Genomic DNA, 107,077 nt, shown 5'->3' with positions numbered 1-107,077 from the left:
AAATTGTCAACAAGTTTATAACTGAATTGGCCAAATTAAAATGTTTAGGACTGAATTGGCACGGGTGCAATATGTTTAGGTTGGGTAATTTGCCCCACAATCACTAAAGTAAAAGAAGTGAACTCTCAAATAGAAATATGCTTATGCGATCAAGATTGTGAAAGCATGTATCATTCATATCACAAGACACGAGTTTGGCAATATAGTAAAGCCCCACAAGGAAAATCTAAGGGACTTCTACCAGCATATAGACGTGAAGGGACTCGGATACGTCTAACAGAATATAGAGAATATCATTGAGCACCCATTGACAGGGCTTATTAAATTTATTTAAAAAGCCTTTGAAGCTTCAATTATAAGCATTGGGGTTTTGGAGCACGTATGTTTTGACGGCCTTGAATGAACCCAGGAATCTCTTTGCGTGCCTGAACATCCTCTTCTTTGAGTTCGACATCATCCCTGGTGAAGTACGTGTCCATAACATTGTTCTTGCTTCTGCCTTCCGGTTTTGAAGAAGAAGAAGAAGAAGAAGAAGAAGAAACTGAACACACCCGTGATGTTTTCGAGGTTGATACTACAGAAATATGGACAACATGATTAAAGAGAGTGGAGTTCAGGAGGTTTGTTGAGGTTATGATGGAAGAGATGAGAATGAGATAGATGGATATATAAGTTGAAGTGGAAGAGCCCTCATTTTTCCAAAGTAATTAATGTGTTGCAAATCAAACCTACAAACTCACAAGGACATATTAGTCCCGACTCGATCTGAGCACATAAGCTACTCTCTAAAGCTAACTCTGTAATCTTCTATCTAATTCATTCTATAGAGTTAAATATAAAAGTCAAACGATAGCTTTCGAACTTTTTTTTTAGGGTGTCTTTAACTAATTTACACAACATAGCAAACTAGAAACTGTACCTATAAATGAAGACATCAGAGGGGTAGGTTCTCAGGAGATTGACCATCTTGCACGTCTCTCAAACTTTTCTAAAAGGGAAAAAGCCACAAAAAAACTTAATACTATGTCAACTATGACATATTCATTCTTAATTTTATTTTGTAACATCAAAAACCTCAAATTATACCCATTGTGACACATGTATCCTAACATTTTCTTATAATATGAAAAACCCAAACTTGTATGTATGTGACATATTTACCTTCTATCAATACTCCATTAGATGATTTCTTAGCTAAAACTAGGGGTGAGCGGTTCTAAATTTCATACAAATTTCACTTGAGACCTAGAACTTATCCGTCTGAATAAGTTCCTCATTTTTTCTTAATCTGGAACCTATCATGCAAACCCTAGAACCGGAAACCTACCATCACCTTTAATGACCATCACTTATTGTTACAATCCATTGATCATAGCTTATATTTAGGTGCACAAAAAATGGTAGACGTGTGAGACTCAAAATAGCATGCTGAAGAGCATGGAGATTCGAGTCCTCTTCAAGGCACAATATTGAGAATACTTATTGAATTGGAATAAGTTCGGCAGTGGATCATGAAATCTTGGCGATCTTCTCTATCTAATGAATGAAAAGTTCATTTTGAAATCATCTGCCTTGCACTTATCCTCCCAATATATGCTTTAACAAGAATTTTCTTATGTAGGAGGAGATCTGGTATTGAATATGAAACATTAACAAGGAAAAAGTCATGATCACAAAAATGAAAGTTTAAACTAGTGATTCCAAATTAATACTCATCATCAAACATCATGGAATATTGCAAGATCACGTGAAGACATTGTCCTAGAAACACAAAAATTAATTTTAGGTTCCTCCTATTTATAACTTAGGACCTACGCACTAAAATAGGTTCCCCAATTTTTAGAACCTAGAACCTACAATGCATATCTTAAAAGTTTAAACCGAATAAGTTCCTACTGGTTTGATTTTTCGGTTCCAAAATCTACCACAGAACCATGGTCACTTTTACCCAAAATAACGTCATTTTTAGTTCCAAGATCTTTATTCTTGTTATTAACCTTGTAACTGTTACGAAAATTAAATTTGACCATTACATTTAAAACTATTTCAGAGCATTGATTGGTCATTTCAGATCATTAATGTAACTATTAAGTTCTAAAACTATTTTAGAACTTTAATGTGACCATTAAATCTGAAATCATTTCAGATATTTAATTAAGCCATTAAGTCTGAAACCATTTCAATTTATTAATTTGGCTATTGATTCTAAACTCACTTCAAATTATTAATGATGCCATTGATTCTAAACTCACTTCATATTATTAATACATCTATTAATTCTGAACTCACTTCATATTATTAATTTGGTCATTGAATCTGAACACGCTTCAGATCTTTGATTCGGCCGTAAAGTCCGAAGCCCCATTTTCAGATTCTTTATCTTTTAGCCCAATTCAATCTAATTGGCTCAACTTGCAAACATTTTTGCAATATTTTCTCTCTTGTTCAAATGTCATTCTAATTGGTTATAGTATGTGACATTCCTAGATTCACCATTGAGCTAGAAGCAAAACTTGTACTAACACATTAGCACAACTAAGAGAACTAATTGTCCAGATCAATCTCCTGTTCCTGCAAACCATGAGTGACATCTAGTAGTATATCATGACTACCTAGATAGTGTGAAATGTTTCAAGAACATAATAAACTTATCAACTTTGGCGATTGTATAATTTGATTCTTTTGTCTCACCATGTCCCGATCGAAGAAAGGTTATGGAATTATTGGTCAAGCCACCAATTCGATCATATGCCCAAATCTAATTGACATGTATTCTACGAGACATTAACCATTCATTCTCAATTACAACCTTGGTAGAAGATTTCAATATAATGTCACGATTAGATCGCATAGGACATCAATCTTGTATATCTATATATAATAAGAAAACAAATTCCATATTGTGCACGCATGTGCCTTGTATGTGAACAAACTATGACTATCAAGTACAAAGACAGCTCGACAAAGTGGCAATATGAATACTTGTGAACCATAGCCATCCAACATACAAGTTAGCACCATAGGTCTAAGAATCTTACACCTGACCAAAGCATGAACGATCGAACATCGAGCCCTTTAAAAGCTTCATGTTGCCGATTGTTCTATATATGCCACATTCAGTGAATTTGTCCGATACAAGCACCTATGTTCTAGCTTAGATATCATAATGTCCAATGACTTGTGACTCATCATCTCCTCAAATATCTAATACTGAATAATGAAACTTGATAACACATCGATCTCGACGGGATTATCAATATCCTCTTAATGATCTATCAATCGGGAATTGTTTAAAAATCCAGCATAATTGTAAACCTGTCACAAATATTCTTAACACCTTAAGAATAGATTCAGTCGTAGCTGATCTTATATACTCATTCACATAAATAGAACGATGAATGAATACTTATATGCCATTAAATAATTCCTAACATGTAACTATTACATGGTTACCTTAGGTCATATAGTTAATAGTTTTATGGTCTAAAAATTGAGAACTGGGTATAACAAAGTAGGTTTCAAGTTCTAACTTTGAAGCTACCCATTCTAGAACCAATCACCACTACCAAGCGAGGCTAGTTCTTGCCTGTCTAGGCCAATGGCCAGCCACAACACAAGGAAGAAGAAAGGAAGACGAAAATTCAAAAAAAAAAATTGAAATATTATTAAAAGTTGTTCATGTCAGCATCAATCGTATTATAAAAGACGATCAACATCTATGTTAATAATTTCTAGCCAAAATAGGTCGAATGATCCAAATTGACAAAATTTGAAAAGATTTAGGACTTAATTGTCAAAATTGAAAAGTTCAAGATTAAATTAGCAAAAATATCATAAATTTAAGACTTTTTGGACAATTTTTCCTTCATTTGTATTAGATGACTATAATAAATTTCATCAATGAATTAAATTTATACAATCACAAAAGCAAAATAATGCAAGGTTTATGCTAGTATATGTACTCAAAGAGAATACGTGCCTCGTACAAATTTATTATAATCCATTCTTGTATTATTCAATAAGGATTGTGAAAGCGTATGACATTCCTATCATGAAGTATGAGCCACCTCACAAGCCAAATCTAAGGGACGTTTTCTTGAAAAAAAAATCAAGGGACGTTTCGGCATATAGAAGCGTCAGAATTCGGATACTTCCGACAAGATATAGAGAAAATTGCAAGTACTTATTTATTGGACTTCTTGATGTTATTGAAGAGAGCTTTCAAAGCTTCAAGCATAAGCATCGGGGTTTTGGAGGAGGTATGCTTCGGTAAGCTTGTACATTTCCAGAACACTCTTGTTGCTCGCCTTATCTTGTTCTTTGAACTCAGCATCACCCTTGGTGTTGTATGTGGTCATAATCATGTTCTTGCTCCCGCCTTCTGGCGTCGGCTCAAGTTTGACAACGTGAACAATAGATTCAAACTTCTCCTTCCGATCCATCATGGAGCACTTGTACGTGAATGTCTCCTCGTTCAGTTCATCCACACGATCCTTGATGCTGATAAGCCGACTACCTGTATCCAATAGGAGATCGTATTGTAGTGCACATCCATATGCCATAATACATGTTTAAGCTAAAAAAACCACATTTATATAGAAGAATTGCATAATTACCACTAATAATGTTGATCTGCTTAATGGTTCCAGCCCCTCCATTGCCTTGGATGATGTCAATACTCTTGATAGCTTGAGTCATGAGTTTGGGAATTAGGTTATGCGAGTCCAGAATTAGAGCCTTGAACAACCTTGCCGACGGAACCGTCGAAACGTATTCATTCGTGAAACTGAACACGCCCATAATGTTTTTTAGGTTGCTTGCTAGAGAAATATGAACGATACGATCAAAGAGAATGGAGTTTAGGATGCTTGTTGAGCTTGGGATGGAAGAGATGAGAATGAGATACATTTATAGGTTGGAGTGGAAGAGTCCTAATTTTTCCAAAGTAATTAATGTGTTACGAATCAAAATATAGGAAACTACAATGACATAGAGGTTGCTTGCACGAGTCCTAATTAATGTGTTACGAATCCAAACTAGTAAACTATTCTCTAAAGGGAACTCTAAAATCTCCTATCTACTCCATCTTATAGATGTAATTGTTAATGTTAAAAGATTAGCTTTCGAACTTTCTTGTTTAGGTAAAACATCAGTAAAACATAGCAAAAGTCTTGTGCCTCGAACACACACATACTTCGAAGTCCCTTTGCTGCTAAATTTCCGTCATGGAAAGACTAATAGTCTATTACTAATTTGTCCTATATATCACACTAGTCATGTATGCTACCTATTAATGGAGAGATTTCAGCAGTTGAGGCTCACGGAATTGACCATTTTGCCCGTGTCTGCTACTCTACTAAAATCCAACTAATCCTCAACTTCTCCTTTTTTTTTCTATGTTCTTCCTTATATCCCAATTACTAATATGATTTACTAAATCCATCAGATATATACACGCAAGGTGAGTCACAAGTCCTATATCTATGTCTATGTCAATTCGCATTCATTCAGATAATCAAGGGAAAAACTTAAATAGTTGGTCTCAAATTTTGATTTTACAAATTATCCATCTTTAAATGAAGACATCAAATAACAAATATGGTTAGAGATGTAAAGCACCTTCAATCTCTTTCTTATCTTGCATTTACCCCATTTGATGCCATTCGCTGAAATTGTAGCAAAAAAGGGGGCGAAGTAGCTCCTTCCACGTAATTGCCTTCAATTCATTCCAGGTTTATCTCTTTTTTGGTGCCTCCCACTATTCTCAATTTAACTTTATTTAACCTCCACTGTCTTATAGGTAGTAGGGGTGTGCAAAAGAATCGAGGATCACCTAGACCACTTGGAATCAAACCAGACCGGATTAGAATCGGCAAGGGAATCGATTCGATTCTCGGTTCCAATTTATTGGAATCAATGGGTATTGGTCAAATTCCCGGTCTAAATGTGAAATCACCCACTCACCAAGATCAGATTGGTAATATATAAATATATAATTAATTTTTAAGAAAAATTTCCCACCAAAAAAATTAAGAAAAATAAAAACCCTAAAATTCTTAATCAAGCTCAACACTAATTAACTAAATACTTGTCTTGTCTCACTCTCACTTCATATAAGTCATTTTTCTATTTGTCACTCACAGCCTCGACTCTCAAGCTCAACGCCCATTGACTCACAATGCCAACTCTCAACTTTCAATACAAATCCAATCTTTTTACTAATCTTACAATTAAGAATAGAGAAGTTCTTTATTTTTTCTTTACTTTGACTTGCCGAAAAACGTCGCATGAGTGCATGAAGCTTGATGGAACCAGTTTTATGGACCCACCAAGGATCGACCGGACTAACATTCCAGTTTTTGGATGGATCTATGAAACTAACAGATGGTTCCTGATTTTAATATTTTGGAACCGGGCCTCAGTAAGCAATTCTCGATTCCAAAATGAAAATCGCCCACTCGAACCATGTCATACCAATAAGTAGTTATGTCTACATTTACAATTTGATAAAATAAAATAAAATAAAAAATTGCTCCGTCCGTAAAAGGATCTTCAAAAGCAACAACTTCCACGCAAGGGTAGTTTAGAAGTGGGGGTAGGGGGGGCGGCGATCGAACGGGTACGAACAGGTGGAACATTAGAGCGCCGTAGAACGGCGGATTCCCTGCTCCGCCGTCAATTTTGAAGAAGACTCGACGTCACTCCTTTAGCAGTCGTGAGTACGTGCCAGATATTGCGTAGAGGCTGCGGGCAAGTCGTAACAGCAAATCTACTTACCGACGAGGACAACGTCAGTCAAAGCAGAGATTAAGCTCTGGATGCATAAAGTACCCTCGTGAGCCAAAGTAATCCCCTCACGTTCTAGACCTGTCGAAGACCCAGGCCCAAAACCAATTGGGCCTCCAGGACGTCAGGCCCGTGACAACGGGGCCCAGTCCATACCGGCACGAACAGATCATTGGGTCGAGAATCTGGCCGAGGGCCGCGCGATGGCAGGGCCCCCACTGCCACGAATTATGACTTAGGCTCAGCCGCTTTGGGCTGACCTCATAGATTAGCGCACCTCACTAGCCTAGGCCAGGGGCCTCTTCTTGATCACCCATCGACCCCGTCCATACAAGCAGGCAGAGTCTTATTCATGCCTAATTCATATGTGCAACGCAACGGTGTCCTAATAAGATACTTCACACCGGCGTGTTATGTGAAAGTCTAGCAGCATTTCTCGGTTTCACCATGGAATCACTTCAACCCATGCACCGCATAATAATCGATGTTTCGTCCTTTCAGACATGTACATTCTGTTCCCAAACGGTTAAAAAGCTCCTTTTATTGCCATGTACAGACACGAAGGAGGGACGGCGACCTGTATTTCGTTGCCGGATCACCTCATTTGCAACATCAGCATCTCCGGTTTTTCCACGTATTGCTTCCACTCGTTGCAAAATCTGGCCACCGTAGCTCCGTCCAGAACTCTGTGATCCGCACCCACGTTCACCTGATATAAGGAACAAAGACTTGCGTCGGACACGATAATCTACTCGTCAAATGATAAGATTTCATCCCCTCCCATTACTTATGTCACGTGGCTTATTGAATGCAGCTAACCAGATCGAGATGCTATTCTTCACAGGCAAAGCAACATGTTCTTTCTATTTCCTTCTGAAAATTGCCATACTTACAGTCATGATAGACACTGGATACACGTCTCCATTATCTGCAAACTGTGGAGTCTTCTGGATCCGCCCGACCGCAATGATGGCAACTTCAGGCAAGTTCAGAAGGGGAGAACCAAACTTCCCACCGATTGCTCCAATGTTACTTAACGTTATTGTTCCGCCAGATATATCTTCTGGATTGAGCTTGTTATTCAATGCAAATTGTTGCAACCGTGACAGCTCCTTTGTTATCTGATTGCATCATAAACGAGCGTTAGCTATAAAGCAATGGCTTCTCGTTGGTATGATTCATATTAGTAAGAAGAAAGAAAACGCTTCATGTAAATTATTTTAAGATTCATCTGTTACTGGGAGAGAAGTGCAGTTCAATTAAGCGGCGGTGTTTTGCCTATATGTTATAGTGCACAAGCAATTCTAGCAACTGAATGTGAGCTTGAATAACGGAAAATATAAACGCTGGCAAGAAGCATTTGTCGAGGACTTCTTTTATGGTTATGCATGAACAACACCAAATAGATTGGAATCTGGATTACAAAAAGAAAGGTCACACACTCCTCACTCACTCCTCATGTTGTCTCCTAAATCTTATCGTTATTATTCTCTCACAATAAAGAAGTGACAACCTACCAGATAAGTGGAAGTGAATAATTTAATAATTGAATGGAGAGAGGTTACATTCAATGTCACCTCTGGGAATATAGTAAAACTAACCTCCAAGATAGACAGAGACTGAACATTTTTAATATTTGGAACAACAAGACCATTTGGAGTAGCCATCGCAATCCCTATATTGTGCGAACCTGCAGAAAAGAACATTCAGTTTGTCTTGTAATCATAAGAAAACCAGAAACAAATCTCATAAATCATGCCTAATTTCTAGCATTCACGGGGTAAAGTCAAACTAGCAATCCCCATCCCGAAGATCAGCTAACCTTTAAGGATGACTTCAACTGATTCCTCATTGAAGCAACTGTTCATTATGGGATACTTGCTTAAGGCCATTGAAAGTGACTTTATCAACAGCGGTAGAAAAGTGTGCTTGACATCTGGATCTGTGTTATTGTCCTGGAAAGATGCTTTAAGCTCCACCAGAGCATCACAGTTTATCTCCTCCACATAATGAAAATGTGGTACTTTTGCAGCCATGGACATTGATTTGACCATTGCTCGCTGGAATCCCCTGAAAGAACACGTGAGAGATACTCAGTTTGAATAAATTTTAGAGAGCTACTAAAACGACCTCATGTCGCCGAAATTCTTCACTCAAGACTTCCGAACAAGAACAAGAGGGGAAGACAAAAACAGTAGTAGATGAATCTAACAAATGAATTGATAACTAGTATCTTAGGCAGCCCTACAGTCAATTCTGTTGAGTTCTTTATCCTCATTTACAATGCAATTGGTGTCAAATAGTCAAACAGAACTTCATGAAGAAAGCTGCAACTGGACAATGGATATAACCACATCATCCACCTGAAAAGTATGATTAACTGACATGACCAAGTTATGGAGGCTTATCCATGAGATCTTATCAAAATTCTATAAGCTTACGTGTACTCTTCGCGCATAACAATCTAACCAGATGAAAACTAACCCTTATTGATCCCAAAATTATTTGTGCAGGGCATGATAATACCCCTCAAAGAGACGGAAACGATGAAAACATCATCACTACCACAGTTTCCATTACTAATAAGCCATACTATGTGCTCTGCTCAAAGCTTGCATTTGCAGGCCCAGAAGGCAGAGAAATTGTCATGCTAAATCAAGGCTTACCTCAAGGGAATCGTTTCATCATTGTAATGCCATCCAGATTTAGCTGATACATTTTGGTGAGTCTGTGCCCCGCCCAAAAACTGATCCTCGTGATCAGTACCCAGAAAGGCAGAACTACCTTCCACACTTCTTTTGTCAGCAGCATATCTAAGAACATCTTCCTTTAGCACTCTGCCATCCGTTCCAGTACCATGCACATCAGTTATGTCTATGCCATATTCCTTGGCAAGACCTCGAACTGCTGGTGTTGACAGGACTCCACATTTTTGGCTTTTTATCGTCTCAGAAGTTGGAGAATTGACATTTTCCAAACCATCGCAAGCCTCCACTAGAAGATGTGGTTCCTCAACAACCATCTTTAGAAGAGTCTCTCCGACCTACAGTTAGCAAACTTTAAAGCATGAACAACAGGTAGAGTGTCTCTCCATAGATTGCAGATAAAAACCCACTCAGCAAATGGAGGCACAAATCTTTACAGCACAAGCATCCCTAGAATATTAATATCCACAATTCGCCTATCCCTCAAATTCCCAATGCCTATATACTCGTCAAGGATGCATAGCCTCAAAAACATCATACGAGTGCCACACTGATCATGTATGTGATGCACATTTCATTTGACATGTGATTATTTCCAGGTTCTATAACAATAATTTCGTTCCACGTCTCCATTATGATACCATTTCTCCTGTATACTCTTATAGCTTTTACTAGATAATAACTCTGGATAAATAATAATATACAAAACATAGGCATAGGATCCAGAAGAAATCAAGATACAGGCTAATTCTTACCTTCACTATATCGCCAGGAATGTGATTAAGATGGGCGACTTTTCCTTTGTACCGACTTGTTATTTCTATGGTTGCTTTGTCGCTCTGAACTTCACAGAGTGGTTCAAATTCTTCGATCAGATCCCCCTGCCAGTATAAAATATCAATGCCAAAAATCACAGCTCATTCTTCACATTTTATATCTCCATATGCACGTATGCCCGTGGGTGGACGATCATAAGACGCTCGTTAACACAGCATACTTCCATGATTCAGTTAGACATCAGTATTGCGAAAACCGCTTATCTATTACCAATCCACCTAGCAAGAACGACAACCTTTGACGGCCAACGATTCTGCAGGGCCGCTCGGTCTCTGCCTAGACAAGTTCCGCTTGACTTGACACTTGACAAGTGTACTCATCTCTAGATGCACACGAACATAACAGAGCAAAGATTCAAAGCTAGCTTCACGGGCTCACCTCTTGAACAAACCACTTGATAAGTTCGCACTCGGCGATGCCTTCCCCTGTCTGCGCCAACGGCACATCGACCACTCCAGCGACGGGAACGTCCCTCACCGCGTCGCTCGAAAAGCCACGCGCCTTCGTTCCACAAAGACCTTCGAACTACATCATTGAAGGAGAGGCAGAGAACGAAAACACAACAAACAACACAGTTTCAGCAATCGCGACACCTCAAACCAGATTAACCGGCGCTCCGCCGCCGCGCCTGAACGAGCTCAGAGAAAAACTAAGGAAGGAAAAACTCGAGCAATACTCACTCGGACTCGAAGATCGGTCGCGAGGAACGCCGCGGCCGCGAGCGGAGGAGGGCGGCTCGGCGTCGCGCGGCCGCCCCGGGCCGGAGGCCTTCCGAGCTCGCCCGGCGGCGGGGGGCGCGTAGCTTGACGGGGCGCCGGGGCCGGCCACCGCGGGCGGCAGCACCGCCGCAGGTCGCGCCAAGCTCTCCGGCCGATCATCGTCGCCGTCGCCGTCGCCGTCGCCGATCGGGGATATTCCGGCTAGGATTCCGGTTTTTCAGGGACGCCGATCGGAGGATGACGGATATTCGGGAATCCTTTTCCGCTGACTTCGCTAGGAGTCGCGGCGGATGAGAAGGTTAGTCCATTTATGGCGTTTTTTTTTTTTTTTTATATTTTAAATTGGCCTATTTTAATTTAATTTTTCATCGAGAGTAGCGCGAGAGAACGTGCGGGTGTAGCCGACAGTAGAGTGGAAGACCAGAACATTGGGAGGGAGTGACCTGGCTGTTTATATCCGCCACGTCATCAGCGTCGTGTGATTTACTGATTTGTCGGATCACGTTTCGCAATTAGGCTATAAACGTGCGAGTTATTGCCACCCTCGATGGTTTCCATTTATAGTTTAATAAAACGGAAAGTTACACCAAAAGAAAAAAAAAAAACTTCAATGTATTCCTATCCTAAGCTTTTTAATTTGGGCAATTTAATGTCGAATTGTTTTGACGATTTGTTAATTTAGACATTCCAATTAATTTTAATTGGTAATCACCGATTTAATATTGACCGGTAGTAATGTACACAACTTTTGATTTTTTTTTTTAATTTTTAAGATTTTTTTTTTCTTTTTCTTTTCTTTCTATTCTTTTTTTCTTCTTCCTATGCCAATCATCAAGCCTTGACAACTAGCTGCATTCGAGGGTTGATGAGGGTGGGCGACTGGAAAGAAAAAAGGACAGAAAAAAAAAAAGAGAAGAGAAAAAAAAAAAGAAAAGAAAAACTCAAAAAAGTTAAAATGAAATGTAAATTTGCATCACTTGCACCATATAGCTGACATTTTGACAAAAGGATTACATAGACAAATTATCAAAATAGTTAAGACTAAAAATTAAATTAAAATGTTTAGAAGAGAATTGACATCTGTATAATAAATATAGAATTTTTTTTAGGAATAATGACATACCAAGAGAGAAGATCGTCCTTACCAAAAAAAAAAAAAAAAAAAAAAAGAGAGAAGATCGTCTCCTAATACCCTTCTTTTGTGCATTTCTATTGGGAGTTACTTGGAAGGGCACATGTGGTAATGTAGACACAAAGTTGGATTAGATAGGATAAACCTTCAAAAATTCGGTATCGTTTCATTTTTTTTTTTTCCGATAATCAAGTGGTATTCAGGCCAACTTTTTTCAATAATCATGTGTTGCTGCCTAGTAAGACAGCCGACGAACCTAGTGATCTCGTTTCTCTAGTGACCCCTGCGATGGTGGCGGCAGCATGAGATTTTGGCATGGTTCTCTCTCTCACACACACACACAGAGGCAAACACCCCAACAGCGGTTGCCTTGGATGGGCCTGCAAGATGAGTAGCGACCCAACTAAGGGCCCATAGAGGCTCAAAAGGTGATGCCCATAATGGGCATGGGCCATACCCTCTCAAGAGTCTCAACGAAGCCCACTAACAGATCGGAGTTGAGTCAAGGGGCCCTGAAGCGTACGTAAGCACTGAGCAATATAAATCAACGAGAGACTCACGTAGTTTACCGGCCCAAGAAAAACAAGAGGAGCCTCCCATGAGGGAAAATATTCATTTCTATTGAAATGGAGAAGAGGAAACATCACATCCTATCCTTTTAATCTTGGATAACACAAGCTTATCCCATACTTATAATTCATTGAATCCGTGATAGAACAAGCATGGAAAATCGCAACATCCGTCTGCATCGAATATGACTCAATCCTTAAAATTTCTTTAAAAGGAAGATGTTTCGATTCAAATATTAGATGAGCGGTGACCAAATATCACGTATATGAACACGATCAAATTCATATGGAGCAAACACAGCTACAAAACGGACAATCATTCCATGGTTTGAAATGTACAATTCGGTTTAATTGGACACATTTCCCCATTCATGCAGTACAAACCCGATCGAACCGCACATCGACATCACCCCCATCCTACCTATAGCACACACATGCATACACCACGTTCCTCATTATAAACGTGCGAATAGTCGATTTGCCCATCCGTTCCATCTTCACTTCCTTCGTCTAAAACGCTTCGGATTTTCGCACGTTCTGGCGAAGAATATAACGTATCGGAAAAGGGGATCGAGAGTATTGCTAGGTTAGGTTAAAGGTGCGGTCATCTCACATGCCTGCGCATGTGCTTCGGTACATGGCCCTTTCCTTGACACTTGACATATCTGGGGAGCGTCTCTAGCTGGCTAGCTAGTAGTCGAGGATATGCCCTCTTAAGTCCTCAGCTAGGAGGGTTGCTTTCTAGGCGTCTAAAATTGGAAAGAAAGGATGGTGGATCGTAAACTCGAGATGTTCCGGAAACAACGTGATCCCCCACTAGTTCTCTCTCTCCTTCGGCAGTAATTGATGTTCAATCGCTTTTTGAAATGGCCTTAAGGAAGCACCTTGCGCTAGTAAGTGTTCTGAATTTTCGATGATACGTACATGGATAAAATCTGTGTTCAACATGTCTGCGGAATGATACATCGCCTGTGTAATAACTTGCTGTATTTCTTCTTCTTTTTTCTTTTCCATTCTTCGGCCAGTTTGTGTCCAACCTCAAAGATGTTAGCCGAGTGATTCGGTACTTTCGTTTTCATACAGTGGATCTACGTTTGAATCATGACATTAGCCTTTTGAAGTGATCTCGAGGACATGCCCACTATCCCGTGGTGGAGTACTCTTGCTTAATGCACATGGACAAGACGGGTTTGCGTGCTTTCCCAAAAATTCGTCTTGTTGATGGTTTTGAACATCTTGAAGAAAACAATTTTTTTTTTCTTTTCGTTAGCTAAATATGGTTATATAGTAAATGTCCAAGCTCGTCAGCAAAAGCCAAACGCAGTGAATTGGGATCATTTGTATCCTCAATTGATGTTGACGCGCAATGTATTGTGCCAAGAAAACCTTGTGACCAATCTAAACAGCAGCACACTTCAATAATGAGTGATTACAAGTCAGGTACCCCCATTATCCTGGGAAAAATGATATAAGGACCATCAAACAAAATAGCTTTTTAACAACTTACGACTCATCATATATAAGATCAATTGATTTTAAGGTTATGATTTTATCGAAAACTTCATGATAATGATATATTTTTCATTTATTTGGTGATTTAGAAAAAGAGAAGTTGTTTTCTCATCATCTAAACTTTTTATTTTCAATTCATGGATAACATTTGTCATAAACCAATTATTTTTTCGTAGAAAGGTTTCCCATTACTTAGCCAGAAAAATATGTGGCCATGGAATAGGAATTAAGTGGAACAGAATTGACTGAGTGGTAGAGTCGTGGAAACATCACTTTCTTCCCTATTTTGGACCTTAGCTCCATGGAACAATATGCTAGTGCTAAAACACAGAAGAATTGAAATCTTAAATCAAAACACTATGTATGGATAGTATGAACTACCTAAAAAGGAATTTTTGAATCAGTCAGTCTGCCATCTTTTTTCTTGCCAATATGGAGATGGCTCCATGTGCTCTGATTCATTATTTTGGTTTCGACTCAGGAGCACTACCAAAGTGTTTCAAAGAAGGGTTATCTTGACGTAAGCTTGGATTTTGCTAAAATTAACCTAAGTTAAATGTAGTCTCTATCGGCCCTGCTTAAAAAGCCAAATCAACTAAATACCAAAAAGTCATAAAATAAAATTCTAAAAATAGTTTTTCTTTAAATGAACAGATCCTTAGTTCTTTTTATACATCATTCTTATATATCAAGATTGTAAATGGTGGAATGGTCAGCAGCATCAACTCGTTGACTCTTGTTGCTATTGGGTGTGTGCTTTTTTTTTTTTTTTTCTGCTCTTTGTTGACTGATTAAGGATGAGCAAATCGGTAGATGTATTCAATATTAGCATGGCAAGTTGGTGAGACCAGATAATGTGGACGGTACCTTTGAGCATTGGTAGAGATGCTTCCCCCACTAAGGTTTTCCGATTGTTGGGAGGAGACCATCACACTTTGTATCCAAATAAAACAAAAGTAAGTTGACGAAGGAGTGTGCAGTGAGATGTTAGTGCTATATCTAGTAAGAAATGTCAAACTCATGGACCCACCAGAAACCCTAATTTGATGCGGTGATATTTCCATGGTCACCTTATGTTCTTGACCAGCTTATGGTTGAAGATTTACTTAGACTATATCCGTACGCTAGTGGTCTTTCTATTGATGCAACATTTGCCTTTCTAAAAAGAAGCGAGGCAGAGGCGCATCATGCTAGGGAGACTTATGTAGGTTAACAATTTGGTCGAATTATGTATAGGATTATCGATTATTTGTCGGTGACATTACTATTGATTCTTGTTATGTCTCTCTAATAACATTTCAGAGTGACAAACATGCTCACAAAATCTAAATGCACAAATTCATACATCCGAACAATTTTTGCTATCGTAATCAATGGGAAGCTCGAGATACTCCAGAGAAAGGGAGAATATAGTGAAAGGATTGAGCTTTAGACTCCAAGACGATCCGTGCTCTTTGTCATTGGTTGAAGAAAAGCGGAGACATGACGGTTGTTTGACGTCTTTTTCCTCCTCCTTTTTTCTATGTTTGTGGGTTCGTGGTGGTTTTAAGCCTTTTTTGCTCGCTATAGCTGAGACCGACCTTGGGACCATTGATAAAAGCTTATTAACAAATCTAAATCAAATGCTAAGAAGATGTTACCATTGACCAGCTTCTTTCATCATGATGAGGAAATAAAGACTAGTGTTGTCATCAAAAGAATGACCCATTCATATTATCATGAGAAATTTCCCCTAGTTTGCCTTGTATTTCAAGTCAAGTTTTCTATGAGGTTTACAGAGGAATAGTATCCGGAGTGGTGAATTTTCCACTGATTTCCCAATGCGAAAACACGTTTACCGAGTTTGACGGGTGTTCTTCACACGAGCCACGGTGTCTCAAGGCATTTGGGGAGAGATGCCTTACGTCGGTAATACAGTTCGTCCACGGTGGTCCCTTTATGTACTAAGTGCATGTGAATTTGCATAAGACACTTAGGTAAAGAGAATACTTGAGATCAAATGGGGAGAAGAACGGAAGAAGTGGGGCGTAATGATTGTTTGATGAGGATAGAGTGGCTTTTAGATTAGTTGGTGTAACTAGACGCACATGCATATGGCTCCATTCAAGCGTGACAGGCTAAGGATTTTCAAGTTAGCATTGATTACTTAGGTCATTATGGGGAGAGAGAGAAAGAGAGAGGACTTTCTATTATTGGTAACCTAGCTTTTCCACAATATAATAAGGGTTATGGAGGAATATACCATGAAATATTACCATTCGACTGTTCCAAGTGTTTTAAAACCCCGGTATCTTTGACTGAAGTCAAAAGTGCGATGAACTCCATAACCATGACATTACAGAATCAAGAGAACTAGAACAATCATGTAAGTGCAGGTGAAGCCTTGAGATTTCCTCTCGGGTTAACGCTACTAGACCAAGCTGACTAGCCTAGAAGCGCAGGCCATAATATCATCTTGGAAATCAATTAAAAAGGCAAGAAAGAAAGAAAGGACTTTCACGTGCTTGGTTTTTATGAAACGAACCGAAAGGGCTCTTTGCTTGTAATCTAATTAACCAAAAAATTGCTTGATTTGTGGGTTGATGTGAATGCAGAGCAATAGACCTTCCTCCCACTTCCCGCTTATTGTTTAGAGGCCCTACGCAAGAGTGGGGAAATATCTCACTGCAGCATAATGATTCACCCTTTCGTATGATGATTATGTGATCATATTCATGACTTGACCCCAAACAATTGAGAGTCGTTGAGTTTCACAACGTCTAATCTATTCACAAAAATTGATCGTATTGTCATGATCAAGAGAGACCCACAAATCAGGACGATCAATCTCCTCTAAATGTAGACTCGAGATTCGGGTCTCTTTATTCTAGATCAAGCCATCACTTAACTTGAAGTAATGAGACTCCCGCTAGGATCCCAACCCACAATCATCAATATGAATTGATCCCTGCTTTGATTGGTTCTATTCACCATGGATAAGGGTTGGCGTTTCCTGAAAGTCAATTGTGATTTTTGGGTACTTCTACCGAAACAGAGAGAGGAAGAAGTGCTTCCAAAATTGATCATCTGGTTAAAGTGCCTTTCGTACACTTATGGAAAAGACACATGGGGGTTATGTTAGAAGCTATGGAGGAGCACATGCCATACAGTTGTTCTCGGTCACTATAAACATAAGATAAAAGGAACCTTGAGAGATGCACCGAAACAAATGACATTTCCCTCACATGATCATACCAATTTTAGTAATGCAAGTGTGCGTTGTATCGATCTTTTTTCAATGGAGGCACGTTGATGATGCTGAAAAATGACAAGCCAAGAAGATTTTAGAAACGGCGGAACATGGATGACTCCGCTCTTATCACCTCAGTTTTAAAACAAACCATGCTCTCGCTTTTGGACAAAGTCATTTTAAATTTGCAATTAATCATTAGGCAAATCGAGAGATTTTGACTATGTTTTAGCTTGACAAGAGCTGAGAGGCATGCTAGGGGCCATCTAATTGCCCATTAAATTCTGGATTAGAGGTCATTTATTATGGTCTCATTATATCGTCAATCATGATTGATTGTTAAAAGGGTCTAATTATGCTATAGAGGACTCTAAGTAGAGACACACAAAGAGGGAGGGAAAAAGAGATACAGAGAAAGAGAGAGAGAGAGAGAGAGAGAGAGAAAACACAGATGACAAGTTGCTGTGCTCTGCCACTAGGCCACCACCTTGCATTGCCACCTTATAAAAACCGAGATAATTTCTCAATTGTTCCTAACAACGACAGAAACCTCCTGCTTATTACGCTCCTTACTACCTCACTCACTCCGACAACACAGAAACGCCAGACAAGAACAAAGAAACAGTGTGCCAAACAGAAACCCGAAGAGAACAATGGGTGAACCACAACGGTTTCAAAGTTATCCAACAGTGCCCGAGGTATCTGCAAATGACCCTCATGAAATCCTTGAAACTTCATCTTCTCAGAACTCTACTATGTTAACTCCATGTTAGTTCTTGAATCTTTCTTGTTCTTTTCCCTTGTCCTCTTTCGCAGGCAGTGGAGGAGCTGAAGAGAATGGCAGACATTGGCATCCCAATTCTGGCGGTGAGCATAGTGAATTATCTAAAGAACATGGTCTCGGTGGCCTCTATCGGTCGGCTTGGAAGCCTCGAGCTGGCGGGCGGTGCACTGGCCATCGGCTTCACCAACATAACCGGCTACTCTGTCCTCTCAGGGCTGGCGATGGGGATGGAGCCCTTGTGCAGCCAGGCTTTTGGTTCCAACAACTTATACCTAGTCCACTCGACCTTACGGAGGACAATCCTCATGCTCTTGCTTGCCTCTATCCCGATTGGGTTCTTGTGGGTAAACCTCGAGTCCATCATGCTCATCCTCAACCAAAGCCCCGATATTGCGCAGGTCGCCGGCCTCTTCTGTCGCTTCGCACTACCCGATCTTGTGGCCAACAGCCTTCTCCATCCGTCGCGTATCTATCTCCGAAGTAAAGGGACCACGTGGCCACTAATGTGGTGCTCCTTGCTAGCTATTCTCGTGCACATTCCTCTGACCATCTTCTTGGCCTTCACTTTGGATCTCGGCATCCCGGGCATCGCTATCTCAAACTTCGCAACCAATTTCAACATCCTCCTTTTTCTTCTTCTATTCATGCTCTACGCTAGGACTAGGGCCATCGCTCCCAATGAGGAGGAGATTGACATGAAAGTTTTATTAACATTATCCCATCCATGGCCAGTCTCTTTAGGTGCCCCTAATGCCTCACTAAAAGAGGAATGGAAGCAACTACTCAGCCTCGCCATTCCTAGCTGCCTAGCAGTTTGCTTGGAGTGGTGGTGGTATGAGTTCATGACCATTCTTGCTGGCTACCTTCCTCACCCCCGCGTCGCCCTTGCAACTGCCGCGATCGTGATCCAAACCACCTCACTTCTCTACTCACTACCGACTGCTTTGAGCGCCTCGGTCTCGAGCAGGGTCGGGAACGAGCTCGGAGCAGGACGGGCATATAGGGCACGGCTGGCGACCATAACTGCCCTGGGATTGGCATTGGTTGCTTCACTGTTTGGGTTACTATGGACAACCTTGGGCAGGAGAGCTTGGGGAAGAGTGTTCACAAGTGATAGTGACGTGCTAGAGCTGACCATGGTGGTGTTGCCATTAATAGGACTGTGTGAGCTTGCAAATTGCCCACAGACCACAAGTTGCGGGGTTCTTAGAGGGAGTGCAAGGCCTAGCGTTGGGGCAGCCATCAACTTCTGCGCCTTTTACCTAGTAGGTGCACCAGTGGCCTTGGTCTTGGCCTTTGTGTACGGGTTGGGGTTTTTGGGCCTTTGTTATGGGCTTTTGGCAGCTCAGATTGCATGTGTGGGCTCAATGTTGTTGGTGATATACAGAACTGATTGGGAGAGAGAGTCAATGAAGGCCTTGGACTTGGTGGGAGAGGCTTGTGATTTTGCACAACATGAAGCCCAATTTGTCAAAGTTTGAAGGTTGGTGTTGGTTTCTGAAAGAAGTGGATTCCAAAAGGTGAAGGAAAAGGAGACGATTAGGAAGAAGACTGTTAGAAGCTCTTATTTGATGCAGGGTAGAAGCCAAGGGAGAAATCAAAGGCAATATGACCCATGTTCTTTTTTTTCAAGTGATTATCGTTTACAATGTAATTGCTTGTCTTTCTTTTTGCTCCTTCTTTATAAGGGAGGGATTGGACCTGGGTTTTACTGTGGAGGGGGATCTCCTGGTAGCTTATACTACGTTGTTAGCAACTAATATCCCATTAATTACAGAAGAGATCACATATTGTCACATCATGCAAATGTGTCTTCACTATCTCCCCATGCTTTCGAGTTTTGCCTAGTATCTATCGTCTATACTATTAAAGGAAAACAATATTGTCTCATTTACATATTTCCAAAAAAAAATTATTTACAATACATCCCTAGCCATCAAAGTAATCACCACCTCTCCCAGTTATTTTTTATGCCTAACCACCTAACTGTTTATGAGTGCATAGCGGGTCTTAACCCTAGTATTCTATGAGGGTAGAATTAATCATACTTCACGAGCAAGTCATCTAGTCTTAGTATAATAGTGTAAAAGCATATTTGGCCTAATTTCATACATACACAAGTGTGAGCCCCCTAAAGTCCCGTTAATCTCTAAAAAGCAAACAACATGAAGCTTAATCAATTAGAGTTATTCACGTTCAACAATAAGCATGTAAATATCAGAAGCGTCTCATGTTATGACATGATGGTCATAATATTGCCGGATAGCAATGACAACAAGGACGACGCAATTTGTTGCTTGGTTGTTTTTACGTATAAACTAATAAGGAAAATTATTAGATACTCTTGACTTTAATTAGCTCGCTTCGCATGAATCATTAGTTGAGATTAGACTTATCTGGGATTCGCATGATCTAACGATCCGTGCAGAGCCAATGTAAACCGGGAGTTCCTTAAAAAAAACTCCTTAGAGCCCTTCGAGTCTATCTTTGACAAAGACTAATTATTATGGATAGCATCCAAAACAATAACCATATAGTGTAGGATCTCGACAATGAGCCTGATTTTGATATGATAATAAGCCATGACTCCATCAAGTCCTCTTCAACATGGGGGCCCACAAAAAAAAGCCCAGTAAAAACTCTAATTGGGGCCCGGAAACAGGCCCACCAAAAAATCTGGGCCCTCTCCAATTTTACCCTTTTCACCTGTTTAAAAGGAAAAAGTACTAAAAAAGTCTTATATCTATTATACTTACGTCAATTTAATTATAAACATTTTAATTGTACTAATTAAGTTATAAACATTTCGCTGACGTTAATGTCGGTCGTCCTATATGACATAGCCAACACTAACATATATGATTTTTTATTTTTATTTTTATTTTTTCTCTCATTTTCTTTCTTTTTTTCACTCCACTATGGGTTGACGACCATCATCGACCACAAGCAAGGATAAGTGACCCTCACCAGCGAAGGGTGAGAGCCTTCGCACCCTTGCCAATCACAAGCAAGGGCATTAGGCCCTCATCGACCTAGAGTCGTAGAAAAACAAAGAAAGAAAAGATAGCAAAAGACAAATTCAATAAATTATTAAAAAATTATTAGAGTCGGCATCGGTCGTACCATGTCGGACGGCACAAGCAGTGTTCATAACGATTTTCGATCAAAATTGGTCAGATAGATTACATTGGATAATTATCAAAAAGTCTAAGAATCAATTAGTACAATTTAAAATTTTAAGACTTAATTGACATAAGTGCCATAGATTTTATGACTTTTTTGGTCCCCATATAAGATAGCCTTCAAGACAACCATACAATTCAGGTCCACAGACAAAGGGATGTCACCATTGGATCATACGAAACCATTGTCATCAATCAATGGTTCTCGCTAGATGCAGCAATCTCCACCTCTGTTTTGTATTTTTGTCTCCATTTTATTTTCACATAATCAATTATTCAAGAAATATGTCATAAATGGTCATTGAATTATGTTCTAATTTATAATATCGTTTTGAACTTTTAATTTGTTTAAGTAGGTACTTGAATTTTAATTCAATGTGTAATGCATTTTTTGAATTTTTAATTTATATAATGTGATAGCTAAATTTTGGTCAAATATTCAATGTAATCCGTTAACGTTTAAATATTAGGAATTATATTGAATAATTATCAATAATTTATTAATCATATTAAATAAATTATAATTTTGACAACGACATTGCACATTAATCAAACATTTCAAAATCACATCATGTATTGTATCGAAATCGAGGGACCATTTGTACTGCTATGAAAAGAAGTGTGGTGCAAGGGATGGGCATAGTACGCGACGTGAAGGGCAAAAGGCGACGTATGCGGACCGTGGTTGAAGTGCTGCCGATCTGGAACGCAACGACCGGAAGTGGGTCGAGCGTCGCGTTAGAGTTACCTCTCGTTCTAGGGGCCGAAACATCGGGCGCACATCAACCTCCACCGACATGTCAAATCCCATATATCCCTTTTTTGGGACATCCTACATTCAATGTTTCCTCGTACGTGCATGCATCAAGGCTGTCCGTTTCAGCATCGACCCTTGACACGGGTGCGCATCGTGGACGTCCAGTTTGAACATTACTATCATTCCATGTGCGTTTTGTTTGTATCCAGGTTAGAGCAGTGTATTTGTACTAACATGACGTCTTTCAATAGATTCAGTCGACGAGGTCTTCATTTCCATTGTGTGCTTGTAAGAATTCGTATATAAAATACAAATTTTGCTTAGTTCTTAATGAGAAATTCGTACGCTCGACAAAAGTGTCCTGTTAATACTTGCTGACATTTTGATATAAATTTGATCGGCTTCAATAGCCGACGACCATGGGCAAACTTGATGATGAACAAATCTGGAGCCTCCACAAACTAGCGACTGTTAACCCTCAGATGGAGCCTCGTGACTAGCCATGATCTCATCTGGCCTCCTACAAGCGTCAGCCCACCCTAAGGTGATGCGACTACGACGTCACATGAGCTAGGCAATAGGTAACCGAGGCCGTGCAATCCTAGTGATGCAACATCGATGTCACACAACCATACGTCATGAGGGTAAAATTGAAATATGAAATTATTAGTGGTGGTAATTTGGGAAGAAAATAAGTTCAATTACCTAGGAACATCTCTAAAAAATACTGAAAGCTCAAAACACCAATTTTGTCAATGCAGGTATTTCCTCAAAATGGTTGAAAAAAGAATTACCAAACAACTAAACTTTTTTAAGAGCCTAAACTCCCTTCAAAAAGCTGAACTAAACGCATCATTATTTTATCTTATAATAGCAAGATCATATTGCGTATCATATTTATCATGCCTCAAATGATCATGGCTGTATTATGTGATCATGTGACATGATGTCAATATTACACGTTATGACAAGTATTGCTAAAGATAGGAAACATGGGCTTTTCTTCTCAGGCCTTACAGCCTAATAAATATTACTCTCCGTTCTTTACAAAAAAAAAAAATATATATATATATATTACTATATATATATTACTCTCCGATAAATCAAGGGAGCACCGCGTTACAACGCATTCCAAGGGATGCACTCGATGGGAATCGATGTGCAGGGACGATAAGCGCGAAGGTGAAAGCATCAATTAAGGTTTCTCGCACGTCGTTTTCCGACGTGAGATTCTATTCCTCCTTCGTGACTTAGCCGCAATCATCTTGACGGCGCCATCAGTCGAAAAGCGACAGGAGGTACAATGATCTTGTTACAGGTCAGAGGTTTATGGTTAGACGTTTAAAAGTGCTGGGACGTTGAGGATACGTACATCTGTTGCTTCGTTCACTATCGTCTTAAGAGCTTTTTATCGAAGCTTTATTTGGCATTAAGCAACGATGGGACGTTCAAAATTGACTTGACTAAAGATTCACCACGAACACGTAGCTTTCGAGCCTTTTGCGTGGCTTGATATTGTTGTTTATCTGGCATTGTTATCTTCTTCGGATTGCCGTAAAGTCTCCCTCGCGGGCATCTGGAATGAGCTTATCTCAAGTGTCAATTGCTGTCTTCTTCGGACTGCTATACTGTTGTTTATTGAGAGGGTAGCTAGCTATCATATCACCGGCCAATTCTTGAGAGATAAGTATTCTTCTATTGTTTACTCAGGAAAATATTTGACTTGTTGGCGCAATTTCACTTTGACCCTACTATTGATATCTAGAGTATGTGTCGGATTAGCCCTTGCAAGAAAATTACTAGATATAATAGATATAATAGATCTCTCTAAGTAAATATTCAAAGATCTTTAAGAGAGGGAGAGAGGATATCTAAAGATTATGTCTTTACTTAATCCACTTGCTTTGTACTTTTTTTTGTCCTTATCTTACTCCTACTCTAACTCTTAGGCTGCGTTTGGCAGTCGGGATAAAATTCGAGATATGATATAATTTATCCAATCCTACGTTTGGTACTCACTCGGGATAGGATAAAGTCGGATATAAGGGGGATATAGACATGATAAAATTATCCCATGGAGGAGGTGGGATAAAGGTGGATAGGATTTCTAATGTCCATAATAGGAAAGTTATTTTTCTTGAATAACAAATTTATTAAATTAACAAAATTGAAATTATATTTCAATATAAATAATATTTGAATTCTAATTTAAGAAAATAAAAAAAATTAATTAATCTTATTTTAATTTATATATTCAATTTTAATTCTATTTTATAATAAACAATCAATCTATAAATTAAATATTTATATTTATTATATATTTTAGGTATTTTTGTATTTTAAATATGTTAGTACAGTTTACTATTTGATCAATTTTTATTAAAGAATGATGAAAGGGAAAAAAGAAATAATAATGAAAATAATATAAAAAAGAGGAAAAATAAAATAAATAATAAATCAATTAAGGAATAGTGTTACGAGATATTTTCACCATCTTCACTTACGAACATATAGGTTCATTTATAATGATATGCCGTTTATATAAAAAAAAAAAAAAAAAAATGTACATGATGTGAACATATCCAACTTTAATACTGCGATTCACCAAACACTAGACGGGATATAAAAAAATCCAAGGATTTCATATCCTATCCTATCCAATCCTATCCCGATTAGAAATCCGGACGACCAAACGTAGCCTTAGTGTTCAAACTTTTGCCCCCTCCTTGCAGGGTTTGGGAATCGAAAACCCCACCTAAAGCTAAATTGTTCCCATCCCAACTCTCCTAAAAAAATGTGGGGATTCAAACTCCCCTCTTCCCTTAAGAAGGTGGTACCCCTTCCCTTGTGGAAATGGTGGCCACTGGGCAAACTCCAAGAATTTTTCTTCTGATGACATATCTTTTGCTGAAAGTTGTTCATTGGTTTATAATTAAACGAGTTTAGGGTTTTGCACCAACTCCAAATAGAAAATATCGCAGGTAATAAGGAAACTAACAACTTTGATTAGAACATGATTGTATATATGCAAATTGCGTCGAAATTTAATCGATGACAAGACTTGGGAAATATAGACTAAGCAAAGTAACCAAAGGCAAACAAGTTATGCCGGAATTTAATCGACGATACAACACCCAAGATAAAGATGCATGCCAAAATATAATCAATAACACAAATCTAGCTACAACTAGAAAAATAAAGTACTACTAGTTTTCAACAGAAGTCACCAATAGAGGTTACAAACGGTTACAAATAGTTACCGAAAAAATTACTTCCTAGTGGTTATGAGAAGTTACAACAATCCTAAAATAGCAACAAAATAGCAACTAGCGATTATCCTCTTGTGGATTGCTTGATGTCCATATTGATGATTTCGTCAACCAACTTCAAGGTCCTCATTGAAAACTTCACTTTTTGTGTCGTTGATGACTTCATTAGCAAGCTGTCAATTCTCTATAAGTTACTAATAATTCTATTCATAAATAACCAAAATCTGCTCTCATTGATTAAGTTTATCACATGTTAATAATAACTAAAAGTTGGTCATTTTTTAGTGCAAACAAATGCCTCTTTTAAAAGAATGGAATATTTATTAATCATTTTATTATTTTAGATTAAATAATTGAGAGCCATCACATGCCCTTTTGTCATCGGCAATCTTTTTTCCTTGTCCTATATCGGTCAAATTCATCATATAATTCATATTTTCCACGAAAGGCATGTTTTATGCAAAGTCTTCATGTGGCCCTCTATTTCTATCCTTTAGTAATAGCTCAAACTTAGACACTCTTGTTGCCAATTAAAATAAATTGGCAAAATTTTGGCTTTTAAATTTTTCTTTAAGATTGAATTTCAAACCATTGAAAGCCAAATTTGTAAATTTTTTCTCTAAGTGTGAGATAAGGCACCTTTTTTGGGCCCTCTTGAATCAAGTAATAAACTAATCAACTGACTCATTATTATACCAATAAATGCTAGCCAAATCAGCAATTGATACGTCATGTAATGTTTTATATAATTGAGAATGGAACTGTCTTTCCATCTCATCCCAAGTATGGATTGAATTAGGAGACAAATTCATATACCAAATAAAGGCAACTTTTTATAAAGACAAAGAAAGAAACTAAGTCTCAAGAACATTGGGAAATAGATCAACCAATGTTTTCGACAATCAACTACTCTTCTTCACCGTTGAAAACAACGAAGTTGGGAATTTCGAATTTTCTTGGGTAAGGTATAATGTTAACCCAATCAAAATGTGACTTCATATATACTAACTAGACCATTCATCCACGGCACCTAATGGTTGTAATACAAATTTAGCCACTTTGACACCTTTCCAAACCCCTAAGTTGAGGGTAGATAAGTTGATAGACTTGAACTTCCTATCCGTTAGGTTTAAGGTGTTGAAGAAACATCTCCAAGTGATTTTGATGATGTTCAAACTACTCTTAGTATAACATTTACTATGATATCTGCAGATGTTTGGACCAAAGGACCGCACAATATCCATGGTGTGATCCATTGGAAAGAAGTAAGCAAAATGTCTTAATATGGTTTTTCCATAAACAGTACTAGTGGACCTAAAAGATCAGCAATTGATGATGTTTATATCGAAGCTATAAAGATCGAGTCAATGGTGTTGTGACAACCATGTACATCTGATGATATTCATTGGGTCAACAAACTAGCCGTTGTGGCCTTGGATTCTCACAACAGCAAAACCTAGATGAAACATGTAGTCGAGTAGCTAAGTCGTCTAACACATCTATCAAAGAGTATAGCGGGAAAACAACAGCAATTGTTATTTCTAGATAGCCTACAAAGGTTCAAGGAAAAGGCAGTTCCATCAACGGACAGTAGCTTAACGGTAACTCTAATAGCTATATGCTTCTCTAATCCACTTCAACGGATAGATTGAAAATGGCTATAAAAGAGAAAACCTCGGAAGCCATGAAAAAGAGTGTGCAACTTCAAAAGATCAAGAAGCCTACTTCCTGCTATTTTTCTTAGCTATACACTCTATGTCGTTGTGTTTGTCCGAAATCAGTATTCGTACTATTTAATAATTGTGTTAAGGATTAAGTGTATAAAAGTAAAAGCAGTAGTTGAGTCCTAATAATGATATCTATCTTGGAAAAGATAAGTGCTAGTCATTTGTAACTTTCCAAACAAATTACTAGTGGAATCCAGCTCGTCTTGTGGCTATTAGTCTGAAGAGTGGACGTAAGCTTGTGAATAAAGCCGAACCACTATAATTCTCTATATGTTGTTGTTTTCATCTGTTTTACTCTTATTTGCACATAGTTGCTTCCACGGCTTTTCAAAACATCACATTAACCTAATCTTTACTTGCCATTAGCTAATTTCCGCAAAAGATCGTCAAATTTTCTAAAACAAAATATTCACCCCCTAGATTTTATTGTTAGCCAACAATACAAGGTAACTAGGATTTTCAAACCTTTGTAAAATCCTCACCGGTGGTGAGATCACTTGGCCTAAATATTTTCCATTCAATTGATTAAAGTTAGAGAAACATACCCAAAAACCGCAGTATTAGGCAAATTACTTCCACCAACAGGTATCATATCTCATTGATCTAGGTCAAACCAATGGTAGGATTTAACTGCATTTGAATTGAATGGCTTGATGTTCCTCGCCCGTGTATGCCCACATGGAAGGTGTTGACGATCATGGGCATGACCACCTTGATGAGGTATTTTGTCATGTGGTCAATCATTTCGTTCTAGTGTTCGTTAAGAAGCCTCCTCATAGTAGTTATAATCACTAGACTTAGCTCTAATTGCCTTCTTTGCTCATCGATGAGTTGCCTTGGCATGTTGACATCTTCACCTTGGACTTAATTCGCCACCAACTGTGCAACTAATGGCTCGGCACTTTCTACCCTCTCATTGGTAGGTTGTGGTTAGTGAATTGGTACCACTAGCGTTGTCAAGATCAAATTGATTCCACATCCATCGGCATTGTTGAGTGTTGATAAAATTGGGAAGTTACTAAAGATGAGGTGACTAACAACAATAAGCAACCCCATAGACTATGAGCAGAGATTAGAATGAACTTTGACACCTTGATAGAGACAAAGATGCTTAAGTTACGGGCCACAAGATGGGAACAAAGAAGACAATAGTTACAACGGAGACGATGATTGAGATTGACAACAAGAAGGAAGAAAAAACTTGGGTTTTGATTTGGGTCCATGTCTTTTGATGGCTTTGATACTGAGTGAATATTCTAGGATTTTCAAAAGAGAGTGAGAAACATGACTTTATACCTTATTAGATAAGATATTTATACCCAAACAATATGCATAGGAAAGGAATTAGTCTAATAAAAAAAATTAGGTATCTAAAATAAAAATTATTAAAAAAAAAATATCTCTAGTATCTAATTCTATACGATATTCTCTAATTAGGAAATTCTCTAATATCCATAGACATACTTAAATCCCCCCCCTAAGCTAGAGCATCTAGCTTGCACCTGATAAATGTTGCTTTTTCCAAAGTTAGTGACCAAACGTTGTGTGAATTGAACCTTGCACTAAACAAGAGATATGAATAAATTAGACTGGATTTGACAAGCACTAAAGAATCACATAATCAAAAAGTTGACATATTTTTCTCATTCAACCTTTATAAAATCTTGTGGAAACCCAACTTGAATTGTGGCCACAACTCTCAACTTTGGTTGCTCAATGAAGGTGTGCTCGACTTCAACACTCATGATTGCCTAGATACTTGACAAACAATTGAAAGAGAGTTCACAATGAATAACGTCCATAGTAGGTACTATGGAGTGTTATAAAATTGGGAAATTACTAAAGATGAGCTAACTGATGACAGTAAGGCACAACCCCCTAGACGACGAGTAGGGATTGGAATAAAGCTTGTTGCCTTGACTTAGACAAAGATGCCGATATCGCTAGCCACAAGAAGGAACAAAAAAGACGACGATTGTAACAAAGAATGATTGAGATTGACAACAAGAAGGAAGAAAAGGCTAGGGTTTTGATTTGGGTCATTCTATTTTGGTGGCTTTGATACCATGTAAATATTTTAGGATCTTCAAGAGAGAGAAAATGGATCGAGAAAGACTATACTTTTATTCAATTGACTTGAGTTTATAATTTATCAACAAACGGTATTTGTATCCAAGCGATATGCATAGGAAATCAAATAGTATAATTAGGAAATTAGCCATATTAGAAAATAAAGAAGCAGATAATTTCTCTAATATCTTATCATATCTCTAAAAATATACTCTAATAGGAAATTCTCATTTATCCACAAATATACTTCAACACTCTCCCTCATGCTAGAGCATCTAGCTTGCACTAATAGATGCGGCTTTCATCTAAAGTATGTGACCAAGTGCCTTGTAAGTTAGATTTTACACTAAATCAAGAATATGCATATATCGAATCGGTTTTGACAAGCGTTGAAGACACACATGATTAGAAAGTAGACATATCTTTCTCACACAACTTTGATAGAACCGTTTGGATAACCAACTTGAATTACAACTAAACAACATCACCCGCACAACACTCAACTTTGTTGTGCTGAACTCTAGTGCTCAAATTTTTTACAATAACTTCACTCAATGATAATGCTTGCAATTGAAAGAGGGTCCCATGAGGAATAACATCCGGTGTAAGCATTGTTGAGTATTGGCAAAATTGAGAAGTCACTAAAGATGAAGTAACACGACCCCTTTGACGATGAGGAGAGATTAAAATGAAGCTCGATGCCTTAACAAAGACGAAGATGCCGATGTCCCAACCACAAGAAAGGAACAAAGAAGATGATAGTTGCAAAAGAGATAATGATTGAGACTAACAACAAGAAGTAAGAAAAAGCTAGGGTTTTTATTTAGGTCCTTCTCTCTAGTGGCTTCAATCTATAAATATCTTGATCTTTGAGAGATAGGAAGGGAGAATAATAAAGACTACATCTTTACTTAATTGACTTGACTTTATACTTAATTATAGAAAGGTATTTATACCAGAATAATATTCATATCAAAAGAACTAATCTAGTAACGAAATTAGTTGTTATAGAAAAAAAGAAATATCAATTAATATCTCTAATGTCTAATTATATCTCTATCGATATTATCTCATAGGAAATTCTCTGATATCCATAAATATACTTCAATACTCCTTTTCAAGTTGGAGCATCTAGCTTGCATTTGATAGATGTAGCTTTCTTTGAAAGCCTGTGACCAAGTACCATGTAAGCCAAACCTTACACTAAATAAGGGATGTGGATACATCGAATCGGATTTGACAAGACTTGAAGAAAGACAGAATCACAAAGTTGACACATCTTTCTTATACAACCTTGATAGAACCGCGTGAAAACCTAACTTGAATTGCGGCAAACTAAATTGCATCACTCTACAACACTCAACTTTGATTGCATGATCATAGCTACTTGGCTACGATGATCAAAACTTCGCTCGTCGATGATGCTTGCTATTGAAAGAGTGTCCAACAACATATAATGTCCATGGTATGCATCGTTGAGTGTTGACAAAATTGGGATGTTATTGAAGATGAGGGGACTGACGACGGTAAGGCATGACCCCCTTGGTGTTGAGTAGAGATTGGAATGAAGTCACACCATGACAAAGATGATGATGCTAATGTCACCAACCACAAGAAGGGAACAAAGATTATGATGGTTGAAACAAAGATAATAATAAGACTGACGACAAGAAAGAAGAAAATCTAGGTTTTTGATTTGGGATATCAATAAAAGATTATATTTTTACTCAATTAACTAAACTTTATATTTTATTCAAAATGGGTAATACCCAACAATATGCATGAGAAAGGAAATAATCTAATAAGAAAATTAGCTATCTTAGAAAATAACGATACATCAAATATTATCTTCAAAATCTAATAATTTCTTAACAATATTACATAATATCTATGAATATACTTCGACGCTCTTTAAGTCTGTTTGTATGAGAGACCTATTGAAAAAGATAAAGGGAGATGATAGACAGATTCGAGGGAAATTACTAATAAAGAGAGATGACGTAACTCGTCCAAAATGATGATAACATGATCGTAAAGCCAAAGATAGCAGGGTAGGGGAGGTGAAGAAACCACGAGCTTCTTCACAAGATGACGTAACTCGATGGAGATGATGATGATAACGATGGTCGTAAAGCCAAAGAGATCAAGGTGATATGATAGAGGTGAAGAAGATACGAGTACGCAAGCGAGAGAGAGATCAGAGTTGAGTTTTTTCTTTAAGCATGCCATGCAGGAAAATAAGAAGGCAGATTTATCCCATCTTAACGAAAGATCCACGTAAAATCGAGCCATTTCGATATTATTCTATGATTTGCCATTTCCTTAGTGACGCTAGGTTATTGTTAATGATATATGGTATGGGTGTTTCTCTTATTGGCATTGCATAAGCATTATATTCTCACTCCACGTCATATTTGAAGAACCAAGTAATCTCTAACACGTTTGCTCTTCCCATCTACATCGCTTATGGGTCTTGGCAAAACCAGTCCTTCATGTCCCCCTTGCGGGCTTCACGATAAGAAATGATATAATCTCCAAAAGATGTTGTGCTCGCCATGCCTTGTCTCCTAGTGCAATGTCTTCGATTGGCACAAGATAGACCCTTTAAAAGAAAATTATCCACCAAAAAAAAGAAATTTGGCGAAATGCAAAGAACCCTAAAAAAGTTAACCACCAATTAAGGGGATAATATTAATCCCTCATTTTTTTTTGTATCAAAGAAAAAACAACGTGCATTTGATGTACCTAAGTTTTTTTTAACATAAGATGTACCAGAAGCAAAGTATAGGTTCAATTTCTCTCTGAAAAATTTGAGAAATACGAAAAGATTTGGTGACAATTTAGGACCGACATTTCTTGTCTTTTTCGTTCTCTTTTGTACCACGAGTATATGGTAGCTTTGTCGTTTGTTTTTTCCCTTGGCCTGTTTTGTGTATGGCCTGAGGGGCCAAAGCTCTGGGCATCTTTCTACATTTCGACGTACACTTGGTTTGCAATAACCCTTCCTTTTTCACCAAATGGTATCAAGCCAGCGCGATTAGAGGTTTCAATGCAAGCGGTGTCCGTACACCCTCGTCCTGAGATAGACCCGCAGGCTCGGTGCGAGCTAATGGATTAATTTATTACCACGCTCCATGGCCCCGCAAGTGCATCCAAACCAAACTTTCTTCGTTTCTCCTGTCCCTTTCAATTCGGACCAGTTCCAGATTCATGAAGTGTTTGGGGGGGCAAAAGAGAAAATTGACCCAAGAAAATCCCAAGAAAGATCAAGCCAATGCATTTTGACACTTTATTCCTGCAGCTGGGGCTAACCTAGATTGGATAATCTACTGTTATTATGACTTCATTGAAGAGAGGAGTTTCAAAATAAAGTGGTGGATGGGGTAGAATCACAGCATGGAACGAATCCATGATGCACTATGAATCCATCTGTATTGTTGAAATACAATATAGTTAAGGAGTGAACTTAATAGATTCCGTCGGAATGAAGCACGCCTTAAGTGTTAAACCTAAGACATGGAAGTAATCGATTTTAAAATCTTTGAATTGATGCAATAGTGTACTAAACCTTTGTCAAAAAGTGAAGTTGAGTTCTAAATATTTTCAATGATTCAATTAAGTATTGTCTTTAAAGAACAATACAATTAATGCTTGAAATTTATGTTGCCACGCGCAGTTTAAGGATGCCACATGGGCAACTTTAATGTGATAATTAGGCCATTTTAAGTACCATTCATCAAGATGACTCGATTATATATATATATATATATATATATATATATTAAAAAGAGGTTTTAGGATTTAAATTGCTTTCCGCAGACAAGGTTTAGTACTTTGTTGTAACTTTTCTCAAACTTTCTTAGTGGTCACTAAAATCGCACCTCAGGTTTTAAACCCTATGCATGGAAGTAATTGATTGCAAAACCTCTAGACTGATACAATAATGTCCTAAACCTTTGTAGAAAACCAAAGTTGAGTTATAAAAATTTTTATTGATTCAATTAAATCTTTAGTCTTTATAGAAAAATACAATTAATGCTTGAAATTTATGTTGACATGTGCAATTTAAAGATGCCACATGGGCAACTTTAATGTGATAGTTAGGCAATTTTAAGTATCGTTTATTAAGATGGCTCGATTATACTTTTTAAAAAGGTTAGAATTTAGGATTTGATTGCTTTCCGTATACAAGGTTTAGTATATGTGGTGTATTTCTCTCGAACTTTCTTACTAGTCACTAAAATCGATTGCAAAACCCCAAGTTTGGTACAATAATGTCCTAAATGAAGTTGAGTTCTAAATATTTTCATTGATTAAATTAAATCTTTAGTTTTTTATAGATAAACACAATTAATGCTTGAAATTTATGTTGACATGTGGGATTTAAGGATATGTGATAGTTAAGAAAATTCAAGTACTCACCGAGATGGCTCGATATACTTTAGAAAAAAATAAAAATATTTAAGATTTAGACTTGATTGTTTTCCGCAAACAAGGTTTGGTACTTGTAGTGTATTTTTCTGAAACTTTCTTAGTGGTCACTAAATTTAAATTAATTTTTGCTGAAATTGACTTTTAATCAACTCTATGTAATGAATGATGCGCTTTGACTAGAATTCGATTCATTTTTTGAGAAAAATACTAATGTGAAAAGTCACATTGTAATGACATAACACAATATTGCCACGTCACCATTTCTTACAAAATTTGGTTTGGTTTCAATTTTTTTTTTTTTTTTTTCGTTTGGTTTCAAAAAATATGCTATTTTGATGGGGAAAAAGGAAAGTTCAATATACTTAATGATTTGAGAGCACGATGTTTATAAAATTCCGCAACCGCGTACGAAAAATTTACCCCCACAATGACTTAACGACAAATGGACGAAGGATAAAGGAAAAAACAAAAGTCTTTTGGAAAAAAAAAATTTGAAAATTGAAATGGAAACTGAAAGCAGAGCTACGTGGCAGTTGAGCAGCACTAGAAGTTAATCCGCCCTTGTCACTGCTCTCCCATTGCTCTTCAGGACCCACCACTGCCTCTCGCTCTCTCTCGCTCTCTCTTTCTTCCTCTTATTCTCTATTTATGTCTCTCGTTTCACATCAAAGTGAAGCCCCCCTCCCTCTCTCTCTCTCTCTCTCTCCCCGTCTCTCTCCATCTTCTTCTTCATTAGAGCATCTGGAGGATGAGAGATGGTGGGTTTGAGTGTTGTTTTAGAGGGTCAAAACAGTGGGAGCAGTAGTGTCCATAGCAAGAAAAGCCCACAAGTCATCAACAAAGCCACCATGTCCATGGTGATTAACGGCGCAGCCCCTCCTTCTCCAACACCCACATCTTCAACATCATCATTCTCTCGTAGAAGTTCTCTGCCTTCTAGTGCTTTCCCAGCACTTGCTTTCTTGGACCAGTGTTTTCTCTGCAAGAAAAAGCTCTCGCAAGGAAAAGACATCTACATGTATAAGTAAGTTAGAAAAAAAAAAAAATCAGCCTTTTTTTCTGCTAACCTTTCACGCGAAGTTCTCTTCTTGATATTAATTTCACACGCCTTTAAGTGACTGTTCTATTGGTTGTTATGCAAGGTTGACCTGACTGAGTTTCCTGGGGTTGAGAGACTTTCTAGTTTCTGGTTGACCGTCAGATCTTGCAAAAATGGTTCATATCCACCGAACTACCAAAGTGATAGGACTTGCATTCATTCCTCACTTACATAATCAAATGAACATGAGATGGTTTAAGATCATTTTTAACTTCTACATCTTGCTGTGTGTGTACACACACCATGACTTTGATAAAAGACAGTTCTTTTTTAGGGGATTTTATTTCCTGTCCTGGCTATGATTTGCCTGAATCGTTTGAAATGTTGTTTTTGGCAACGAACCGGTTTTGACAATTTTATTTTTTTCTTTTCTGTGGGTTCTTGCCAGAGGAGACAGGGCATTTTGTAGTGCGGAGTGTAGGTGCAGGCAAATCTTCATGGACGAGGAAGAGACGCTGAGGAAAGACAACTGCTCAATGGCTGCCATAAAACCCACTTCCTCGACATCATCTTCCTCTCCATCATCCACTAGGCACAGCAAAGGAACCAGAAACAAACCAGGTGGTTTTGCTTATTGAGTCTCTGCGAGGGAGAGAGAGAAAGAGAGAGAGCACTTGTGTAAGATAAACAAGAAAGAACCCAAAAAGAGAAATTTCTTTTGCTTTTTCTTTTTTTTTTTTTTTTTGGGGGGGGGTTTCTTAAGTGCACTAGTTTTTACTTTTTTTTCTCTCCTTTTTTTTTACCCTTTCGCCTTTAATCTGTAGTGAAGTTCACATCCTCCAGTTCCTTGTCATTTTGCTTCCTGGTATGAAGCCAAAAGTGCCTTCTAACTTTTTCTGCCCCCACATACCTGTAGTTCTTTGTGCGAGCCCATGGTTTGTAATTGGTCTGACTTGGTGCAATTGAGTGAATGTGCTCTGCTCTGGTATTTCTATGACAGCAATTTGAAAAAAAGAAGAAAATAAAAAGAGTAAGATTAGGGTTTTGACGGAGTAGTTTATAATATTCAGAAAATGGCATGCACGAGACCTATTAACTTCACTTCACCCATGCAAACTTAAATGCTGCCAAGCCCTTAAATTTAAAAATTAATTGCCTTCATTAAACATGCATTAAAGTTGGGGAGGATTTTTTAAAAGTTGAACTTACATGAAAGTTTACGTTTCCTTGGGGGACGACCCAATGGTGGGGGTGTGTACTTCACACAAGATGTCAAATTTAAATTATTGCAGCTTCAATCTGATTTGAAGCATCTTTAGTGGGGTTGGCGAATTCTTGGCAAGATTACCCACTTAGGACTTAGGAGCGATGCTTTTATAATTGAAGACCGGAAAGAGATTCCCTTAAATACCAAATAAATTAGAAAGAGAAAAGGAAAAAAAAGTCATTTAAAATTATTCTCGGGGCTCGGTTGTTTGATAACAACAATTTTTTAGAAGGTGATTCCTTTTTTACGATATGTGTAGTTAATAGTTTGAAGGAATATGATCTTTTGAAGGAATACGATCTTTTTAATTTAATATGATTAACAAGTTTCTCAACGAAGATGACTTTAATAAAAGATATAAATGTATAAATTTAGTATCTATATATAAAAGTGAATAAACAAATTAAGCAAGAGATTTAAGAAAGTAGGGAATTAGCACTTGGGAATCAATGTAATGTGTTGTGTTCTCCAATGAGAATAGTATCGCCACGAGGGATCCACTGAGATTCGAGTATTAAATTGCTGAAAACCCCCTGAGCTGCTGTTTATCTGCATCTGTAAGGACTTCTTTTGTCTGTATTTTACAATTCAGGCAGGAAATGATTTGATCTTTTCTCCATTGTTTGTCGGTCACTCTTGAAGTGACAAAAGATCCTTACCTAATTTAAGTCTTGAGGAATTCCACAACTCGCATTTTGAAAATGGTCTTCTTGACAAGTATTTTAAAGACAATTTAAAAGGTATGCTTATAATAATAGAAAGAGTAAGCTTTGCATACTTTTGGAATGCATCTCTTAAGTGAAATTTAATAAATTTGATTAACTGCAGTGCTCTTTTTTATAAAGGTTGATACGAAAAGAATCGAAGGCTACTAGTGAAGATTTCACTGGCAATTAAAATCTATACTCATTTAGGAAGGGACACGTTAACATTTGGATATAGTAGAAGCAAACTATAGAAGCAAGTGTAGAAGCAACGGAACAATGAATCACAACGATCCAAACTCTCTATTGGTAGATTTCGTGACCATTGGATTGTTAAATCAGAAGACCTAGTGCATCTACATAATATATATTTCCAAACATATTGCAGCCAAAGTCTTGGAGTAACTCTCTTTGGGGATTGATGGTCAGATGTGCTCAAATTTGCCATAGGTACCAATTTTGTCTCAATGGCCAGATTGATAGAAGGTTCTACCCATGATTTAGGTGGGATTCCAATCAAAGTTTTTCCTAGTAGATAGGATCATAGGAGCACATAATTGCTAGTGGATCCAGACTTAAAGTTCGAATTTAGAGACCTATAAGAAGACCAAAACGAACTGTCTTGAAACAAGAGAATTTGAAGCATGTTGGGTGTTTTTGAGGTCTATCTCTTCTTTGTTGGATTGTACTCACTTGAGTGTTGATCCTAAGAGTTAACAAGGGCAGCAAATCCATTTATAAACACACGACGGAAGTGGTTGTAGTTAGATGGATGACATTTATCTAAGTGACTGACAAAGTGTGTGCAAGGATCTTTGTAAAAGCTTAAATGAGTGGTTTATCGTCTGGACAAAGTAAAATAAGTGGTTTATCGTCTGGATAGAGTAAGTCTATACATTATAACATTGTGTGCATAAAGTATGAGAACGACTATCGGAGGATTCAACAGCTACTTAGACTATAGTGGGGCAGCTGCAGAGGGAGTCGACTCCTCATGGTGGAAGAATCTGCACTTGTCACAAGGCAATATCTGCACTCTCGGCTAAACTATTGGATTTTAGCCTGATTGGGATGCAAGAGTTGGAAGAGAGAAGTAGGCACACTCAAGTCGAACCTTTGTAAATCTCATTTCCAATTTCTCTTATTCTAAATGATTTAATTACCGCATCATACTCACTAGTCCATTTGTGTTGTTGAAGCAAACTCTTGAAAAAAAAAACCAATTCAGCCCCTCCGGTTGCATATTTGGACCTAACACCTACTTTAATCTCTAATGACATGCAAAATCGCCATATTTTTATTCATTATGATATCTTCAGGACCTAATCTTTAAGACTTACTGATGCGTAAGAGGTGAGAAAACTTTAAGAATAAACTTAAACTTATAGAGGCGAGTTTGAACTTAGGGAAGTCAGCTATTCTTCCTCAGCCAAATACATGAAACCTAATATTTAACACTTCACCTTTCCATCAGCGCGGAGCTCACCATAAAAAACCAGTCGGATGAGTTTTTGCCATGTAAGAACCGCAGAATCACTTCTATCTCTGGCATGTGCTCTCGATGCATGAGAACGCTCCTAGAGCGTTTCATCACAAGCCCTACCTTTCCTTACTTTTCTCAGCATTTTTTTTGTTTAACTTTCGCTTGCTCAGGTTCGAGTTTTGCATAGGTTGCAAGAGGCCAGTGCTTTCATAAGAGAGCTAGATCGATACGGACAAGCACCGACTGACAGCAACTCCCTAGCGTTCCGTGCAAAGCCCGACATTTCGCACTGTCACTTGCTGGGAGCCAAGCATAAGAGTTCAGTTCGCATTTTCTTCCATCAAAACTGCAAAAACCAGTCAAATCAGGCAACCAAAGAAATATTATATATTCAACATCCTCTCCATCCCTCTATCTCCAATACCCACTATCGCCTTCTCTAACTAGGTAAGTCAAAAGTAATTATGGACTTACCTAACTCGAATAGTCTTTGTGAAATGTGAGTTTCCTAAGTGGAAAACATGACCCATCATTAAAGTTAGCAAATAGCAAAGAACTGCCTAAATAAACTCTTTATTAGCTAAAGCAAAGATAATAACACGTCCACCCAAAATCTAAACTACATTTTGCATACTCTACCTATAGAACACAGCATCATGAGTCTCGAGTAATTTGTGATTGGCACTTTGATTTTTAAGGAACTATAAGGTACGACAGGTGTAAACTGTAAGTGCACTCCCCGTGTAAAGTGTCAGAATTTGAAATTAGAAAGTTCGCTTTTGAGATTATTTATGAAATGGTAGAGCAACTCCTATGCCTCCCGCAACCTTGGTTTTCCTAAGACTTGAGATGCTTACGAACGGTTGTCCAACTACAAAGTTACTTGATCGTTTGTGAAAACTTTTGGATTTTGAAATTATGGAGTATGGCATCAAGGTTTTGTATTAGAGGATGCAAAGCAAACCGAAGAGAAAGTGGACGGTGTTTTCTTTTCTTCATTTTTGTGGAATTTCGCATAACAAATTTACTTTACATAGGTTGATAATTGTGCATTAGGGGTCAAATATGGAGGTTGGTCGAGCTGGACTGTTGCAAGCAATATAAAAGGGAAACCAGGGAAACAGAAGATGAATGCCAAATGGTGAGTGGCTGTCAGTGCAAAAGGAAGAAAATGAAGGAGTTAGAAAGTTGGAACGACATTTTCTGGTAGATATCACAAACTTCTTGTTAGAAAAGGTAGGCAATTAAAGTTACAGTTCAAAGGAACATTAAGAAAAAGAAAAGGAGGACCATGGAATCTAATGCTTTCCAAGTACGAGCCAATAAGGTTTTTTTCTCTCTTTTGTTGGCTTGAATTCCTTTTAGAGAGAGAGAGAGAAAGAGCACTAGGTGCTGAGATTTAAGGAGAAACTATGTTTTAGCAGGAATAAGAATAGGGTTGCCACTTAAACCGTCCTGATATGCTGCTACAGTCCATAAATTCTCCCTGGAAAGTGACTTCTTGTGTGCGTCCCTCTCTCTCATGCAGTGGAATGGAAGTTGGTGGTGGTGGTTTTCGAGGTGGGGATCTTATTTGAACTGAATATGTGCACCTCTCTGGCCACGGAAGAATTCATTCTCCTGGGATCAAAAGATGTCCTTTGATGAAGATTTCTCCATTTTGGCATAGGATTAATACTATGAAAAACTTCAAATTAATAAAATTGTGACAAATTTACCCTCCATTAATTTCCTTATAATTTATCATTAAATTGTTAAATTAGATGATATGTGGCAATTATTTAATATACCAGTTTGGAATTTTACCCTTTATTAATTTGTGATTTTTCATTATATTAATTTAATTTAATAAAAACTAACAAAACATAAATTAATCATACATGTACCAGTTTTGAGTTATTAATTTACAATAAATTTATTATACATATACTAATTTGAGATTTTTTGTGATTTTAATCCTTTTATTTAAGGTGTCGAATATTCATCATGTTTCACACTTCTGGGATGATATGTATTTGTTGGGCACTTCTCTCTACCAAGTTTTTCGACACGCAATATCCATGAGAGAAGAACAAAGTGTAGCCGACATATTTCATTTTTCAGGTGTCGATAGCGGTGTTTTTAGGGGATTCAGCCTCCTAGCCTCATGGCTTCCTCGACCAAGAAAGGCGTCTTCACCTTTTAGCTGGTTAAACCGTGGCTTCGACAGCACAAATGTACATCAAAGAATTTTCAGAAACATCAAACCTCAATAAGAAGTCCCTACACTTTCCTGAGATGCTTATTCCGCAATACCATGATTGCTTAATGCTGTTAAAAGTCTGGGTTTTCACTTCCTTCGGTACAATTTATAGTCTAAGTCAACCTAAAGCCACACATTTTATTTTCACGCGCTCAATTTCCATTCCCGTGTGGGTTTGGATTTGAAGTTATCTGCGATGTAGCAGCAAAAACTAGGAAGCCATTCAGGAACCCCCTAGTCAGGGGAAATGCTCAGACTGCGATCAAGGACCAAGTGCGATCACTGCCGTTAGAATTGCAGGACCCACTTGATCGACCGCTATGGGCGACCCAATCCAAGATGACCAAGTCCAGGCAAGTTATTTGCGCGCCCTCGTAAGTTGCTAGCTAGTCGAAGAACCTATTATCCTACTGAATGGTACCACCTGACTCGACAGTTAAAACTTACAAGGCAAATGAGATCCCTGGCAATAGACACGGGTAATCTTTAAATTTTCTTCAACAGCTATGGAGAGCAAGAGACATAAATTTGGTAAATTTGTGCAACAGCACGTGCAGAGGTGACAACACACTTTCACCTTGATGGCTCAACTAGATGATTCAAAGCCATGGATGCAGTTACTGGCCAAGCGCATTCAGCACTCAGCGCGGGGAGAGAGAGAGAGAGAGGACACTGTGATTACCTCCTTCATTAAAATGTTAAGACTTCGGAGGACATTAAGATGCCAGGCGAAGAGCAAAATAATAATATACAGCTTCTTGCACCAGAAGGTCCTTTCTTTTTTTCTGGTCCAATGCAGCGTAATACACACGGATGCAAATTATAGCACCATAATTGCGTCGGATCATCATCGTCTGGTCAACATCTACCTCAGAAGGATAAAATCATCCAGATTTGAACAGCAAAATCGCCTTCTGATCCAAATAAAAGTAAACAAAGTGGTTTGTTTCGTGGGTCACATAGGAACCTACATCAAAACATAAAACTGGTTGATTGAATTCAGTGAAGCATAAGAAATTGCATCTAGTAGAAGACAAGATAATTACCACAATCGTCTCGGGTAAAAGAAATCATCACTCATATGACCAAAAGTCACATATGGTGTAGATTGCCATAGATTAATAGATGTATTGATTGATAGATAACCAACTCATTTACGCAACTGAGTGTGGTCAGTTTAACATCACCCCTCACACACCAACATGATGATGGTCTTAATTAACTGATTCAAGGTAGAACTTTAGGCAAATCAACCTAAGACTTGTATAATGCCCAGACAAAAGTCTATATTGCCTATCAATATCCTACCTACCTACCTACCTACCTAATGGCAATGATTCCACCTAAGTAAAAGCGGAGTGAATAAATTTCACCTGTGTTTCTGGATGATCGGCTATGCATACGTGGCAATCGATTTGAGAATTCAAAAGCATAATCTATCACAACCATCATAATCCAGTTTACAATAAGTATATGCACTGTAAACAGAAATGGTCAACATGACAATTATTTGCTACATATAATGTTGTTCAAGTCATTCCATCAGAGATAACAGATGCACTTTTTCTCTCATGTTCAATAGTACAGAGTACATGCACCTCCAAATACCTTGGACCATGACCTGTCTCGTCACAAATCGAGCAAAAGTAATGGCTCACCATTTGTAGTCAAAAGGTGAGCACTTATAGACATTTATGATAAAAAGTTTATCAAAAAATAAAAAAATAAACATGTTGAAGAAGACAAGATTTGATATGTAGTTTGTACATGGAGGCTGCCAACCCATACATAGTCCATAAGATCAAGAAGTCTAAAAGAGAATATATGCCCATCACAAAGGTTCCTGACCCCCAAATTCCAAATGAGTAGCACCTTACTACTGGCAAGAATACTTGTCATCCCAGTATTTAACACTTCTTCTAAGTTAGTTCAATGACAATAGCTAGAAAATGATAACTTTGTTACTTGCCCTATTGTGTCACTTGCTAGTCAAGTTGGCTTGCAATTGGCGCTTTCATATGAAACATTCAAATTGATGCCAAAAATGTAAATCTCAAGAACTTTCTTGAGCAGCCAACTTAACATTGTTAGTATCCAGACAGAAGGAATATGACATTCGATGTACTTTTATCCTCTCAGACCAGAACGGCCACAAAGGGTCTAAAAGGCGAAAGGCATGAACTGCTGGTACTCTAAAAAAAACTTAGTACTCGTGCTGCAAAGAAAGACCATATGGGCCATGCAGCAACAGAACCAGCAAGATCCTTCCACTAGTTGAAAGTTCTAAAAGTAACAATATCAGTGAGCATTCCAATAACACCTATTTCAGATGTCAATCGTACAAGGATGACTATGATTAGTGATGGATACATAACCCAAAATGAAAAACAAAAATTACACGTATGGAGATATAGGAAATGTGAAGGATTCAAATTCTGTACTCCACATGTTCCAACAGACATTTAATATGGGTCAACAATTTCTTCAAATTAGACAATGCCAAGACTGGAGACCTTACCTTCATTCACTATAGCAGCATGGTTTTCAAAAATTCAAGCCAATGATATCAGCTTTTGATAGACATTTGAAACAATGCGTGAAAGCAAGGTACATAAATGCCAAAGTGTTTGGGTTTCCCACCACTAACAATTTATCAGCCTACCATAAAATTTTCAAGAAACAAAGGCAAATAATCAGCCCTCAAGTTCAAGAATGACTGCACCTTAGCCATGCTGCCAACAGCTCCTTGACAGACCAAGGTGCTTGTGATCCAATCGATACAATGCAAAGGACAAACAAGTCAACCATGGATTCGATTCAAACTAAGCCCCCGCCTCGTATATTTAAGACAAGGCGATTGAGAGTTTGATAAAGTCAAACAAGCTCCTAGACCAATTTTATCGAAGAATTAACCATGCAGAATTCAACTGGAGAGAATTACATAGTCATTTCCTAACCTCACTGAATCCCTTCTTCACAACACACTCTAAATACTTCTCACTCAGTGTCCTTTCCTTTTTCTAACAGAACTATGACATGTAATCCGTTCTAAGTAGATCACAGACTCTCAAGCTACCATTGATCTCCGAACCATCACCTACTGCTTAGTGGAATCCCGCTAGTACACAGAAAGGCAAGAATTTGTGCAGGCAATTTTACATTGAATCATCATTAGTCCGCTATCAGCAACAAAGTAAAAGCTTTTTCCCCATGATTGATGAAGTATTGACGCACACAGATCAAAACAATTAAGTCAGTTAATTTAACCAAATTAAGAAATGTATCATTTGTTTACTGATGCTCCCAGTCATGGATGTCTCTTTCTTCCACTGAGAGTGAACCTTATATAAATCTTTTGACATCTATTCAATTTTTATTTCAAACTACCAGATATCAAAAGAACATCATTCACTATTATGACCATCAACACCACCGTCGCTGATCATTAGAGAGCTTATATCAACAACCTGAGATCTGGGTTCTGTTTCGAAATACAAGGCGATTTATCCACCGGCAAAATAGAATGTCCCATCACTCCACTGTCACCAAAGAGGAATCGTTTCCACATATTCAAGACGTGGAGAAGGAGAAGAATAACCACACACCCACAAGAAACAAATTGCTTCCCAGTAAGTTAATCAGCAGCAGCGACCGCGAGAGGAAAGTCCGAGTCCCCCAAACTACGCGATGCGACGGTAGAGACCGCGCAAGAGACCAGATCTACCCCTACTCAGCGAATACCCCAGGACCATGCCTAACCCGCATCAAGAACTTGCTAGAATCACTCAAAAACATCGCAAAGAAAGAAACCCAGGAGCAGCACAGGGGATTTACCGAAGTTGCGACCGACGATGCAGTGCCAAGTGGGGCCGTGCTTCTTGTCGAACTCCTTCTTGATATGCTCCGCGACGTCCTTCTCCACACCGTGCTTCTCGAACGCCTATCAAAAGCACACCAATCAGCTTCAGAATCGCAGAACATAGGCACCCCGTGCCCAAATAACAGACACCCATTCAAGTGATCCGCCAAACGGACACGACGAATTAGAGAGAGAGGGGGGAATACGGCGATGGCGATGTCGACGGCCTCCTTCTGCATGTCGTCCTTCATGTCGGCGCTCTTGACGACGATCTTGCGGCCGGCGGCGGCGGAGGCCGAGGAGGGCTTCCGGTCGTCGAGGCCAGGGTTCGCCGCCGGGGGCTCCGGCGACCGCTTCTTCGGCTCGACGGCGCTCATCCTCCCGGAGCTGCTCCGCGGGAGGGGAGGGGACTTCTCGGGGTCGCGAATGAGCTCGACTGGTACTGCAAATGCCACAGAGAAAGAGAGAGAGAGAGATCCTTAATTTTCTGCGGCTTCTCTCCTTCGCTGGTTCAATTTCAATTTCCAATTTCACGGGTCGGAGACGGTCGCCGTAAAAAAACGATTTTGACTTGGGACGATTTTAAGCTTATGGAGGAGACAGCTTTTTCTACACTTTCAAATCCGTGTTGCGGGAGAGTCGTGTGTACTCCCCTCTCCGTGCTTTCGCTTTTCGCTTTTAGCCGTGTGGGTTCATCACGTCTCATGTTGACGATATGTATTATACGATTTTATTTTAAATTAATATCACGAAAAATCTTAAATCATAACATACATGACAAATTTATTTCAAATTAATTCTTTATCTTAAAATACCCCAAATTGAAATTTATCTCAAATCGGTATATTTTGATAAATTTACCCTTAGTTTCTGTTAAATTTTACTATCAAATTACCGAGTTGAATACCCTAAGTTGGATAACACGTAACAGTTAACTGATGCACCAGTTTGAGATTTTACTCTCCGTTTATCATAGTTGTATCAATTTTATGTATTCGTCGCAAATGTATCAATTTAGAGTTTTTGACGATCAAAATATTAATTTATGTTAAATTTATTGTATACTAATTTGGAATTTTTAGTGATATTAATCATATTGCTTTTTTTCGAAAGTGATGATCTAATGCACCCAAACAAAATATTCGAGAAGTATATAAATTAGTTAAACACATCAATTTTAATATAACTATCTTGAAAGATTTACGGCGTATTGAGAATGTAATCTACTCACGAGTATTTTATGAGCTCGATCACTCGATTTATAACACCTAGAAGAGTATAAATGCATCCACTTAGGAATTACGGATCACCAAATGTATGGCACCTAAGTTCCCAAATAAAGAGTTGTACTAAGTTCCCCAAATAAAGAGTTGTACGAAATGACAAAGATATCTTATCTAGAGTTTGCGGTAAGGCCGTTGCTCGCCACCACCAATAAGGCTTGCTCACCCCTCGAGTAATCATTGGTCAATGTCAATGTTGACTTTATGGATCCGTTTGATAATGTGGCAAATAGTTTCCGATTCTATTCTTTTATTTCGTATAACAAAAAAAGAACATAAATTTATTTAGTAACTTTTTTTGTCCTCAAGAATAAATTTGTTCACGAGAATATATTCGAAATAGAATCAAGAAAAAAAGTTACTTTGGCTGCGTTTGTTTTGATTTTTTTTTTTGTTTCTAAACAATTTTTTTGTTTTTTTTTTCAAGCTTGGAAACAAAAAGAAATGAAATGCGTTTGTTTGCGTTTTTGTTCCAAAATTATTTTTTTTTCCCGTAAACACGCGTCAAATGTAAACAAGAAATAAAAAAAAAAAAAAAAGTTGTTTCTTATTTCTAGAACAAAATTTATGAACACTTTCCATTTTCTTCTCTCTTTTTCTTCTTCTTTTCTTCTTCTTTTTCTTCTTTTTCTTTGGCCGACCACCTCACCAAAGCATCGCCGGCCCCCGAGGCCGAGGCCAAGCAAGCTCATCGAGTCACCTCGAGTCGCCTAGCGGTGGCCCGGCGACGCCGAGCCTCGCCGGCCGCTAGGCGAGCTCGGCCTCGTCGGATCGGGTGAGCCTCGTGGCGAGGCCTCGTTGTCGACCGGGTCGTCGGCCATGGCCGAGGCCGACGACCAAAAGAAGAAAAAAAAAAAAAGGAAAAATAAATAAGAAAGAAAATATTAAAAATATTAAAAAATAAAAGAAATAAAAAAATTTATATAAATTTATCAAACGTGTTTCGTTCATTTTTTATTCCCTAACAAGTTTACCAAACACGTTTTTTTTTGTTCAAAATTATTCCCTAGAACAGAAACACTTTTTCTATTTCGTTTCCTAGAACAATTTTTAAAATAAATATTACCAAACGCGCCCTTTGTTTGTTTTTTTTTTTTTTTTTTTTTTTATACCCATGGAACCCCGTACAGCTGGCAGGCGGCGGTAAACCCCGGAGAAACGCTAGCGGAGGACCCACCACACCGACGTCGCGCTTAAGATCTCATGCGTCCCGCGGATTTGAACCCCTCCATCCCTGGTTAGATGTCATGGGGCTCTTATCCAGTTAGGCCACCGCAGGTGGTGGTACCAAACGCGCCATTTGTTATTCCTAGGAACAACTCAAAAATCAAGTCAAATCATGTTATTTTTTTTCTTTTCTTTTCTTCTTTTGCTTTTCTTTTCTCTACTTCTTCCTTTAATAGGTTGCAAAATATAATAAAAAATTATTAAAAAAATTAAAGAAATTTTGAAAAATGTAATAAAATTATAGCATAAAATTTTATTAAAATATAATAAAATTAGATAATAAATATATATTAAAAATATAATAATTTTATATAATATATATAAATAAAATAATTTAAAATATAATGAAATTATTAAAATTTTAAAAATATAATAAAATTAAACAATAAAATTATATTTAAAAATATAATAAAATTACATAATAAAATAATATTAAAAAATATGATAAAATTATATAAATAATAAGAATATATATAATAAAAATTTAAAAATAAATTAAAATTATATAATAAATAAATTAAAATCATATATATAATAAAATTATTTAAAAATTTAAAAAAAAATTAAGTCGTAAAAAATTTAAGAATCGTACCAAACGTATTTTTATTCAAAAATAGAAATTTTAGGTAGTTATTAAATGCTTTCAAATGCTCATAAACTTGTCTAGGGGACATAATAAAATTTTTATTATTGAGCAAAAATTGTTCTTAAGAACAGAATAGTCGCCAAACACACTCTATAAGCAATAATCACCGCATCTCTTTTGCTAATGATGAAAATGATTTTCATTCATACTTTCAATCTTGTGAATGATACATGTGATTACTTTTAGAGAAATACTTTCAACTTGTTAATTTTTTCACGAAATAAATGCATGATAGATATATTGCCAGGCGAGGTTAAAAAGTGGCATGATTTTTGCAAATGGAGGGGAAAAATGGGTTTATCCAAATTCTTGGAAATTAACCAAGAAGAAATTCTCTTGCTACCGGCTCTTTCTCCTCGATCGGGGGGAATATCATTACTTAAACCAAGTTCTATACTATATAACCTTGCGAGCTAAAGCAGCATATTCTATCACAGAAAGGGCTTAAATGATCGAAGTGATTTGCCATCATCAAGCAACGGTCACTGTTACTGTTAATTTTATAATATTTTCGCTAATTATGAAAATATTTTTTTATTCATTCATTTAGTTCTTTCTATAAGCGATACAATTGATTACTTTTGAAAAAATATTTTTCAAATTGTTGATTTTTTTCTTTTTATGGAACAAATGCACCATAAATCTTTTATTGTGCGTGGTAGGGGTGTGCAAAACGGACCGTCCAAATTAGGAATGGCATTGACCAAACCGGATTGGTCGGTTTGGTTCGGTTCTTGGGATTGTCAATTTGGTTCCTAGTTCCTAAAAGTAGAATTGATGTCCAGGAAGTCCAGTTCCCAATTCCAAAGGGGAATCGGACTAGATCGAATCAACTATAAAATATATATTTTTTAATTTCTTAAAAAAAAAAAAAAAAAGTGTTTCTCTTCCCTCCTCATTTCTCTCTCATTTCAAGTCGTTCATGTTCTTTCCTCAAAGGGAGTTAGTATGCTTCATTTCAAATAAAATTATGTTGTCGATTCTATTCACAATGGACGTTGATATGTTGGCTAACTTTGATGCGTGGCAACATTTGGGAAAGGATGATCAATATGAAGCTCAAGAACAATGGCCTGTGGTACTGCGCTGTGCATGCGTGGTTCCCACTATGGACTTTGCGTAGGTTTGCCTCTTGTTTCTGTTGTTGATTGTAATACTAATATAAGCTCAAGCGTTTATTATTATTATTTTTTAATTTCTTCATAACATAAGATATTAAATAGTGAAAGAAAAAAAAGTGACCGATTCCAATGGATCAAAATAGGAACTAGACTGGACCTAGACCGGACCGGTGGACCGGTTCTTGGTTCTAAGACTAATCGGTCATGTCCACAGTTCCTGATTCCACCTTAAAATCAGACTGGATTAGGAGTTGATCACCCCTCTGATCTTTGCATATGGGAGGGGAGGGAAAACTGGGTTTGTCTAAATTCTTGGGCCTTGCAAGGCCCATCGCAAATTGGGTTAGGCCCATAGCGAACTGGTATTGCTCTATAATCTAGTCATCACCTGATTGTGCTTAGAGTTTGATGTGTTAAGGCTTTTTCAGCCTTTTGTTTTCCTTTGCTGCCTTTTTTTTGGGTCGAAGTTCCTAATTTTTTTTTTTTGGCAATTGACTTATTTTATTAGTAAATGGGCATGGAGGACGATCAGCATTACTGATCCCTTCCTCACCCAAATATTCAAATTGACTCATCTCGAGACCCAAAGTTATAAAATTGGCGAGCCCAACGAGGCTCACTAAAATTTTAATAGTCATGAAATCTCTTTGCATAAGGTAAACTGTTAGAAATTTACTCATAGCATGAATTGAAATTGTGATTTTATGAAGAATAGATGAACGATTAATTAATAGGTCTAAGAACCTTGATGGTAACTAACTTAATTGTAATACAAGGTTAATAGTGGAGAACAACAATAACACCAGTTGTGTTCAATAATAACAATCAAATCTAGTCTTAGCTTGCAATTGTCATGGAACCTGTTCAATGAGTATTGTCATAACAATGTAGGCATGCCGGCTTTCCCCTTGCAACCGGCCTAATTCCACGATGATGAGACATAACAACTTGACAAAAATTTTGTAGTGGATGAGTGCCCAAGTGCAATGTGTAGTAGCGATGACAATTAGTTGGAATAAAAACACATGTGCCGCATAAGTCGATCAATTCAATATGACGAGTTCCACACCACAAAACGAAGAGCACGCACTCATCAAGTAATGCCTAGAAAACCTGTGAGGACTTAGTTTCATAAGAAGAAGAACACCGCACATCCTTTCGCTAGGTCTTTGTCTTCATCCACCGAAGAGTCTGAGATGTTATCGAACTCGAAGTACATTTGATAGAGTCATGTAAACAACACTAATATTCTGAAATAATGAAGGAGGTGAGCCATCACTTTTTTTGATCTCTTCATCATGGCTCTCTGACTTACACACCTACCAGGCGTTTTTTTTTTTTTTTTTTTGGTCGGCACTCTTCTCGAGAGCTCATCTTTTGTACCCCATCTCCCCGGTAGCAAACGTATCTCATCTTTTGTAAAACGGATCTCGAAAGATAACAGGTCCCATTTGTTCATTCAAAATTAAAAAAAAAGAGAGACTATTTTATGGCATAATTAGCTTTTGTAGAAGTCAACTACACAAGAACGTGTTAACAAAGATAGTTATCATTTAAATAATGATGATGCAGTCATTTATGTTCATTTATGTTAATCATTTCTAAAACGGCGCTACTAAAAGTGTATTGTTTTTCCAAATTACTTGAAATGCACTCGTATCGCAACTTGATTTGATTGAATAAGTATTTTCCAATAATTCTTTCTTTAAAAATTACCAGGCCGTCACCGTGGCCAAGTGCTAGCCTGCTAGGATGGGGGTATGGGCTTTATAAACTCAAGAAAGGGCCCCTTCTGCGCCTCGTAGTGCGTGAACATTGGAAATGTCAAATCTCTTATCTTCCTATCAGAAAAAGCATTATCCATCTGATCTGAATACAATCATATATTTTTTTATTTATTAAAATATTAAATATTAAATTACATATTCACCTAACAATTTAAATTTTCAAAAGAATTAACAGTGAACATGGTATCCAAATTAAAATCAAGGAGAGTTTTCATGAATTCAAATTATATTTAAAATGGAATTTTTCGTGTTATGAAAAAAGATCAATTTCCCAAATCCAAGGTTCATTAGACGTTGCAAGGATATTCGTCTTCTTTGATGCGTTTTTATCTCACCTGTGTCGCGATGATCCTGAGGAGGGCACGGCGGAATGGAGACCGTGCGGTGGGGAACCGACAAAAGCCAACGAACGAAGACTTTGTCAACGAAGGATAAAGATCTTATCTTTAAAGGAAAACGGGAATTGGTTTTAATTTAAATTGTACTTTCTCATGCTGAAATCAGATCCGGTGCAGCTGCTTGCAAAAAGCGTCGCTTTTCCCCAGGACGACACGACACCTCCATAAATACTGGGCACCACACCGATCCCGACCAGGAAAGATCTGACGTTTTCTTTTACTCTCCAACTGTTTCCTTGAATTCTTGCATCGAAAGACCTCTCGCGGGGGAGAAGAAAAGGAAGAGAAAGGCCGTCTTTTTGGGGGAAGGGAGAAAATGGGAAGCAGCCCGAAGGGAAGAACGACCCTCGATGTGGGAGCTGATGGGGTGGCTGTCATCACCATCATCAACCCTCCTGTCAACTCTCTCTCTCTCGATGGTAGCCTCACTCTCGTTTCTTGATCGCTTCTTGGGTTTTTCTTGCGAATGTTTGATTTAGCTGCTGGTCTTGCTTGAGCCCTCTTTTGGGGATCCCTCTTTTTTTTTTTGGGTTGTTTCCTTTGACCCCGGATGGCATGATATGGTGTGGAGTGGGGATTCTGCAGCTGGGTTCTTTTCCTTTTTGAATTATGATCTGATGTTCGTTGCTGATATCACCATCAGCTTGATTGTTCGTGTTCTCTTTTATCCCCCCTCATTATTAGAGGCTTCTGTGGGTTTGATGAGTGAATTTGCTAGTGGCTTATTGCTTTCAGGAATTTGGTAGAATTTGAAAATTGTTCTTTTGAGTGTGTGCTCTGCTTCGCATAAACAGATATAGCAGATCACAGTGACCCATCTATGCCTTGAATATTTCATCTTCATGTTTAGATCAAAGTGTTGCCAGCCTGACGGTTACAGTTGTAGTGAGTGGATACCGGCAGGATTATGTGATAAGATGTCAACAAAAAATTTAGTGATTAAACTATTAGGCTTTGAGGATTGAAGCTTGGATGCCAGCATGGTTTAAATAGCAGATTTTGCAATAAGTGGCACTTTGGAGTCTGGATTCTCCCGTTTGTTCTTGCTTGTGTTATTGGAATAGGAGACACGTACCGAGAAAATTCTGCTGTGATCTCTGATTACTACTTGAAATGGGGTTGATTACTGACAGGAGGTTGTACCTTGGTCTGCAAGAGTGCTAGACTTTTTGTTTTCCGGAGTGGCTCTGGTTGATGACTATAATCTGACTGATCGTATTGCTTACGCATGGAAAGCCTTACTTTCTCTTTTGGTATTTTCCTCTCTGGTGCTTGCTTGTTGAGTGCTAAGCTCATGGAGGTGGATTCTTGGGTTCTATTGAACACAATAATGCTAGCCAAACTGGGTCACTTACTGACCTTGGACTTTTAGCCATCACGCTTTCAAATATGTGCAGATATAATGACTCCAATGTTATTGAAGTAACCTTGAACTTATAGCTTTTGACACATATTTCTGTAACTTCTTATGTTATATTCTGTTACCATCTGTAAGATTATAGCTTGAATCTCTTTATCCTCTCCAGTTTTGAACAGCTTAAAGCAGAGTTATGATGAGGCCTTGCGAAGAAATGATGTTAAAGCAATTGTCGTTACTGGTAAATGTTCAAGGAGGAATTTTTCTGCCTAATAACTAATCAATGGGTAAAATGGAGACGGACCTAATAATTTTGTGCTCGACCAGGTGCAAATGGCAAGTTCTCTGGTGGCTTTGACATTACAGCCTTTGGTGGAATTCAAACTGGCAAGGGTATATATATGATCTGATGCTCTTTAAATATGGTAAAAATTGTTGTCGATTTCAAATTCACGTGGGTTCTGTGTTGCTAGAGGAGCAACCAAAGCCTGGTTTCATAGCAGTCGAAATACTCACCAAGACTGTTGAAGGTATGCAGAAGATACTTCTCAAGATATTTGAGTTGAGCTGAGCTGTTTTTGGTATTTTGATTGGTCATGTTTCTTGTCAGCTGCTAGAAAGCCTTCAGTTGCTGCCATTGATGGCCTGGCCTTGGGTGGAGGTTTAGAAGTTGCTATGGTATGTATTCCCTTTCTTTGGGCACCTTTCATTTTCATGTAAAGAGCTTTCTTGTGTTATGTTCTGTCATTACCAATTATTTTTTCCCTCCATTTTGCTTTGTTAGGCATGCCATGCAAGAATTTGCACTTCTGTTGCACAATTAGGCCTTCCTGAACTGCAGCTTGGGGTTCTTCCTGGATTTGGAGGTATTTGATTGCTCAAGCAGAAGTGCTATTGCCTATGTGACTTTTCTCCTAATCTATTCAGTAAGCTTTACTGTTGGAAGTTTACGTATGCATCTTGATTCTAGATCGTATAGCAGTAGCATTGAAATTGCAAAAAAAAAAGGGGTTTCTCAAGAAAAGATGCTGGCATACATTGGAGGTCAGAAACCCCTGTGAGGTGTTGACATAGAAGCAGCATGGAAATTGTATATAAACTTTCAAATGCATAGTGGATGTAAGCGTTGAATGGTGTTCTCTGGCTGGTTTTTATTTTCCATCATATATGCGCATGACAACGTATCTTTGATTGTTAAGCGATGGACGGAAAAGGATAACCAATACTTTAAGGTAAAAATGTTCCTGCTTATACCTTCATCTCTCGATGGCCTGAGTTCAATCAGAAGTTTCTATTTTAGTGCAAGGACATCATGGCATCACCTATGTGTTCTTTGTAATTCTGTAGCTTCCTTTTCTTATGCATGTACACTGGTTCAGGAACACAGCGGCTTCCGCGTCTTGTTGGTCTATCCAAATCTCTTCAAATGATGCTGGTAGATCACCTACTTTAATCTTCAACTTATATTTTACCACATTTTGTGGGCCTGTAAAGTTTACTTGCATACTCATTCATCCTGACCTATTATCTGCTCTTTTGCAGACCTCAAAGCCAGTAAAAGGGGAGGAAGCATTGGGCTTGGGTCTCGTGGATGCTGTTGTTTCACCAAATGAGTTGGTTGCCACCGCGCGGCGGTGGGCACTGGATATCTTGGAAGGTAGAAGACCATGGGTTGCCAGTCTTTACAAGACCGACAAGTTAGAGCCTCTTGGAGAGGCCAGAGAGATTTTTAAGTTTGCAAGAGCTCAAACAAAAAAACAAGCTCCTAATCTTACTCATCCGTTGGTTTGCATCGACGTTGTTGAAGAGGGTGTAGTCTCTGGTCCGCTTGCTGGACTTTGGAAGGTCACACCTTTGTCATTTTGTTCTATGTTTATATTAGAGGATATGGATCTGTAAAACTGTGTATTCGGTGCTGCAGGAAGCTGAAGCTTTTCAAGAACTTCTACATGCTGACACATGCAAGAGCTTGGTTCATATTTTTTTTGCTCAACGTGGAACTTCAAAGGTTTGAGTGGAGTCTATCTTCTTCCACATGATGTTGTTTGTTGTGAAATTATGGAGATTTAAATTGCAAGTCTTATGCCTGTAGAGTATGAAGCACCTGTTGTTCGTCTTTTATGGAAGTATTTGTAAGAGCAGGTTTAAAGCTGGTAAGGTAGAAAATAATCACCTAAAAAAAGAGATTTTCTTATTATGAGTATTCAGGAATGGGAAACTGCTTTCTGATCCATTTCAAAAGCATTTTGTGTCTTCAACCTCTTAACAATTATATGCAAGTTTCTTTATACTGAATTACTTTTTTCACCTTAGTCTTTAATCCCACTTAAACAAAGGGAAGGTGAACCAAGTCATCCATGAAGTCATACTGAGGTGTAACCTGTGTAAATCCACTGACACAACCTTAAATATGGTCATTTTGAATGTAACAATGGGAATCCTGTCTGTCCAATTGCTTGGAGATAGTGAGTATTTGTATTTATTTTCAGTCCCTTTTGCAATGTAGGAGCCTCAAGTGCATATCTCAGTCGACTGATTTTCTTTTAACTTTTTTTTTTTCCTGATAATTCTCCATTTCCTATCTTTTGTCATGTAATCTGGCAACACTTCTTGTCCGAATTATGAACAGGTTCCAGGCATTACTGACAGAGGCTTGATGCCTAGGCAAGTGAGGAATGTTGCTGTTGTTGGTGGAGGATTGATGGGCTCAGGAATAGCGACAGCATTGGTACTCAGCAATTATTCCGTGATACTTAAAGAAGTGAATGATAAATTTTTGCAGGCTGGCATAGGCAGAGTGAAAGGTCAGAGCTGTCGTCACTTTGTGTTTGCAGGCTTGATACGTTTTCCAGATTGCTTTAATTGTGTTTTGGAAAATGTTTAAGCTGAAAGTACTTGGCATCAGCTAATCTGCAGAGCCGTGTGAAGAAAGGCAACATGACGCAAGAGAAGTTTGAAAAAACAATGTCTCTTCTTAAGGGTGTGCTAGACTATGAGAGCTTCACAGATGTGGACATGGTTATCGAGGTAGTATTAGTATGGGGCTGTAGACATATTTAAATGTGGAAAGGGTTAAGTATTTACTGTTACATGGTTGTGCTTTAAACAGGCTGTGATAGAGAATGTTTCGCTAAAGCAACAAATTTTTGCGGATCTTGAGCGAAGTTGCCCACCTCATTGCATTCTTGCGACTAATACTTCCACAATTGACTTGAACCTCGTTGGTGAGAAGACCAGGTCGCAGGACAGGATTATTGGTGCTCATTTCTTTAGGTAACATGATATGCACAGTTGTATTCATTGTTTTTTAGGTCATTGTCAATTTCTTCTTCTGCTCACCTCTGCTTTGGCTCAGTTGCTGACTAATATTTCCATTGCAGTCCTGCCCATATCATGCCCTTACTAGAAATTGTACGTACTCAGCATACATCTCCCCAGGCTATCGTTGACCTTTTAGATGTTGGGAAGAAGATAAAGAAGACCCCAGTCGTGGTTGGGAATTGCACGGGCTTTGCTGTAAACAGGATGTTCTTCCCTTATACAATGGCAGCTATGCTGCTTGTCGAGCACGGGGCTGATCTCTATCAGATTGACAAAGTAATTACCAAATTTGGGATGCCAATGGGTCCATTCAGGTGGTTAACACATTTGGGTGTATCTTAAGCTGTTATTTTGAAAAAGAAACTCCCTATCATTCTGGCGAATGGTCTCATTTGTCTCACATTTTGGTTGTCTGCAGATTGGCTGACCTTGTCGGGTTTGGCGTGGCTATTGCAACTGGCACACAATTCGTCCAGAATTTTCCTGAACGGACTTATAAGTCGATGCTCACTCCACTTCTACAGGAAGATAAGAGACTAGGTAAACAGAGTTAAAGCTTCAGGAGCTCAGGGACCTGTGATGCGCTGGCTGGCATCTTTTTCATCCTTTGATGTTTGACAACTTTGTTAATTTCTTATGGCACTCTGTGGCAGGTGAAGCAACCCGTAAAGGCTTCTACTTATATGATGATAGGCGAAAAGCTAGCCCTGATCCTGAGTTGAAAAAGTATGTTGAGAAAGCTAGGAGTATATCTGGTGTCTCTATTGACCCTAAGGTCTCTCTCTCTCTCTCTCTCTCCCTCACATGTTATGATAGACATCCTTAAATATAAGTTAGTGAAGAAGTTTTACATAAGTGAATGTGGAAACAGCTTGTGAAGTTGCCGGAGAAGGACATTGTGGAAATGACATTCTTACCTGTGGTGAATGAGGCATGCCGGGTTCTTGATGAAGGCATCGCTGTTAAGGCAGCCGACCTTGACATAGCTTCCGTAATGGGCATGGGTTTCCCACCTTACAGGTATGCATATTGGATTTATTTGTACATACCTTTATTTGTTTTACCAAAACTTCTGAGTATCTGTTGAATATTGTTTCTGACAGGGGAGGCATAATGTTCTGGGCTGATTCTCTTGGATCCAAGTACATATATTCGAGATTGGAAGAATGGTCGAAGCTGTATGGAGGCTTCTTCAAGCCTTGCGCTTACTTGGCCAACAGGGCAGCCAGGGGAATTCCCCTGGTGAGAAATCTTATACTCTATATAACAGGGTTATGTACACATATTTTACTAATTTGAAGAGTTGCAAATTTGTAGCATATCAAATGTCATGCTTGGCATCTGAGATCCGCTAGTTTCTTGACTTGATGTGCTTCTTCTGGTTTACAATTTGAGCATCAATTTCCAATGGAGAGCTTGAATCCATGAATCAGTTTAATTAGGCATATATTTAGTGCCCATCCTGATATTAGTCATGCCAAAATGAGAGCATAACAATTTTGCTTACCTGTGACTAGTAATCTTCTGTTCTAACACGGGCTCTACTGTACTGCTGCAGGGTGCTCCATCTGGGCAAGCAAAATCTCGGATGTGAGATTTGAACTCGCTTGTTTGCATCAGGAGAAGCTTTTCTCTTTCAGGTCTGTTGTTTCAATATGCGATTCTCAGGAATTCTTAATAATGTAATTGTGGGGAAAGTTTGGGATAGTGAGGAAGTATCAGAGCTTTTAGTCCTATGAAGGCACTGGTGTCTAATAATTATGCATAGCTTCATCTCGAATACGTTGTGTTCTTGACTGTTCCATCCATCCAAATTTCGAGATTGACCTTCTAGTTGGGTTTGTTGCATTTTGCTTTTGCTTATTTATGTTAGCCATAGAACTCGTTACAATAATTACAGCCGCTGAGGCGCGATGAATAGGAGCGGGGTCGAGTTGTTCTCAGTTTTGCGGTGGAATGATACTCTTGAGTCTAGGATTGTTGTTCTAAATTTTGCGATGGAATGATCCACATAGATTCTCAAGATGAGCCACAGCCACCACGAACAGTTGGCTTCTTGAAACTAGAAGTGGATTTATGAGTTCGAGCGTGGTGTGAGATTGGTCTATCATGTTTTGATGTGAGTTCGGCTCTAGTCGATATGGTAAATACGAACTTTAACAAGTCAGAGAACAAGAAACGAATTCTCTGCCCAGTCCCGTCAAATTTACTTTCATGCTTAGTTCGAAAAAAGTGAAGTTAGTATGCGAAAGAAGTGAAATTAGTATGGCTGAATTGTCCGTCTACGCATCACCATTCTCGGTTAAGTTTGTGTGGTGAATGTCTGGTGTTTGGAACAATACAAAAGGATCAGACCAGACCACGCGATGGATGACATTCTCTCTTCTGACAAAACTTGTGGAGATCTGGGGTTATGCGGTTCTCATTCCGTAGTTCAGGTCGCGAGTCACTTCCTAGCAAGACGGTATGCGGAATGGTTCCGTCCGGTGCCGATCCATGGTCTCGGCGGGTAATGGGTGCTGCAAACTTCAAGTCGTTCTTGATCATAATTTGGCAGTTGCGATCTTGGAACGTCATCTTGCTCATCTTTAAGGCAGTACACATATAGGATGCGCTCGGCCGAAGTCATTGTCACAAGATAGATATAGCTCACAACGCACGGCATAGCCAATAGTCATACCAGACGGTCTTGGCGCATAGCCAATGTCACCCGACAGATAACCCCGTCTTACGAGCCTCTTCCTTTGATACAGGCTTAAATTGATGACCTCAGGTCGACCCATATACGATGAAACATGGTCATTTAACTGTCGAAGGCGTGATTGTTATAATGACGCACGTTGGAGCATCGGTGTCCATGCAATTTTCGTCACGTCCACTTTCAAATTGATGGCCGATGGGGTCGCGTCGAGACGACTGGAAGCTTTATGGACCCAAAAAGGCGAAAAAGGGTAAAGGGAAAGAGGAAGATAAGGACAATGAGGAGCTTCGCTCAATCAATACCTTCTTCGCTCAAGGGAGGATCGTCACTTTGAGATTATGTCGTATTATGTGTCTTTGTTTGGAGAATGTGGGACTCGTTTTTTCCGTTTTGAGTATGGGACAAGGGCATGAGAGTTACTTCCCCCTAGAATTTCACAACTACTCTTTTCTGGTTATTCATTATGATCTCGCAATTCAATATCACATGCGAGAAAAAAATTATCGGAAAAATCAATGAGGAATGATAAGGTCATTTTGTGTCTACATCGTTTCCTTTGAATATTGGTATATTCTCCATGGAAAGAGCTAACCGTCAAGAAATTCATTATGAATTCGGAAAAATATAGAGTTTGCAAACACTCAATAGCTCAAGTATTTCCGGCCCTAGATAACACTACAGAGATTCTCAATTGTGTTTACTCACAATCTTTCACAGTATTTTCACCGATTCACTTTGAGAAATTAAACAATCCAATGGAAACTTATGTCTAAAAATGAGTAGAGCCCTCTTTACTTTGGTCGAGCCATGTTAATATCTAATTTCTTCAGTGTCCATTGTTGATTTCTTTGGTAATTTCGTTCTCTCGCGTTTGATAATGAATTGCAAGGAATGTTCACTTTTGTGCCCACAACAATTGGTATCAAAACTTTTATTGCGTCGGCCGAACACAACAATTGTTACCACCACCAAGATTAGAGTTTCTAGAATTCATGTGAGGCTTTTTCTTATTTGATAATTTTGTGGAATATTGTGTTTGCAATTATATCTAGAGTGAGAGTTAAGATTGAGAAGTTCAACAGGGAGAACAATTTTAGTTGTGGAGCAATAAGATGTATGCCATATCAATAACCCAAAGTTAGCAAAGATTTTGGATGGTAAAAATTAAATTACTTGAAATGATTAATGAGGCTGATGAGATTGAGTTAATGGAAAAGACATGATGAATATCTTATTGAATCTGTTGGATGAAGTGTTGATGCAAGTGGTATTAGAGTTAACGGTTGGCCCAATACCAATGTATATTGGTTTTTGGTTGATATTAGAAAGAAAATCTCAGATATGACAGCTTAATCAACGAGGTAAATGGTGGCCCTCAGCTTTTCTCCAAGCTATGCTCAGACAATGTAATTGAGGTGGATTCTGAAGGGTAAATGTTGTCCTCACCAACATCTACCAAACTTGTTCGGGACAAGATGGTCATTCCCGAGTTGAGAAAATATTGGTATGCAAGGATACCTAAATTAAAAAGGAGAGGCCCTAACGCAAGTGGCTCAAACGTGGGGAGAGATTTATTAAGAGACACTTGTAAGGGTCTTAGGTAAAAGAGGTCCTCCAATCAAGGATGTGGTTTAATGTGAAGCAGCCAATATATTTTAGTTCGTCCATAATTCATTAATCTAAGTTTTCGAACAAAGATGAGTTCAAATGGATATATTCATAGGTTCGGACAACAATTTCTTTAGATGATGTATGGGATTTCTACCGCATTGACTCAACACAACACACTATTCATCCGACTTTGCCATAAGTTTATAACATATTTTCCATTTAAAGGAAATAACATAGCTATAAAGTCTAAGAAATATCTACATCGAAGGAGTTAATTTGGGAGAAAAAATGACTTGGAGAAGGATCCATTGATTTCGGGAAGCACGTATGGATCTAAAGGCCGCCAGCCCTATGAAGAAAGATGCTAAAACTAGCTCAATTAGTTTACAAAGCTTTGGCTACACAATTTTTTACACAAAGTAATATATCATTTTTTCAAGTGAGAGAATCCATTCAAGCAATCAACACTAATATGTTTGTAACTAGGGGTGAGCAGCGGTTCGGGGTCGACCCTGACCACCCCTGACCGGCCCAACCCCGCCGGTCCCGGGTCCGGTTTCCAGGGGCCTGGCCCCCTTTGGCCCTCGAAATTTCGGGACCAACACCGCGCGGCCCCTGGCCCTAAGAGTTTGAGTTGGCCCAACCCTGGACCAACCCCGTTTATTATTTATATTATATTATTTATATTTATTTATATTTTTTTTTTGGTAAGGAATAATTCTTTTATATATTAAAACGGTCAAACCTAAGTAAAATTAGGTTAAAGTTGACTCCTCAGCTCACTGTCTTGGACAAACGGCATCCAAAAGGCGTGATTTACGCCGTCAAGGTCTTCAGTCTTCACGGCGTCCTCCAGAGTCCAAACTCCAAAGAATGTTCTCCAGAGTCCACAATCCAGAGTGTTCTTCACCGTGAAGACCATGGAGTCTTCACAGTGACGGACTCGCAACGTCCAAAACGGTGGAAAGTCTACGCCGTAAATCTCCTCGCGGCTTCCTTCCCCAAGGTATGTTCTCTTCCATTTTGTCTTCTTTGTTCTTCAAATTTGCCAAAATCAAAAGTAACAGCATCCTTGCTCGCCTCTGGTTGCCCGTGCCGCTCGCGCCGCTCACCGCTCGCGCCGCTCGCCGCTTGCTACAAGCCCTTTGCTGTCGTTGCTGGCCTCACTCAACCCTCGCCACTCGCCACTCACCGCTAGCCTTGCTTAACGCTCGCCGCTCACCGCTAGCCTCGCTCAACTCTTGCCGCTCGCCAGTTGACGCTCGCCCCACTCGATGCTCGCACTTGCCGCTCGCGCTCGCCACTCGCGTCGGTCGCCTCGCTTATCGCCGAGGAAATCAGAAGGAAAAAGAAGAAGCCCTAATTAGAAACCCTAACGCTCAGCTCGCCCTTGCTTTCCGAACACAACTTGGCTAGTGAGTTCTACTTTGTGCTTCATTTGAGATCTTCAACCTCATGTATGCTCTTGATTTGTGTTGATTTGTTTTTTCCATGTTTGCTTCGTGTACGTGACCGGTTTGGCTAGGTATTAGTCGCCACTCGCCACTCACCGCTAGCCTTGCTTAACGCTCGCCGCTCGCCGCTAGCCTCGCTCAACTCTTGCCGCTCGCCAGTTAACGCTCGCCCCACTCGATGCTCGCACTTGCCGCTCACCACTCGCGCCGGTCGCCTTGCTTATCGCCGAGTAAATCAGAAGGAAAAAGAAGAATCCCTAATTAGAAACCCTAATGGTATTTATAGTTTAGTTGCACAATGCCGCATTGTTGATGGATGTTCCTAATCTTGCAGAGTTGGATGTTCGATTTGCTTTTTGTGAAGGAACTGATTTTACTGAGGGACAATAAGAATCTGGACCGAATCGGACAGGGGATTACTGATTTGATATTGTGGAGAGATGTCGCGAAATCGACACTCTGGTTTGGTGTAGGGTCTCTCTGCTTCTTGTCTTCTTGCTTTGCTCAAGGAATCAGCTTCAGGTGTGATGAAGTCATTTTTTGTTTGTTTGGCTTATGTCTACATGGGTTTTTGATTGCAAGAGCACCTGGTGAAGGGTGATATCTGATTATCTTCGTGATGGCTTATGTTATAAGCATTTTCTCTGCAATTTGCCAACTGGGGCTTCTCTTGTTGGGGTTATCTTTCTTCTCCAATTCCATCTGTCAAAGGTATAGTCTCACTCTAGTGTTTGCTCTGTTTCTCCATTTGGATAAATTTGTGAGCTAAGGTGCAGCGCTGATGCAGGAATAATATTGAGAAGAGGCGTGACATCCAGTTAAAAGAAGATGACATCTTGAGAGTGGCTAGATTGATACTTCCTGCTGCTAATCTCGCAATTTCAAAGAGGCGAGAGCTTTTCTCGGGAGAGCCATCCATGACCCTAAAAGTATGTCGTGGTGGTGGGCTAGTATTCAATATTCATGTTCAATCCTTATGTGCAGATTGCTTAGGTCGTTCATCCTTGATCGACTTTTTTTTTTTTTTTTTCCTGATCAGGTAGCTCCGTTTCTCCTTCTTGGAGCTGAATATGGCCATCTCATCACGCTTCGGAGGCTATGCGCAATTGGTTAGTGAGAGCAAGCTCATAATTGTACTGCACCAAAGTGAGAACCTGTTTTGCAATGAATATTAATGCCTTATTCTTTTTTACTTTGAGCAGGGTTCTTTGTCAGCTTCACCGCCCCGAAACTATACTTGCGCTATTCAGCTCGGATAAGCCAAAAAGGTACATACGTTTGCTGATAACGTATATAAATTTTACCTGCTTATGCTTATAGACTAAGCGTACCTCGGTTTGTATAGTTGAGTGCTCCAAATGGTGGGTTCTTGAAGCGTGGGTTGCTTGCTCCCACAAGAAAATCGTGGCCGCATCAGCAATCATGGCCTTCTGGAACCTGACGACTATAAAAACTCGCTTGCTCACAGGTGAACTTAAAAGACGAGTCTCTGAAATTTAAGACACGGTGTAGACTTTTGTGAAGTAGTTGTTGACGACTAAACTTGTTCAGAGCATCAGTGTCTACTTAACTTGACAGTTTGGTATTGGTCTCTTGACAGCGTTCATATCTGTCGTGGTTCTGCGTTACCATCGACAACATTCGGGAGCAAATCTTGAAGTAGCTGCAGAAGCTGAAAAGGAAGATTTAGCACAGGAGCAGCCGGACAAGGCTATAGTTGTCGCAGAAAAGATGTCCTGTGACTAGTGCCGAGGCTTTATCAGCGACATCCGAGACACTGTTGTACTGTCCGAGGAGCGTTGTAGATCTTGCAATGCGAAAAATGGGTTCTCCTCCGGTGAATAATCTGTCTGTAAAACTAATACCTTTTCTGTATAATGTATATTCTATTCAAATCACTATGGCTCTTGCAATTTTGGAATGCGGGCATTTAGATAGACCGTAGAGTTAGGCCTGTTTTTTCCTTCTGTCCTAGTGGCTTATCTACTGTTGGAGAAGAACCTGGGAAGCTTTGTGTTTGATCTAGTTATGTATATGCATGATGAAAAAAATTCATTAGATCTAGTTATGTATATACAAGACGAAAAAAAATTATTGAGATACTTTTTTTTGTCTTATATGCTACATTGTCGATTTCATACACTGATTGAGATACTTTTGTATGTTTACTTTTTTTGGAGTACGAAAAAAAAAAAAAGATGAAAAAATTATAGATCGGTCCTGGTTGACCTGAACCGGACCGAACCCATTGGGTTGGTCCGGTCCTTGGTCCCAGCGCTTAATAGGTCTTGGTCCTTGGTCCTAAAATTGAGGACCGACACCAGACGGGTTGGTCCCTAGGGTTAGGGGTGGCCTGACCAACCCGGACCATGCTCACCACCTATTTGTAACAACCCTTTATAATTTAATCCATGATATTTTCTAATATCTCTAATTTTATTAAAAGACTTTCATATTAACAAAGAGAGTTGTTCTTAACAAAAGTTTTTTCCTATGCTCCCCAACTTAGGTATATCCCGTTATCTATACCGAGCAAGAATGTTGTCTCCAAACAAATTCGATCCTTCATATAAGTAGTAACATGATTTTAGCTGATATATCTTATTCGATTCATGAAATTAACAACCTATTTGAGGCATATTTATTCAAATTGAATTCCTCCTAACAAACGAAAAATGAAAATAATAATCAAGTTATTAACTTATTACAACAATCATCTAACTTGACGGGAGAGGAATCTTTTTTGCAGCAAACTTTTCCTTCTGAAGACCTGCAAATTCAATTCAGAATATTAGCAGCAGAAAAAATATTTATTATGAAGAAGCAAATAATAAATGAAGGAGATTTCTGTTTATGGGGCCTGTTAGATTTCAAAAGACTAGTAGATCTTCTGAACGCTATGGAAAAGGTAGGCCTGACCCCAAAATTTAGGGGCGTCATCGGCTTGTCTCGTTAGCCAAATTTTTTCTTCTTTTTATTTTTTAAAGGCTGAAAGGACATGACCTTTCACGTGCTTATGGACTAAAGTATGTATATTTTAAGATTGACCTTAGAGCTTACATAGCGAAGAATTGTGGAGGAGCGAGATTTGTAATTTTAGGTGTCTCTTTCATAATCGAACTTCCATTTTATTTCACTAGCAAGGTAATCTTTTTGTAAATTATCATGATTAGTTTAACGAAGATAAAGTTTGACATAATTTGAGTTAGCTTGTGTATCAATCTGATTAACAAAATTCTTTGGTCTTATATTAAAAAATTTCGTAATTCGGTTTTTTGTTTATCCATTACAATTTTGTTTTGTTAGAGGGTAGTCATAACCTTTATAGATAGCCATAACATTTATATAGATTAAGGAGTAATTTGACATTCTAATCTTATAGTTATGCAAAAATAATGAACAATTTCAAAATTTCCTTACAAATTGAGTTATTTTGTTTTGTTTATGGTATGATGTGAGGGGTTTTCTTTATTTAAAAAATGGTTAATATCCTGAAAAACTCCAAACTGGTATGCTTGTAACAAATTTACCAAAAACTATTTTTTTGACCATAAAAAACCCCAAACTGGTATACTTGTGACAAATTTACCCCGATTGACCATAAAAAAAACCATAGACTGGTATATTTATGACAAATTTATCCAAAACTAATTTATTTGACTGCAAAAATCTCAAACTAATAAATTTGTGACAAATATACTCTCAACTATATTGAATTAATACCACAAAAAAATCACAAAAATTGTAAATTGTAACAAACGGAGCGTAAAATCCCAAATTGGTATATGAATCAACTGTCACGTGTCATTTAACTTAATAATTTGATAAATTTAACAAAAATTAACAGAGGGTAAATTTGTCACAAGTGTACCAGCTTTTGGGTAAATTTATCAAAAGTATACTAGTTTGGGGTTGTTAGTGGTAAAAAAATAGTTTGGGATAAATTTATCACAATTGTACCAGTTTGGGGTTTTTCAAGGTATTAACCCTTTAAAAAAAAAGCAATGAAAATCAGAGAAATAATACATTAAATGTCTTGGCTTATTTTCAGTTAATGATCAACATTAAATAGCTATATGGGTCTAAGTAACCGAAGTCTAATATTTCAATAATTAGATATAACATTATAAAAATTATTCTCACACACATACGGCCAATTTGCATTTTATTGAGTGTTTTTTATTTTATTTTTAATTTGGAATTTTATGGTATTATGAAATATAAAGTCAATAAAGATAAACGTTTCCAATTGATTATGGCATTAGAAGACAAATTTTAACATCAATGCGTAAAAGTCTCTATATGATAAAAATTTTCCAACTGATTCTGGATTTAGGCTCTCCAGAATTTTCCAACTGATTCTGGATTGGGGTATCCAGAATGATTTTCTAATCAATTTTTCGCAACTTTAAAAAAAAAAAAAAAAATTCTTCGCAACTTTAATATTCACTCGTTTTGGAGACTTCCTCTTCCAAAGGTGGTCTCCGCCGTATTCCAAACTGAAAAAAAAAAATCGAATTTTTTAATAATTTTATATTTTCTTCTCTTCTTTCTTTTTCTTTTTATTTTTTGTTCTCCTCCCGAAACAATCGTTACTAAACGCGCCCCAACCACCGGCCTCGGCAAGCGCCAATAATTAGCCATTGGAGAGGACCAGCGCAGCAAGATCCTATATTTTGGGGATTACTATCCCTTTTTCCCCCTAAAGATATTCTTTATTAGTAATTTCAATATTATTCTGTTATGCGTGAAGTTATATTTCTCTTTTATCTCCTAGAAACTAAATCCAGCGGTAGCGCCGCCGTGGTCACGCCGCCGCCGGGTTACAAGCCGTACCGCCACCTGAAGACCCTGACCGGCCACACCGGCGGCGTCTCCTGCGTCAAGTTCTCCAACGAAGGCACCCTCCTGGCGTCCGCCTCCCTCGACAAAACCCTAATCATCTGGTCCTCCACCGCCACCCTCTCCTCTTTCCATGGCAGATCCTTCGCGTTCCACTCTTTCCACGGCAGATCCTTCGCCCTCGGCGGCGTCGGCCGTCGGTAGCCCCCGTCGTCAAGCTGGGGCGGTCAGACGCTCCCACCCGCCTCAGTGTGATGCCGGCCTTTCCGAATGGGAGGTGTTCTGCTACATTATGGCTGCCGTGGCGGCCAGTGGGGTAGTCTTGGTGGTCCTCCCATTAGTCGCTGCCTTCCTGATCGGGCCTTCATACCCCACCCTGAAGGTTACGGGGCTGATGGTGTCCAACGCCACTTGGGAAGCCACACTGCTGGCAGAGAGACTGGGTATCCGCGGGACCTACCTGTTTAAGCAAGTAGAGTGCTTCTTGTATTACAGTTGGGACGCGGTGCGGCCCTTTGCAGTGGGGTCGGTGGAGCCATTCGTATTGCGGACACCCGGCAGCATTGTGATAGAGGCGACCAGGAGGACATGGTCAGAGAGGTCCGAGGAGGAGGCGGAGGCGGAGGCAGAGGCGTCGGTGATCAGGAAGATGAATCTAGAGCAGAGGTCTCGAGGGATGGTGGTGGTCGGGTTGGGCCTGCGGATGCTGGGGACGACGGAGTTTGGCCCGTGGTTTAAGGGGGACTACGTGCTTGTTGAAGCACGCTGTAACCACCTGAGTATTGCGTTTGCGAACTCATCGTCGACGGAGGGAAGCTTAATAACCAGCATTAATGTCGGCGGTAATCCGTCCGATAATCTTCCATTGTGCTCGTTTCAGTGAATCCATGACTATTAAGGTATTTGGCCATAATCGTTTTTTTCTTTACTAGTGATCCATGATTTTAGTGATGATTTAAATGACCTGAAGTTGAGGTTTCTTGTCCTTATTAAATTTCTTTTTATCCATTTGAATGTGAATTTTTTCGATTTTACTTGCAGTGCGATAGTCTCCTCTAGAACCTGCCTTGTTAAATTAGTGAAAATTTAAATTATCTAATTACACCTCTTTGTCGACATTTCCAAAAAAATTGTAAATATACCGCCAATAAATAACAAGCTCGACGTATTGTAAATGCATGAAGTCATATGAGTAAAGAGATGGCGTTTGGTTATTCCCAAATGAGATCCAAATACAAAAACATTTTCAGTCACATATGACCAAACAAAAGAAAAATAACTATTTTTTTGAAAAATGATTTCTCATAAGGTAATTTCCTTTTTCATGATGTTTTCCCCCCATTTTTCATTGAAAATTTCATAATAAAGGAAAATATTTTTCATGGAAATTATTTTCATGAAAAGTAATTAATTTTCATTTGTGTGATAATTTATGAACAATTATATTCTTCTTAATAGAAAGGAAAGTTTTTTTTTTTTTAATATAAGCTTGATTTTTTCAATCCTTGAAAAATATTTACCATTAATAAATCAGTTTTCCGTTATTCAAATATCGAGAATGAGAAAAAAAAAACTTTCCAGATAACAATTTTATTTTAAACAAACGGACCTTAAAAGAAAAAAAGTTATTGTAGTTAACCTTGCGTGCAATGCAAGTCTGATTACCATTTCTCTTAATTAGTATCCGGCAATAAATGTCACTTCTTCACTATTAATTACTCTTTTAAAAGCAAGAGTGATTAGTTTAGAGAAACTCTAGCCATCGTCCACCTAAAATAGCAGACACACTGCAGACAAAAGGGGATTATCTATCTCTCTTTGCACGACACCTCCTTTTGACTCGTCAAGTTAGGGTGTGCATGATAAAATTTCTACTTATTTATTTTTTTGTTTCTCCTGCTCCTAAATGCATTTGTAAACAGAAACCGTTTGGTAATACAATTTGTTTTTCTATTTCTGGAATATATTTCTATTTCAGAAATAAATTTGAAAAAAAAATCAGAAACTAAAATTTTTAATTTTTTAATTTCTGAAATTTTGTCATGCATACTCTTATTGTCCTCACCATTGCCATGTGCCACCGAGAACCATCAAGAGTATTGTCAAGTCTAGTTACTATTGTCTGCTTTTTACACACCCTATTCCAGCCGCGCAGGCACTATCGCCTTTGTTTTTGACCAAAAAAACAAATGTGCACTATTGCCGTGAACACCGCAACCCCAAATCCACCGTGCGCCGGCCGCCCTCTCCATTCTATCCCATTAGACTTTACAATATCTTATGGCTATTTAAAGATAGATTTTGTTCTCTAATTGCTTTAATGAGATTTAGACATTATTAGGGCATTTTTGATTACCTCAATTTAATTACTGATTTCATCTATAAAGCCCGCCCGGTAAGCACCTCCATCTCGTCTTTTAAGTATCATTCCACACAAAATTTGTGGGCACTAGGATGAACAAGTTGCACCGAGAAATTAAGCACAATTGTAAGATCCAATCCAAATTCGCTTAATGATCACTTATATCACGATTAATCGTAGCTGACTTCTAAATATCTATTCACATTATCTCAGTTCTTGCCTTATAAATAATTTCTTTTTTATATGAGCGATTATTGCATTTTTTTAATTGGGGTAAAAAAAATTCCATTTGGTTTTATTTTTGGAACAATTTTTTTTTTTCCATTTGGTTGGAACGAGCAGTTTTTAGGGTCTTTTAGGGCTGTCTTATCGGTGCGTTCCCTCTGCGCACGAGGGAGTACCAAAAAAAATTGTACCTTCCCGTTCTTCTTATCCCCGAGCTTTGACGCCTGCTTTTTCTCTTTCTTCGCGTTGATGGGATAGGACTAATAAGAAAGATACAATGAAGAGAGAGGATGGAAAGTTTTGCGTTCTTTAAATGCATTTGCACTTTCAAATGTGTCCTTAGGAGGGCCACAAATCAGATCTCTAATGCATTTCCCAATGTATCCTTTCATTGCTTGTGACTTATGAGGACAACAAATCACATCTCGAGCGAAGAGAAGAAATGCATTTGCATTTTCCAATGCGTCCTTTTACTGTTTAGGAGGAGAGAGAGAACAGAACCACGTGCGAAATTTAATGCGTTGTATATTTATTTTATAGCGTGCATAGGCCACTTTGGTGGCACGCCCACGTAAATGATTTTCGACACAAATTGATTGGAATAATTACTATAAATTTTGAGTGAAAACTGAAAACTAAATCAATAAAATTGGAATATTTAGAACCTGCCATCTATATCATATAAGTTTTTGGTGTTGCCGAAATCCTTAAATTTGTACTGCCGTGACAAAACCGTACTAAAAAATTTAGGACATTGGTGTCACTTTGGGGTTTTTAGATGGTGTTATTTTCCACGAGATAATGATAACATAAAAGCCAATTGAATTGGAGGCGCTACCACAGGTGAAAATAAAAACAACGTACGAACAGACGAGTGCGGGGACGGATCGATGACCATTATAGCGTGAGGGTACAGTTTCCTTTTTCACTTTTTGACCTTTTTTTTTAATTTTTTAAAATATAAAGTGAAATTTCGTAGCAATAAATTAATAAATATATTGAGTAGAGATCCTAACTACATGGCCTTTTCAAATATACATAGGTTAATTGCCTATATATAGGTCGAGTTTGATGAAAGTGACGTTGAATTTATAAATTGTTCAAATGGAAACAAACCCTCAAGTTTTGCCTCCAGTTGGTGGCTTGATTGGCAAACATCACACGTTTAATAAAGAGTTAATATCACAAAAACTTTAATTTGACACATTATAAAAAATTTCAAATTAATGCATTTATAATAAATTTATTCTCAATTAATGAAATAATATTATGAAAATCATAAACCGATATATTTGTGACAAATGGAGTATAAAACTCTATATTGATACATGTTTAACTCATCAATTTGACAGTGAAATTTAACGAAAACTAATGATGGATAAATTTATCACAGACCGATTCAAAGTTTTTGGTGGTCAAAAAATATGTTCTAGATAAATTTATCACATTTGGCCGCTTTAAAGTTTTCCATAATGTTAACCATTTAATAAATGACAACATTCATACATAGATAAAGATCATATTCATACGAATTAAATAAGCAAAATATTTATAAACCTATTATAATTGTGTCCAATCGTCATCGGAATTCAATAGTCATCGACATGATTATCCTACATGGCACTGTTGCCACTAACCTAAATAAGTTTACTTTTTTTAATTATTTTTTTATTTTTGGGACCGTTGTCCTACATGATTTTTTTGATTTTTATGGCAAATTTTTTTATAGTTTTATTATATTTCAATTTCATTTTGATTTTGGTGAGGGAGACGGTTCCCGGGGGCGTATGGTCATTGGTGAATGGATGGAAGCGTCGTCGTTCAGAACGATGGAGCTGCCGGGCGGTGGTGGCGCCACGTGTCTGCGCACGCAGAAGGAGGGAAGGCGATGCGCGTGGACGTTGGTGGGGTCCAGAACGCAAGTGAACCCCACGCATTTTGCTTTTAAAGGCTTTGCTTCCTTCACATCAATTATCCATGTATCTTTATTTACTTTAACTATCGTTTTCTCAAAAAAAAAGAAAAAAAGAATTGTCTAAGTCCCGATCCTAAATTTTTCACACCCGTCCAAAACGCTTAAAACCAATTAAAAACCAAACCACCCAAATCATAAGCTATAATACTAAAATAAATTTGCAAGAAAGGAGTGATTCCATTTTTTTACCATTTGAGGTTTTGCTTAAAGGTATATAAAGGGTATTTACAAAAATAGAGGCACATGAATGATTATCAATTCAAAAGTGACGTGTGTTTTTTAAATTTTCACTTTATAAGAACCAACCAATCCAAGTATATATAATTGATTGAAAAAAAGGATGTCGTTCATAGATCACTTGGATATGGGGTTTAAAGTCCCATTTTCTTTGGATTTGGTTGCATTATGGAGATGATGTCACTCTTTAGTTGAATTAAAGAGATATCATGCACCTAATCAATAATTCATTGTTGTAATTACGCACAAGTAGAGAATTAATGGGTAAGCCAAGGGGCATATGCGTCCTTTGACCGGGGATTGACCCTCGTGGGATCCACGTTTCCGTAGGGAGAAATAATGGAAAACGAGACGGAGGAGTTACCATTTCTCGTGGCGCGAGAACATCCGTTCGATCCGTTTACCTTTGACTATTCGTTAACGGCGTGAGCAAGGGGCGTTTGTTGCCGTCTTCACAGCGCATGTGATGAATGTTTGGTTCTTTCTCCATTTATTGCTACTATTTTTCCGTGAATTAGAATTATCATATTATTTATTGTAAATCATGGGCGGACTCCTCCCTGACAATAATAGACATCCGAAGCAACGTCTATGTTTGGTTACAAGAGCTGATTTATATCTGGACTAATATATTAATGAGGGATTTGTGAATGATTTCTTGATTTTACCTCGCTTCCTCTTCCTTAAACAATAAGAGTAATTGAAATAATGCCACTCCAAATATACATTTTATTGATGAATATACCACCACTAGCTAAACTGGAATTGATATTTTTCAAGTAAATCTGATTTGGTCCAACGGAAAAAAAAATTCACCGAGTAAATATGTTCAATTAGTTTGAGAAATGCAGTTTTAGTAAATTATTACTAGTTTATAGCTGGATTAGTTAATTTTATATGAGAACCGCATGTGCGAGTTCCCCCGCATACGGGGCTCAAGTGGCGAAGGCTCCGACACTTTTCTCAGCTTTGCTATGAAATAATTAAACTAGAAAATATTATGTTGTGATTTGGTTAAAAAAATAGATAATTTGTAATTTTCCTTCCTCTTTTTAATGTTCGAATGTGGCTTTCCTTAATGTACACTGAATACAAGTTATATGATAGAAAAAAGTTATTTCAACATATAGATAAACCCATCGTGTTTCGTAATATATGCTAAGGAAAGTTAACTAAGCTATATGCAATGGTACCTAATATTAACTTCTTTAGATTTGAATACGTATGTGTACACAATAATTAATGTATCATTTTAAATTTTTTTCCTTAAATGGAGTAATTTTAAATTAACGGATTAGCTTTCTATACCAATTGTAGTGATTAAAATTCATACAATTTGATTAAAAAAAGAAGTAACATATGATACTACCTTTTCTCTCGTGTTTGGTTGTGGAGGTTGGATGTTTCCATTCCGGGTAGCGATTTGTTTGGAAGCAAGGGCAGCGTGAGATTGTTGGAAGAAGGGGCATGTCCCTGTTTGGCTCAACATTGGGAAGGGACTTTGGGACTCTAAAGGAGTTTGGGCAAATGCAAGTAGTGTTTGGTTCAATTTTTTGAGAACTTTGGGGAGATGCAATTGCATTTTCAAGGGGCTTCAAGGGGTTTGAGGGAATGGAGGGGTAGAGGTCCATTGGCAACTTGCATTTTCGGAATGCAAGTTGTACTGTTCATCACTGTTCATGCAACCGGTGGAGAAGCCGATCGGAAGCCGACGATCGCCGGCCAAGGGGTCGCACGTGGCGGCGCGTCGCCGGTGATCGCCGCCGAGGGTCGCCCGACCCCGGCGACCGTCGCCGGACCTCAGTAATGCCCGGGTCGTGCGACCCAGCGGCCCAGCAACCAAATTTGGCCATTCGGCTGCCGGATCCGGCGGTCCGGTGGCCGGACTTCAAAAAAAGAAAATAGATTTTTTTTTTTTTAATTTAATAAAATCATTTACAAATGTAAATTTTACCAAACGGTAGTTTGGCCAAAATTGTATCTCACTGTAAATTTTACTAAACGATATTTGCATTTCGGAAAACCCCTTTCACCCAAAGGTATTTGCATTTTGGCAAATGCATTCCTCAAAAGTCGAACCAAACAGCCCTAAGTAACACCGGCACCAATACGCAACACACGACACCACAAGACACGACACACCAACATGTTGTTTATAAAAAAAGTAGAGAATTTTGACATGTTGAGACATATGTATATTTTTATATATACATAATAAATTAGTATAATTCAAATTCACAAATAAATAATTAATAAAAAAAGCATAGAATGAATTTACACTAAAAATACTAATTCACAATTTATTAATTTTATTAATTTGACAAATTCAACTCCATTCCAATAATTCATAAAACTTGAAGAAAAATAAACAATTCACATTCTAGACTTGCATGTTAGACGTGTAAAAAAAAAAAAAAAAAAACTTGGGAGGTGAGGAAAGAGAAGATTAGGTTTTTTTCTTCCCAATTTATTATTATTTTTATTTTTTATTTTTTTCACATATATACATTTTAACCATTCATTTATTGAAAATTTTTAAACTTAATCTCACATATTGGAATTATGTGTCAGAAATTTGCATGTCAGAATTCCAACTCGAATGTCGGAGAATGTCGAGAAAGTTGATCAAATGTCGGATTTTTCGTTGATTGAGTATTGAAGAGTGTTAGACACGTGTTAGAGTATTCGAAATGACAGAAAAGCTTTTGGAGAATGTCGATACTTCTTAGCTCATGAGGTCTCTCGCCAACCTTCTATATGAACTTCAATGCCATAATTTTTTTTTTTCTCTCCTTCTTTTTCTTTATTTTTTTTTTCTAAAAGAAATTCTATCTTTCTTGGTAGGGCAACTGCCAAGAGATTTTGCCCTCTTTTCAAGAGATATTTTGATTTGGAATTTTTGTGGTATAAATATTGTGTAAGTTGTTTTGGAGAATTATGCCCTCTCTCATTTATTTACTTGAAGGGTTATTCGATGACCATGGTATCGGTTTTTTTTTTTTTTTGGGTTAGAATTAACAATATTTCAATACTAACTTAGCATTATAGAAAAAACATAAGATTTCGATGTCCAAACATAAAATCAACATAAGGGAATTAGGGGGATTGGTAATCCAGTTCTTCTGGAGGGAATCGGCTTGGTGGGCTTTAGCGACCCAGTCGGCCGCTTAATTGTATATTCTCGGCTCAAAATAGAGGATCACATCCTTGAGCTGCCCCAATAGAGCTTTGCAGTATTCAACAATGGATTGAACAGCCGTTGTGGGCTTAGCCCGGCCCATTATAAAATCCATTGCTAGTAAGCAATTTGAAGTCAACCCAGTTCACTGAGCAAGTGCAAGTACACCTCTGTCTTGTTTAGTTTGTGTGACTCTCTTCCTTTTTAGCGAGAGCAGGGCTTCCTTTATTGAAAGTTTTTCAGCGACCAAGGTAGATGGGGTACGATCCAGCTCACAAACCCGTCAAAGAGAGCTCCATCCTTGTTCCTGCAGATGCCCACTACTGCTCCTTCCAAATTTGAACTACTCTAGGAGCCGTCCATGTTGATTTTGCAGCAGATCTGGGTCTACAAACTTGCTACTGTAGCTGCCGTACGGGGTACTTGGTCTCGGTTGGTGTTCTCTTCCCTTGTTTCAACTGTAGTTGCGTCAAATAGCATGCTTCATCTATTGTTGAGCTTGGGTTGGGGCTTTTTCCTTTGAAAATTCAAGCATTCCGAGCCTTCTATGCTATCCAAATTGCTTTGGCAAGCAGAGCTTTTCCTTGTGAATCTTTTCTTTCAGTTATATTCTCCCATACTCATTGATCCATTCGGTTGCTAATTTCTGAAGCCATGTTTACACTAATTTTGTCGCTTGATAGATCACCTCCATCCAGGGAAAACAAGATGAAGGTGTGCTTTGTAGAATCTGCACCTTTGCCACATAAGGGACACTCTTATTCCGGTAAAATCTTCCTCTTGCATAAATTTTCCTTCATAGGTAGGGCATTGTTGCAGATGCTCCATAGAAATTTTTTGACTTTAGGATAGGTTTTGAGTTTCCAGATCTTGGTCCATAATTTCTTCGGAGTTTGGTATGATGTGGAGGGCTATACCATTTAACGTTTCTTTGAGTCTCGAATCTTATTGTATGCACTCTTCACCGTGTAGGAGCTTGAATTGCTTGCTATCCATATCATATTGTCTGGTCTAGTTGTTAGGCTTAGTGGTGTAGCTAAGAATTCTTATACAATTCTTTCCTCAAAAGTCTCCTATAGTAGTTGAAAGTTCCAACCCTTGTCATTATGGTTAATTAATTCAGCTACCAACTGAGGTTCATTTCGGTTTGCTGACCCTCCTATCGTGCCTGAGATTAGCCATCTATCCTCTCTAATTATGATCCTATTGGCATCCCCTACCTCCCATTTAATTTCTGGCTGGATCGTATGTCTTCTCGTTATTAAACTTTGCCATCCCCAAGAGGATCGAGGACCTTTGTTTGCTGTCTAGAAATCACTCATGGGTAAATAAATTCCTCTCAACCATCTACTCTATATGGCTGTTGGGTCTACAATAAGTCTCAAGGCTTGCTTCCCAGCATTACTTTATTCAAATTAGTTAAGTTTCTAAAGCCTAACCCCCCGCAATCTTTCCTTATTTTTAATGTCCCATTTTTTTCCAATGTATGCCATTTATCATAGCATTTTGCTTCCACCATAAGGATGCTATTCTCCTTTCAATTGGGAAGGGAGGATTAAGAAAATCCTATTGATTGTAACTTTCTCCAAACCTCCGATTAAGATTTGTTTCTCCGGAGTACCAAAAGCAATATTATTATGAACATAAGCCCCAAAGTGTGGTTGCGATCTTGTGAGGGTGAGCTAACTCCAAAAACCCGTCCTCGGTTTGGATTGTAGGTTGCAACTCGCCTGCATCCATCCGAGAGTTATCGGTATTTATCAAATCTGTTAAATTTTTTAGGAGAAATCAATGCAATTTAAGAGAAATCAATGAAAGGTCATCAATTCAAATCTTGGAGCCTTACAAATTGATATGGGAATTTTAAAAATTGACATGGCAAATTAGGGTAATGTTTGGACTACTGTCTTGAGAAGAATTTCTTTGCCTACTTTCGATATCAGCTTCTCTTTCCACTCTTCTAATTTCCTGTCAACTTTTGCAAGAATCCAAGAGAACATTTGTTTCTTTTTTTACCCCAGTCAGAAGGTATCCCAAGATATTTACCAATTCTCCATCACTAGCAACCTTAATTTAGTAGCAATATTCTATTTTAGGCCTTGAGGACAGTTTTTCCCGAAGCAAATTCCTAAATTGTCAAGGTTGATGGACTATTCTGACGCAAAACAATACCAGTGCAAGACATTAACTAAGTTCTGAGCCTCAATAATTGTGCCATCCAAGAAAAATATAGCATCGTCTGCAAATAGGAGGTGTGAAATTGTAGGACAATATTGATTCAGTTTTATACCCTTCAGACTCTCATCTCTTAAAGCTTTCAAAATCAAAGAGGATAGGATATTAGCCATAATAATGAATAGATAGAGTGATAGTGGGTCATATGTCTAATTCCTCTGGTTGGGTGGAAATAATCACACGACTCCCATTTACTCTTGCACTAAATGATACCGAAGAAATATATTTTTTAACCAATGCAACCCATTTCTCATAGAAGCCCATTTTCAACATACAATTACATAAAAAATCTCATTCTCCCCTATCATATGCCTTTTGCATATCCAATTTGAGGATTGCCTAAAATTTCCGCTTTCTTTTTCTCACTTTGGGTTGATGTAGCACCTCCTAGACCACCAAAATATTATCTTGTATTTGATGGCCCACGACAAAGGTACTTTGTTCCTGGGATATTATTTCTAGGAGCCAAGGTTTGAGTTTATTTGCATTAACCTTTACGGTGATTTTATAGTTGAAATTGCAAAGACTAATGGGCCTATACTAAGTAATCCTTTATGGATTTGGAACTTTTGGAACAAGAGTGATATGGGTTTTAATTATGTCAGAATCAAACATACCTTGGTTGAAGAACTTATTGACCATGTTGAATATATCATTGTGAATCTCTGACAGTTGCTTTGGTAAAATAATCCATTGAGTCCATCCGATCCCGGTGCCTTTGTTGCGCCTAATTAGAAGGTTACTATTTTCACTTCTTCTCATGTCACTTACCTAATCAATGCCTCATTTATCCCATGAGTAATTACCTGTGGACATTGGTCTAACATTGGCTAGTATTCTCTACTTCCTACCATGGTATATGAGGCTTGATAGAAGTATGAAATGTGTTGCTTCAGGGTCAAGGGATCTACTCTAGTTTTGATCATCACTTTGTAGCATAGAGATTTTATTTTGTTGTCTTTTCTGTTGTTGACACCTAATTTTGGAAAAATAAAATTGCATTTTGAAAAAAAAAAAGGGAGAAAATTGATTTGATTGATTATGCATGGAAGTTTGAAATTCTGATGAGTATTCAGATTTTCATAAATGTAGAAAGAATTGAAAGATCAGGCGAACAAATAGCAAGATTTTCATAAAACGGAAGGAATCGATGCAAAATCAAGCTGATTGCAAAATCAGGCTCCGATTTGCATCCATGATTTAATGCAACATAAGATGGAAGTTTAAAATTTGCCATATAAAGCGGCCGATCGAAATCACTATAAAATGGAGTTGACCTGCCCAGGGTTGCAAGAGGGGCATTCGAAAAATTCAGAATTGAAAAGAATTCGTGCAAGAAGGTGCAGAGAAAAGTGGGCGAATTCAAAAGTCAAAAAGGAAAAGAGGAAAGAGGGAAAGAGAGAGAAGACGTGATTGCAGAGAAGACACAAGAGAGGTGACGTGAGTGGAGAGAAAAGAAAGAAAGAAAAAGAAAAAAGGGGAAGCGAACGAGTCGTCTTCTCCGTGCGGGCATCCTTGCCCCAGCCGGCCTCCATCCGCGGGCACCTGCCAGCTCCGCCTTGCCTCCACCTCCCGTCCTCGCGCCGGCCACCGCCGCTCCCCGCCAAGGCATCACCGGCCGTCCGCCTGTCGCAGCACTCCTTTCCGGGCATTGACGCTGCTGCCCGCCATCCTGCAACTCGAGGCCACAAGCGATGCCTGCGGCACCTGCTCGCCGCTTCGCCGCTGCTGCTGGTCCACCCCGCGTCGGTGCTCGCGCCAGTCACCGCATCAGCATCGTCGCTCCGCACGCCCGAAGTCGCGACGCTGCCTCCGCCGGCCCTGCTCTCTGCCCGTCGCCGACGCCGTTGCAACCCACGAGCACCGCAGCACCGGATGCCAGACCCCCGACACCCAGCCTCCGTTGCCCCTCAGTCGACGCCCGACACCTGCTGCGGCTGTGACGACCCCGACGCTCACCACCGCTGCGGTCGCTCTGCACGACGCCTCCACCACTGCTGCTCACCCTTCGCCTCCGCCCGCGAGCCAGAACCCGAACCGCTGCAACGCCGGTTTTCCCTTCGCCGGAGCCTGACGACCCGCGACCCGCACCAACATCTCCGCCTCTGTCGCCTCGCTGTAGCCATCAGCAGCCCCGTCGCCGCTCGCCACTGCTCCAGAGTTCCTCCCTCAGCCGACGCCGCGTCTGCACCATCAACGCTGCAGCAAGCCCTCAGGTGGTTTAGCTTTTTCTTTTTATTTATTTTGTTTTATTTTATCTCATTTTAGTTTATCTATTTAAGTTGTAATGTTGGACGTTAATATTTATGAATTTAGTATGCATTATCCATAGGGATTTTGTCCAAAATTAATATAATTATTAATTTGATCCGAGAGACATCGGATCATTTTTCTAATTATTTTTAATTTTTGGGCTTTTTGGTAGAATCTTAATTGTTAAAATCATAATAATTATTTAATTTGGTCCGTAAGACTTCGGACCAGATTTTTTAATTATTTTAAGTTATTGTGATGATTAGGATTAGAATAATTGTTAATTTAACCTGTGAGACGTCAGGTTATTTTTTCAATTATTTTGATCCTTTATTTAGTGATTATATTAATTGTTTAGATTTAACCATTGTTTAACACTTATTCAACTAAAAAAAAAACTAAAAAGAAACTAAAAAAACAAAAAAAATCAAAATATTCAAAAAATTTGCATGAGCATATAGGACATTAAGGTTTAATATAATAGACATCTAGGTTTAATTAATCAAATTTTTAGGATTATATTTCTAGGATTGCATTTTTAGATAATATTTTTAGGACTGCATTTTTAGATATTTTAAAAATAAGTTAGGATTAGACTTAAATAGCCTTTTTAGAGTCTTAGATATAATTGGCACATTTTCATATTCTCATTCTCTTTTTAAAATAAAAAATAGTTTTCTAAGATAGGATAGGGTTTAAGTCAAATTAATCCCTAGAATAAATTAGAAAATTATCCCTTTTTAGATAGGTTAATTAGGGTTTTCATAAATTCTGAATTCCAATAAAAAATTACAAAATACTAGGCGCATGTTAACTAGTTCGCATAATAGAGGCATTTAATCAGAATTTGTTCATTAGTAAAATTATGTCATGAGGTGCATGTTAATTAATTTGCATAGTAGACCCATTTAATTAGAATTTGCATATTAAAAGGATCAAGTCATTTAGTTAAAAAAATGCATTTTTATAAAAGAACTCCAATTTTAAGAAAATCCAAAAAAAAAAAAAAAAAAATGATTGCTTGCTTTGTGTGATGCAATTTATTTATTTGAATGTTTTAAATAATGGATGAGCACCCGTGTCGTCACCACATTTGCATGATAGTAATTTAGGTTAAAATAAATCAGCTGCTTGCAAAAACATTTTGAAAATTAAAAGAAATGGTACCGAAAGGGCATTAGAAAATTCTAGTGTAACCAAGTCCCCGTACCCTTAGTCTCGGGTTCGTAGGAGTAAAATAATTCAGGTGTCTAATCGACCTACCATAAACCGATTAGTGGCGATTCCTAGTTATTAATCATTTGTATATTAGATAATTGAACCTTAAGTCGCGAATTGGTATAGGCTTGGGAGAGCCCGAGCTAAGTATAAAAACTTAGCAGTCCATTAACCTAGTTTTAGGTGGTGCACCTGAAAAAATAGGTCGCGACATCTGTATTGTAGTAGCATGGAAGTATCTTATATTTTTGTCCCCCCATTTTATCCAATTAATCATTGATCTCATGCTCTAGTACATTTATTCTTGTCTCCATAGGCTCTCAATATACTCAACAATTTGGCGATATTTCTCCTGATTTGGACTTCCTCCAACCTTGTTTGTCAGCTCGGTGAGTCTTCCCTGTATAGATTTGATTTTGTGAGATGCGTTTTTGAATTTTTTGTTGCTCCATTTCCTTAATTCTTCAACGACCTTTCTTGTTTTGTTAACAAGTTCAGCTTGTGACCTTCCTAAGTCCTCCAGACTCTTTTGATCACTTCTTTATACTCTAAATCGTCTATCCAAAAAGTTTCGAATTTGAACAGCTTTTGTTTCCTCCCCTGGCTAAATCTATATGTAGAAAAATCGGCTATGATTTGAGCCAATTGCTGGAAATGCATATGCCTCCGCATTTGGGAAAGTAATTCTCCAATCAAAGTTATAAAAAGCCTTATCGAGTCTCTTCTTAGCAAGCTCTGCTCCTTCCCGATTATTAGTCCATGTATAGGAACATCCCTTACTCTCTATATTCATTAAAGAGCACATGAGTTCATAAAATCTTGGAACACCACCATTCTATATCGATCCGATTTACACTTTCCAACCTTTTCCCATTAATATAGGACTTCATTGAAATATCCAACACATAGCCATGGAAGACAATTAGAAACATGGATATAGTTTAAGGTTTCCATAATTTCAATCGTTCTCAATAATTCTTAGATACGTGTAGGAAGGATATCTTCATCATTACTCCACTATTAAGTTCATTGCATTTAACATCGATAGCTCTTCAGTGCTGATTTTCATTTTCACCCGAACCTCGTTATCTCACATAAGTGCCAATCCGCCCTCGACTCCAATAGGATTGATAATAGCTGCATCTTTATATTGAAGACGCTTTCGAACTCACTCAACTACAGTTTCCTTGTTTTTTATTTCCATTAAATTGGGCTTCTCTCAAGCCACTAAGGCTAGAAGGTACTAAACTATCAAGGGATTACCCAATCCTTGACAGTTTCAGTTCAACAACTTCATGTATACCTTGGTGGCTTATTTGGGCTAGCCACCGAAGCCTGTTCTTTGTCCCCTTCCCACACTTGGACTGGGGTGTCCAGTAGATTCTCCCCATCCAGCATGTGTGAGCTTCTTCGCTTATCATATGGAGCAAAACGTTTCTGTGTTTTTTTTTTTTTTTGCAATTGGTGTCTTAAGTCCTGCCTTTTCTTTCTTTGAAATCCCTACACATCTATAACTTTCTGTTGAATGGAGGGATAGTACCTGAGTTTGCTGTGTTCTCTTTCTTTTGTTCAAGGCTACATGTTCCGTCATTTGTCTATCATGCATTGTCATATTTGCTGATGAGTTGTAGACTACCAGAGCCTTATTGAGCTCTATTCAATCCTTCTATTGTTCTATTTCTTCTTTGAGGATAGGTGTTTCTGGTACAACTTCCTCTTCTTCAAGGTTTGGGTCTATTTTCCCATAAAAAGTCTTCCAACACCTGTTGTGCTCTTTCACCTCAGCCTTCAGCCAAGAACCAATATCTACCAAGTTTGTCTTGGGCCAATCTTGTGTCCACATATGGATATTTTGGGCAAAAGTTTGCAGTGTCCCATGTAGCTGCATGAATAACAAAAATGAGGCAACTACTCGTATTTGAAATCAATCCACCATTTCCTACCTCCCAACTCAATTATAGTTCCTGTCTTCGGTGGGTTTTCTAAGTTTAGTAACATTTTAACTCTCTCATTTTTGCATGAGCTATTATCCATTGCTTCTTTTTTAACTTCCTCTATTTTGCCTAGCTTTGAGGCAATGTTTTGCAATGCTTTTTCAGTAGCCCAAGCATGTGGCATACCCAACAAATGCACCTAGAAAGCATAATGCTTAAATTTGTAACAATGTTCGGGGATATTGGGGTCTCCTTCCTATAATACAAGGAGATTAATAGCAAAGGGCCAATGGCCAAATTCTAGTACGCGTTTCTTCATCTCTACTGAGTGGAAAACAAAGGTATAAAACCCAGGTTCAATCATTTCATATTTTACCAAATCTGTCTTCCATGCTTTCTTCATAATGCTGAAAAAAGCTTGAGAGTTCACATTTGGTTTTGAGAAAAGTTTACCTTCGAGAATAAGTTCACTTTCCTATTTATCTTGTTCGAGCATTTCATCGATTGGCTTTGTGATATCCTCCTCTGACCACAAATCAACCGTAGTCTTGCATAACGCCATTTCTTTGAGATGATTTTCATGTGTGCCCTCTGTCCTGTGGCTAATAAGCTAAACTGAATCCTCGAAGTAAATGTTGCTGGTGAATGGGAATGCTAGTGAGTTGTTGGATTTAGGAGTGAATGGAGCCCTAACTAGGTGAGAGCTTCCTGGGTGAATAGTATATATAATCTACATCAATCTGTTGTGGTAGGATTTGTCTGGATAGGTGGATTTTGCTGCCGAATGTGGTTTTCGCCCAAGAGAAGGAGGTTTAGTCAAGTAGTTACCATTTCTTCAGTGCTGCAGTTGTGAGACAAAGTTCAGATCCATCAAGAGAAAGTGCGGTAAAAGGAGGGGGCAAAGAGGGGTCTAATCCGGGTGAAGAAACATTGAGGGATCCATAGAAAATCAAGGTGCATTGATGGGATTTAGGGGCTGCAGAAGGGAAGACTATCACCCAAGGGGATAGAGAGAAAACTCCACTGGAAGGAAGAGCAACATTTAGTTTAATGACCATAGTGTAGTCACTTGTATAAATAATATCGACCATTGCTAAGCTTTTATATTAGTGATTAATCGGGAATCGAATACCTGGAGTAACAAAACTTGGCACGAGGACACTTGAGTGCCAAAAGTTCAGAAATATATACTTAAGTGTCAAAATCGAAGTAAAATGGATCAGTTGAGTACCATTAGTAAGAAAATTAAGCCAAAATGTTGACATCTCATTTTTCTAACTAGACAAATGCAAAACAATGTCATTTTGCATACGGCATGGAAAGAAAAGCAAAAATGACGTTTTTTTTTTTTTTTTTTTTTTTTGCGTTGGATTTGAATTTTAATATAAATATAAATATAACTATAAATTTAAGATTAAATTTAAATAATTTATTTAAAAAAAAAATGCAAAAGCAAATCGCAAAAGGCGAGGGTTGTGCAAGCCCTCACGCGCCTCCCCATCGTCACTAATGTTGGCAACAATGAGGGGAGAGGGTCGGCTGGGGTCGTTGGGTCTTGGCTAGCGACTAGTGACCTTAGCCGACAAAGGCGACGAAGGGGCCTCCAATGGGTGGCGACCCTTGGCCTAGTTGGGCGAGGACCGGCAACCCTCACCGGATCTAAGGGAGGGCCGTGACCCTTGCCCTAGATTTGGAAGAGGGCTCGTGGGCCCTTGCTACCGCTGGCTAGGGTTGTCGATCGCCGATCCGGGTTGTCGGCTGCTAATTAGGGCCTAACAACCTTGGCCAACCTTTCCCCCACCGTCGCCGGCCCTTCCCGGTGATGGTGGGGAGGCAATGGCTAGGCTGAGCCCTTGCCTCCAGCCTCATCTTCCTTTTTTTCTTTTTGTTTTTAAATATAAATATTTTAATTTAATTAATTTAAAAAAAGAAGATAAAATGATGTTGTTTTGGTTTTTCGTTGCTGATTCATCTCTTCGGTGTCTTTGGTAGGCGAGTTATATTATTAAAAAATTATCATGTAAGATTTCCGATCACCTACGTTGGACTTGACACTCAAACATTCCATTTTTGAAATAAATTGCACTTAAGCGTCACTTTCATAATTTTTGGCACTTAAGTGTTCCCAGTATCAAGTTTTGACACTCCAATTATGTTGTATCTCTTTAGCGAGTTTCTTTTTCTTTCAAGATGAATTGTTTGTGAATCATCATTTATTATTATTATTATTATTATTATTATTATTATTATTATTATTATTATTTTTGGCTTGGTGATGTGTAGGATGAATATATACGATAATCTCAACGAGGATACCAATTAGGAGATGACGCATTCAATACTGTGGTGGCATTATTTTTTTTTTTCAGCCGTACTCTTTTATGATGTGTGAGATAATTCAGGATGGAGGGCAAAGTCATTCATTGTCTTTGGAGAAAACATATACATGTTAAAGCAACAAAAGAATCAATAACAGATTGACAAGTGTAAAGTTGTCGATCGTTTGGTCGAAGTAAAATTTTACATGATTTGAGAAAGCATTAAGAGTTTGCTTCTTGCATCGTGTTATTAGGTTTGTTTTTTTTATTTGGAACACTGTAGAAGTAAAATCCTAAATGCAATAAGTAGAGGTGGGGAGAGTATTCTTAAGATCATTCGAGAAGTGGACTGGCTGAGTTGCGCGAAAACTGTCTTGAAGACCACCTACCCACCATACAAAAGAAAAGGATACATGATTCTTCTATTAATGCGATATGCTATGTTATAAAACTTATAGAGTTATCTAGATCTCAATAACGTGGACTAAAGCAATTATGTTATGCATTCGCAAGTTCTCTTTGATATATTTAACTTTCTTTGTCACATTAGATTTTGGAACGAGCAAGAGAAACTTCTCTCGATTAGAACTCGCAAAATCAGCATGACCATCAATGTTTATCTTCTTAGCACTCGCTCCTTCGCACGATTCGTTCTCTGATGCGTAATTTATGAAGGGAAAATTCTCAAGCCTTCCGGTCAACGTGGGTCTCTTTCATGGCCATTCGTCGTGACAAGTGATGACCATCGTTGCACAAATTTTTTTATCGACGTTCGTGTTCATTGAGTTGTTGACTTGGGGAGGTACGACGGAGAAAGCTGGAGTTGGTTGGCCAATGTTCTCAGAAATGCATAGCCAATCATTGCTATTCGGAAAGGAAAAAATACCCAAAGACTTTTCACCTCATAACATAAAGAGAAAATAAAAGCTTGAATTACTTTCATTTTTTTAAATAAAGATCCGAAGTGGATTTTGTTTTAAATAAAAGCTCGAAATAGTTATATCAGTCTCAAACCAGAGCTTGAAGTAGTTATGACTATTTCAAATAAGAATCTAATCTAGTCGGCTCGCCAATCAGCAAAGAATTCTGACCAATCAAATGTATTTTTGTCCAAACATAATTTAAGTTTAAATTTAATTATATTAAAACTTTAAAAAGAAAAATTAAAACAAAAAGAAGGGGAACACATAGGCTAGAGATTGCTGCCCCATTGCTGATTGGGCAACGACGGCAACGATCAGTAGGGTCGTTGGCGCTTGGGTGAGGGCTGGCAACTCCTATCGATTAAAGGCAAGGGCCTGCTGGCCCTCATTAGGGATGTGAGAGGGTGGCGACCCTCTCCTAGATTTGGGTAAGGGTCGTCGCCCCTCTCTCAGCGCCCCCAGACCTAGGCAACGAGGTCCGGGGGCCTCGGGTAGGGGCGTTAGGCCAGCGCGAGGGCGGGCAACCCTCGGCCAGATCTAGGAGAGGATTGATGTCCTCTCCCGTCTCTTTGGGCCTCGCCTCTAATCGGTAGGGGTCGCTCGCCCTCGCCTAGGTGTTGGCGTCACAGCCACCCCACCAGCGATGGGGCGATGGCCATAGGCGGGAGGGAGCCTCTTGCTTGTGTTCTCCCCCTCCCCCTTTCAAGTTTTAGTTTTATTTTACTAAAAATAGAAAAAAATAAAGAAAAAAGGAAAAATTTAAAAAGACGAAATTACCATTCATAGTTAGTAAGTTTAGGCCATTTTTTGGGACCAATATGATCACTCCAAATCATTATTTAAAATAATGTTCACTTCATGCTATTATTTAAGGAAATAAAGACATTTCAGACTTTTATTTGAAGTTTTTGATACATTTACTTTTAAAACTACATATATTACTACTTTAATAAGTGTGTGTATATATATTAAATTGCCTTCCATCTTGTCAGACCCCATGCACATCCAAACACTACCAATCAATAGGCAATAAAAAATCGACACGTGTCCCCAACATGACAAGTAAATAAAAAAATATATGATTTTTTATGTTATGTCAACCGTGACATGGTGATTTCTAACTATCGAACACTTTCTCTTAGCGCCTCGATCCCGTAGGCCGCGTATATATATATATATATATATATATATATATATATAAGCCGAAGCCTCTCTCTCTCTCTTTCCATTTTTCATCAATTTTCGCATTTCGCCTTCCTTTCATTTGCAACCATACAGAAGAGAAAAACCTTAAAGCCACCAACCGAGCAGCCGCCCAGGAGAAGATCCGTCGCGAACGTGCCCTTCCGGTAGAAACCTCCGCCGCGGTCTTTTTGGGGGAGAAGGAGCACCTCTCAGGGCGAGAAGCAAAGGAAGAGAGGCCGTCTTTTTGGGGGGAAAGGGAGAAAAATGGGAAGCAGCCCAAAGGGAAGAACGACCCTCGAAGTGGGAGCTGATGGGGTGGCTCTCATCACCATCATCAACCCTCCTGTCAATGCTCTCTCTGTTGATGGTAACCTCAGTCTTGTTTTTTGCTCGGTTCTTGGGCTTTCTTGCGAATGTTTGATTTAGCCTAGGAAGAACCAATATTATCCGGAAGCCATTGTGTCATGTCGGAGTATCGGACATGATATGACACTCTCGAATATTCTTCAACGCTCGGCCAACATGTGTCGGAAAATCCGACACTTGATCAACACATCTGACATGTGAATCGGAATATGAATTGTTTTTTTTTTTCCTTCCAAGTTTTATGGATTATTAGAATGAAGTTAAATTTATCTAATTGAAACAGTAAATGATATTAATAAATGGTAGATTAATGTTTTTAGTATAAATTCATTATGGACTTTTATTATTATTTATTTATTTGTGAATTTTAATTAAATTAATTTGATTAAAATCATCACTATATATATATACACACACAATATGTCCTAACGTGTCGGAATTCTCTATTTTTTGAAAAACAATGTTTTGACATGGCGTATATTAGTGTCAATGTTACTTAGGATTTAATTGTTGGTCTTGTTGGAGCCCTCTTTTTTGGATCCCTTTTTTTTTTTGGTTTCCTTTGACTCCAGATGGCATGATACCGCGTGGAGTGGGCGGATTTCGCAGCTGGGTTCTTTTCCTTTTTGAATTAATGGTCTGATGCTCGAACGCTCGTGTTGACTTATCCCAAAATATTGGGTGATCATTCACCAATATATATATATATATATATATAGATAATTTCTCCGGAGAATGAGGGAGGGGAGGATAAAAGAGTGTAAAAAATTTGTGAAGGCTAGTTTGTGAAAAAGAAAAAGAAAATAATTTTTGTCCTCTAGTCACCGGCGGCCCTACACCTTCATATGGCGCTTGATGAATGATCCAAAACTAGGTTGACTTTACAATCCGGGACCACCCAATATATATATCTCTCTCCGAAGAATGAGGGAGGGGGAGGATATAAGAGTGTAAAAAATTTGTGAAGGCTAGTGTGTGAAAAAGAAAAAGAAAAAAATTTGTCCTCTAGTCACCGGCAGCCCTACACCTTCGCATGGTGCTTGATGAGTGATCCAAAACTAGGTTGACTTTACAGTCTGAGACCAGCATATATATATATATATATTTTCTTTTCACTCACTAGTCTTCACAAATTTTTTACACTCTCTTATATCCTCCCCTCCCTCATTCTCCGGAGAAACATATATATATATATATATATATATATATATATATATATATTTATTTATTTATTTATATTGGGTGGTCCCGGACTGTAAAGTCAACCTAGATTTGGATCACTCATGAAGCACCATGCGGAGGTGTAGGGCCGCCGGTGACTAGAGGACAAAAATATATATTTTTTTCTTTTTCACGCACTGGCCTTCACAAATTTTTACACTCTCTTATATCCTCCCCCTCCCTCATTCTCCGGAGAAAAGGGAATGTCGTTTGCTCTCGGATTTTGCTCCTCCGGTCCTCTGTTTCAGCGTCCGTTGTTGCTTGGGCATTCCAAATCCTTTATCTCACTTGGAAGATACCCTCTGGGATTTCCTTGTCTTCTACGTTCTTATCCCGTTCTTTTTCACTCCAAGATCTCTCACCAGTACTTTTTTTTTTACCTATTATGCGAGAGTTGTCAAAGGAAATTATTGGAGTCAAGTCGGTCCATGCTCAAATAATGTCAATGACTTTTATGATGAATAGGTTCCGGATTTATTATAGTTTGGGTTGCGTTGAATATGCATGCAAGAAACCATTGGGATTTGCCCCCAGTGGCCACCCTTCTAATATGGAAGGGGAATGTGGGGAGTTCGAATTCCCACATTCTCGGAGGTTGGGGTAGGGACGATTTAGTTTTAAGTATGGTACCAACTCCCACGTCCTACAAGAAAAAAAATTTGAGAGTAAGAGTTAGAATAGGAATATAGTATGACCGACAAAAAAAGAAGAAAAAAGAATATGCACACAAGAAGCATCTCTATTCGCTACTTTGCTTGTTGGGTATATGAGATTTAAGCCGTAGGATAAGCCCCTTGCATTTTTCGATTTTTCCTTCTTATGAAGTTTGGGAATGTAAAAGAAGCAAGAATGGTTTTTGATGGTGTCCCCGAGAGAGATGTTGTGAGTTGGAATTCAATGATTGGCGGGTATGTGATGTTTTTGTGTAAATATGGCCTTAGGCCTACTCCTGTGACAATGGCAAGCTGGCATAATTCAAGTCTGCGAGGGAGTTGGGAATTTAGGTTTTAGCAAATTGGTTCACGGGTTTGTACTTGCTTGGAGATGGGTGATGATGTTTTGGTTCTCACATCCCGGGTAGATGCGTTTGCTAAGTTGGGAGATGTTGTAAAATGCTCGTTAGTCTTGACGATATGATAGGAAATTATATTACATTAATATAAGCTCTTATTAATGTTGGAGAAAGCCATGATCGTCATTTGATAGCACATTTTGTTTCTCTTGTTACCTTTCAAAAGAATCTTGCCCATCAAAACTCAAGTATGCAACAAAACATGAAACGAAGAACAATTCCATGTCAGAAATATAGTTGCAAAACTGAAATCTTATTCAAATTGTACAAGGTACAAATTAAGGAAAAAAAGAAGATGAAAAACTAGTGGTTAATTCTAGTGCTCCAAGCCAGAAATAGAACAGGAGCAAAACCTATTCAACAAAACTCAACGACTCAACAAAAGCAACCCCTTTTCACCCAAAAAAAAAAAAAAAAAAAAACAGAAGCAGAGCCTGCTACTCCATTTCGCATGCTCAACGGAAACACCAACTTCGTCCTCTCCTTCGCCACCACCTTTGTCTTCGCCGTCCTCACCCTCCTTGGCCGGCAGCACTAGCAGCCACGGCCTAACATTCGTGATGTCACCGTCCTCAACTTCTGGACAGCCTCTTCAATGCTGAAACAATTGAGATTCGTCGAACCACATGTCCACTGTCCAAAGATAGCAGAAGCAACGACGAGCGCTGGAGCAGCAACGGACGCCGGAGCAGAGGGCCGAAGGAGCAAAATCTGAGAGCGAAGGGGAGATCCAAAATTTTGAATTAAGAAGAGGGAGAGAGAATGCCTTTGCTGGAGAGAGACGGACGTTCCCTTTTCTTTCAGAGAAGGAAGGAGAGAGGATATAAAAGGGAGAGGGAAATAAACGTGTGGAGGCCAGCGCGTGCAGGTCTAGTGATAGGGGAAAGAAAAAAAAAATTGTTGCGGGCGAGAAGTTCCTCTGGTCTCTCTGGCGGCCCCATACCTCCATGTGGTGCATTATGAATGGTCCGAGACCACGCTCACTTGGCTGTCTGAGATCACCTAATATTTTCTCCATTGTTAGAGGCTTCGGGAGGTTTGATGAGTGAATTTGCTAGTGGCTTATTGCTTTAAGGAATTATGTGGAATTTGAAAATTGTTCTTCTGAGAGTGTGCTCTACTTCGCATAAAGAGATATAGCAGATCACAGCGACACATCTCTACCTTCAATATCTCATCTTTATGTTTAAATCAAAATATTGCAAGCCCGACGGTTACAGTTATAGTGAGTGGATACCGGCAGGAATATGTGATAAGATGTCAACAAAAAATTTAGCGATTAAACTATTAGGCTTCAAGGATTGAAGCTTGGATGCTAGCATGGTTTAAATAGTAGATTTTGCAATAAGTGGCATTTTGGAGTCTGGATTCTCCCGTGTGTCCTCTTGTGAGATTGCTCTTGCTTGTGTTATTGGAGTAGGAGATACTTACCAAGAGAATTCTGCTGTGATCTCTGAAAAGTACCTGAAATGGGGTGGATTACTGACAGGAGGTTGTATCTTGGCCTGCAAGAGTGCTAGACTTTTGTTTTTCTTAGTGGCTTCAGTTGATGACTCTAAGCTGACTGATCGTATTTCTTCCGCATGGAAAGCCTTTTTTTCTTTTTCAGTATTTTCCTCTCTGGTGTTTGCTTGTTGAGTGCTAAGCTCATGGAGGTGGATTCTTGGGTTCTATTGAACAAAATAATGCTAGCAAAACTTGGTCACTCACTGACCTTGTACTTTTAGCCATCGTGCTTTCAAATATTTGCAGACGTAATGACTCCAATGTTATTGAAGTAACCTTGAACTTATGGCTTTTGACACATATTTCTGTAACTAGTTATGTTATATTCTGTTACCATCTGTAAGATTATAGCTTGAATCTCTTTGTCCTTTCCAGTTTTGAACAGCTTAAAGCAGAGTTATGATGAGGCCTTGCAAAGAAATGATGTTAAAGCAATTGTCGTTACAGGTAAATGTTCAAGGAAGAATTTTTCTGCCTAATAACTAATCAATGGGTAAAATTGAGACGGGCCTAATAATTTTTGTGCTCGACCAGGTGCAAATGGCAAGTTCTCTGGTGGCTTTGACATTACAGCCTTTGGTGGAGTTCGAGCTGGCAAGGGTATGTCTATGATCTGATGCTCTTTAAATATGGTAAAAATTGGTGTCGATTTCAAATTCACGTGAGTTCTGTGTTGCTAGTGGAGCAACCAAAACCTGGTTTCGTATCAGTGGACATACTCACCAAGACTGTTGAAGGTATGCAGAAGATACTTCTCAAGATCTTTGAGTTGAGCTGAGCTGTTTTCAGTATTTTGATTGGTCACGTTTCTTGTTAGCTGGTAGAAAACCTTCAGTTGCTGCCATTGATGGCCTGGCCTTGGGTGGAGGTTTAGAAGTTGCTATGGTATGTATTCCCTTTCTTTGGGTACCTTTCATTTTCATGTAAAGAGCTTTCTTGTGTTGTGTCCTGTCATTATCAATTCTTTTTTCCCTCCATTTTGCTTTGTTAGGCATGCCATGCAAGAATATGCACTCCTGTTGTACAGTTAGGCCTCCCTGAACTGCACCTTGGGATTCCACCTGGATTTGGAGGTATGTAATTGCTCAAGCAAAGGTGCTGTTGCCGAGGTGATTTTTCTCCTAATCCATTCAGTAAGCTTTACTGTCGGAGGTTTACGTATGTATCTTAATTCTAGATTATATAGCACTAGCATTAACATTGCGAAGAAAAGAAGTTTCTCAAAAAAAGATGTTGGCATACATTGCAGGTCAGAAACCCCTGTGATGTGTTGACGTAGAAGCAGCATAGAAATTGTATATAAGCTTTCAAATGCATAGTGGACATAAGCATTGAATGGCGTTCTCTGGCTGGTTTTTATTTTCCATCATATATGCACGTGACAACTTATCTTTGATTTACTGTTAAGCGATGGATGGAAAAGGATAACCGATACTTTAAGGCAAAAATGTTCCTGCTTATACCTTCATAACGTGATGGCCTAAGTTCAATCATAAGTTTCTATTTTAGTGCAAGGACGTTATGGCATCACCTATGTTTTCTTTGTAATTCTGTAGCTTCCTTTTCTTATGAATGTACACTGGTTCAGGAACACAGCGGCTTCCACGTCTTGTTGGTCTATCCAAATCTCTTGAAATGATGCTGGTAGATCACCTTCTTTAATCTTCAACTTATATTTTACCACATCTTGTGGGCCTGTAAAATTTACTTGCATACTCATTCATCCTGTCCTATTGTCTGCTCTTTTGTAGACCTCAAAGCTAGTGAAAGGGGAGGAAGCGTTGGGCTTGGGTCTCGTGGATGCCGTTGTTTCACCAAATGAGTTGGTCGCCACCGCGAGGCAGTGGGCACTGGATATCTTGGAACGTAGAAGACCATGGGTTGCCAGTCTTTACAGGACTGACAAGTTAGAGCCTCTTGGAGAGGCCAGGGAGATTTTTAAGTCTGCAAGAGCTCATACCAAAAAACAAGCTCCTAATCTCACTCATCCGTTGGTTTACATCGACATTGTTGAAGAGGGTGTAGTCTCTGGTCCGCTTGCTGGACTTTGGAAGGTCTCACCTCTGTCATTTTGTTCTACGTTTATATTAGAAGATATGGATCTGTAAAACTATGTATTCGGCACTGCAGGAAGCTGAAGCTTTTCAAGGGCTTCTACATGCTGACACGTGCAAGAGCTTAATTCATATTTTCTTTGCTCAACGTGGAACTTCAAAGGTTTGAGTGGGGTCTACATTCTTCCACATGATGTTGTCCGTTGTGAAGTTGTAGAGATTTAACTTGCAAGTCTTATGCCTGTAGAGAATGAAGCATATGTTTTTCGTCTTTTATGGAATTAGTTGAAAGTGGGTAAGGTAGAAAATAACCACCTAAAAAAGGAAATTTTCTTATTACGAGTATTCAGGAATGGGAAACTGCTTTCTGATCCATTTCAAAAGCATTTTGTGTCTTCAACTTCTAAACAATTATATACAAGTTTCAGTGTACTAAACTCCTTTTGTCACCTTAGTCTTTAATCCCACTTAAACTAGTGAACCGAGTCATCCATGATGTCATGCTGAGGTGTAACCTGTGTAAATCCACTAATACAACCTTGAATATGGTCATTTTGAATGTAACAATAGGAAATCTTGTTTGTCAAATTGCTTTGAGATAGTGAGTATTTGTATTTATTTTCAGTCCTTTTTGGCAATGTATGAGCCTCAAGTGCATATCTCAGTTGAATGATTTCCTTTAACTTTTTTTTTTTTTTTTTGGCTGATAATCCTTCGTTTCCTATCCTTTGTCATGTAATCTGGCAACGCTTCTTGTCCGAATTGTGAACAGGTTCCAGGCATTACTGACAGAGGCTTGATGCCTAGGCAAGTGAGGAAAGTTGCTGTTGTTGGTGGAGGATTGATGGGCTCAGGAATAGCGACAGCATTGGTACTCAGCAATTGTTCTGTGATACTCAAAGGAAATGATAAATCTTTGCAGGCTGGCATAGGCAGAGTGAAAGGTCAGAGCTGTCTTCACTTTATGTTTGTGAATGGCTTGATACGTTTTCCAGATTGCTTTAATTGTGTGTTGAAAAATGTTTAAGCTGAAAGTACTTGGAATCAGCTAATCTGCAGAGCCGTGTGAAGAAAGGCAACATGACGCAAGAGAAGTTTGAAAAAACAATGTCTCTTCTTAAGGGTGTGCGAGACTATGAGAGCTTCAAAGATGTGGACATGGTTATCGAGGTAGTATTAGTATGGGGCTGTAGACACATTTAAATGTGGAAAGGGTTAAGTATTTACTGTTACATGGTTGTGCTTTAAACAGGCTGTGATAGAGAATGTTTTGCTAAAGCAACAAATTTTTGTGGACCTCGAGCGAAGTTGCCCACCTCATTGCATTCTTGCAACTAATACTTCCACAATTGACTTGAACCTCATTGGTGAGAAGACCAGGTCGCAGGACAGGATTATTGGTGCTCATTTCTTTAGGTAACATGATATGCATGTCTGTATTCATTGTTTTTTTTGGTGATTGCCGATTTCTTCTTCTGTGCACCTCTGCTTTGGCTCAGTTGCTGACTAATATTTCCATTGCAGTCCTGCCCATGTCATGCCCTTACTAGAAATTGTACGTACTCAGCATACTTCTCCCCAGGTTATCGTTGACCTGTTACATGTTGGGAAGAAGATAAAGAAGACCCCAGTCGTGGTTGGGAATTGCACAGGCTTTGCTTTCAACAGGATGTTCTTCCCTTATACAATGGCAGCTATGCTGCTTGTTGAGCACGGTGCCAATCTCTATCAGATCGACAAAGTAATTACCAAATTTGGGATGCCAATGGGTCCATTCAGGTGGTTAACACATTTTGGGGTGTATCTAAGCTGTTATTTTGAAAAAGAAACTCTCTATCATTCTGCTGAATGGTCTCATTTGTCTCACGTTTTGGTTGTTTGCAGATTGGTTGACCTTATTGGGTTTGGCGTGGCTGTTGCAACTGGCTTGCAATTCGTCCAGAACTTTCCTGAACGAACTTATAAGTCAATGCTCGCTCCACTTCTACAGGAGGATAAGAGACTAGGTAAATAGAAAATGAATTAAAGCTTCAGGAGCTCAGGGACTTGTGATGCGCTGGCTGGCATCTTTTTCATCCTATGACATCTGACAACTTTGTTAATTTCTTATGGCACTCTGCGGCAGGTGAAGCAACCCGAAAAGGCTTCTATTTATATGATGAGAGGCGAAAAGCTAGCCCTGATCCCGAGTTGAAAAAGTATGTTGAGAAAGCTAGGAGTATATCCGGTGTCTCTATTGACCCGAAGGTCTCTCTCTGTCTCTGTCTCTCACACGTTGAAATAGACTTCCTTAGCTATAAGTTAGTGGAGAAGTTTTACATCAGTGTATGTGGAAACAGCTTGTGAAGTTGCCGGAGAAGGACATCGTGGAGATGACATTCTTCCCTGTGGTGAATGAGGCATGCCAGGTTCTTGATGAAGGCATCGCTGTTAAGGCAGCCGACCTTGACATAGCTTCCGTAATGGGCATGGGTTTCCCACCTTACAGGTATGCATATTGGATTTATTTGTACATACCTTTATTTGTTTTACCAAAACTTCTGAGTATCTGTTGAATATGGTTTCTGACAGGGGAGGCATTATGTTCTGGGCTGATTCTCTTGGATCCGAGTACATCTATTCGAGATTGGAAGAGTGGTCGCTGCTGTACGGAGGCTTCTTCAAGCCTTGCGCTTATTTGGCCAACAGGGCAGCCAAGGGAATTCCCCTGGTGAGAAATCTTATATTCTATAACAGTAGGGTTATGTACGCACAAACTTTACTAATTCGAAGAGTTGCAATTTCGTAGCATGTCAAATGTCATGCTTGGCATCTGAGATCCCCTAGTTTCTTGACTTGATGAGTTTCTTGTGGTTTACAATTTGAGCATTAATTTGTTTTCATTCCAACGGAGAGCTTGAATCCATGAATCAGTTCTATTAGGCATATATCTATTGCCCATCCTGATATTAGTCATGCGAAAATGAGAGCATAACAATTTCGCTTACCTGTGACTAGTAACTTTTGTTCTAACACGGACTCTACTGTACTGCTGCAGGGTGCTCCATCTGGGCAAGCAAAATCTCGAATGTGAGATTCGAACTCACTCATTTGCATCAGGAGAAGCTTCTCTTTCAGGTCTGTTGTTTCAATATGTGATTCTCAGGAATTCTTAAGAATGTTATTGTGGGGTAAGAGAGGGAAAGTGAGGAATTATCAGAGCTTTTAGTCTTATACAGGCACTGATATCTAATAATTATCCACAGCTTCATCTCGAATACGTAATGTTCTTGACTGTTCCATCCATCAAAATTTCGAGATTGACCTTCTAGATGGGTTTGTTGCAATTTGTTTTGCTTATTAATGTTAGCCATAGAATTCGTAACAATAATTACAGCCGTCGATGCCTGATGAATAGGAGTGGGGACCAGTCGTTCTCAGTTTTGCGATGGAACGATCCTCGAGTCTAGGATTGTCGTTCTCAATTTCATGATGGAATGATCCACTTATAGTCTAGACTTACGACACCTTTTTCCCCTGTGATTCTCAAGAGGAACCACATCACGAACCAGATGGCTCCTTGAAACTAGAAGTGGATGCATGAGTTCGAGCGCGGTTTGAAATTGGTCTATCATGTTTTGATGCTAGTTTGGTTCCAGTCGATATAGGGCGTGCATGGAAACGTTCCAAAGAAACGTTTCTGGAACACTTATGTACGGATTTTGTTCCCGAAAACAAAAATAGAACAAAACGCGTTTGGTTGTGTTACTTCTTTTTTTTTTTTTTCCCGAACAAAATAAGAACAAAAAAAGAAACAACAAATTGTTGTTTCTGGCCTTGAGAAACACTTCTTGGACGCCCAAAAGGAACAAAAATGAAAAGAACAAAAAAACGAAACGGGAACACTTCGTTCGTCCCCTTCTCCTTCGTTTGTCCTCTTTCTCCAGCGACTCCTCACTCGGCCAACTCTCCGGCGAAGAACGACGCCGACACACCGGCTGTCTCCGGCAACTTTCTGGCATGTCTCCCTTCTCTCCGGTGCCTCCCACTCGGCCAACTCTCCGGCGACTCCTCACTCACTCCGCCAACGCACCGTGAAGCTTCCGAATCCAGGTTCGTTTTGATATTGCTAGTATAAGTACCTAGAGGGGGGTGAATAGGTATATAAAAGATTTTTCTTCGATAATTGCACAATACTAGACAGTTGATGGATTTGAGACAAACGATAATCAAAGTAAGACTGAAAGAAGAGAAAATTGAACACGCGATTTATAGTGGTTCAGCTTATATCAAGCCTACGTCCACTCTTTCTTCACCGACAGCCTATTGGCTGGATTCCACTATGAACAAAAGAGAAGTTACAAACAGCTTTGCCTTGATTCCACAAAGTAGATGTTCTACCACACCTCCTCAAGATTTCTCACAAATATAGACTCTCTTTTGTATACAAGTATTCGCTCGAGTAATTGTCTAAACAAAAAGAGCTTCGACTTTGGAATTCTTCTATCGCGCACACCTTGAACAACTAAGACCGTCTTCCTTATATACTCTTTTATGCCATCATACCCGTTGGCACTTACCAAAGGAATTCCTCAAATCTACCCGTTGGACGGAATCAATTAGGAAGATTGTTCGAGCTATTAAAGGAACGTGTCGATAGCCCATCAATCTTGTTCGCCCATACAATCAGGATCTCGGTTTCCATAAGTAGAACCTTCCAATAATATTTAGGCAATCACCGGATCTTCAATTATCGAGTCAATCTTCGATCAATCAAAGGACTCCGTTATGTCTTTTCCAGCCACGAGATCTTCTCCAGTTGATAAGGTTAAATCCTTAACGAAATATCCAGTTCTGGATAACCTTTCTTCAACGGATTAAAGACTGTCAATGAGGATAGACTTTGAGTCTTGAGTTTGGCTGTCCGAGGTCTTCGAGACTTTAAATAGCGAGTCTGCAAGCCTTCGACTAGATCGATGAAAACGTTTTGTCGACTTCAAAACACTTCAAGAAGATTTCTCCAACAATCTCCCCTTTTTTATGGTGACAAAACTTTCCTGCAGATTTGGATAACTTTGACCCGCAAAACATTTCTCAAACACATATGCATATCTTATAGAGATAAATGGCTTAAATGAATAACACTAGAATCTGCAACCATAGAAAATAGGTTAGTCTAGTGTACGATAAAGCCATCCATAAGATATCAATACTAGTTAATAGAAGTCAAGTCCAAGTCTAGTTCGGTTCTCATCCGGACACAAAACAAAGTCAAACAGAGTTCAAACAACAAAACAATCCAACAAAAAGTTTAACAATTGAAAGTTTGTTCAAATCTTGCATCTCTCCCCCTTTTTGTTAGCATAAAAAGGACTAGATGAAGTCAAGATTGCTTGGGAACACGGACAAGCTGGATATTTTCCATAGATTGAACGATACCTTCCAGCCTTTTAAAGTATTCCTTTAGTTGTGCAATCTCCTCACCCTTGGCATTGGCCTGAATCTGAACAGAGAGGGCTTGGATCTTATCATTCAATGAACATGAAGAAACTTGACCCGCATTCTGCAAGTTTTGAACCTCACAACCCAAGGCATAAATTTGACCTCGCATCTCCAAGAGAATATCCATGATTCTGCGAAAATCTATTGTATTATCGATCGAGTACTTGCTTCACCTATCGATGGAGTAAATGCGGACGATGGTAGATCAGCATAATCTCGCGGAGTTTTGGCGATGAGACTTCATGACCTTCCTCCTCGAAACCGAGCGGCATAAACATCCTTTGGGTCCGCAGTGAGCGATCGACTCATTCACTTGCATCGGGATATGAAGACTTCACTCCTTTCTCCCGATCTCCCCGTTTCCATGCCTACGGAGTGGAGAAGAGTGTTCCTCGGGTTCTCCTTCTTCTCTTTCTTCTTGGTCTTTCCTCCTCTCGCTTCTTTTTCAGCTTCTCTTTCTTCTTCTTCCTTCTCCTCTCGCTTCTTTCGTCATTTGTTCCAATTCTTTCGTGGAACAGGACGACTTAAATTCTTCAACGCCATTGCAGAGATGGTGATGTCTTCCTCATCATCTTCATCCTCAACGAGGAGAGCTCTTATTCTCTTGGATGGAGCAACCATGGGCTCATTCCATTTTCTTTTAGCTCAAGAGATTTGATGAGATTTGGCAGAGCCTTCTCCTTGAATTTCTCCAACTCCTTGCTCGGTTCCTTCGAGATGCATTTTGGTCACCATTTTCAGTCCTACCACCATATGATCGCATGGTCGAACACAAAAGATTCGCGGAGGCTGAATATTCGGATGTCCGAATAACTTCGTAACAAGGCTTGGATAAGGGAGTTGACCTCTCCCTTCATCATTGCTCTATACATGTGAAACATAACAGTGTGAGGGAGAGAAAACCTTTTCCCAAAAAGAATGGCATACATCAGCTTTGCCTTTGAACTTGAAACATCAGTCTTGGAAGTTGATTTCGGTCGGAGGCAATTAATCACAATATTGTGAAGCAAGATGTTGAATGCACTCATCCTTAAGTAGGTGATCTTTTCATCTGTTCTCCTGTCCTTCACCAGTTCCAGTGTGGCCCGAGCAATGGAAACTTTGATTGGTTGATATCTTCCCTTTTCAACTTCTAACACATCTCGAAAGATATTCATATCCACAACATAGTCCCGGTCTTTAACGCTGAAAGAGAATTTATTCGAATCTAAAAAGCTAAGATTTGAATAGAAATATGCGTTAATTCAAAGATAGGCCTCTGTAGTGTCAAAGCGAGAACTTTTCAAGTTGAAGATAACTAAACTTTTCCCTCAAGTTCACATTCACGATCCGAAAAATCAAAATCCACACTCCTAGGGTTTATTACCCCACGCTTCAGCAATTTCGAGTACGGATCCTTGTGTTCTTTCGATCTGAACAAATCTCCCATTTTTCCTTGATTTTCAACCGCAACACCCATTTTCGGTTAAAATTGATTGCAATTTGTCATCATCATTCCCATCTACAGATTCGGCCCCGATCCACGAGGATCACTTGGGATATTCGCAAGGGTTTCTTCACCACCCCTTTACGAGCAATTCCCAAACTTTCCATTTTTCGCGAAAGATATATTCGTTCCCATGTCCTTTGTCTTTAAGAAAATCATCAATATAGTTCAAAGGAGTACGAATTCCTTTTAAGGCACGATATAGCTGGTAAATATAAGCGGGCTTTTGAACTCTTACGAGGTCTCGCATCCTCGATGATTTCTTCCTATTGTTGATGATCAACGCCTTGAGGACTAGATGGAGGAGAATGACGCCGCCGAGAATGTTGTGGGCTCGGTTGTTGTTTTGGAGACACTTCTTCTTCAGTAAGATCGAAGTGCGTAGGCCCCTCACTCATTCGCCGTGGTCCCCACTTGCGATTCTCGAAGACTTTCTTGAAGATGACATCTTTCTCAGTTTTTTGGAAGATTCCTTACTTGACTTTCCCAAGAAAAATGACAACTTTTTGAAGATTAAACAAAGAAGACAAACGGGAATGGAGGATCGATGCTTTCTAGGGTTTTGAGAGTAAAGTGAAGAGGAATCGACGTGCATGATCGGTTAAAAGAGAGATAAACGAATCGTCACAAAGGAAAAAAAAAATGCCTTTTCAAAATAACTGTCTTTTTCCGCAAAAATAGCCATTTCAAAAATAACTTCCTTTTTGAAAATGAAACGATGCAATAATTACGTCAATTAAAATATAGCAACAATTTAAACACAGTCTGACGATCGTACCTTTTCAAGATGAGATTAAAGAGAGAAAGACTTACAACCGATGCGGTCGTACCAAGACTATCTTACAGATAAAGTCTTGTAAGTCTAAGTCTGAAAGTTTTTAGAATTTGATATCTTCATACCTCAAAATGTTGAGTCTGGAACGGATAGATTCAAATTGATATTTCTCCAAAGGCTTTGTGAATATGTCCGCTAGTTGGTTCTTTTGAGTCAACAAATTGAATTGAAACATCTCCATTTTGAACATGGTCTCTAATAAAGTGATGTCGAATCTCTATATGCTTTGCTCTTGAGTGGAGAATTGGATTTTTGGTGAGGTTGATAGCGTTGGTGTTGTCACAATTAATCTCTGTGCATGAGTCTTCAATTTCAAAGTCTCTTAGCTGTTGTTTTATCCATAGAATTTGCGAACAGCAGCTTCCAAGGGCTACATACTCTGCTCCTGTTGTTGAAAGAGACATAGTGCTTTGTTTTCTTGAAAACCAAGACACTGTCCTGCTTCCAAGCAACTGGCAAGTTCCCGAAGTGCTCTTTCTATCAACTCTGCAACCGGCCGGATCTGCGTCTCGAATATCCCCGAAGATTAAAGTCTCCCTTCTTAGGATACCAAAGACCGATGCTTGATGATGACGCAACGTATTTAATGATACGTTTCGCAGCACCGAGATGGGATTCTCTAGGATCCGATTGAAACCTAGCACGAGATGCAAACACTTAACAAAATGTCGGGTCTAGAAACGTAAGATAAAGAAGTGAACCAATGATGCTCCTGTACAGCTTTTGATCAACTTTCTTCCCTTCTTCATCTTTGTCTATCTTTAAAGTGTTGGAGAAATCTTCTTGAAGTGTTTTGAAGTTGACAAAACGTTTCTATCAGTCTAGTCCGAAGGCTTGCGAGACTACGTTGTTTAAAGTCCGAAGACCTCCGGACAGCCCGACTCAAGACTCAAAGTTTATCCTCATTGATCTCTAATCCGTTGTAGAAAGGTTATCCGAATGGATGTTCCGTTGAGGATTTAACCTTATCAACGGAGAAGATCTCGTGGCTGAAGAAGACATAACGGAGTCCTTTGATTGATCGAAGATTGACTCGATAAATTGAAGATCCGGTGATTGCCTAAATATTATTGGAAGGTTCTCGCTTATGGAAACCGAGATCCCGATTGTATGGGCGAACAGATTGATGGGCTATCAACACGTTCCTTTAATAGCTTGAACAATCTTCCTAATTGATTCCGTCCAACGGGTAGATTGGAGGAATTCCTTTGGTAAGTGCCAACGGGTATGATGGCATAAATGAGTATATAAGGAAGACTGTCTTAGTTGTTCAAGGAGTGCGCGATAGAAGAATTCCAAAGTCTCGAAGCTCCTTTTTTGTTTAGACAAATCCTTTGAGCGAATACTTGTATACGAAAGAGAGAGTCTATATTTGTGAGAAATCTTGAGGAGGTGTGGTAGAACATCTACACTTTGTGGAATCAAGGCAAAGGCGTGTGCTGTGACCTCTCTCTTGTTCATAGTGGAATCTAGCCAATAGGCTGTCGGTGAAGAAGAGTGGACGTAGGCTTGATATAAGCCGAACCACTATAAAACCGCGTGTTCAATTTTCTCTTCTCTCGCTTACTTTGATTATCGTTTCCTCCAACTGTCTAGTATTGTGCAATTGCTTGAGAAAAATTCTTTATATACCTATTCACCCCCTCTAGGTACTCATACTAGCAATATCAATTGGTATCGAGCACAATGTACTTACTTTATTTAAAGTGTTTTACTTCGTAGTAAAAGATCCATGGCTAGTATGCTAGCACCGGGGGCGATGGAAGGGCAAAGCAATACCCAGACCACCCTACTTTGATGGAAAGGATGACAACATCCGGAAGAACAAGATGAAAGCTTTCCTTCGATCAAAGGATCCTCGGAATGGGACGTTGTAGAAAAAGGAATTACTCCTACCACCGCATCGGTCTCGAAAGAGGAAAAGAAACCGATGAAACCAACGGAATGTCTCGGAAGAAATAATCAAGAGACAAACACTCGATACAAAAGCAATTTACTCCTTATATTGTGCTTTATTACCAACTGAATATAATAGAATATCTTCTTGTGGTACGAAAAGAAGTTTGGGACAGTTGCATATCACCTATGAAGGAACAGATCAGTGAAGGAAACAAGAATCAACATTCTTCTCGGTCAATACGAAGCCTTCAGAATGAAACCAGGAGAATCTATATTTGACATGTTTAGTCGTTTTACAGATATTGTAAATGGACTCGAAAATCAAGGTCAACCAACTTTTGATCCCATGAAGATAAACAAGCTACTGCGTGGACTCTCCAGAGATTGGAATCACATAAAGACTTCGATAAGAGAGACGCAAAGAATTATGCCACTATCCGTCGACGAGCTAATTGGAACTCTTCGGTCTTATGAAGTGGAACGGATCAATGAAGATGAAGATCCAAAAGGTAAGAAATCCATTGCGTTAAAATCAAATGATGATTCGTGATGATCTGGTTCGAAGATGATGTGGACGATGAGGAGCTTGCTCTCATGATAAGAAGATTCGAAAACTGAATAGAAAAAAAGAAGGTTCAATTCAAAGAAACAAAGCTTTCAAAGACAGCTAGACCAAGTCCGTTGATGATGAGGAACCAAACAAAGACGTAGTCTGCTTTGAATGTAAGAAAAATGGACACATCAGACCCAACTGTCCTCTTCTGAAGAAGAAGAGAGGAAAAGCTGAAAAATTTCGAAAAGCTCTCAAAGCCGAAACCTGGAGTGATACAGAGTGTGAAGAAAGTGATAATGAATATGCCAATCTATGTCTGATGGCACAATCAGACTCAGACTCTGGATCAGACTCAAACAGTGAATTTGAGGCAAGTAATTTTAAAATTCCTGTCAAAGTTTCTAAATATACTGATGAATTATGTTTTAGTCTTAAGACTTCTCTCAAAAGAATTTCCGAACGAAAAAGGAAAACTCAGCTCTAAAACAAAAGGAAAATGTTTTAGTAGAAAGAGTTAAAAGTCTAGACTTGACTGTTTCCAATCTTAAAGAAAATGAAGATAATCTTTCAAAAGAAAATGTCTTTTTAAAAATAGACTTATCAAATATATCAAAGAAATTTTCAATAGGGTCTGAAAAAACTTGAGAAAATTCTTTCAAGACACAAGACCTTACTTCAATAAGTCCGGTCTAGGTATGACAAACAGAAACAATTCCCTTGATTGATTTTCCTAAAGTAAAGGAAAGAATTAAGAAAAGACTCTCGAGAGAGGCTTACAAAAATCATTTCAAGAAAGTTTTTGTAAAATCTATAGGTAGAAATGCTCTCGGATGTTCAAAATGCAACAGGATCACTTTGAAAAAGAGTGTCCTATGGTTTGGAAACCTCGTTAAGAAAATATGGGCTAATACTGCTTATGTTACTAACACCAAAGGACCCAAGAAAGTTTGGGTACCAAAGAAAGCTTGAGACTTTATTTTAAATGCAGGTCACTGTAAAAAAAAAAGGTAAAGTGGTATCTTGACAGCGGATGCTCAAGACACATTACAGGAGACTCAAATTGTTTTATAAAGATTGCTCAAGTAAATGGTGGAAAAGTTTCATTTGGAGGAAACAGAAAGGGAGTATTGTGGGATTTGGAACCTGTGAAAATTGGAAATCTCACAATAAGTAATGTTTCCTTAGTGGAAGGACTCAATTACAATCTTCTCAACATTAGTCAATTGTGTGATCTTGGTTTCAAGATCTTCTTTCAAGAAGGAATATGTTACGGAATCGGTAAATACTCTACTCGATCCTTCATAGGTCGTAGACATGGAAACATTTATCTTCCGGATGTGAAACCAAATGAATCGCAATGTTTTATCTCAATTCAAGACGAAGCAAGCTTATGGCACGAAAGCTTGGTCATGTCAACATGAAGCAATTAGCCAAAATCTCATCAAAGCAGCTTGTTTGAGGACTACCCAAATTACCTTATCAAAAGACTGATCCATGCACTCCATGTATTCTAGGGCAGGTAAGAAATTCATTTAAGCCAATAAATCATGTCTCTACTAATCATGTACTACAGTTGCTACATATGGATCTCTTCGGACCAACCAGAACACAGAGTATTGGAGGTAAGAAATATTGCCTATTAATTATGGACGATTACTCCCGTTTTACTTGGGTATATTTTCTTGCAAGTAAGTCTGAAACCTTCTCGTATTTTGAAAAGTTTGCTAAAAATGTTCAAAATGAAAAAAGGATGTGTTATCTCAAGTATAAGAACATATCATGGAGGTGAATTTGAAAATCAAGATTTTACAAAATTTTGTGATGAATCTGGCTTCAATCATGTGTTCTCCTCTCCATATACTCCTCAGCAAAATGGAGTTGTGGAAAGAAAGAACAGATTTCTTCAGAAATGGCTAGAACTCTTTTAATTGAAATCAAGATTTCTTCACGATTTTGGGTCAAGCTGTTTCAACAGCTTGTTATATCATAAATAGAGTCTTCTTAAAACCTATTCTAGAGAAAACCCCTTATGAATTGTTCAAAGATAAGAAGCCTATTGTTTCATACTTTCATGTATTCGGTTGCAAATGTTTTATATTGAAAAATGCAAAAGATCGAGTTGGTAAGTTTGAAGAAAGATTAGATGAAGGTATCTTCCTTGGATATTCTACATCAAGCAAAGCCTTCCAGAGTCTATAACAAGAAGAGCCGCCTATGGAGGAGTCAATGAATGTCAAATTTCAAGACTCAACGCAAGATGAATCAAGTCGAACTCATCAAGAAGAGTCCGAACTCCGCTCCAACCTTCCAAAGCTTACAACTCAAGAAGCATCTCGGACTGGAAAACCAGCTTCGAGGATGTTCGTGAAGATCCAAACAAAGAAAGAGATCATCAACCGGACAGGATCAACGAGTAACCTGGAAGCATAAGTCCGTCATCCCAAAGATCTTATAATCGGCGAAATGAATGAAGGAATTCGCACCAGATCCAAAAAGGCGAGAAGAGTCTAGTCTTGTGGCTCGTTTCTGAAATTGAACCAAAAAGCATAGAAGAAGCTTTATCTTATGAAAGCTGGATTGAAGCTATGCAAGAAGAGCTCGACAGTTCAGCATTAATGATGTCTGGGAATTGACATCCAAACCATAAGGTAAAATCATTATGGAGCTAAATGGGTGTTCGAAACAAGATGAATGAGAAAGGAAAAGTCGTACGAAACAAAGCAAGACTCGTGGCCAAGGGATATACGCAAGAAGAAGGAATAGACTATGATGAGACTTACGCTCCAAAGTAGCAAGGTTAGAAGCTATTCGACATTGTTACTTGCGTTTGCTTGTTATAAGAATTTCAGAGTTATTCCAAATGGACGTCAAAAGCGCCTTCCTAAATGGATTTATCCAAGAGGAAGTTTATGTGGAACAACCACCAGGTTTGAAGACCCAAAGAAACCGACTCGGTCTTTAGACTGAAAAAAAGGCTTTGTATGGTTTAAAGCAAGCACCTCGAGCTTGGTACGACGTATTAAGTAAATTTTTAATACAAAATGGTTTTGCTAAAGGTAAAGTAGATACGACTTTATTTATTAAAAGGAGAACAAAAGTTTCTTACTTGTTCAAATATATGTGGATGACATTATTTTCGGATCTTCTAATGAAAATCAGGCAAGAAATTTTCTAAGTCTATGCGGGATGAATTTGAAATGAGTATGATGGGAGAGTTAACATTCTTTCTTGGTCTTCAAGTAAAACAATTGAAGGAAGGAACTTTTATTTATCAAGAAAAATATGTTAATGATCTTGTCAAAAGATTTGGACTGGAAAAGTGCAAAAAGACCGACATACCGATGTCAAGTTATTTGAAGATAGACAAAGATGAAGAAGGGAAGAAAGTTGATCAAAAGCTGTACAGAGCATCATTGGTTCACTTCTTTATCTTACCGCTTCTAGACCTGACATTTTGTTGAGTGTTTGCATCCGTGCAAGGTTTCAATCGATCCTAGAGAATCCCATCTCAAGTCTTTGCGAAACGCATAATTAAATACGTTGCTTCATCATCAAGCATCGGTCTTTGGTATCCTAAGAAGGGAGACTTTAATCTTCCCGGATATTCAGACGCAGATTTGGCCGGTTGCGAGTTGATAGAAAGAGCACTTCGGAACTCCGCCGCTTGCTTGGAAGCAAGACAGTGTCTTGGTTTTCAATGAAACAAAGCACTGTGTCTCTTTCAACAACGAAGCGAGTATGTAGCTCCCTGGAAGCTGCTGTTCGCAAATTCTATGGATAAAACAACAGCTAAGAGACTTTGAAATTGAAGACTCATGCACGGAGATTAATTGCGACAACACCAGCGCTATCAATCTCACCAAAAATCCAATTCTCCACTCAAGAGCAAAGCATATAGAGATTCGACATCACTTTATTAGAGACCATGTTCAAAATGAAGATGTTTCAATTCAATTTGTTGACTCAAAGAATCAATTGGCGGATATATTCACAAAGCCCTTGGAGAAAAATCAATTTGAGTCTATACGCTCCAAACTCAACATTTTGAGGTATGAGGATATCAAAGTCTAAAGACTTTCGGACTCGAGACTTACAAGACTTTATTTGAAAGACGCTTTGTACGTCTGTCGACCGTAAGTCTTTCTCTCTTGAATCTCATCTTGAAAAGGTACGATCGTCGGGTGTTTAAATTGTTGCTATATTTAATTGACGTAAATATTGCATCGTTTCATTTTAAAAAGGGAAGTTATTTTTGAAATGGCTATTTTTGCGGAAAAAGACAAGTTATTTTGAAAAGGCATATTTTTATTTCCTTTATGACGGTTCGTTTATCCCTCTTTTTAACCGATCGTGAACCGTCGATTCCTCTTCACTTTTCTCTCAAAAACCCTAGAAAGCATCAATCCTCCATTCCCGTTTGTCTTCTTCGTTTAATCCTTAAAAGTTGTCATCTTTCCCGGAAAGTCAAGCAAGGAATCTTCCAAAACCGAGAAAGATGTCATCTTCA

The 107,077-nt window shown here is 38.6% G+C and overlaps 8 protein-coding genes and 1 pseudogene across 13 annotated transcripts; 5 read left to right on the top strand and 4 right to left on the bottom strand.

Annotated features, from left to right (window-relative positions):
* Positions 1 to 4,011: 4,011 nt before the first annotated feature.
* LOC104417523 (major allergen Pru ar 1-like) lies at positions 4,012 to 4,864 on the bottom strand. The gene is made up of 2 exons (XM_010028781.3): positions 4,617 to 4,864; positions 4,012 to 4,516 (listed from the first exon to the last, which is right to left on the bottom strand). Exons 1-2 carry the CDS (start codon positions 4,798 to 4,800, stop codon positions 4,230 to 4,232), a joined length of 471 nt encoding a protein of 156 aa, XP_010027083.2. The 5' UTR covers positions 4,801 to 4,864; the 3' UTR covers positions 4,012 to 4,229.
* A 2,111-nt stretch (positions 4,865 to 6,975) lies between these two features.
* LOC120287911 lies at positions 6,976 to 7,124 on the bottom strand (annotated as a pseudogene).
* Positions 7,125 to 7,197: 73 nt separating this feature from the next.
* Positions 7,198 to 11,341, bottom strand: LOC104415165 (lipoamide acyltransferase component of branched-chain alpha-keto acid dehydrogenase complex, mitochondrial). Its single transcript, XM_010026419.3, has 8 exons — positions 11,009 to 11,341; positions 10,707 to 10,853; positions 10,247 to 10,372; positions 9,453 to 9,829; positions 8,609 to 8,856; positions 8,388 to 8,476; positions 7,680 to 7,907; positions 7,198 to 7,495 (listed from the first exon to the last, which is right to left on the bottom strand). Exons 1-8 carry the CDS (start codon positions 11,204 to 11,206, stop codon positions 7,382 to 7,384), a joined length of 1,527 nt encoding a protein of 508 aa, XP_010024721.2. The 5' UTR covers positions 11,207 to 11,341; the 3' UTR covers positions 7,198 to 7,381.
* Positions 11,342 to 18,044: 6,703 nt separating this feature from the next.
* LOC104415164 (protein DETOXIFICATION 55) lies at positions 18,045 to 20,032 on the top strand. The gene is made up of 2 exons (XM_010026418.3): positions 18,045 to 18,187; positions 18,306 to 20,032. Exons 1-2 carry the CDS (start codon positions 18,143 to 18,145, stop codon positions 19,752 to 19,754), a joined length of 1,494 nt encoding a protein of 497 aa, XP_010024720.1. The 5' UTR covers positions 18,045 to 18,142; the 3' UTR covers positions 19,755 to 20,032.
* Positions 20,033 to 34,374: 14,342 nt separating this feature from the next.
* LOC104415163 (FCS-Like Zinc finger 15) lies at positions 34,375 to 35,739 on the top strand. Its single transcript, XM_010026417.3, has 2 exons — positions 34,375 to 34,736; positions 35,200 to 35,739. Exons 1-2 carry the CDS (start codon positions 34,468 to 34,470, stop codon positions 35,387 to 35,389), a joined length of 459 nt encoding a protein of 152 aa, XP_010024719.1. The 5' UTR covers positions 34,375 to 34,467; the 3' UTR covers positions 35,390 to 35,739.
* A 5,367-nt stretch (positions 35,740 to 41,106) lies between these two features.
* LOC104415162 (dynein light chain 1, cytoplasmic) lies at positions 41,107 to 44,788 on the bottom strand. Its single transcript, XM_010026416.3, has 3 exons — positions 44,513 to 44,788; positions 44,282 to 44,387; positions 41,107 to 41,414 (listed from the first exon to the last, which is right to left on the bottom strand). The coding sequence occupies exons 1-3, from the start codon at positions 44,681 to 44,683 to the stop codon at positions 41,332 to 41,334; spliced, it is 360 nt and encodes a 119-aa protein (XP_010024718.1). The 5' UTR covers positions 44,684 to 44,788; the 3' UTR covers positions 41,107 to 41,331.
* A 6,161-nt stretch (positions 44,789 to 50,949) lies between these two features.
* On the top strand, positions 50,950 to 95,530 carry LOC104415161 (glyoxysomal fatty acid beta-oxidation multifunctional protein MFP-a). 2 transcript variants are annotated; one of them, XM_039300940.1, is made up of 18 exons: positions 50,950 to 51,187; positions 52,295 to 52,366; positions 52,453 to 52,518; positions 52,599 to 52,655; positions 52,736 to 52,803; positions 52,910 to 52,991; positions 53,505 to 53,560; positions 53,668 to 53,970; positions 54,047 to 54,133; positions 54,755 to 54,929; positions 55,031 to 55,152; positions 55,235 to 55,398; positions 55,506 to 55,760; positions 55,865 to 55,986; positions 56,100 to 56,221; positions 56,318 to 56,466; positions 56,550 to 56,688; positions 95,354 to 95,530. In XM_039300940.1, the coding sequence occupies exons 1-18, from the start codon at positions 51,085 to 51,087 to the stop codon at positions 95,387 to 95,389; spliced, it is 2,178 nt and encodes a 725-aa protein (XP_039156874.1). In that variant the 5' UTR covers positions 50,950 to 51,084; the 3' UTR covers positions 95,390 to 95,530. The 2 variants fall into 2 exon arrangements, with proteins under 2 accessions (XP_039156874.1, XP_010024717.2); XM_010026415.3 differs by lacking the exon at positions 95,354 to 95,530 and adding an exon at positions 57,005 to 57,294 and having other exon boundaries at positions 50,951 to 51,187.
* On the top strand, positions 60,617 to 63,043 carry LOC120287704 (reticulon-like protein B18). Of its 5 annotated transcripts, none has more exons than XM_039300943.1 (9): positions 60,617 to 60,764; positions 60,900 to 61,173; positions 61,284 to 61,734; positions 61,849 to 61,923; positions 62,000 to 62,141; positions 62,252 to 62,321; positions 62,415 to 62,480; positions 62,558 to 62,680; positions 62,813 to 63,043. In XM_039300943.1, exons 3-9 carry the CDS (start codon positions 61,529 to 61,531, stop codon positions 62,956 to 62,958), a joined length of 828 nt encoding a protein of 275 aa, XP_039156877.1. In that variant the 5' UTR covers positions 60,617 to 60,764; positions 60,900 to 61,173; positions 61,284 to 61,528; the 3' UTR covers positions 62,959 to 63,043. The 5 variants fall into 5 exon arrangements, with proteins under 5 accessions (XP_039156877.1, XP_039156879.1, XP_039156880.1 ...); XM_039300945.1 differs by lacking the exon at positions 60,617 to 60,764 and having other exon boundaries at positions 60,779 to 61,173; positions 61,284 to 61,442; positions 61,547 to 61,734; XM_039300946.1 differs by lacking the exon at positions 60,617 to 60,764 and having other exon boundaries at positions 60,779 to 61,173; positions 61,284 to 61,488; positions 61,577 to 61,734.
* On the top strand, positions 91,819 to 95,104 carry LOC120286185 (glyoxysomal fatty acid beta-oxidation multifunctional protein MFP-a-like). Its single transcript, XM_039301038.1, has 11 exons — positions 91,819 to 91,906; positions 92,014 to 92,316; positions 92,393 to 92,479; positions 93,089 to 93,260; positions 93,365 to 93,486; positions 93,569 to 93,732; positions 93,841 to 94,095; positions 94,201 to 94,322; positions 94,442 to 94,563; positions 94,656 to 94,804; positions 94,888 to 95,104. Exons 1-11 carry the CDS (start codon positions 91,835 to 91,837, stop codon positions 95,102 to 95,104), a joined length of 1,785 nt encoding a protein of 594 aa, XP_039156972.1. The 5' UTR covers positions 91,819 to 91,834.
* Positions 95,531 to 107,077: the final 11,547 nt, after the last annotated feature.

The sequence above is a fragment of the Eucalyptus grandis genome, chromosome 8, assembly GCF_016545825.1.
Source record: "Eucalyptus grandis isolate ANBG69807.140 chromosome 8, ASM1654582v1, whole genome shotgun sequence".
Classification (NCBI taxonomy): domain Eukaryota; kingdom Viridiplantae; phylum Streptophyta; class Magnoliopsida; order Myrtales; family Myrtaceae; genus Eucalyptus; species Eucalyptus grandis.
This window is presented reverse-complemented; position numbering and strand designations above follow the sequence as displayed.

Bases quoted from the DNA above. Each gene is read 5' to 3' on its own strand.
- LOC104417523 (XM_010028781.3), bottom strand. From the start codon at position 4,800: ATGGGCGTGTTCAGTTTCACGAATGAATACGTTTCGACGGTTCCGTCG. The intron at 4,517-4,616 runs GTAATTATGCAA...TATTGGATACAG, and splicing joins GCAGATCAACATTATTAGTG to GTAGTCGGCTTATCAGCATC.
- LOC104415165 (XM_010026419.3), bottom strand. From the start codon at position 11,206: ATGATCGGCCGGAGAGCTTGGCGCGACCTGCGGCGGTGCTGCCGCCCG. The intron at 10,854-11,008 runs GTGAGTATTGCT...TCAATGATGTAG, and splicing joins CGACCGATCTTCGAGTCCGA to TTCGAAGGTCTTTGTGGAAC. The intron at 7,496-7,679 runs GTAAGTATGGCA...TCCTTATATCAG, and splicing joins ATCCAGTGTCTATCATGACT to GTGAACGTGGGTGCGGATCA.
- LOC104415164 (XM_010026418.3), top strand. From the start codon at position 18,143: ATGGGTGAACCACAACGGTTTCAAAGTTATCCAACAGTGCCCGAG. The intron at 18,188-18,305 runs GTATCTGCAAAT...CCTCTTTCGCAG, and splicing joins GTTATCCAACAGTGCCCGAG to GCAGTGGAGGAGCTGAAGAG.
- LOC104415163 (XM_010026417.3), top strand. From the start codon at position 34,468: ATGGTGGGTTTGAGTGTTGTTTTAGAGGGTCAAAACAGTGGGAGCAGT. The intron at 34,737-35,199 runs GTAAGTTAGAAA...GGTTCTTGCCAG, and splicing joins AAAGACATCTACATGTATAA to AGGAGACAGGGCATTTTGTA.
- LOC104415162 (XM_010026416.3), bottom strand. From the start codon at position 44,683: ATGAGCGCCGTCGAGCCGAAGAAGCGGTCGCCGGAGCCCCCGGCGGCG. The intron at 44,388-44,512 runs GTATTCCCCCCT...TGCTTTTGATAG, and splicing joins CCGTCGACATCGCCATCGCC to GCGTTCGAGAAGCACGGTGT. The intron at 41,415-44,281 runs GTAAATCCCCTG...GTTTTGATGTAG, and splicing joins CATCGTCGGTCGCAACTTCG to GTTCCTATGTGACCCACGAA.
- LOC104415161 (XM_039300940.1), top strand. From the start codon at position 51,085: ATGGGAAGCAGCCCGAAGGGAAGAACGACCCTCGATGTGGGAGCTGAT. The intron at 52,656-52,735 runs GTATGCAGAAGA...GTTTCTTGTCAG, and splicing joins ACTCACCAAGACTGTTGAAG to CTGCTAGAAAGCCTTCAGTT. The intron at 55,153-55,234 runs GTAGTATTAGTA...TGCTTTAAACAG, and splicing joins ATGTGGACATGGTTATCGAG to GCTGTGATAGAGAATGTTTC.
- LOC120287704 (XM_039300943.1), top strand. From the start codon at position 61,529: ATGTTCCTAATCTTGCAGAGTTGGATGTTCGATTTGCTTTTTGTGAAG. The intron at 61,924-61,999 runs GTATAGTCTCAC...GCGCTGATGCAG, and splicing joins TCCAATTCCATCTGTCAAAG to GAATAATATTGAGAAGAGGC. The intron at 62,322-62,414 runs GTTAGTGAGAGC...TACTTTGAGCAG, and splicing joins TCGGAGGCTATGCGCAATTG to GGTTCTTTGTCAGCTTCACC.
- LOC120286185 (XM_039301038.1), top strand. From the start codon at position 91,835: ATGTACACTGGTTCAGGAACACAGCGGCTTCCACGTCTTGTTGGTCTA. The intron at 92,317-92,392 runs GTCTCACCTCTG...TCGGCACTGCAG, and splicing joins CGCTTGCTGGACTTTGGAAG to GAAGCTGAAGCTTTTCAAGG. The intron at 93,261-93,364 runs GTCAGAGCTGTC...ACTTGGAATCAG, and splicing joins TGGCATAGGCAGAGTGAAAG to CTAATCTGCAGAGCCGTGTG.